Source organism: Cavia porcellus, unplaced genomic scaffold, assembly GCF_034190915.1.
Source record: "Cavia porcellus strain 051 isolate PalLab524CR breed Dunkin Hartley unplaced genomic scaffold, mCavPor4.1 scaffold_31, whole genome shotgun sequence".
Lineage (NCBI taxonomy): Eukaryota > Metazoa > Chordata > Mammalia > Rodentia > Caviidae > Cavia > Cavia porcellus.
In genome coordinates, this window is record NW_026947514.1 from 1,082,268 (window position 1) to 1,207,138 (window position 124,871).

Consider the following 124,871-nt stretch of genomic DNA (forward strand, 5'->3'; position numbering starts at 1 on the left):
TCTGGCCCCAGCCTGGGCTCTCACATATGCTGGGCGGCGGTGCCAGGCGAGCTGGCGCTGCTACCCTCCTGGCACAGCACACAACGCCCCCTCTGGCTCAGCACCCAACTTTGGCTTCTAGCTGATTGCTAAACACTCCATGTCCTACCTGGCCACAGACCCACAGAGGAGGGAACAACCCACGTGTGGGGCCTCCAGCCCAATGCTGCCCAGTGGGCACCGTCCCTTCCCCAGTACCACCCAGGGGACCCAGTTCTGCTCCCTCGCCAACAAGCCAACCATCCTCATTCTCTTAATTATTGGAGAACAGATTTTCCCCAAATAATTAGGCAATTTAAATCATACAATCTTTCCCTGAGAACTATATTTAACCCTGATTTGAATGTAATTTACACGTCTCGGCTCCCTGAAGCAGCTCTGGAAGCCAAAACACGGATCAAATATTTTTTAAATGTCAAATGCTGCTTAATTGTGGATGACGCAGAGTTTATTTGTATGGATAAGTGCTTGATTTTCTACTCTCTTCTCCCCCAAAGTAAGTTTTCCTAAATCCATTTGACACTTCAATTTCCCTAAAAACTGGAGGATTGAAATAACACGAGAGGCCCTTGAATTTGTAAAGCATTTTAAAAGATGCATGTTCAAGACTGAGGCAGAAACTAAGGCAGGAATGTGTTGACATAGACCCCTGTGGCCCCTTCCCCTGGGATCAGGTCTTCTCTGACGAGGAAGGGAGAGAGTGTGGGGGTCACGGGTGCTGCTGAAGTCTGTGCTGTGCACAGCACACCTGCCTCCCCCTCTCAGAGAAGGGAGGGACAACCTACCAGGGCCATGAGCACCCATGGCAACCCTGTCCCCAAGCCAAGACATACCTAGCTCGTCTGCGCCACATTCAGGGGCACCCACCTGCTTTCCCAGGATTTCTCCTGGAATCCTTGGCTTCCAGCATCCAAACTGAGGAAGTCAACCAGGGGTCGTGCTGCACACCATAACCCTGCCATTCTGGAGGCTGACGCAGGATGACTGCAGTTTTGAACTCAGGCTAGCCTATTTAGTGATTTAGCAAGACCCGCCTCAAAATAAAAAGGGCCGGGGATGTCATTCTGTGAGAAGGCCCCAGTTCAGTGCCCGTTACCAAGGGAAAAGACATCCTGGGCAAGTTTCAGACAGTGCCACAGAGTCACACACCTGGCCTACCCTTGGTAGCTCCTGTCCCCTGTCCCCCACTTCTGAGCACCACCACCCAGGAGCTTCGTCTCTGTTCACCCCTGCCTGGGCAGCGTCTGAAGTGGACACCAGGAAACACTGCTCCGGGGCACCAGCATCCCCACACCTGCCTGCCGAGCCCCCGCTGCCCCACGCTGCACGCGCCACACTCCGAGGGCCTGTCGGCTTCCATGCTCCCGGCACCCCTGGCCACTGCTCCACAGCTGTGCCCAGCACCGTTAGTTCCGGGTCTCCTGGGAACAGCAGTGCCCCAGCTCTTTCCCTACAAGGACTACAAAGATGCAGGAGTTTTCCAGTGATGACAAAAGTGGTGGCCACACTCTTCACCTGCTCTGGCCACCAGGTGGGGTCCAGGTTATTTCGCTGAATAAATGTTGCTCTTATTTATCTTTTATTAGTTAAGAGATAAGAAAAAGTTGCCTCTTCCTGGCTGTTTGCAAAGCAATTCACATCTTTCTGGCGGTACCTTATCTGCTGTTGCCAATGGCAACCAAAACTGCACCAGCCACATTTGGTTTCCAAACCTGTCTGCTTAAATCATGAGCCCCTCTGTTCTCTGACTTCCAACACATCGCAGGAGACGGTTTTGCCAAATGCTTCTCTGCACCTAAAAGCGCTGCTTCCGGTCTCGGGTCGTGCTTCCTGGCTTCCCCGACTTGGCCCAGCCAAGCCACAAGTCTAGGGTTGGGATTCAGATACACTGAGAGTGCAGGCGCCAGCTTCTCTGCTGACCGCCAGTGCTGGGCAGTGCTGGGTCCAGCCCCGGGGTCTGCCCCTCACCGTGACACAGTGACTCTCACCGAGAAACCGGGACCACACGCGGCTGCTTTAGACTGCAGCAATGAAACTGCAAGTCAGCGACAGAAGAGACAGGACTGGTGGTTATCTCCTGGTTGTCTGGAGAGCAAACAGGACACTTCTGAGCAGCACTGCTCCAAGGAGAAGGCTCAGAGGGACCATAAACGTATTTTGGACTAAATGAAAATGCGACTTGAGGGGAATCTGCAGCACAATGCATGTGTTAGATGTGGAGAAAGACCCCAAATATCTAAGGAGAATAGAAATAGAAAAGCGGTTTAAAACTATACCAAACAAGGAAAAAAGACGTGATTAAAAAAATTACTGAAGTCAGGGAAATTAAAGACCGGAAAGCAACCGAAAGAATGACAGAACCAAAAGATCTTTGGGATCAACAAAAGTGCCAAAATCCCTGCCGAGCTAAGACACCATCAGGAGCGAAGGAGGGCGTTTGGGCTGTCCCAGGCACGCTGAGGAGCTAAGGTGAGATTCAGGAAGCCCCGCAGCTACGTATACGTGCAACAGAGCGATTCCCTGTCAGGAGAGAGAGAGACAGTCACCAGCCGCCTTCAGAAAGGAGACCAGCAGGGCCACAGGGCGAATTTACAAGCACCCAAGGGCTAGTCACCCTCACACCGAACAAGCCAGGAGACTACACCTATCTCATCTCATAGACCACCTTCGCCCTGATACCAGAACCAGATAAGGGCATCACTAGAAAAATAACTCCTGAACATAGATGTGAAAAGCATCAGCGGAATATTATCACACCAAATCCCAATTACCCACCGTGCCCACGGGTGTTTATTCCAGGTGTAATTTTCCCTTTGAAAGCCAATCTGTGAGTGAATGAATGAATCCACCTCTAGAACAAACCAGCAAGTACCGTGAAGCTGCATAAGCGTCAAATGCTCTCTGATAGACCAGAAATGAACAATTGGGATTCGAGGTTTTAAAGCACGTTAGTTCAGGAGAACTCCAACAACTAATTACTGAGGTGCAGCTCTAACACGTGGGCGTGGGGCCTGCACACAGAGCACAGCGGAGCTCTGACGGCACAGTGCACGGCGCCCTGCCGGCCAGGGCTCCTCATGACGCGGGCCACACGGTCACCGCACTTCCGGGGACACCCCAGTGAACTCTTTTACAGACACCGACAAACTGACCCCGAGGCTTGTCCTGCAAATCAGGAGACCTGGACTGGCTTGAGAGTCGAAGAGCGAAGCTGGAGGACTTGGCCTTCTTGGCTCCTCTAGGTGAGAGGAGGGAGGAGCCCAGCACTGGCGGGGGTGAAGGGGCACCAGAGGCGAAGGCACAACACCGTGGAGAAAAATGGTCTTTTCAAGTAACGCATCGAAACAATTAGACATCTGGAGGCAAAAGAATAACCATCTAGACATATGGTTTGTGTCTGGATGTCCCCGCAAAGCCTCGCGGGGTCAGGGAGCTCGAGTGGGCCTTTGGAGGTGGCTCAGTCTAGAGTCTGTGACTGGTTCACAGTGCAGTGCTGGGACTGGCAGTGTGGGTGCTCCGCCCACCCTGGGCAGGCAGCCTGCACACAGTGCGCAGGAGCGAAAGACACTTGCTCCTCCTTGTCTTCCACCATGAATGTTGTCCCTCGGCCACACCACCCTGCCTTGGAGCCAGCTGATTGCAGACTGAAATCTCCACAAATTGTGAGCTACGTAAACCTTTCCTTCTTTCGTTTTGGGTGTTGGGTATTTTGTCTTAGCAATTAAACAAAAGTAACTAAAACATAAGGTAAGGATAATTTTGCAGAAATTATCTCAAAATGAATCATAGACTCAAAGGTAAATGTTAAAACTATAAAACATTTAGGAGAAAATACAGCCTTGGGGTTGATGATGAGATTTTGGTTATGTCAACTAAAGCACAATCTGGAAAAGAAAAAATTGCCAAGTTGGGTTTTGTGTGTGAGACTGGGGACCGAACCCAGAGGCTTTACACTGAGCTACACACACTGCCCTTTTCTTAAATTTTTATTTTTAGATGGGGTCTCACTAAATTGCTAAATTGCTCAGGTTGGTCTTGAATTTGCAGTCCTCCTGCCTCAGCCTCCCAGTTCTGGGATAACAGATATGCACCACCACACTGAGCTAAGTAGGGTCTTCCTAAATGAAAATCTGCCTGAAAAAACACATCCCTTAGAGAATGATCATACAAGCCACAGGCTTGGAGAAAAATCTTTGCAAAAGTCATACATACCAGGTAAAGAACTTATACCCTAAACAATACAAAGAAGTCTTAGAACTTCACAATCAGGAAACCACAAGGCAGTTTTCAAATGGGGAAGAGTTCTGAACATCCCACTCCAAGTAGCTAAGCACATGGCAAGCACACGTAGAAAATCTGCTCGGGATCGTTTTCCATTAAGGAATTGCAAATTAGAACAATGAGCCACCACTATGCATGTGCGTATGGGGGGCAGGGTTCCAAAACGTGACAATACCAATTGCCACTGACAGAGCGGAGCAACAGCAGCGTTCCTTCTTCAGGCCGCCACACTGGAAGGCAGCCTGGCGGTTTCTGACAATGCTAAACATAGTCTTACCATATGAGCGGCAGTTGAATTCCTAGGTGTTTACCCAACTGATTTCCAAACGTATGTCCACACAAAAGCCTGCGTGCAAATGTTTACGCAGCTTTGTTCCTAATTGCTAGAAACCGGAAGCAACCAAGATGGCTCTTGGGTGGGTGGATACCGGGTTCTGGTCTACCATCCAGACCTTGGAGCTGTCATCGCAGAAGAGAGGAATGGCAGGCGAGCCACGGGAGCACAGGGGATGCTCGAGCAAACGCCATGAGGAGAAGCCAGTCTGAAAGGCTCGTACCATGTGGTCTCAACTCCGAGACACCTTGGAAAGGCACAGCGATGGAGACGGGAGAGATACAGCTGCCAGACGTTTGGGTCAGAGAGGCTGCCTAGGTGGAGCCCAAGTTGGGGTACCGACATTCTGTAGGACCCTGAAGCAGTGACACTGCACGCTGGGTAGCTTTCCTGGCTCTGACAAATGCCTGGAACACCCCGCTTGCAGAGGGAGGAGGTTCCTTGGGCTCATGGTCCAGGCGTTTCAGGCCACAACCAATGGGCCTATGGTAGCCCAGACATCACAGCAGGAGTGGTGGGTGGAGCAGAACTCTCAGCTCACAGCCAGGAGGAAAGAGAAAGAGGACAGATGGCCTCACCACCCGCTCCATGCAGTGACCTGAGGACCTCCCACTAGGTCCTCTCTTACTGCTTCCACACCCTAATTGTGCCAAGCCAGGACCTGAACTGAGTGGAAGCAGGGTCCTCGGCCCTCAGCTTTCAGCCGGGAGCCATGGGGTCGGGCAGAGGTGGGCTGAGCTGGGGACATGGGCACCCATGTCCACTTAGCATCACAGACACAAGATGCCAGTGCCACAGGTCCACTTGACTGCCATGGGCTGCATCATTTTGGAGGTGTCTATGAGATATCTCTGAAGAGACTGGCCTCAGAACCAGATGGCCTCAGCAGTGCCGTTGGCCCTGCCCCTGACAGTGGTCAGCAGCTCTGCCTGCTGGGAACTGAGCAGAGCCAGAGGTGGTGATGCCTGCCCTGGTGCTCCTGTCTCCTCTCGTCTCCTCCACCCCCGGGGCTGGGGCTCCTAGCACTGCTAGATACCTGCTGACTCACACCACTGGCTTTCTGGGGTCCCCACTTTGCAGCCCTTGAACTGTGGGCTTCTGTGACAGCCTCCTGGTGTGCACTTGAGGGAGATCCTGCCACTGACGTTTTTCCTGGGAGCACTGCAAACATGGACAGATAGCCACTCAGAAACCCCGTGCGTGTGCACACATGTGTTCACAGTCAGCACACATATGCACACACACCCATCTTCCTGCTCCTCCTGCAGACAGCCAGGAATCAGCAGCCCTACAGCACCTGGCATCCAAGCTCAGAGTCACAGGGGAACCCAGGGACCTGGAGATGTGGCGCTGAGCTGGGGCAGGAAGTGCACACCACATCCTGGAGCCCCCGGAAGCCAGAAATGAGGCCACTAAGGGCCCCTGGGGTAGGGTGGTCAGGGAATGCAGGGGCCAGGGAGAGAAAGAGCTCGGCATGTCTCAGCTGGAGCCTGGGACAGCAGTTCCAAAAGCAGAATCGAAGTGCACCGTGCCGATGGAGATAAATCAATAAGCAAATGGAAGGGAACCCCAAGTCACCTACAAAGGAGCCCCCTCAGGAAGTGGGGCACTGGCAGTCTGCCACAGGGCAGTGCGGAAAGGGTCGAGGACCTCACAGTACAGTGTCCAACAGATGTCACTCAGCAGGGATCCAGGTCTACGTCCACAGGACCATGGAGGTCACAGCCCACACCTGGAAATGAAGGGTGAAACGTGCTCTGCCTCTGTGGCCCTCTCCACAGGGCCACCAGGAAACACCAGACACCTTCAGGGGAGAGCGTTCTACAAAAATCTGGACCAGTTCTCCCCAGAACTGTTCTGTCCATCAAAATAAGGAAAGTCAGAGACACTTGCAGCCCAGCAGAGCCTGGGACTGTGACAGCCAGAGGCAGCAGGGGGCCCGGCAGAGTCCTGGGACAGGAAAGGGGCACTGGGGAAATGGAGACTGCCCACCTCCGAGTCCACGCTGGCTCGCTGAGGACGGCACAGGTGCTGCAGGCATTCGAGGGTTGGCGGCTGGACCCGAGCTCGGGTCCCAAGAATTCTCTACACTGTCTGCCAACTTTTCTGTAAAGCTAAAGCCATGCCAAGAAGTGACGCTTACTTTGTAAAGGGCATGCATGCATCATGCATGTAAATCAATCCTCCATAGAGTTGGTTTTAAATGCTGAAGACCGTGGCATCCTGCCCTGGGAGTGTTATTGTCATGAGTGAGAAAAATAACAAAGAGAAAATACATATAGAATTACAAGCTTTGAATTTTATTCTGATTTAAACCAGGACTCTGAGGCAAGGGGAGATGGTGGCCAGACGGGCAGCGTCCCAGAGCCGGCCAGATCGGTGGCAGCAGTGCAGAGAGGTTTGTGTCATCGGAGAGCAATAGAAGGCCCAGTGTGGGGAGTGATCCTGCCCAGCACTGAGCTGCTCACAGCCTGGGCAAGGCCACTCCAGCCGGCCCCGGGAAATGGCCCATGCTGGGTGCCGCACACATGGCCCTCAGCTGGGCACCTCCTGCCTCCAAACCACACTCTTTGTTAAGTGTAATGGGTTTTAGGGAATTTATTTTGCCAATTTTAGAACCCACCATAAAGAAGAAATATGAGAGAATTTTATGAGGTGTAGTGTATATCTTTAATACTCATATTTTTTCTCGAAATGCTGAGAATATCAATTACGTTTATGGCTTGTGAGGAGGTGCTCCAACCTCATGGCTGGCAAAGCCAGGCCTAGCAGAAAATAAACAGCGGGGACATGGGGCCCAGGATCTGCAAGCTCCGGCCTCAGGACTTGGATGGTCTTTGAAGAGCAGACTGGCTTCAGATAGCCCAGTGCTGGCCACCTGGGGGTCTTCGTGTATGAGATTGGCATGTTTACACATGCACTGTGTGTGTATGTGTGTGTGCAATATGTGTGTGCACTGTGTAGATACACATACGTTCATGTGTGCCTGTGTGTGCACAAGTGTATGTATTTGCATGCATGTGTTGGTGTGTGACCTGTGTGTGTTCACATATGTGCTGTGTGTGCATGTGTGGTACATGCATATGTTGCATGTGTATATTATATGGTGTGCACAGAGGTGTGTTCGGTGTGCATGTGTAATAAGCATGTGCAGGTAAGCATGTGTGATATGTGTGTGCGCGTGTGCACAAGAATGGTCCTTTGAAAAGAAAGGAAGGGAGGGAGGGAGCAAAGAGAGAAAAGAAAGGAATGGAGAAAGGAGGGAGAGAAAGAGAGAGAAAGGGAATAAAAAGGGAGGAGGGGAGGAAGGAGGAAAGAAGGAAAGAGAAAAGATGGGAGGAAGAAGGCAGGACCTTGGAAACAGGAGCCACAGGCATCCCAGCCCAGGACTGAGTGGCTCCTCACAGGGAGCAGCGCCCCACCCTCACGCCTTGGCAGCAGCCTCCAGCCCAGCCCCTGCCCAGCGCATGCCCTTGGGCCTGCTCTAATCTAGAGGTTCCTCTGTGTTGGCCTGTCCAGACCTGGTCTGCCCCACTAGTCCTACAGAAGTCAGAAATCAGTGCCACACTGACCCTGGGTCTGCAGGTTCCCGGGCTCAGGGCTTGGGAGCTGAGTGGGCAAGCCCACCCCTCAGCAGGGGAGGCAGGGGTCCAGAAGCTGCAGATGGGCATCCGGGGCTCAGTTGCCCTCCCATGCAGTCCCAAGACCAGAAAGCAGCAGCACCCCTGCACTGGGCACCCGGATGGGCTGGGAAGCTTGCAGGCTCACACTACACTATGCTCACACACACACACACACACACGTGCTCTAACCCACATATGCACAAGCATGCGTGCACATGGGGCTTTGGGAGCCTCTGTCCCTAGCAGGAAATGGCCAAGGCTCACTGGGCCCTCTGTGGGGAGGCTGGAGCCCCTCCCAGCAGCCCCTCCCGGGCAGCATGTGCTCCAGGGTGACCTGCGCAGGGCTCCCCACTCGGGTGCTGCTTAGCTTTATTTCCTGCTCCGATGTGCACGTTTGTTTAAAACCTGCTGCAGAATTCATCCTCTCTGCCACTTACACAGCCATTATCGGCCATCGAAAAGTGCCGAAGAGAGAGTCATAAACGGCCGTGATTTACGAGGCAGGAAGAACACGGGCGAGCAGGAGAAAATTAAATCCTTTACCTGCGAGATTATTTACGAGCATGGCCAGCTCACATGGCCACACTGCTGAGCAGTGGCCTGGGGCGTGGTAGGTGTCTGTCCTGTGCTGGACCCGTGCCTGGTCCCCCAGGGCCAGCCCAACATCCCACTTTCCTGCCCACCCTCCAGCCCAGGACCCACGCAGAGCCACGCCCTGCCCAGTGCATCTCCAACTTGCTGTGTGACTTCATGAATGTCCGCCCCTCTCCGAGCCTCACTTTACCCTTCTGAGTCAAAGTGGGCTCTGGACTTGTGTGGTCACTTGGCAAATTAGTGCTCCCCCACCCCTGTCTGAGCCAGTGTCTTCAGGGCGACCACTGCAGGCCCCAGCCCAGCCCTGTCCTGTGCTGGTCCTAGCTCCTTGCTACTGCTGGGCTCAAGCCCCCACATCCTGGGACAGAGCAGAAAGCTGCAGCTGTCCGGCCCTACACAGGGTCCCTGCTTTGTGCCTGGGCTGCGTCCCTCAAGTGCAGCCACCTAAGTCAATGGCGGGATGGGGCCACTAGGGCTCATGGCCTGGGCTGGAGGCCTCGCCTATGTGGAGCCTTGGCACAGCGGCACAGCCGAGGAGTCCTGCTGTCCAGGACAGAGAAGACCGATTCCCTCAAGCAGCCATGAGACTGGAGCAGCCTCGGGCCTGAGCACACCCCAGCAGAGGGGAAGCAGGAGGCTCTGGCTCCTGAGGGCAGTGTGGGGCATGACAGGGACAGCCCTCATGTGACAGGAGTCACAGAGGTGCTCTGGGTGCTGGAGAGCACGAAAGGCCTCTTGAGGCTGCCCTGTACACCTAGTGGCCAGGTGTGGGGCTGGGGGCAGGAAAGACCTGAGCCAAAGCCACCACCTTCCTGCAGTCCCTGCGCCTGCCCACAGCCTCCCATCCAAGAAGGCTCGAGGTTCCCAAAGTCCCAGAAGGGCCACCTTCTCTTGGGGACAGCATGAGATTCCTGGTTAGAAAAGCCAGCGGAGGTGCTGGGGGGATTTTCCTTTTTGTCTGGTTTCTACTTGTTTTTAAGAAGAGCTCCAGAGATTGCCACTGTCATAAAGCCCTGTGTGGGCTTAGAAATGCACAGGACACTTTCTGAGAAAATAAGAGTTTGATTTTTCAATCAAAGACTGCTACACACCGAGCCTGAGCCTGAGGAGGCATTTCCTTCGCAAACAGCCCAACGTGCCAAGGCTGCAGGAGGAGGCCTTGGTCCAGGCCCAGCTGGCACCTCCTGCTCAGAGAAGCACCAAGGGTTGCACTGCCTGGACCAGCTTCCCCCAGCCTGAGTCCACTCACGCAAGAGCCTGGGGAGGCCTCAGCCCATGCACCCCAGCCACCCTGCCTTCAATCCAGATGCCAGTCTCCGTGCCCGGACGCCAAGGCCTCTGCCCACAGCCAGCTTCCCAGTCCCTGTAACTGGTTGCTCCTCAGGGGCTCCACTAACACCCCTCTTTGTGGTTCACGCCTGACCCTGACCTCCCTGTCGCCTGGCTGGCCTGACTTCAAGATACCGATGTTGGGCTGGCCAGACAGAACAGTGTCCTTGGAGGACCCAGGTCCGAGGACTGCGGCTATGGCTGGATCCAAATGGCAAGAGTGAGGATGGTGGTGTCACAGGAAGGACTGCAGGACCCTCTCAAAAGCATTGGGCTGGCCCTGGTCACAGACCTTGTCCGGAAGCCAGGCCTGCCCCGCCCTGGCCTCAATGTCCCCAGCGGAGTGAGGAGGGATATCTGAGGGGACAAGGACCTGCTCAAGGTCATGGGCCTGCAGGTGTCCTGCTGAGCCCTGGGGGTCCCTGAGGACCAGCTGGGATCGCCCACTGTAACCCGCAGACTGCTCTGCACAGCCATCCGAGAACGGGCGGCCCCTATTTATCGCAGGCTCGTTTTCTTTCAGCATAATTGAGAAATCAATATGCTGCAGAATTTTTGTGTAAGCCACAAACACAGTCGTCCCCGACACAGAAAGGAGGAGCCCAGCGCAGCAGCTGTGTCCCCAGAGGCCCCAGCCAGGCTCGCCCAGCTGGGAATGCTGACCCAGTGCTGCCCGTAGACACCAGCCCTGGCCGGCCTCGGGGTGCCCTCCCGCCCAGGCAAGGGGAACCCCAGATGTAATGGAGCCTTCCCCTCTGTGGCTTCCTGCCGTGCTGCGCCTGGCCTCATAAAGGACGGCACTTAATGAAGGGTGTGAGAAGTCTATTAACCACCAGCGTAGCTGCGCATGGCCACGCCACACCTGCCATCAGAGGAGTCCAAGCGGGAACTTATTACATTTTTATCAACTCAGCCTCCCAAGCCGCGGTGGGAGCTGGGCTTCTGCAATCAGAGTCATTAGGTTTTATGGGTTTGCTCGATTTTGCCCGAGGGACAGATGGCACAGTGCAAGGAGAGAGCCATCCCATCCCTTCACAAGGAGGCTGAACTGAGGCGAGGCCCAGGCCGGCTCGAGACTCTGCACACCTCGAACCCGGCCCCTGGGCCCCCAGGCCATGCTCACCCGTGTCACCAGGCTAGGCTCACTCCTCCACCCTGCCCGGTGCAGTGGAGCCCTCCCTGTGGGCAGCAGCACCCTGACTGCTGGCTGAGCTCCCTGCCCTGCAGCCCCAGATGAGGACCCAGGGGCTGAGCCCTGGCTCTGTACTGTCTGGCTCTCCCCACCCTGCCTGGTCCTGGGTCCCAGATCCCGACCTGCCTCAGAGGCGCTGGTGATAGGCATCGAGAAGCCAGGTGCTTGACACCCCCTCCCCGGGGCTCAGCCTCTCCTCCTTAGTGGCAGTCCCCAAGTGTGGCCCAGGAAAGCACAGCTCCAGGATCCTAGAATTGCAGGGAACCTCATCTGCCCCTCCTCAGCCAGCCCCGACCCCATCTCCCGTTCTGCTTGTCCACTGCTGCCGTATTTCCTTCCATCTGGGCACATCCCACCTTCCACAGGCGCCTCCCCATGTCCTCCCTGCCCACCAAGGGGATGCGGTGACACCAGCTCAACACTGTGAGCCTGACCCAAGCGAGTCCCTCGGCTGGGCACCCCAACTGGCACCCCACACCAGGTCCCTCGGCTGGGCACCAACCCCTCTGCCCACACCAGGCTACAGGGTGGCCTTTTCCTCATGAGGGTCCAGGCCTGGTTGGAGGCTGGCTGGTGCTCCAGGGTCTGCCCAGGCTCCCATCCTTTCCGGCCTCCCATCCTCTAGGTCCCCAGCCGTGGATCTGTTTTCTATTACCAGTTAGCTTGCATTTTCTAGAGTTCTATATACTTTTTTATATAATCACGAGTGATTTCACTTTGTGTGTAGCTTCTCTGAGTGGCTATCAGCCATTTGTCCCTGTCATGTGTGACCATCACCACGTGGGAGCCATGGAGAAGTTGACCATATTTTATGAACCCACGCACCTGCTGGTGCCACCCAGACTGTGATAGCTCAGCTGCCAAGGGCGCTCACACCTGTCTGCAGGGGACGCATTTCCAATCCCAGTCCTGAGAGACCAGGCCATTCAGCAGTGTGTGCTCAGTAAGGAAGGAGACCGCAGAATTTTCCCAGGGGCCGTTCAATGCGACACACTACCGGCCTCTGAAGTGAGCTCCCATCCTCCTCCTCCCCACCCCCCAGGTGCTCACGGGCTGTCCTTGCTGAGCTTAGCTGTCCTAGGAGGAAAGAGTCACTGTGCCGCGGTGGCTTCAGTGTCCATGCCCCAGTGTCAACCTCTGCTGAGCCACTGCTGTGTGCTTATCTGCAGGCGTGACTGGTCACGTGACATTTCCTCCTTACATGCAGCAGAATCCATCAGTAAAGCCGCATGGGCCTGGAGCCTTCTTTGTGGGAAAATTTTTAACTACAAATTCAATTTCCCTCAAGGCAGAAGTCTATTTGGCTATCTCACCCTGATCACGCCCTAGTAATTTTGAATGGCAAAGAATCTGGCCATTTTGCATAATTGAGTTCACTGGCACACAGTGCTTAGAATGCTGCCCACCGTCCTCAGCATCAGTCGCCAGCCTGACAGCACCTTCTCTGGGCCTGGCACAGCCACGCGTCTTGGCCTCCATGTCTCAGTTGTTCTGGTGAAGGCTTCGCCCACCTAACTTTCCAGCTCAGAGTTGGTCTCAGGTCCTCTGTCGAACTTCTGCTCACCATCGCTTTGACTTCTCTTTGATCATTACTCCTTTTCTTCTTACACTGCTTTAATTTTCTCTTCTTTTTCTAGTTTGTTGGGATACAAACTGAAGTCTTTGATTTGAGAGCATTTTCTCTAAGTGTTTAACACTAAATGGCACTTTAAATTCCATAAATTTTGATACCCTGTATTTCCATTTTGACTCAGTTCAAAATACTTCCTCGTTTTCTTTAGATTTCTTCTTGACCCATAGGTTATCAAGAAAACTGCTACTTAATTTCCAAGTTTAGGAAGGTTCTCCCGAAATGTCTCTAACTGAAGTCCATCGTGATCAGATACACTCTTCGTGACTTGGATCCTCTTATATTTAGGGGCTTACTCTGGGGTCCAGAACTCTGCGTGCCCCATGAAGTGACCCGGGTGCCTTCAGAACCCTGGGCGTTCTGCTGTTGGTTGAGTGTTTTGTGCACTTTATTTTCCCTCCGTTTCTTTTGGATAAAGTAAACATTCTTTCACAGTTCTGCCCTACCTTTGTAGTTGGTTTATTAGCTGTCACTGTTTCGTGAGCTTCCGGCTGCTGAGTGGCACGTGCCATAGATCTGCAGCTTGTTACAGTCCTCCATCGAGGGCCGCCACACAACTCATACCCTGAAGATGTGGTAACAGCCCAAGTCCACCTCTGCTCCTACACCAGTGCTTTGCAATGCATTCTTACAGGTGTCACAAACTCCCCTCTAAATTACCCTTGCTTAAATAGCCCCTTTTACTTTTAAAGGAAATTAAATAGTAAAAATAAGCCTTAAACACTTGCCCATTAAAGCACCAATCCTGCACGCTCCCTCCACATACATGCCCGCACTTCACCAGGCGCCGCCCTCTACTGTCTGGAGTGCTTCCTGTCACAACTCTTGCAGGGAGGGTAGGTCTTCTGGCCAGGAACTCAGCTTTTGTACATTTGCAGAAGTTTTATTTTGCCTTTGCTTTTGAGAAATATTGTGATAAGACATACAAGCCTAGGTTGATGGATTTTTTCATCAGCCCTTGAAAGATGCCCATCTTCCTCTCTCCGGCTGGCACTGCTCAAAGTGCCAACCTTGTTTTGCTTTCCAGCTGCCTCACAGGTCTGCCCCTAGTCACGGGTTTTGGACAATTTGATGATGGTGCCTGATGTCATGAGTTTTGTGTATCCTTGTGTTGGGCTTGGCTGGGCTTCTGAAGTCTGTGGATTTACCATTTTCATATATGGGAAAAATTTGGCCATTGTTTCTTCAAGCAACGTTTCATCTCCACATCTCTCTTCTTCTTGTACTTCAGTGACACACACTGGGCAGTTTCCTGAAGCTCACCGACACCCTCCTTATTTCTTAAATCAATATTCTTCTGCTGTTTCACTTGGGTCTTTTCACTGCCCATTTTCAGACACACTGGTAATTTCTTCTTCAATGCCTGGCCTGCTATGATCTTATCCAGTGTATTTTTCATCTCACACACTATACTTTTTATCTCTAGAGGTGGGATATGAGTCTTTTTTTCCTATTTCATGTCTATACTTAACTCTTTGAACATATGGAATGCAGTTATAATAACTGTCTTAATGCTCTTGTCTGCAGATTCTCACATCTGTGTCAGTCCTAGATTGGTTTAGTGATTTATCTCCTCATTACAAGTCGTATTTTCCTGCTCATTTGCATGCGTATTAACTCTTTATTGAATTCCAGGCATAGTAAATGTTATATTGCTGAATGTTGGATGCTTGTGCTTCTCTGGGTGAAGCTTGATCCTTTGAAGTTGCTCGGGTTGGAAAAATGTCCCCAGGGGCCCACATGCTGCAGGGAGGTGGGTAGACACTTAGAGAGGTGATGCCCATTGGGGGACCTGCGGTCACTGGGAATAGACCCCAGAAAGGAACCTGGAGTCCACTTTTTTCTCCCCAGGCCTTGCTTACGGCCACCACAAGGCAACTGCCTTCTTTACTGTGCACAGCCTGCCCCTCACCCCGGGCCTGAAGCAACACAGTCACCAGTCACGGCCTGAAACCCCAGGACTATGAGACAACGGGAGGCTTTTCTGTTTATAACCTGCCTGTTTGGGGATTTGTCACAATGGCTGAAAATGGGTTTACACAAGGGCCCTGTTTTAGGACAGTCACACCGAGCAGAGGGGTTCTCAGCCTCGAGGCAGCCACCCAACCCTGGCGCAGGTCCTCAGAGACGGGCCTGAACCTCAGAAACACCGGTTTCCTGCCTGCCTGCCGGAGCTGCACAGTCCCAGCCCCAGGGACCCCAGGCCTCTCACTTCCACATCTCTTGAAGGTTCTGCCCATACCCGGGCGGGTTCCACACACTCCAGGGATTCTTGGGGTTCAGCTGTGTCCTTGTGGGACCCTGTGGCTCTGTAGGTTCTGTGCCACCCCCTCTGCCCAGCACCCTGTGAATTCTCACCAGCTTGGTCTTCCCATCAGCTCCTGTCCACGGGGTGTCCAGGACTGTGTTCATCCCCCTTCCTGGGACCCGGCCAGGCCGCCCTCACCAGCAGGGGCGGGGAAGGTTTGCTGTACTGTTTCCAGACGCTCAGGTTTCTCCACCTGGTGCCCGTGCCGTGGAACAGATTTCTCACGCGTGTCTGTCCATCACTTGCTTATTTCGGGTAGGAGGACAACTCTGACTCCGTCTTGGCTGGAAGCAGCTCTCCCAACTTATCACCCAGCTTCAGTTTTATTTTAACAGCTCTGTGTGGCTGGTGTCTCCCCTGGGTGACACATCTGAAGGCCGCAGGGCCTGGCTGGCTGTGCCCTGGTGCTGGGCAGGTATGTAGCCAGGTGCTTCAGAGTGCTGAGTGTCCAGTTCATGGACAGGTGGATGAGCGCGAGCCCTGGGCTTTCAGGGACATCAGAGCAATCCTGGAACCTGTCCCCAGTGTCCTCCCCTCCTCAGCACTAAGCCAGGGTCTCCACTGCCTCACTCTTCCACTAAGGGAGCTCCCTGCGCTGGGCCTACTGCGCTCCTGGACACTGGGGAGGCTCTGCCAGCCCTCAGCCCCCAAGTCCCGCCTCTGTCCCTCCTGGGGAACCTCTCATGCCAGTACCCCAGTGTCACCAGAGAGCAAATCCCAGCCTGGCAGTGTCCCTCCCTTTAAGATTTAGGGACAGAACCACCGAAAGGCTGTTCTAGAAACTAGACAAGGGAGTCAAATGACTGAACACACACACAAAGGTCCACTAACACTCGAAGATTCTCATCAGGGACGCACGGGGCTACCTTGATTGGGGCCCTCAGACCTCAAGGATGGCCAGAGCTTAAAGAAATAGAAAACTGTAAATTCAAACAGGGATGTGATTTTCCTTCTGTGCATCTGAGACTTCCTTTACCCCTTGGGGTCCCCAGTTCCAATCCTCCAGGCCCCCTCAGCCACCCACAGCAGTGCAACACAGCATTCCGACCCTGAGTGAGCTGAGTGTGTCCAGACATGGGGCTGGTGGCAGGAGCCCTGCATGCTACCAACAGCTGGCTAAAGATACCAAGAAGCGTGCCTGCACACAAATGCTCACATGTGCACACACACACAGATGTATGCACAGAAAACAGGTACACACAGTGACTCACACACACACACACACACCACACAGATATGTACAAGGAAGCACACACACATGCACACACATACTTGTGCCAGCACACATACAGCAGCAAACCCAGCAAGCATCCCAGTGCTTCTTGCAACGAGAAACACCCCCATGTTTTTCTCCTCTGTCCAGGTTGCCTGGAACCCTCTTCTGGCTGTGTCTAGTTGTCTCCCCAAAGCCTCTTGAGGCCCTAGGTGGGAGTTTTCAGAGGTGGCTGGGCCTGGAGTGAGTGCTGCTAGCCTGACTCAGGCTGAGTGCTGGGCTCCTGGGCACCGGGATTAAGGGTGTGAGTGCTGCCAGCCCCGAGCAGCCTGGGCAGGACCGAGGGGTCGAGAGGGCTTGCGTGCTTTGCTGCCTTCTGCTCGCCTTGAACCGTGTGTCACTGCTCCTCTGCAGGGCCTGTCTGCACCCACCTGCCTTGGAGCCAGCCTTACGGGCTAAACCTCTACAAACTGTGAGCTAAATAAACCTTTTATCCTTTAACTGTGGGTGTTGGGTTTTTATCTCAGCAGCAAGAAAAGTAACTGAGATAGGCCCCCCATGCCAGCCCCATCAGCAGGGCCAGTGGGCAGGCAACCAGGGTACTCAACTGCCCACTGCCAAGAGCCGGCTTCTCTGTACCCCAGGGACTGTGGGATTCATTCTGAAGCTGCCTCCACCTAGGCCCAGTGGCCCCAGCCACAGAGGATCTCCCCCTCCTCAGAGCTCACTCCCTCCTGGGCCTGCCAGCCTGCCCACAGCGGCCCCACAGGAAGGCCACCTCCAGCTCCTTGGGGTCCCGGACTCCAGCTTGGTCAGGTCAGTGAGGTGGGCTTGGCCTTCATGGGACACTGCTGCCCTCCCCAGCTGCACCACTGTGACTCCGGTCCTGCCCAGTCCTCTGGGACTCTGCTGACCCCTACTGCAGGGACATCTGAGTGTGGCTAGAAGGGGCTGGGAGGGGAACAGCAGCTGCTACGGGGGCCTGGGAGAGCCCTGAGACCACACCAGTCCCAAAGCTGGGTCCCAAGGCCTCCAGAGGTGGCTTCCTTGCCACCCTCCACCCCCAGATAGAGACCAGGCATGGACTCCAGCAGAGCCACCCCCAACCCAGCTTCCCAGGCATTGACTCCATCTGGACACAGCATCTAAGGGTGGCCCAGATCAGACAGAAGAGAACAGCCTGCCACTGAGGGCAGCACTGGGGACTCCATAGTGGGACCCAGGTCTGCAGTGTCTCTGGGGGTGATAGATGCTAACCCGGGGAGGACAGAGAAGTCAAGTGCAGTGACCACACTGGCCACAGTGGCTGAGAATGTGGGGCACACAGGGCAGGGCTAGGGGCTGGCAGCTGCCGGGTCCTGCACAGAGAGAGACCTGGGGGAGCACTATAGACACTGGGCTCCTGCGGCCCTCCATCAGTGGTCAGGGGCTCCAGGCTACCCCCCACCATGTCCTGCATGCCCCATGCATGGAGACCAATTGCCCCCAGCAACCACCCATACAGGCCACTGGGGACCACACAGGACCTCCCCTCCCCTGCCACACCATCGCCTCTCTCACCTGTGCCTCCTCACCCAGGGCCCCGTGCTTACCAAAGCGCCCTGTCCAAGACCCTTAGGCCATGAGGCCCCAGCCTTGCCATGGGAGGACGCAGGGCCGGAGCAGGAGGGGGCAGGGGTTAGGATAGGCCACATACTGGTCCCGGCCCACCTCCGTCCTGCTGGTCACCAACTGTAGCATTCCCTTCCGGCCTCTGAGCCTCAAGTTCTCCTTGGAAACATGCCAGCAAAAGCTCCACCACTGAGGGATGGGGCCGCGGTCCCACAAAACAGTTGGTCACGTGGCCTGTGCGAGGCAGGTACAGCAGGGGACATGTCCCCCTTCCCCCTCCTCCATCACCCCCAAAACATGTTTTCCTGTCTACTTAATTTGCTGTTATAAATGCAGATCTTGGCTTTCCTGGGGGTGGCTGGTGCTGTGCGAAGGCTATTCATGCCCACAGGGGAGGGAGGGGTAGAGGATGAGACCCTCCTCCCAGAGGCCCCCCTGCCACAGGCCTACTGGCTCCAGCTGGGAGAGTCTCCCGAAGGACTCAGGAGGCAGCTTGGGGCTCTGGCACAGCGTGGCCAGGCCCCTGCCAACCTCAGTCTGGCTTGGCAGGACAGCACCTGCTTCCCAGGACTGAAGGATGATAAAGGACACACCTGAGACGCCAGCCTTTAGGGGCTCCGATAGCCCAGGTGACAATGACACCAGAATGACAGTGATGACCAGGCCACAATGACGTCCTTTGGAACCCTGGGACTGGAAATGGGAAGTACTTGTGGGGTCCACTCTGGGGCGAGGTGCTTGGGCCTGGAAGCAGATGCAAGATATGGAGGGGACCTGGGGGGTGTGGGGCCCACAGGTGCTTGGCGCCCCCAGCCTTGCCCATGCATGGGAGGCAGTTGGCTTCCTGCCTGCTCTCAGGAGTTGTGTATCCTAAATCCCTAGCTTCAGCCTCCTGGCCCCTCAAATGGCTGCACTTGGAGAGGGGCCTTGAAAGTGGGGCTTACAGCTTAAAGGTGTCCCAGAGGTCAGGGCTTGACCAGTCTAACCAGTGTCCTTGTGAGGCTGGATCAGGACCCAGAGTTCCAGTCTTGTGGCTCCTCCAGGTGCTGGCCCAACCTGAGGAGCAAAACAAGGCCATTTGGGCAACATCCCCCAGGGGTCCCAAGTCTGGGTGGCCACCAGGAAGCCACCTCCAGGAGCTTCTCTGCTGCCCACAGTCCTATTCATGTGGTAGGGTACTGCCCCCCGAGGATGCCAGGGCTGCTAGGGAGCAGGGGTGGGATCTCCAACCTGTCCAAGAAGGACCTGACTGGCCCCATGTGTCCCACTGCCCCATCCAACTCCACTGCCCCATCCAACCAGGATTCCACTTAGCAGGTGGCTCCGAAGGACCAGCCTCAGGCCCTCATGAAGCGCGTGTCCATCTGGTCAGCAGATTTCAGTGACATACAAAAGGCCCAGCCCACGGCAGAGGATCCCACAGTGAACCCAAGAGGAGAATCCATCATTAATTTTCCCAGTCCCATGCTGACCCCTCAAAGGCTCACCAGGGCTGTTAAGAGCCACTGAGCTTCCACAAAAGACCAGGTCACTGCAAACAAGGCACTGCAATTCCCCTCTCCGGCCACCCTAGGAGGGGCTGGGCTTGCACACCGCTGGACATGCCTGTGCTGCATCTGGGAGCCCAGGTTGCTCCTGTGCCCCACATAGCCTTCCTGCCGGCCCTGGCTTGTCAGCGGGCCAGTGCCTCCCCAAAAGCACCTGTCACCCAAGGCCACTGTGCCTTCCCAGCCTGACAATGCCTGGACACCACTGTCACCATGGTGTAGGGAGCCCTGCCTGCTGGTCAGCACCCTGAGGTCGGCTGGTCAGCTCTGTGGGGGTGACAGGGCAGGCCAGCGTGTCCCCCTCCTCCTGCAGCACACACGGTGCTTCCTCACCACTGTCCACAGCCTCATCCCTTCCAAGCTGTCTCTGCTCTGGGCCCAGACCCAGCCCGGCCCTTTGTGCTTCCAAGATGCAGTGCATCGGGGCTGCATGTGGCTGCACCCAGAACTCCACAGAGCCAGCACAGAGCTGGTGGGAATCCACTGGGACTGACCTGAGAGGTGCTCACATGCAGGAGTGGGCACTACCTACCCTGTACTTCGAGAGGATGCCTGCTGGGTCCAGGAGCCCACAGGGACCAGAGACCTGACTGGCTCTCCAGAGCCTCAGTTTCCCCTGTGGAATGGAATATTTGCCTTTTATCCAGTTGTTCTTTTAGCCCAGTGCCTCCCTGAACTGAACGGGGCTACCTAGGTCAGAGGAAAGGACTCTGGTTGGGGTCAAAGGTGCCAGGCCCCACCCCCCAACAGAAGGCAAGTGTCACCATCACCCAGCCCTTTCTCTACTCAAGGAAGCCTGCAGCAGGGGCAAGTCACGTCCATCTCACCTCCAGAGAGCAGGCCACGATGACAGCTGTCCATGGATCAGACAGGCATCCCCAGGATAGAGCTTGGCCGGCCTGGCCAGGGACACCTGTCCAAATCCCCAAGGGGCTCTGTGGCAATCCAGGCTGGTGGGCCCATCCACCCAAGGGATGAGGAGGCCAGAAAGCAGGACCCAAGGACAGTGTCTCCCCGCCCCCCCAAAGACAGCGGAGCTGCCCCAGTGTCCCTCACCCCAATCCCCCTCACCCCAGCCTATAGGGATCTCCTGTCCCTGTCCCCTGAGAAGCCCCCTCTGTGGCCCGGGCCACAAGCCTGAGCTGCCATCCCACACAGGAAGCGGAGGAGTGACCCCAGGTCCCCACCTGGCCATCTGCAGGCTTCACGCAGGGCAGGCGGCCGCTGCTTCTGCCCCTGGGGTGAGGAGCTTTCATCTCAGTACAGAGGACTGGGCTGGGCGCCCAGCAGCTCACACTGTCCTCCAGGCATGCAGCCTGCCCCATCCTTCCCAGGCTGCCCTCGGCCCTCCCACCTGCCGCAGGCCACAGAGGAGCCATGGTTCTGGGGCCGAGCAAGAATTCAGGGCAAGGGTAGGACTAATTACAGCAGGAGGGTAAGAAGCAGGCCGACAGCTGCTGCCACAGAGGAATGCCTTGCCCCCACCGCCTCCCCGCATACTTTCTGATTCCTGGGCTGCCGAGCGAGTGCATTCTTTGACATTTATGAGGCTCGGGCCCCCTATAAACCCAGATTCCAGGGAGGCCGACAGCTGGCTGGGTCCTTGGACTGGGCCGAAGAGGGGCATTTACGATGAGCACGTCCATCTGCGCAGTGGGGACAGCTGGCTGGGCCACAACCCTGAGTGCCAACGTCATGGCTCCGTTCACCTCTGCAGCCTGAAGGGCAAGGGATAGAGGTGGCAGCCGGGCCACAGCCCAGCCCAGCCCACAGCGTCGTGCTCTGCCCCAAATGAAGCTGCCTACAGGCTCCACTCTGCATCCAGTAATAATGCGATCAGAGACATCTCCCCAAAGCCTATACTGCACTGTCACAGAGCAGCTGCACCCCTGAAGGTCCTGCTTTTTCCTGTAATGACCGCTTTCCTCACAGCAGGAAGCGGGTCTGGCTGTGGGTGGGAGGTGTCACCGAGGCACCACACCAGCCCTTCCGCCAGGGTGGCAAGGGTAGAGGACAGACACCAAATTCAGATCCACTTTAAAGGACAAGATACACATCAGAGAGCAAAGAACTCATTGCCAACCCAGACTGTAGAGGGGGCCAAAGCTTAGACAGGAGAGCCCCGAGCCGGGTACCAGGAGGGACAGCCCTGAGCAGAGTCCTAGACAGGAGAGCCCCAAGCAGGGTCCCAGGCAGGAGAGCCCTGAACCAGGTACCAGGAGGGAAAGCCCCAAGCCGGAGCTGCTTGTGCCCCAGAGCCGCCTCACTGTCACTCCCGCCGTGGGCAGAGCCAGCTCCAGGGCCACAGCCCACAGCCTCAGGCCTCAGTGAGCTGGACACAGTCATCCTGCGAGCCATGATGGTGGTGACCCAGGAAACCTCCGCCCGACCTCTGCACACCCGGCTCCAGATGGCAGCACCTGGCGAGGGCAAAGCAACGTCATCCTGAAGGCAGATCCCGTTGTGCTTGGACTCAGCCTTCCCCACAAGCACCTCTCACACGTGGAGCTGAGCACACAATCAGGCACGGACCCCCTGAAAACTCCATGGTGGAGAGCCGGCAACAGGAAGACAGAAGAGGCCCAGGGACGTGGGGTTCAGGGGCCCCGAGCAAAACATATGAGGTGATAATGTTTGCTACATTTAAAGGACAAAAACTGAGAAACATCTAGAAGAGGCTGAGAACTATAAAATGTGCAGGCAAGATTTGCACGAGAACCAAGTGAAAATTCCTGTAACTGACAATTAAGCGCACATGCCTAACGGGCTGAAGGAAATGAGTCGCCCAGGGGGCCAACCTGGGGGCGAAGTGGGGTCCCCCAGACCAGGGAGCCCAGAGAGAAACAAGCGCAGACTCTGCATCAACACCCAAGCAGAGAACAATGCTCAGAAGCATCGAGGAGCAGTAGCTAGGGGTGGGTCTAACAGAGAGGTGTGACCTCAGCAAAAAGTTGGAAAATCACAGAGAGAGTTGACACCAAGTAACTATGGAGAGGCCTCCAGGGTGCTGGAGTCCACTCTGGGAAAAGCTTTGTGGGCCAGCAGCCCACAGGGCACAGGGTGCTGACAGCCGATCCAGCCAGGGACGAGGGATGTGCAGCTCGGCACAGAGAAGCCCAGACTCACTCAGACCACGAGGACCATGGGGTCGATGCTCGGCAGCAAGGGGACCCACAGAACCACACAGAGCCAGACTTGGACTCAGAAATCAGTCCCCCATGTTGGTGGCTGTGGCAGACTCTGGAGAAGAGATCGCCTTTCGGATACCCAGAACTACAGGTGACAGGCAAAGTGCACAGCCATCAAAGGGGAGGACGAGGTGACCCCGGGACAGAGAAAGACTCCACAGATAAGTCACCGAAAGCACACACGGCCTGGGGAGACAGTCACGGAATTCAGCCGCGTACAGATGCACCTGCACCAGCTCCCTGGTGAACGTGAGCATCGCGTTCTGCAAACGAGTGCTAATAAAATTAAAAATAACAATGAGTTACCAGCTGCACCGAGCTGGTTCTAGTGAACGGCTCTCCCTTCTGTAGCTCTTTCTCCCACCACACTGTGCTCTTCCTAATATAACACACAGTTCTGACTTACTTGTTGGTCATCTCTTACTAGGACTTAAGCTGTCAACACCAGAGTAGCTCAAGGACCACACAGAGTCGTTGACTAACAGAGAAAGGAGTAAGTGAGCTTAGTGACCCTAAAAACACAAATTTAAGAAATTCTGTGGCTGGAAATTCCTTAAAATGAGAGCAAAACCCAGACATCCTAAAAACAGCCACACACACCAAGCAAAGGTCCTGTTATCAAGAGAGCACGGAAAAACAATGACCAGCTTAGAAAAGAGAGACCACAAAAATGAGGTCCAAAGTCCCCTCCAGGCTGTGGTCAGAAGGAGAGCAACAAAGAGACAGAGGAGAGGCTGGGCTGCCCGAGTCCTAACTCCTGACAACACCCACCCGTCAGTGCTGGTGGCCACAGGGAGCAGAGCTGCTTCTCTGAAGAGCAGGCAAGGGGGCCCAGGGACACTTAGGGCAGGGAGACGCCCCAGTGCAGTGTCAGGGCAGCCCCCTCACAGACCCCTGGATGCCCACATTAGACTGAGGCACAGTTCCAGCCCCGGATCCAGGCCATGACAGTGCCTCAGTGCTGGTCCACTGCAATACAGCAGCACTGGTCACCCTGCCAACGTCTGGAAACAGCCCGAGTGTCCTTGGACAGCACAATGGGACACCATGGAGCCACAAAGGCCCGAGAACCCTAGCAAATATGTCAAAGAGCCAACCAAACCAGAGACGTCCTGGGCCTGCCATCAGGCTGGACACCAGGACAAGGGCCACAGGGGTAAACAAGACCCAAGAGCAGCAAAGGTAAAGTCTACTGCCCAGCACTCGCTGGGGGAGGCCACCTGAGCTCCGCAGTGCGTGGTTTGCACGGCAGCCGCGTAGCGTCGCTGGCTCCCCTGCACACACATGATCCACACACTTTGCCTCATGTGCCATATTATAAATAAGCGTTAAAACAAAGAGAACACAGGCAGCCCATTCATCCTGCTCGATTTGGGGCACAAATCATGGTCCTGGCTCAACCCTGGGCTACATCAGCTCTGAACCCCTCAGGATGTTTCTGGTCGCTAACCCCACGCTGCCCAGCGAGACCCCCACAAAATGTCACCAGGCCTGGGGGAGCTGGAGCTCTGCAGGACCCTGGGCATCCCAGGGCCATGAGATGCTCTCTGTACATCTCCTAGCCATCAGAGAGGCGCCTGGCGCCTGGATCTCCCTCCCAGCACAGGCAGAGAGAAGTGAGTAACGGGCTGTCACCACCGCCACGGGGGGCCTGCCACTCAGCAGCGCCCACAGCAGGAGCCCTCGCTGGCCTACAGAAGGCAGCAATCAAGCGCCTGCTATGCTGCCGATCAACAATTAATCCCAACGTCACCAAGCCTTTTCTTTGTCTGAGCAGCCACTGAACAGGAACCAGCCACCACTCCTAGCTCAAGAGGCTCCCGCTTTGGCCAGGTCGGCGGCTGGGCAGGTCCCTGCTGCCCCGCTGCAGTACCAGCAGACCTACACAGCCCAGGCCAGTGCTGCAGCCCCTGGAGATCAATCTCCTCAAGACAGCCTCCTGTGACCCACGCAGGGCCCACAAGCAACCTGGGCAAGGCCACTAGCTGTGGGGGTCAGGAGGCACCCTCTGCAGGCCCAGGCGGGCTGCACAAAGGCAGCATCAGGCAGGGTGGACTGGTGCTGTCTGCCTCCAGGCCAGAGCCCTCTCACCCACAGACCTCATTCCAGCTCCTTAACCCTGAGGTCTCCCTGCAGGCCACCTGTCTGGCCAGGGCCTTGGGCAGACAGCAGCCACAGTGGCCATGGCAGGGACACCCACGCTGCCCTGAAGCTGGCAGACAGCAAGTGGGCTGGAGTGCAGCCACCATGCCAGGACCTGGCTGAAGGTTTGCAGTCAGAGGAGAGGCTCGGCGTGGGCTGGATGTGGGCTCAAATGAAGGGGACAGGATGTGTGTGAGCAGATCTCAGGGAAGGAAGAAAACCAAGATGTCCTACCAAGATGATGACAACAGCGACAGTGTCAACAGGACAGTAATGATGGGAGAAACAGGGCTGAGGTGAGGGCAGGAGAGATGGAGGTGCTGGTATTAAGACTGAGGTGGGGATGGTGGTGAGGATGGGGGTGGGGACGGGGTGGGGATGGGGATGGAGGTGGGTGGGGGTGGGGATGGTGGCAGGGGATGGGGTGAGAATAGGGTGTGTGGAATGGGGATAACAGTGAGTGTGAAGTGATCTCAGTGGTGATCACCATGACAGTTATAACTGTCCTGCTGCTGCTGCTGCTGATGATGATGGAGATGGCAGAGATGACAATGATGGTAGCCGTGTTTTATTGGCCATCCACTGCATATCAGGCCAAGGGTTGCTCATACATTCACATGACCACTTAGCAAGGTGAATGCGTTCCTTTCTCTGGGGAGGGGTGGCTGGGGGCCCCTCGACACTCAGCATCACCACAGTGGGCACAGAGCATCGGCTGAGCGTGGAGCTCCACAGACCAGACAGCGAGCATGGCCCAGCTCTGCATGGATGGCGTTGTCAGCGCTCTCTCAGTCCCCTGCTGGTACACATGGATGGTGCTGTCCAGAAAAAGAGAGTGGGTCCCAGAGGTGCTCAGTGACCCTCAGAGGTCAGCACTCTGTCAGCACTCAACAGGTCCGGGGGACACATCATCTGCATGCAGAGAGGCCAGCGGGACCCAGCCCCCAACAGCTTTTGTCCATTGCTATAATCAGTGTCGTCCTGATCCACCTCGCCCATGTGTGGCGAGATGCTCCGGGAGTCTGACTCGCTGGTCGCAGCCCCAAGCCCCTGCCTAGCTCCTGACCTGGGCTGCCCCATCCCCTCCTGGCCCGGGCCCTAGGACCTCTAGGGACTCAGGCTCTGGCCTGGAAGCCGTGGGCCTGCGGAGGGAGCTGTTGAGGCTCCAGCAGGGTCTGCCTAGCCCCTGCCTGGAAGCCAGTGCAGGGAAGTGGTTAAGGCCTCTGGGCCCAACAGAATTGACTCATTATCATTTCTAATAGGATCGATTGATCCTCGCCAGCATCTGACAAAGCCAGTGGCTCTCAGCCCCCTGCCGGCTCCAGAACATGAAAGACAACCCCCCCCCCCAGCCATCACTGAGCCTGGGGCTCCAGCCCAGCCCCCTCCCCATACCTCATCTCCATACTGTTCTTAATGAAATCATAGGGAGAGATGCAAATCAATAGAGCCTCATTGATCATCTCTTCTTCCCACCATTCCTCTGACATGAGGTCTGCCCCTCCCCCACTCCAGCCAACTTGCTTATGGGGTCTTCCCTTCCCCTCTTAAGTGGGGGGCTCCTGAAAGGCCTACCATGGCAAGGGACAGCCACAGACACCCGCTGCCCACCAAGCTTGGTCTCCTATGACAAACGGGATTTCTCTCTCAGAGCTGCACTGGGTCTAATTCATCAGCCAGCATTGATGACCTGCTTCCTGGCAGCTGTTGACCTGGGGGATGAGTGGGGCAGGTGAAGGTGGGACCACAGCCACCAAATCGCCCTCGGCCAGAGCCCGGCCCGCTCCCCTCCTCCCAAGCGTCTCTGCACATAGCACACAAGCAGATCCCACACTCTGGTCCTTTACCGTCAGAACGGAGGAGGCTGCCAGCAGCGACCTGGCCCGAGGTCCCAGGCAGGTCACTTGCCACCAGATCTGTTCCCCACAGGGACCCCACCCTCACCCAGCTGCTGCAGGCACTCGGGAAGTGCGGGGCCTCGGCCTGCTGCGGAGCGGAGCGTACAGGCAGCGCTCGATAAACTGTGGCTGGGCCCCTCTCATGGTGCTCAGGCCACTTAAGGCAGCACACACATCACATGGCTCACACCCAGCACAGCACCAGGGGCAGGGCCGGGCTGGCAGGGCCACCTTGGGCCCCGTATGCAAGCAACACAAGCGTCCCTTCCTTCCAAGGGGGCTGAGCTTCCTCCGGGAGTCCCCCACGCTTCTGCATGAAGCTGCCAGTGCTCCAGGACAGGCTGCTGAGTGGGCCAAGCCAATCAACGCCATCAGCATCGTGTGCCCGCAGCTGCCACTACATTACCACAAGTAAGTGAATAACAGGCCAGACAGACTCTGGGGGACAGTCTCCTGCCACCACTGATGCCGACTGCCCCTGGGAGAATGGATCAGAGCCCAGCTAAGTGACCGTCTGGAACCAGCAGCCTGCGCACAGGAGTGGGCAGGCACCCAGGAGCCACTGCCTCCCTGGAGGGGACCCAGGTGGGGGGCCACTCAGGGAGGCCCTGGGAGGAGGAGCTAATCCCACATTAGCATGCAGAGGAGAGGCCCTGCAGTCTGCCCAGGCCCAGCTGAGAGCCCCCATTGTTCCCAGACAGGCCTTCGAATGACATTCACTGGAACCAGGGTATGTCCAGGGAGGCTCGTGACGGGCCACCATCCCGGTGACCACGGAGAATGGGTTTGCTGTAAGCAGCTGGGAGACACACAGCCATGGGACACAGGACAGGCATCCACCCAGTACTTGCATCTCTCAAGAGCCCTTGCCCACAGGCACTGCTGGGAAATTTCCCAGCGATGACCCCCGTGGATACTGCCCCACACACCTGTGGGGTCACATCCCCCTCCTCAGCGGCCACCCTGTCACTCTGTGTAGCCCCATCTTGGGCCCTCCTGCACAGGGCCCTTCTGACAGTGGCTGAGTCCGCTGATAAGTGTCAGGTCAGCTACCTCTCCCCATTCCTGCTAGCAGTCCCAAAGGGCTGGCAGTCACCTGGCCAAGCCCTCCATGTCCCCACTGCTTGGGACTAAAGTCCCAGGCCCGTTGGTCCATCAGAGCCTCTCTTCTCGCCCTGCCCACCCTTCTACCACTCCCAAGCAGAGCTCAGCCACACATTCCTCACAGCTCCAGAGCAGCCTTGGCCCATCCAGAACAGACCAGCACCACTGGTCATTCTGGAACTGCCCACCCACCCCTTTGCTGCTGGGCTGGGACAAGGTGGTCCCATCATGCTGGCCCAGTGAATGGCAGTGGTCACCTGTGTCATGCTGGGCTGATCAGAGCCCCTAGCCAGGGTTACCCGACATGGAATGGAGAAGAACCTGCCCCTCTGGCTGCCAGAGGCGCCCCAAGCTCACATGCACCGTGAGTGGGCAGAGGGCTGAGGGCTCCCAGAGGTGGCATCTGGCTCCTGGAGGGGCTCAGCCTGAGGCCTGGCTTCTCCTTCCCTTCCCACCCCGAGGGTCAAGGCTCCCTGGGGCTCATCCAGCAGGCCCCTGCCCTACTGCCCTCCAGTGTGTGGCACTGCCAACCAGAGAGGGCCCCTAGGATGGTGACATGTGCCCAGGCTGACAGCCCTGGGTGGGGACTGGCTCAGCTCCTGACCCCTCATAAAGATGTGGAACAATTTAGGGTCCTGCTAAAGAAGACCCCAAACTGTACAAGCTCCAGGCCCGAGCGGTGCTTCCTGGGGACCAACACACAGCGTAGGCCATGGGACAGACCCAAGACATCAAACACAGACAGCAGGAAGCACTCACAGACTCACAGTTGGTGGCACTGTGGTCACTGAGTCCTTCTCAAGGAGCCACCCTGCCAGGAAGCTGTCTCAGGACCACAGTCCCCAGCAGCCAGGGAGCCCCACCCCGGGCCCACAGAGCCTTGGACCCCACAAACGCCACCTCCCCCATTCAGCAGCCTCCTCTGTGAGAATCGGGCCCCCCCATTCAGGGACCTCGGGCTCACTGGGCTCTGCCACTAAATCAAACACTAATAAGCTGCCCCTAATTTCTCTAAGACAATATTAGCTGTACAAAATGACATGTAAATGTTAATAAGGCAGCAGCTGTCTGCAAACCACGGCCTGGGAAGTGATAATTTATTGTGTGTTTGCAGAGGCTGGCCCAGAGCACCGGCCGAAGCAGTCCCCAGCCTGCACGGGCATCTCTTTAAAGGCACAGTGCTCCACCCCTGTGGCCCTGTAAGTGTCAGCAGGCAGCAGAGGTCGTGGGGCACTCACACATCCGAGCTGGCCAGCGGGGCATCAGAAGTCTCGGGACGGTCACACGTTCCCTTTCTCACCATCTCGGCAAACATCACTGTGACCAGTGTCCAAGGCAGCCAATCCCACGCTGCCAAGACATGTGGTCACAACCTTGGTTACAAGGCTTCCCACACTGTGCTGGTCCCCGAGCCAGCATGCTTCCAGAGTGCAAGTCTCACTGGCGGAGGGGGAGGGTCGAACCTTCACCCTGTCCCCACCATAGGCTGATGTGCACCTGGAAGGACAGATGCCCCCCCCCAGCATCACCCCTCCCTCCTAGCCTGACCCCACCCTGCCCAGGGAGACTGGAAACCAGCAGCTCTGGGACCAGGACGGAGGAGCCCACCGCTCACAAGGCCTGGCATCTCTGCTGTCCTGGCTCTAGCCCATGGCCCACCCGCAGGCCTAGCTTCCAGAGCCCCACGGGGGAGCTGTGCCCAGGGCTGGCCGTGTCCCTGGACCCACTGGGAGATGATCAGGAACATTCACTCAGGCCTCTCTCGAGTCACCTCCAGGGTGTGTGGGCTGTCTCTGCCACAAGGCCATCTGCAATACATGCTCCCCCACTGGCCTGTCCACCAGCACCCTCACCCAGCGATGAGCCCCCAACCCAGGTTCATTTCCACTCCAGCCTCAGAGCAAATCAAATCTCGCTCCAAGCTTCCTGCTGAGGACACACTGGGCCCACAGGGCCCCCATAAATCTCCCGGAGATGCTTCCCAGATAGCAGACCCCAAATCTCATTAGCAGGCTAAACTCATGGGTGAGGAAATGGAAAGGGAAATGGAAACCCCGCAGAAGCCCAAACGGAGAATCTGTCAGGAGAGATAACACATACGCTGGTTGTTAGCCCGGCTTTCTGCACTTTGTCATGGTCAACCATAGACCCATCCTCGGAGTCCCGGCGAGGCAACCTCACCCCACGAGAGATGAGCAGGGTGGCACAGCCAGGGCAGCGGGGGCTGAAGCTGGGTCCTCCAGCAGGGCACCGGACTGCAGTGAAAAGCCCTTGGGAACATTCACCTGGATTCCCGGAGGCCAAGGAGCCCGAGGAGCCCAGGCCACAGCGCTCAGCTGCATGCCTGCCGGCCTTGGCGGCACTCGCCAGGGTACTGAGAGGCTTCTGAAGCCCAAGCAGCCCCACTGACCCTGCCCCACTCCAGGCTCATCACTGCTCACTGCCAGGGTCACAGCCACCACAGGCACAGGGGGGACCAAGACATTCGCTCTGAAGCCAGGAAACAGCAGGGACCTCAGGCAGGGATGACACTGACTGCTGTCCTCACTCTCTGGCTGCCACTGGGCAGGGGCAGGGCTGCTCCTTTCTGGAGGCTCACAGGAAGCCAACTGCTCCAAGTGGCCCCAGGTAACGCCCTGTGACCTCCACACCGTGTCCTCCTGCAGCACCATCTCAGAGCCAGGCTGGCCTGCACCAGATGTGGGAGGGCTGCACCCCAGGAATCAGCTCTCGAAGGCCTGGGGTGCAGGCCTGGACCCGAGCCCCATGCCCATCCTTGGAGGAATGGCCAGCCTGGATGGCACCACCTCTGGAGTCAGGTGGATGGGGATGGTGGCATCTTATCTGTGGACTCCAATTTTGTGCCTGTCATTCGATGCTGCCCTATGGCTACAGGACCCCCATGAGTGGAGGTTGAACAGCCACGCACATCCGCTGCTGACTCACCTGGCGGCGGGGGTGGGGTCACTACGGAGCTGCGATTAGGTGTGGGGGGCATCAACCTATGCCACCAAGTCACACACAGTCCCTCACGGGCCCTCACCTGTCTCCTGCTCAGTTCACATCACCCAGTGCTTCCTGAGCTTCCTGCCTGCCTGAACCAGGGCTACCGGGGAGCCCAGCTGTCGCTCTGCCCCTCTAGGCCCCAGGCAGCGCTGGGATGGAGGACGCCAGAGCCCAAACCTCACCAAGGGAGGCAGGAAGATCTTTTTCCAGTCACCCCAAACGTGGGAGCCTGGCTTTCCAAGTCGGAGAACCAGTGTCTCTTCGTCTTTATCTTTCCCATCGGGCCTGCAGAACTGCTGACCATAGCCTCGGAGGCCGCTCTAGGTAGAGCGCTGGGAGCAGCTCGCTGCCTCCCCCCGCAGCAAGAGGTGGGCAGCAGCTGTGAGGGTGGGGTGAAGCAGGGCCGGGGCGGGCACCTGCCCCACATTTCTGCCTCTCCTATTCCAGCCCCCTGAATGCCTCGCAAGGCCCACAGGGCCCTGGCCAGCTGTCCACCCCCCACTTTGTGCCCCTGCTTTTCCATCTCATCATCTGTGCCTGCTGCTGGGCCTCTGCTCCCTGACCTGGTCCCCACTTGCCAGGCCCCAAACTCTCACATCCCAGCCCCTGGGCCCAGCCGGCCAGGTACTGTGGCCCCAGGAAGGACCTGGCTCTTTCACACCTCCCACCTCTCCACAAGCACTCTATGCACAGCTGGGCACAGCAACCTGTGATGCCCCCTCACTATCCCCAGGAGGACGGGCGTGTGGAGCAGAGCTCAGGGACACTGGAGAGGGACATGGGGCAGGCCTGAAGGTACTCTGGGGAGTGCAGGAGCAGACCAAAGGGCCTCAGCTCCAGGCCCAGGGAGAAGCCTGGGCCACACCTGGGATACAGGCACCTAGGACCCCACACACCAAGGCCCAGGGCAGCTGGGGGACCGGTCATATCCAGCGACCAGTGGGACCCGGCTGTCTGCACTCAGATTCAAATCTGCTGCAAAGCACAACCAGTGTCCACCAACGCTTGTTCTCCTGCCCACTGACCTGGGCCCATGGGAAGGAGGGGCTCCAGGTGTCCCACCATGGCCCCGCAGCAGAGGCCCCCCCAGTCTGAGCCCTAAAGCCAAACAGCACCAGGGGCTGAGTCAACAGAACACTGCGCCCCTTCCTGAAGGGCAGTAAATCCTGGCCTGAATGAGCCTGGGCCGTAGATCAGAGTGCGCACTGTCAGCCTGCTGTGGCCCCCACTCGGGCTCTGTCGCTGCTCCCTCCCAGAGGCCCGAGTTATTTATGAATGCAGCATCCAAACCAGAGGAGCACGGTGGCTACAAATTGGCCCTCCTGCCTAGCGCCTTGTCACCGTCCTGTTCATCCTGGCCCCTGGAATCTGTCACGGCGCCACCTTATTTACTGACAGCCTCTGTCACCGGCAAGTGCAGCATCCTGGAGGGGGAGGCCATGCCCTGTGCCTCTGTGTCTGGGTTACCTGTGAAAGGACCCTCCCCAGCCCTGGCATGGTCGCGGCCCAAACACTGCTCCTGGGGTCTGGAGAGGCCCTGTGGTGCCAACTGCACAGAGGGCCTGTGCTGCTCCCCGGGCTCGATCCATCACCAGGCCCACCCCAGCCTCCTCAGTCTCAGCTGGAGTGACCTGTGACAGGGTCCCTGCCAAGGCCTCTGTCCTTGTCACACAAGAAGGTCCCAGGGGACTTGCCACCAAAGCATCCCGTAGCCTGTCATTAAATATTGATAAAAGGCAAGAGTGGGGAATGCTATGCAAATTATCTCCTGACAACCTGCAGCAAGGCTGAGATAACGAGAGGCCCAGGGCTTCCAGGACATGAGGGACACGGCCCGCCACCCACCCCCGAGCCCACTGTCTCGGCAGTGCAGGGGCAGGACCAGCCAGAGGCAAAGTCCCACTGGCTCCAAGAGGCTTTGCTGCTGCTGCGGCCTGGTCATTGATTTTACACAGCAGCACTTGGATTCCTCTCTTTACAATAGTTGGCACAGCATGTTTCAAAAATTAGCAGTGAGTGCATATTATTGGAAGTCCCCTCTGAAGGAACATCTCCCAAAGCTGAGTCTCATGTCCACTGCAAGGGCCAGCAATGCTTGAGGCTTGGCAGGGTGGGGAGGTGTCTCATTGGTGGAAAGGGAAGAGGCTGCTGCTTCTCCTGGACCCTCTCAAGTGGGCAGCAGAGTGGAGGAGGAAGCAGGGGCCAGGGCTGGAGGCAGTTGGAGCGTGGAAACTGAGGCCACAGGGGCACAGCAGGGACAGTACCAAGGATGTGACCTCTGAATGCCATCTCCACAGAATGGGCCCCTGATCGGCCTCCCTGGGGCTCGATCCACCCTCATCCTGGGGAGATGACTTGTTTACTAGTTGATCTGCCCATCACCAGACGTGGGTCTCAAGTGTCACCCCGACCCGACCCTCATAAGAAGGGAGCCCAGACAGAAACAAAGCAGTCCCTCATCCCTGAGAAGGCAGTGGGGACCCAGGGCTGGGAGCCAAGTCTGCTGGGGACCTTGCACGCTCTGCTCTGTGGGCATGGGGTCCCCACTGAGGACTGCTCTTCTCTGCAGGGGCACCTGCAACCCTGAAAAGTGCGGGGCTCCGGAGAGGACAACACTCCATCACCTGACCACTCCAAGGTGTGACTAGAGCCGGGGTCCATGGGCCTCAAAAGCTGTGACAATGCAGTCATGCAGGCAGGCGTCTCTCAGGCAGCTCACTTCATGCCAGAGGCCACCCTTGTCCAGCCCAAAGGACACCGAGGGTAGAAATGATTAAAGAAAACATGGCTGGCAGCAGCTGGGACTCTCCCAGGAAAGCCAGGACTGGAGAGCACCTGATCCTTGTGTTCTTACCAGCCCAGGGCATGAAGATTAGACCCCAGACAGGCGAGGACCAGACGGAGAGACCGTGGCCAGAGCATTCTCAGAGGCAGAGCTAGAAGTTGCTGCACTGCTGTGCACAGGAAGTCGCCTAAGGGACCTGATCCTCTTGGGTCAGAATGGGGTCCCTGGCTCTGGGGTGTCTGGCCTGGAACCTGGGGCTGTGACAACCCTTGAATATGCTTCCATAGGGCCCCAGGATCACCCTGGAGGTCCCAGCGACTCCACAGTACAGACGTCAGGTCCAAGGGCGGGGGAGGGTAGGAAGCACGCAGAAGAACAAGCTGTGGAGGGAGCAGAGCTCGGGGTACGGCACACTGGGGACCACGGCCAGGCCTTCAGAGGTCCCAGGACCCTGCAGGCACCTTGACCTTGACCCCAGGGACACAGACCTCACACCCCACTGCCTGGACCTCTAGCAGGGCATCCTGGTGCCCGGAGCCCCAAGTCTGTGGTGATCTTCTGTGGCCGCCACCAGACACTCACAGGCACCTTCTCCAGCCAAATGCCCAGTGGGGCAGTGGGCTGGCATTGTGACAAACTGCCAAAACCTAACACCCAAAGCTCACAGGGGGTGCATGTCCAAGGGTGGGATGTCTGCCAGCCCACGAGAAGGCCAGGCCAGTCCCCTCCAGGATGACAGCGGCACAGTCCCCAGCCAGACATGTGCAGGCCCACCCTATCCCCTGAGGCACCCTCAGGGTCCTTTGTGGGGTCATCAGTGGGGCTTGCTGAGACGTCTGCAGACCTCTCCAACTCAGGGGTCCCACCTCATGATGTCCAGTTTCATAATGGTAAAAATCACTTGAACATGAAATTTAGATCTTTCCCACGAGTGGGAAAGAACACACTACCTCAGGAGTAAGGGCCACATCTGCCAGCAGCCCTGCAGCCCAGAGCACACAACTGGGCCCCAGTCCCAGGCAGCATTTCAGTCCCCAGCTAGGACCCTCTCATCCTGGCCGAGGCCCATCACTGGGCCTGTGCTGATGGTCGGTCCCTACTGGCGCCGGAGGCTGAGACACATCTGAGCCCAGCATGCTGCCGCGGGGGCCCTGGCTGCCGGCTGGTACCCTGCTTCCCTGTGCGATGCTGCACTCCAGACAAGCTCAGCTGCCTCGGGCACACATAGGCCCCCAAGTGCCACACCTGGCACCTGGCTGCTCCCCCCAGGCCGATGCCCTCGGCCTCCCCGTTCCCTAGGTCCCTGGGATTCTGCCCCACGTACGCTTGGAGAGCCCCACCGGAGGAAGTGTTTGGACCTAGAGAAGAATGCTCCCCTCTCACAGACAGGGAAACTGAGGCAGAGAGAAACAAATTGAGCCTCCTAGGATCACAAAACTGCTAATTTTCAAGAGCAGGCCTACTCCAGGCCCAACTCCAAGGCCACCCTCTAACTAGCTGGGTTTTCCACAGCTGTTCAGCCAGCCTTTCCTCCTGGGCTCTGTGTCCCCTGGGTCAGAGATGAACCATGAATGTCCACTTTTGTAGAAGCAGCCAAAGACCTTGGACAGCTGGGCCTGCTGGGAACAGGCAGAGGAGCTCACTGACTCTACGGGCCAAAGCCCCCCGGTCTCACTCTGAGCCCCAGAGATGACTCCGACTCTGGCTTACCACCGTATGCTGCCCACTCTGTCCTGGTCCCCCCCAGGTCCAGGCAGGGTTGGTCTGCAAGGCTGGAGCTGTGGATTTATGTACTGCAAAGCCTGTTACTAAAACCTGCGGTTTCTCTACAATAAATTCTGCCTGGGCACCAGAGGCCCTTTCTGCTGATCTGCCACTCACCAAGCTGCCAGAATCCCGCCATGGGTGTGGGGGGCGTGGTGATGATCAACAGGCCATGTCCAGCAGGGACCTGGCCGGAGGACATGCTGGGGAGGGAGTAATGTCCCCACACCATGAGATGTCCTCTGTCCCCAGGGCTCCAGCAAGGGGCTCTGAATCTCCACTCCCCCTGCCAAGCCCAGCACTAACTGGGGCCGTAGACCTACTCTGGCTCCCCTGCTGTCTGGGCTCTGACCAGCCTGGCCTCTCCACTCAGGGCCACCCCTGCCCTGGCTGCTGACCTCTGGGCACACTCCAGCCCAGACTGAGGTCTTACCACCTGCAGACAGAGCCCTGACCCTCTGCTTTGTACAAATCCTGCTCCCAGAATTCTAGACTCTGCTTTACATGCTCCCTGATCTCCTGGGGATGGTATGAGGACTCCTAGGCTCTTCCATGGCTCATGCTCCATTAACCCAGCTCAGATGGTGGGCGCCCTGGCTGTTGCCAAGGGTAAGTCCCTTTTGGCCCTGGCACCAGCAATGGAATCCTTAGCTTGACGTTTATTCTGGCAGTGCTGTAATTAAAGTGCACTTGAGAAGCACTTACTTGTGTCTAATTAGACCTTGCTGGGTTTCTATGGAGATCCTTTCCATTGTAACAGGAACACCACCATCCGCCACAGTGGCCCAGGGACAGGATGGAGAGAGGACAGGGCCAGGCCATGACTGGTATCCTCTGGCAAACCCTGATGCCCTTCATGCCACCAGGAGTGAGGTGGGGCCAAGTCAGACAAGTGGTTGGCTTCCCAGGATGGAGTCTCAGCCTCTCTGCCCCTAGGGCCCCACTTAACCCTCTCCAGTGAGGGAGCACCCAGCAAGGTCCCGAAGCACCCCAGGCCAGGTGGGCCCTGCACAGAGATAGCAAGATGCCACAAGTCAGCCACCAGGACTCCTGGACAGAGGCTGATGGTCTCCCAGGCAGCAGATGGGCCTTTGAGGCAATGTCTCGTGCTGATTAAGACCCAGGTGCTTTCACAAGCAGCCCTGGGCTGTGGGGGAGGGGAGCGAGACTGAGCACAGAGAGGCCTGGTACCAAAGGCCTCCCTACTGTGTCAGTGGGGAAACTGAGGAAGAGCAGCTCAGCCCAGAAGAGGGAGGGCTTCTGAGTGTCATGGCCAGCAAGTGCCATGGCGGGCAGGCTCAGGAAGGGGCACAGGCATCAACCAGCGCAGGAGGAGCACGGTGGGGGAGGCTGGACATGCAGGGGGGGCCTGGCCTGGTCAGGCGGCAGCTAGAGAGAGGTAGGAGGTGTCCACCTAGACCCTTCCCTCAGGCCAGCAGGGCTCGGCACAGAGGGCTGCACTGTCCTGAGGACCATGAGGACACAGGGCCTGCAGTATCCCAAGGCCATGCCACCCAGGTGCCCATGCGGTCCCCCAGGCACGGGATAGCACAGGACATGCAGATGCCTGGGACCTGCCCAGGGTGCTGCCAAGGTGATAAAGCTCCAGGCACAACAGCCAGCACAGAAAGCCTATGGCTGGGAGAAGATGGGTGCAGGGCGGAAGGCCTGGGGGTCCAGGCCTGGCAGGAAGGGACAGGCGCAGGCTGGGAGCCAGAGGCACCTGAGGGAGGGCGCCCTGCTGGGCCCTGCAGCTACCCAAGCCCACCAGTGTTCAGCTAGTGCCTCTGCTCTGGGGTCACCCAGCAGCATAGACCAGCAGGCGGGGCCCCTCTGGGGCCCCAAGGAGACTCGGCTTTGCCAAGCAGCTGGGATGGCACAGTAGGGACAGTACGGCCTCCTCTGTGCACGTGGAGGCCCTGTGGTTACCATGTGCTTGTCGTGCTGTGAGAACTCGGTGCCCCTCACCACGCAGCACCACACACACAGGCACAGGCCCACAAGCCACACACACACACAAACACACACACACACACACACACACACACACACACACACAAACACACACACACACACACACACAAACACACACACACACACACACAAACACACACACACACACACACACACACACAAACACACACACACACAAACACACACACACACACAAACACACAAACACACACACACACACACAAACACACACACACACAAACACACACACACACACACACAAACACACAAACACACAAACACACACACACACACACAAACACACAAACACACACACACACACACACACGTCCACACTGCCTCACACGTGCACACACTGGGCGCTGATCCCCAAAGCTGCCAGAACCCCTCTAATTGCTGGATTTGCATGAGGCCACCCTGCCTCGTGAGACTCGTAATTAGACTTGGCACTGCCAGCGGCAGAGCCAGGGCCGGGCGTTTGATCCTTTGGCTGGGGCGGCTGGGCGCCTAGGGAGCTGTGAGCTGAGTAATTGGCGTCTCCTCCCTCGCGCTTGCTGCTGGGCTGGCTTTCATCTGGAGCACAGGCGGGGCTGCCCGTTCCTCCTCCTCCTCAGACTCCACCACTGTGGGCAGCAGCTCATCCCAGCCTGCGAGCTGCCCTTCTTCCTGTGGTGCCCTCCCCACTCCTCCAGTGTGTCCCGCGCAGCAGCAGAGCACTGGGTGCGGCTCCCCACCCCGCAGACTGGCTCCTGCGCAGGGCCAGGACAGGTCTGTCCCGCTCACCACCAGCACTCACAGCAAATGGTAGCCTTAGATAGATGGGGAGACCAAGACCCGAGAGAATATCAAAGCCCAGAAGCCGAGGCAAGGCTGGCTCAGCACCAACTTGGGATCTAAGCTTCCCCCGGGTAGTACCTGGTGCTCGAGCACAGGCCTGGCCCCGTGACCCCAGCCAGCCCTTTGTGGCCCTGAGACCACCCCAGCTCAGCAGGTCTTGTGCTCTGGTGCCCCAGACTGCACCCAGGAGACCCAGTCTCCAGGCTGCTTGGCTAGGCCCCTGTGGGTCACCTAGGGCCAGGACACGGGCCCTCGCATGGCCACCATCTGTGCCAGGCAGGGCCAGCTCCCCATCAGGACGGAGAAAGGAGGCCCCCCGCTCAGGGTCTCTCCTCTGCCTGCCCCACCTCCTCTGACTCCAGCTGTTACCCCAAGGGAGAAGATGAGGCTCTCAGGTGAAAGGGTCCACCCCACCCTGGCCTCATCCCTCTGCAGCTCTCCTGCACAGCAGTGAGGAGCCTGTCCCCTGCCCTGTACCCTGAGATGAATGTATGACAGAACAAGTGATCAAGAGAAGTGAAGAATCAGCAAGTGGGGAGGCTCTGGGAGCCAGAAGGAGGGCCCCTGCGACCTTGGGCAGGCACGCTGAGCCATGCCTCACTTTCCAGGGACACTAGAGCAGGACAGGAGACCACTGCCCAGCTGGGCTGCTTCAGACAGGAGCCACCCACCAAGACAGCTTCCCCACCCATGAGATGACGTGGCGATCTGACACTGGACACAGTGCCAGTGCCACAGTGAGTCTCAGAATTAGCCAGCTTAGACCAGAGGAGCAAAGAAGGGGTGGCCTTCCACTTATGAGGGTGTCCAGGTGTAGGGAAACCCCTGGTCCCCGGTGGCATGCCTCCTGGCCGTCCTATGCAGCCCTCCTGCAGGAGGTCCTGCCTCCACCCACTGCCCCAACCCCACACCCTGTCCAGGGAGATCTGGGCCCTGGGGTGCAATGGGGCCTCCTGGAGATTTCCTGGCCCTGACAGCCCCACCAGGGCCCACAGCACTCTGAACTATATTGGGTTGACTGTGGGACTCTGCAGGCTGGCACCAAAACAGGACAGAATTGTATTGGAGGTGATGGCTGGCACAAAGGAGGGAGGCAGAGAGGGGCAGGGGGAGAGACGCAGTCAGTCCCCATGTTCTGTTGCCAATAATAATGCCACAGCCTTGACACATTTTAATGAAAAGGGGTTGAGGGGCCACATCCACAGGTGGCCTTCTAGCTGGCTAAGCCCCAAGTGGCCAAAGCATCCCCTGGCCAGAGACAAGGGAGTACACAAGTGAGTGCCCGGCTTTCTCCCTCTCTTACAAAGCCACCAGGATTCAACCACTCGGGTGCAGGGGACCTCATCAGATCCCAATCACCTCCCAAAGTCCCTACCTTGGTCAGATTAACTTTGTGCTCTGTGAATACCACACATCTGGGGTTAGATTTCAATACATGATTCCTGGGGGCACACTCAGCCACATCCCACCCACAGCAGGATGGGAGGGTGTGTGCATGGATGGCTGGACGGATAGATGAGTGGGGTGGGTGGGTGGATGAGTGGGCGGGTGAGTGGGTGGGTGGATGGAGAAATGGACAGGTAGGTGGATGGATGGCTGAGTGAGTAGGTGGGTGAATGGGTGAGGAGATGGAGAAATGGACAGGTAAGTGGATGGATGGATGGGTGGGTGGGTGGGTGGATAGAGTGACGGATGTATTTGAGACTAAGTCAATGGATACACGAGTGTATGGATGAATGGATGAGTAGCAGGTGGATCAGTAGAACAAAAGCAACACAGGGAAAGAGTGTGGATATGGAGGAAGAAGTCAGAGAATGTCCTCCAGGAAAGACTTTTCTCACAGTGAGGTGGAGCCTTCGAGGGTCCCTGTGCGCTCCTGCTGCAACTGTCTTTAGACAACAGCTTCAACACCCCCAGGTCCACAGCCAGGGAGTTCTCTCTGCCTGCACACCCCCCCCCCCACTGCAAGCACAGCTGGGCCCTGGATAACTGCCTACCACTCAGCTCCAGGGAAGCTAGAGGACGCTCGTGTCACACACACACACACACACACCCCAAAGAGCTGTGTCTCCCGAGCCTCAGACTTTCTGATGGCTTTAGAACCAGCTGGAAAACCAGGACTGGGCAGGTAAGCGTGGCCCCAGGAGGTGGGAGCTGTGGAGGAACAAAGCCCAGAGAGCACTGGGACGCGGCCCTTGGAGGCCGGGGAGACTGGAGAGTGCGGCCCCCTCCTCCTCCAGCCTCTCCCAAAGATGACAATTACTCAGCTCCTGGGCACAGAGAGGCCAAGGATGGATCTGCAGGGCGAGCAGGGTCTCTGTCCCACCTCAGTGAACATGGCCTCTTCCTCCTCACCCTGGAACCAGTATCATCTGTGCTGCATCTTGTGCGCTGACTCCACCCCCACCCTCAGGGACCCCCGGAAGTCCCGGCCCATCCTGGCCCATCATGTATCCAGGTGCAAGCCCAAGGGCATCCTGTCCCAGGCTGGACAGCACCAGGGGACCCCAAACTGAGGGGTGACCCGCAGCACCATCTGATCACCACCATCCTTTCATCCAGTCCACACGCAGGGAGCCATGGAGAAAGCAGACCATTGGGCAAGGCCCCAGGGCGGCCATCAAGGAGGGCCAGGCCGAGAGCGCAGGGCAGCGGAAGGCAGGCACTGTGCATCTTGGCCAGCAGTCTCATGAGCAGCCCACAGCTGCTGCCCCACGGGCTGTAGAAGGGGGACACAGAAATACGCTCCTTAAACCCCAGCAGGAGGTGGGGTGCACCGCGATGTGCACACAGCTTGGCCTGGGGGACCCAGGAGGCCTCCACTCAGGAAGCCTACCAGGCATGGTCCCAGGCAGCCACATCCTGGTCCCACCTCCTCCCTGCCCTTCTGCCACAGCAGTGGCCCAGCTCCTGGAGAGGAGACCAGATACAAATGTAGCAGCCAGAGAGAGCTAGGAGGGGAGGAAGGGTGGCCCTGAATCCTGGTGCCTGGGAGCTGGGGACAGAGGCCACACACTCTCCAGGGGCCTCCTCTGTCACCTGCTAGGGGCTCACAGCAGGGCTCAGGACGCCCCACTTTGGAGGCCAGTGACAGCCCCTGCTGAGGAAGGCATGGGAAGGGGCTCCAAAGGCTTGCTTCCAGGGGCATTGCCAGGTAGACGGGGCAGCAGGGTCCAGGGCCCATGGCTTTCCACACGCAGTCCCGTGGGCACTCACCTTCGCCTGTTCCTGGGCCTGCAGGGAGGGCCCGGGCCAGGCACAGACAGCCCTCCCTGCCCTGTGCGCTGACAAACACCACTCAGCCACAGATGGTAGGTCGCACGCATCCCGAGACGCAGCCTGGGCAGGCACAGCCAGTGCGAGGTGACGGTCCCTGGAGGTCCAGGCAGTATCAGCCAGGGACGAGGCCTGTGACTGTCCCAGCAGCCTACAAGCCACAAGGCCAGATGCCTGGGGCCACCGTGCACCGTGCACGGGGCACCTTCCCCTCCCCATGGCTGTGCTGAGGCTGGCAGGGCTCAGATGCAGGCGGGGTGCAGCTGGAGCCCAGGGCTCCCCCATGCTCCAGCTGTAATTAGTAGTCTCAGGGACCAACAGAGACACAAAGTACCCACAACTGACCTCTCAACAAAGACAGGCTGGACAGAACCCTGTCTCTGGGGGGTACCCAGGTGCCTAGCTAGGCTGGGCTGCACTGGGAGGCTCTAATTGACAGGCCTGGACCAGGGCAAGTCCCAGGCTCTCACCGGGCACTGAGGCCCAAAGGGCACAAGGAGGGGAGCAAGAGCAGGTGGGCCCCAGCAGGCCACTCTGGAGCATGGAGTCTGGGCCTGGACCCTACACCTGCACCCCAGACCCTCCAGGCCCTGCCTGTGGTTCCCAATATAAGAGGGGTTGGAGCCCCCAAGGCGGCACCCCAGAGCTCCAGGGCTCAAGTTCTGCCCACCCTCCTAGGCTGCCACACGCCTGGCCCTGACACCTGCACATCACCAGCCAATACAGCACCAAAGCTCTTGTGTCCACCTCTGCTTCAGGGCAGCCAGTGGTAGACAGGCTGGGGACACCGAGAAAGAGGCCTGGTCTTGGCCCCACTACTCCACTCCAGCCCCCACAGGATACCCCAGCATCCACTTCCCAGCCCTCCCAAGGCAAGTGGCCTCTCTGGAAGCCTCTGTCCCCCTTCCTCCAATGCTCCCCACTGCTCTGCAGCCCCCTCCCCAGAGGCCACAGCCAACACTGGGCTGTGAATTCCCCCTGCACCCCTGAGCTCCCCCCTTTAGATCCACTGCCGGTCACTGTCCAGGTGGGGGTGGCCTGGGGAGCACAGTCCCCCATGCCCATTCCCAAAGGACAAACCCTGACCCAGCTCTACCCTCGGTGGCCACACTGGGGACCGTACAGCAAGGCTGAAGGAAGCCCCCATCTGAATCAGCCTGGAGTAGAGCTACCAGGTTAAGCACCACCCCCTACACCCACCCCCCCACACACCCCCACATACACACACACACACACACACACACGTCCACATGCACTTGCACACAGGCACACACGCCAACCTCTGGAGTCAGACACCCTGGTTGCCAGGACACAGGCCTCCACCCCACCTGGCCCTGGGGTACCCGGCACATCCCCTCTCCAGGGTCTCCACATGAGGTGATACCTGGACTCCCCGCATTCCCATGGCCTCTCCTGCTGTCCATGTCCCAAAGTATGCCCCAGAGGCCACTGATGGCCCCAGGCAGCCAGGAAGCTCTTAACTGGGCCACACCACACAGCAAGGCACAGGCGACATACCCTCCCCAGGCATGATTTATTCTCCATTGATGCTGTGACAACCTGCAAAATTAAATCGCTTTTAAATTTAATCTGTCTCTAATAGCAGGAGAAGGGGGAAAGCCCTGCACTGGCTTTGAATACTTAAACCTCCCATAAAATTTCAAGCTCCGGAGCGCGGGTGACTCCGCACTGGACAGTATCTGCAGGGGAGGAAGCTGCCCGGTGCCACGCCTTTCCCAACGTAGATGTCCTGTTTTTATCTGTGGCTCACAGGCGGTGCACAAATAGGATCGAGCAACCATTTCATGAAATGGAAACGAACAGGATTTAATGGAAAAACTGAAAGAGCGTCCAAAGCCCATTTTCCTTCCATGATGTTTCTGGCCAGACGCTCCTGAATCACCGCCCGGAGATGTCCCCTACCCCGGTCGGTCGCTATGACACAGGCCCAGGGGGACCCTGATAAGAGAGGAGGAGGAGAGGCCATTGATCCTCCCTAAAATTCACTTAACAGCTTCGCTGGGGGCACCCTTGCCAAGAGCAGCTTAATCCTACCCCGGGGCCTCGGGGCTGCCCTCCAGCCCTCACCAGGATCCCCCGGGCACCAGAGCCCCAGAGAAGATGTGGAGGCAGCCGAGTAGCCCAGGGACACTGAGGCTGCACTTTTCACTTGGACCCTGCCCTGATGTCTAGGAGCCCCAGGGTCTGTCACCACAGAGTCCCAGACCACCCCCAAGCCCAGGCCACGTCACTGAGCCCCAAAAGCCTCCTCCAATGGCCATTTCTGTCTTCAGGGGCCCCAGGTCCATGACAGGCTCAGCTGTGCCTCTGTCCACCTCGCACACATAACCAGGCCGCCTGCCCCACCTGGTCCTGTCCCTTTTCTGTCCAGGTGGCCTCTTTCCAGCCTGTGCCACTGCGTCATCCACAGCCCCCCACTCTGGGTTCGTCTGCTTCCTACTTCCCTGTCTGCAGGTGCCCCCCTCCCAGCACCTGTGCCACCTCCTCCAGGCAGCTTTCCACACATGACTTCCACTTGTCCCTCTAGGGTCATGGCACCTGTCACAACAGGGTCCCCCATGACTATAGACATCTGGATCTGGAATCCCTCAACCCCACGAAGATTGGCAATCTCAGTATAACACAGCTCACAGAATGGCAGGGACAGTGTCTGTTGCCCCCCACCTGTCCACCTCCCAGGAGGCTGGTACCCTAACTTTCCCCCAGGCCATAAGCTGTGCCCCTGAGGACTTGGTACTGATTGCAGGGAGGACAGAAGTATCCATGAGCTTGGAAAGTTCTCAATGACAGAGAAGGGACAGGGAGACTGTGGGAGCTCAGAGGAGGATTGGGGAGCCCTGGGCAGCCCTGTCACCAGGCAGCACGGAGAGCACAGTGGTCCCAGGAAAGCACCAAGACTGGCCCAGCACACACTGGCCCCACCCCAGCTGCCATCGGCAGAATGGCAGTGCTGAGGACCGGAGGGCAGTGCCTGGTGCATCTCTCCATCTAGGTGCCAGAGCTCAGCTTGGGGAGGCCTGAGCACTTTGGTTGGAAATACCAACTTTCTCTAACTGTGCCCCACTGCTGTGCTAAAACAGAGCAGCGGCCACCTCAGCAGTCAGCTTTCAGGGGCTGGGAGGGGACACAGGACACTCCAGGACCCATGTGCTGATCAAATGAGGCAGCCCAGGTGGAGATAGTGGGCTACCACTGCACCTGCCTGGCCTGGCCACGATTACTAGGGACACGAACACCCCAGCCACCAGTACGTCTTCCCATTTGCTCGCTGTGCTGGTGGCCAGTCAGGCAGGAGGACAAGAAACTAGCCTGCTCAGCTCCAGGTGCAGATGATGGAATCAGCCACAGTGACCTTGGCAGCAGGAAGCAACAGCTAGGACTTACCTCCCAGTCCCTCTGGGACTGCAGACAGGACATGGTCAGCGGGAGCCCCTGCACTCTCCCCAGGCCTGAGAGGGCACTGGCCTGGACAAGAGCCTTCCACCTGCCCACAGGCCACTGTCTGCAGCTGCTGCCCAGTTTTTGTGGAATCAGCCTTCTGCAAATGTTTCTCAGCAGGAGAGGCTTATGACATGAGAGGACTCAAGGCAGCCCCACCCAGCCACCTGAGCCCTGAGCCCCCGGAGGGACCCCAAGCTCTGCTCTGACACCTGCTCCTGCAGGAGAGGAAAGTGAGTTCCGGTCACTAGCCACCAGCTTCTTTTTGCCAGGCAGGGGCCCTGCACACTCAGCTCTGTGGGCCCAGGCCCCTGGTTCTGGTCCTGAACTCAAGGCGCTGGGTATCTGCAATTTTGGACGAGTCTTGGATAAAAAGGGGAGGCTGGAAAGAAGTTGCCCTCTGCCCATAACTCCCTGGGGTCCCCAAGGTTCAGCCAAATGGCAGCATCACACAACAGCTCAGCCCCTCACCCACAATGGTCTCCCAGGCCTGACCCACTCCCCAGTGTCACCTTCGCCCTAAGAGGCTGCAGGCCTGGCTGAGTTCTCAGCACAGACTCCAAGCTCCTGGATGCATCTGTATGAACCTGAGACCCCCACTGGCCATCTCTGGACCCCAGGAGCTCCGGCTACCACCCTGTGCCCCACAAGCTCACTGTGGACCTGCCACCTCCCACGCCTCTCAGGGCTCAGAGAGGAGGCCGGGACAGGGTCCCTGGAAGCGGGGCCCGCAGCCCCACCTGGCCCAGCTGCACTGGCCAAGACAACCTCATTACTGAAGCAACTGGGCTGACAGCTCAGGGCCAGAGTGCCCGGGCTCCAGGACCATTTAACCCTAATTACCCCCATCACAGCACTGGCATGGCCACCTGGCCACTTCGGGGACGCATCAGGCTGTGCTGTGCCCAAGTTGGCCCTGAAGTCTGGCCTCACAGTGCCTTTCCAGTGGGGGAGGGACCCTTGGGGACGGGGCCTCTCTCAGAGAAGCAGGGATGGCACCTCCCTGCGGCCCAGGCTGCCCCCAGCTCCTTTCAGCCTTCCTCCCAGAGGACTGCAGCCCCTCTACCACGTCACATGACCCCACAGCACACCCTGCATCACAGGGACCATTCCAGCTCCCCTGCACACGCACCCCACCCCCAAGAGGGACCCCACAGAGAAGTGGGGCTGCACCTGCTCCACCTGCCTTGTGCTGCCCCTTGGCTGCCAAGTTCCCAAGGGCCACACTGGGACCTGAAGCCCAGAAAGAGATGCATCAGGACCTCAGCCTCCTGGCCCACACAGAGGCTCAGACTTAGGGCCCCAGGCCAGGTTGGGGCAGCAGGAGTTGCAAGATGCTCGCCGCGTGGCCAGGTTTGGTTTCAACCCCAGCAAGGCTGGCTGGAGGGGAGATGGGATGGGGCGCCCGAAATGAGGTGCCCATGGGGGTCCAGCAAGTGACTGCCCCAGCCTGCAGGTAGCAGCAGACAGCAGGGGAGAATCCACAGGGACCACCCCGCAGGAAGCTGGCAGACTGCCCAACAGTCCTGCCACCGGGTTCCAGCTCCCCACTCTGCCAGCTTCCAAGGGCGTGGGGTGGGGAGCAGCAGGACCTGAGCCAAGTGGACACTTTCCACTGTCCCTGGGACGCAAGCAGCTGAGCAGGCTGAATCTGTAAGAGGCCGGTGGGACCGCTAGAGGCCAGGCAGACAGCCAAGCCAGCAGCTCAGGGCATCTCAGGTTCATGTTGGAGTCACAGCCCCAGACCTCAGGGAGTGACGTAGCCTTTAAAGAGGCAAAGTGAGGTAAGGAGAGTGGCACTAATCCAGCAGCACCATGCCCCAGAAGAGGAGAGCAGGACCTGGACACGCCCAGAGGAACGGCCAGGAGTCTCCATCTGCACCGAGAAGCCGCAGGGCAGTCGGCCCACAACTCTTTGATCTTGGGTTTCCAGCCTCCGGGACCGCAGACATAGATTCCCATTGTTCACGGCTTGTCTGGGGCGTTCTCACAGGGCAGCCGCAAGCAAGCTCAAGCCAAACTGGATGCCCAGAGTGGCAGCCAAGGCCGGCTGCCCAGCGTGGGGACAGGTAGGGTGGCAGCACTGACTTCCCACTCTCTGTCTGGGGACCCAGCCCCCGCCCTGGTCAGAGACCTCCTGGCCCTGGCTCCACTGCTGACGCACAGCCTCCATCCTCCCTGGCTCTCAGCATCCTCACTCTCACCCACAGCCCAGGAGGCCCTGCAAGTGGCACAGGCAAGGCTACTGCAGCCCTGCCCAGCCCCGGTCCTGTGGACCTAACCCCATGGGACGGAGGGACACCTGGGACAAGCCCTCCCCTTCTGCAGGCTTTTGCCAAACACAGTCAATAAATTATTCAGTTTGCAAAATGCCATTATGTGCAAGTTTACTTAATTGAATAGAATAATTTATGGTAAAACCTGGGGAAAGGAAGATCGATGAGGAGCAGCGCGGAGGAATGATTGAGTGTCAGGGAAGGCAATTTGATTTTTATCCCTCATTATAATAATGTTAAGGGGAAAACATCAACTTGGGGCAGAATCAATATTTGCAGAGTGGCTGGACCATGAATTTTAACTGGAGGTGGCGAGGAGTGGCCAGCACGTCAATAATTAATGCTGTGTCGCCGCCACAAATAACAGCTGGGTTCGGGTCCGTTTGCCCACTCCTCACAGGTTCGACGGTGATCGTAAAAGGTAATTTAGGGGTCAGTCTGCTGGCGATGCATGTGCAACACGCCCAGCATGGTTCAGGACACAGTTGCACATTGGCTTTGCCACAAATCATGGAAGCAGAAGGCGCGAGAGCCCGCTTCTTTGTTGTGGCCCCACCTGGCACTAACAGGGCCGGGCCACAGGCCAGCCAGGAGCCAGGAGCCAGGAGCCCTGATGCTGCAGTCTGGGGACCAGCCCCCAGGGCTCTCTGACACAGACTTCAGGACTCGAGGAAAATGCAGGTCTTGGCCCCAGGGTGGCAGAGACGCCAGTGCACATCCCACTCTGTGCAGACACCTGGCTCCCTGGTGGTCCCACGGTGGGGCCTCCAAGCCAGGCTTGTGGTGGGCAGGTGAGGCAGACATGCTGTTGCCCTGGGGACCTGGCAAAAAATCCAGGCCCTGGGACCAGGGTCCCTATCCCAGATGGAAAGTGGCAGCCAACTATTGGCCTTCCAGAGAGAGGCCTCTGGGTGTGGGCGCCCTTGGTGACAGTAGGCATGGCCCTCCCTCCTGCTATGACCTGGCCACGGGGCTCCTACTGGCTGCTGTGTCTCCAAGACCTGACCTGGGGCAGCGGAGAGGCACTCTGTGTGCCAGGACCCACATCCAGCTGACAGAGCCCTGCTCTCCTGAGCACCCAGGCACTGTTTCTGTGCCCCCAGCCCAGCCCTGAGTCCAGAATTAAGAAAGCTCAGTTGCCATGGAGGGCCAATGATGGACAGGTGTGTGGATGGATGAAGGAATGAAGAGGGGTGGATGATAGCAGGAGAGGTGGATGAGAGGTGTGATGGACGAGGGTGCAGAAACGAATGACTGAGAGCATGAGAGGAGGGAGAGGTGGCAGGAGAGGCTGGATGGACACACGGAGGGGTGGTGGGCCTCAGAAAGGCAGGGCTGCACCTGTGCAGACACCCAGTGCTCTTAGTGCTGGAGCACACCTCAGGGGCAAGCGCAGCTCTGCACCGGACAGGAAATGGGTATGAGTGGGGGACGTGCATGTAGGGAAAGGAACGGCCTCGCCCCTCGCATCACAGCGCCCAGCACCAACCAGACACATGGCCTGCCCTCCCTCAGCCTGCGTCTCAGCCACGCAACAAGCTCCAGCTTCGGGGGTTGGATGCAGGAACTCCAAGCCCCTCCACAGCTTTCCTCACAGGGCACATCCTCTCATGCCATGCTCAGTCACTGCCACCAATCACCACCAAAAGTGAAGGACGAAGACAGAGATGGCCCCAAGGGAGACTGGAGAAAGGGACTTCGGGAAACAGGCGGCATCGCCCCAGTACCCATCTTGGGCACCTGTCCTTGTTTGCCTGCACCCTAAATGTGCTCCCAGATTGTTCCTCATCCTCAGCAGCCCCCTCCTCTGCTCCCAGGAATTACTGCTGCAAAAGATGTGCCCACAGTTCACAAGAAGAAAATCACATCCAGTGCCCTTTGTTGCAAATTCCACCTGACCTGGACTCTACAGTGGGCGCTGGCCGTCCAGCAAATGGGAGTTCCTGCAACCAACATAGCCCCACAGCTGCCATTAACGCATTTGACTGGCAAAGCCACATCTTCCCTCCCAGTAAAGTCAGTCACCAAATGTGATGTGTGACCCTTCCACAAATTTAATGCATCAACCAGAAACTGCCAGCCCTACAGAACCAGTCTCACGGGCTCTGGTTAGCTCTCCTATGGTGAAAGATATCAGGATGTGATCTGAGTCTCTATAATTTAATGACAAATCTGTTTAGCAACTGGCTCCAAATGGCTTGGAAAACTCAACAGCTTCATCCTGCTAGGCAAGAGGAGCTACAGTCTATCCTCATCCCTGCTGGTCACAAGGGAGGGAGGGATGGGTGGATGGACAGATGAAGGGATGCATGGATGGATGGATGGGTGAATGAGGAGGTACATAGGTGGATGGATGAGTGGTAGGTGGAAGGATGGGGAGGTCAACAGGTAGATGAATGAGTGGATGAATGGGCATATGGACAGATGGATAGATGGATGGATGGATGGATGGATGGATGGATTGATGGATAGATGAATGGACAGATCCTTTTCAGACCAAAGCATCATTCCAGCTTCTCGGGGGACACTGCCAAACTGTCTAAAGCATCTCCAACTGAGCAGGCCCTGAAACAATACCAACTTTCTGCAGTCCTGGGCCTTGTGTCTAGCTGCTAACCAGAGCCACTACAGACCCCCAGGCTCTTTTTCCCCAATTCATACTGTATTTTGTATTTTTTTTTTTTTTTTTTTTTTTTTTTTTTTTTGTCTGTTTGAAACAAGGTCTTGCTATACAGTTCAGGCAGGCCTTGGGCTACTTTGTAGCCCAGGCTGGTCTCAAACTTGCAGCGATCCTCCTGCTTTGGCCTCCTGAGTGCTGGGATTACAGAAGTGTGCCACCATGCCTGGCTTCCTTTTTCTCAATTCATGACTGGCACTGTCCCTATCTGCCCCTTCCAAGGCTGCCTGGCCTGCAGGAGGCCACAGCTCTGGACAGTGGTTCCCCAGCACTGGCCTGACACCAGCACCTGGTTAGAGCTGAGGGCTGGGAGGGCCTGTCTCCGCCAAGGTGCCCACATGTCCACACTCCTGCATCCTCCAAGAAGCAAGGCTTTCTCTCCAGCCAGGACAGGGCCAAGGGCCAGGCCACTTCTCCGCTCAGAACCTGCAGGCACCCAGCCTGGGTGGCAGCAGATAGGCATCGGCTCGGGGGCATCGAAGCTTTTTCCCAGGCGCCGGGGTCCCTGGGATTGAAGCCACTTCTCCCATCTCCCCAGAGGCACTTCCTGTGGCTGGCCCTACCTGCCCCACACACTCACCCCTGCCGTGACAACACCCATGGCCCGCCAGAGGCTTCCCAGGGCAGAGCAGAGCCCTGTACCAGTGTCTGTTTCCTCAAAAGAATAGATCCTCCATGCACCCACAGGAGACACAGATGAGAGCGTACCCCACCCACCCGGGACCCCTGATCACCATCAGCAGCCCACACCAGCTGGCTTCTCAGGGAATGAAACCGAACTTAAGCAAAGGGGACCCTTTGGTCAGGGTCCACTGGGAGACACTTCCTGCCTCTCTGCTGGCACTAGGTCTTTCCTGGACTGCCCCAGAGAGCCCCAGGGTCCCAACTTCCCCAGGCAGTGAAGTCGGGCAGAGGGGGTCGGAGTGAACACCAGCTCACGCCAGGTTCCGGGAGGAGGAAGGAGCAGCCCTGGGCCGCAGAGTGGAGGGATTCGGGGTCTAGGCAACAAAAGGGCAGACCGTGGCGGGAGAGGTGTCTGGGGCCTGGGTGTCGGGTGCAGAGGGAAAGCTGCAGGGGTGGAGGAGGGAGGAGGGAGCAGGGACACCAAGGAAGCACCCAGAGGCTGGGGAGCAGCCCACAGGGGACAAGGAGAAGTGGGACCAGATGGTAAGAGTAAAGGGTGGCCCTGCAGGCCTTGGTGTCACAGAGGCGCCCTGGGTGACATCTACAAGGTCTCAGTGAGGCTCCTCCAGGCTCATTTGCAAGTCTGGCCGACCCCGAAGCTCTGGGTTCTTGCCCCATATATTGGCACAGCAGCAGCACTGCACCTGGGCTTCTCCCCCTACAGCAGAGGCCTGGCGTGGGCCAGGTGGTGTAGAGCCTGCCCTGGCCACATCCCATGGCCCCACTCCTGCTGGCCACCGTCCCAGGGCTCTGAGCTGCAGGCTTCGGGCTGGGCCTCTGGAGCCAGTGCAGAAGGACCGAGGGCCCTGGGACTCCTGCAGTGGCCACTGCCTCTATTTGTACCCTTAAGGCAGAGACTCAGCTGTCACCCACCTCTGGCCTTGTGTCACCCATGACCCCAGAGACCCCAGATTAGCTGGCAGAATCGGCAGACCTGACCACATGGCCACGTGGAGAGACTGGCTGGACTGTCCTCCCCTTCCCAAGAGGCCACACTGCTCCTCAGTGTCAGAGCGGAGGGCGGGAGGCAGCCACATGCCCAGCTCTGTGTGGGGCTGCGTGCCTCAGCCCCAGCCTCATCTCCTGGCCTGGACCCTTCCTCTACCGAAGGAAGAGCACAGCCTTGGCCAAGAAAGGGGAAGCCGAGCCAACATCCAGCTCCGGGGCTGGATGTGGGGTGACCAGGGGGTCAAGGGCGAGGGTCTGACGGGATTCCTGGCACAGGCAAGTGAGATTGGGCCCACTTGGCTGTCCTTGCAGGACCCACCAGCACTGCCCGACACACACAGGCTCCTCTGCCAGGCCTATGCCCCTGTCCACGCCGGACTCTCAGGGTCCCTCATCGCAGCCCTCGTCCAACCCAGGCCAGGAAGGAAGCGACAAGTCCCAAGGCCACCCTGGGGCGCCTGCTCCAGGCAGGGGAGAGGAAGCCCAGGTTAGGGCGGCAGAGCCACACTGGTGCTTGCCCACAGATTGCACGCGGACCTCTCAGAATCCTCCCCACTGCCTCCTCTGCCCACTTCACAGGTGGATACACCAAGGCCTGCAACATGAAGTCCCAGCCCCAGCAGGCTGTGGAGAAGCTGGACTGGAACTAGGAGTGGGTGCAGAGCTCACTAGGCTGACAGCAGGCTTCAGCCTCCCTGCCACAGTCTCCAGGCCAGCACCTGGTGTCACCTCTCTGCACGCCAGGAAGTCAGAGGTGCTGCAGGCAGGACCTGCACCCCTCAGCTCAGCCCAGCCCAGAGCCAGGCCCCCTGGGCAGCTTGTCCTGTGGAAATTCCTCCTTGCAAACCAAGGTCACGGTTCCTGGAGCAGCGGCACAGGACTGGTACCTCTGGGTCCTAGCCCAACCCAGGACACACAGGCAGAAGCCGAGGCAGCAGGAGGGCGCAGCCAGACCGTAGATCACGCCAGCTGCTCCCAGCCCAGGCTCCTCTGCTCGTAAAAATGCCAGGAGCCAGCCGCACTGCCAGGCCCACAAATCAGCACAAGCCTGGGATTTAGATCGTGCCCCCTGCCAGGCGGCTGGCTCCCCAGACTGGTCACTGAGGCTATGAGAAATATCGCAGTCATTACTGGTGCTGGAGGGAGGGTGATTTATTCCAGACCACAGCTGACACAGGCGCAGCCAGGCAGCTGTTCCTTCCGTAGGAAGGGAAATCGAGGCGCAGGTCAAGGAGGCTCAGCCAGGCAGTGGGCATCCCAAGCTTGACCCCTAACATCCCCTAGAATCCAGGGTCCTGCCGACCCAGTTTGCAGGGTCCCTGAGGTCTCTGTGGGCAGTGGGCTTTCTCCGGGGGGTTCCTGCTGTACGTTCTCTGCCAGCCCAGTCTGCAGCATACTCTGGGGGCAGCCAGTTGTTCAGATGGGCTGGCTGCTGGCCAGAGGCCTGGTACCCAGGACACATGTCCTGTCTGACCTCACCCTGCAAGGTGACCGTGACAGCTGCGTGAAGGTGGCTCTGGGGTGACCTCATGCGGTGCCACCCTCTGTGCTCAGGGGTGTCACTGCTCCTACCTCCAGCCCCAGGGCTGGGTGGGGATACAGCCACACCAGCAATTATTCTACCACTGCTCTGCCCGCGCCCCGGGCCACAGAGTTCACCAGCCTAGGCATCACCGCACCCACTGCCAGGAAGGGACCGGCCCAGCCTCCGGCAGCCCAGACCCATCTTTGCAGGAGGCCCTGCCAGGAGGCCCTGCACAGGGGACCTGGAGTCGGCCAGGGGGCTGTGGGACGTGGCCCCTGCTTCCTGGGCTCAGTGCCCAGTCCCAGGGAAGGAGCTCCCTCCCCTGTCCTGAAGCCCAGATGAGAGGGACAGAAGGTCTGTGCCCCCTGTTGGGAGACTTCAGGCCCCTGAGGTAACTCAGCCCTCAGGACCTTTAGGACTGTCCCCCCAGAGGGCTGGAGCCCCCAACAAGGATGGCCAGGCCTGAGGGCTCCAGGACTTCACCTGCTAAGGACCACATGGGGACAGACAGTGCTGCTCACCCTGCAACGCAAACAAACTTCTAGGTTACTAGGGTCCAGAAGGGGAGAACCTGCTATAAACCAGGTGGAGCTGGACAGAGCCCAGTACAATACCAACCTGCCTCCATCCATCTACTGGGGTGGGCACAGATTGAAGAAGTCAGCAAGAGGAGACAAACCTCCCCAGGAGAGGCCCTCCAAGCCTTGCTGGCCGATCCTCCCCCTCTGCACTGCTGGATGTGATCTGCTCCCTCTTCCTCCTGGGTGGGGTCCTGGGCCAAACAGATTGCAGGGGAAACTGAGGCTCCCCTTTCATTGTTCTGCTTTGGATTTGGTTTTGCAACCCAATGCCTCACACATGCTAGGCAACAGCTCACCATGCCACTCCCCTGTCGTAAAGTCCACTGTAAAAAGATGACTCTGAAATACACAGTGCAGCACGTGCCAAGGTGTGACACGGTGGGGGCACAGGGCCTTGGGGACCCTCTACACTAGCTTCCTGGCTACAGCCAGGCCTGGACAGGGGGCCCTTGGGAAGGGCTGTATAACACTGGGAAGGACCAGGGTCCCTGCCCTGCTCCTGCCACAAGCCACAGATCCCTAGCTCGCCCTGTGCCCAACCTCCCTGCGCTCCACAGAGACCCCAGGGCCTGTGCTCCTGAGGGAGACCTCTCAGTGTCCCTGACCAAGGTGGGGTTCTGAGTGGGTCTCTCCTGGCCCCCACTGCCTTCTTAGGCACCCCATGGCGGCCTTGCTCACAGGAAGCCCCTCCTCATTTACTGGGGACACCGGCCAGCCTCCCAGCCTCCTGGCTTCCTGTGTGGAAATGGCTGGATCCCGTGCGAGGTCAGGAGGGCGACCTCTCTCTCAAGCTTCCTGTTCACTGGAAGCGATCCAGCCTGGGTCACAGGAGAGGAGCAGCCGGTGGGGTCCATACCCCGCCTTGTACGCTGCAGGGAGGGAGGGAGGGTGACCTCCAGAGACACAGGCAGGAGTGTGAGGTGACTCCAGGAGTCCAGAGCTCTATGCACCCAAGGCAGCCAGGCTGAGGACAGAGAGGTGCCAGGGAGACAGCCCCAGCAGCCACACTGACACCACGACCCTGGCAGAGAGGACCTGAGACTCACACCCCCACCTCCAGCAAGGCATCAGGGCAGCGACCTTTGGCTCTTGGTGCCACGGGCAGAGAAGGTGCCAGAGAGGAAGGCAGGGAAGAGACTTGTCCTGGGAAAGCAGTACATTGCCACCAGCCCCAAGACTTCCAGTGCCACAAGGCCACCACGGCCACTATCACGGCCACCTCTAAGTTACCGCCTCCGCTGCAGCCGGGACCTTGAGTCCCAAGCACTTGCTCCTGGAGCACTGGCTGCTCCCCTGGCACCTGAAATCCCCACGGGCCCCCACAGGCTCTGGCTCCCTGCTTCGGAGGCTGGTCCTTGGCAAAGGAAGCCACGTGCCTCCCGGGATGGTGAGCTCAGGGCCAAATGCCCTTCCTCAGCCGGGGTGGTGGGCAGCACCTGCTACTCTGCAGCAGGCCACCAACCCCTACCTCGCCCACTCCCACTGGGCTCCAGGAGCCCCTGCTCCTTCTCCCTGCGAGGCCCCAAGGCCCAGGTACAGCGGGCAGGGCAGCAGAGCAGGCCTGGATGTGCTGACGTGGTAAGTCAGGCAGGCACCTCGCCCCAGGGGAGCAGATGGCCCAGTGCCAGGTGGCCTCCGAGACTGCCGACCGCCAGCCACTTGTGTCCCACAGCCTTCCCATCCTCCTCCTCTCAAGACCCTCACCCTACCCCAGGCCTGCCCAATTCTGCCATCCCCAGGAGCCCACCCACCCACCCACGGCCTCCACACCTCTGCTGAGCAGATAGGAATGGGGACTTGAGCACCCCTGCCCTGACTAGGCCTCAGTTTCCCCAAACATTTGGCATGCAGGTTGCACACAGACTCCTGAGGCTGCAGTACAGGGACTACCCAGGTTCTGGCTTCAGTCAGTGAGCTGGGTCCTGGGTGGCCCCAGCTTTCCCATCCATAAAATGGGCATTCTGGGGCTCACATTGTTTCCCAGGCTGTAATGACAGGGCTGAGGGCTTTGATGTCTGAGATGAAAGGCCACCCCAGGCTCCCAGGCCAGGCCTGGGACAGAGGATTCCTGGTCCACAAGAGCAGGCACCGCCCTTCTCAGGAAACCTAGGCTGTGGGAATCAGGATCCACCCAGCCAGACCCCATGGCTGAGCACCGCCAGCCTGGATGATGGCCCCACCAGGTTGGCACTGAGGTCAACAGCAGAGGGATGGTGGCCTGGGCAGGGGGAGGACCGAAGGGACATCCCCACACCACACAGGTGACACGGATGCAGGGCCAAGCCCACAGCAGGGGCTTGCTCAGTTCCTTCAACGCCCCACCTGGGCCAGCACTTCGGGTCCCAAGAGCAGCACCCCTGGCCAGCAAGGGTCTGCCCCATGCCATCTGCAAGACCCTCTTAGTCTCTGTCGGCCCTAAGGTCTGCCACCCCCTGCTACCCCCAGCAGAGCCCTCAGTCAGACAGCAGCCTGGGTGGCTCTTTGCTGGCTGAGAACAACCTCGCCCCTCTCAGAAGTCTGTGATCTCCTGGAGCAAAATCTCAGGAGACCCAGGGTGGGGGATTGGACCCCACAACCACAGCTGGACTGTGACACCACCCAAGGCTGGAGGCCAGGCCGATGGCCTGGGCATTCCTGTGTCCTGACCCACATCTGGGTCAGCAAGGACAGGTCCTAGAAGGAAATAGTCACCTCTCCATCCACATAGTCCCTGGGGGGCCACCAGGAGCCACTTGGGGTGTGACAATCGTGACTCAGAGCTACCCACCCCTGCACCCCTGCTAAGGCAGGGAGACAGAGCACACACAAGAGGTGTTGGAGGGGTCCACCGTATGCCTGCAGCCAGGGAAGAGCACCCAGCTGAGCTGGCCCGCAGGGTCCCGAGCACGGTGGCTGCTGACTCATCTCTCAGAGGGTGGGGTGCAGGGTCCCTGCACTGGGGCCAGCACAATGCTGCATTGTAGAGGCTGCCGGGGCCAGGGCCAGGGCAGGCTCCTGGAGGGGGGCCGGCTTAGTGAGACACACTGAGTACCTGAGATGGGTGAGGAGGGCAACATGGCAGGTCCCCCACAACACAGGGGCCTGGACAAGAAGCAAGGTCAAAAGAGGGTCCAGGCCGGGCCCCCAGAAGTGCCTGTCACTAGGCTCCAGCTAACTCTGAGGCCTGGGCCTTGCTGCACCCAGGGTGCAGTGCCTCTCAGCGAGGTGGGCAGGGAACAAAGGGAAGACCACAGCCCTCCTGAGGGTCACCGTCACCCACCTCCATCTCCCCAGATGTCACACTCTGCAGGAAGGCCCTAGTCTGGGGCCCCAAAATCCTAGCAGCACTCAGAAGAGAGGGCACAGGGCTGGGAGAGAAAACTAGGTTTGAACCCTGGCTGCCTCTTACACTCTGAGAGTGACCCCTACCCCACACAGTGGCTCCTGCAAGGCAGCGGCAGAGGCTGAGTCCCATACAACCCTCCCTCCACCTGTGTGTCCCTCAGATACAGCCCAGCCTGCTGTACCCCCACCCCTACCCCAAGACCCTTGGAGGGAGGGTGGGCACATCCTGAGCCCTGTGAGCCCGGGAGGCGTGAGAACAATCAACGCTTTTTTATTCACAAATAAAAACCGCAGTAAGATGTTATCTACACGTTTGTACAAAGGTCCAGACACCCTATAAAACGCGACAGTCAGAAAACGCAGGCCTGTGGCTCGGGGACATCACACAGGCCACAGGTCTCCTTGTCTGCATGTGGGGACACGCACTTCCCAAGGACACCCTCCCCGAGCAGGGAACCCTCAGGAAGAGCCCGGTACCGAACACCTCCGTAGAAAACCATAAAAACATAGATCATTTGTCTTCAAATTCCTGCTGCAAACTCCAGGTTCATAGGCAAAATGATACAAAAATAGGAACCTAACAGAACGTTTAGAAAACCCTAACCCCTGTCTCTGGCAGGGGAGGTTGGTTTCATGGTGGATTTTTTTGCTTGTGGTTTTGGTAAGAATTCCTGCCGTGGAAGAAGGCATCGTGTGTGCGTGGCCTGGCCCTCCCCCGAGGCCCTCGGCATCCTTGGAGCAGAGCAGGGTACTCAGAGAAGGACACTGTCCCACTCCCAGGACTCCGCCACTGCTCTACCAAGAGGAAGCCGCAGCAAAGCAACAGAAACCCAATCCTGACTCGGACCGCCCACTAGCAAGGCGAGATCAGGCACGGGCAGCCGGGCCCCAGCCCACGTCTGCTGGTGTCGAGAGTCCATAGCACCAAATGCAAAAGGAGAAGAGTCCAACTCAAGGTTAAAGGCACTTGCATGGCTATCTGCGTGGCAACCGCCCCACTCTCCCTGCCTCGCTCGCTCCCCGCTTGGCCACTGCTCCCACCCCCACTGCACCTCCTCGGAGACTCCTGGGCCTGCAGACCCCGCACCCCATCCTCGCCCCTTGACTCCTTGACCACATTCTCACTCCGTCTCACGTCCATCTCACGCGCCCTGTACATCCCTACCCCTCCCCTGCCCAGTGCCTGGCCTCAGACGTCCACCTCCTGGGGCCCTGGCACAGCGGCAGTGGTGCCGACACTGATGTCAAAGCAGGTCACCATCATGACGTGAGCCTTGCACAAGTTGACACACTGCTCCAGTGCGGCTGTGGCACGCTCCAGAGCTGCCAGGTATTCCGCTGACTCAGGCTCCAGCTCTGGGTCCACCTCAACTGGGGAGGGACAGGACTGGATCAGGACAGGGGCCAGGTGGCAACCAGGCTCCCCGAAGTCCCAGGAAAGCCAGCACCCCAGGGGACCTCCCTATCCACCACCTCTCAAAGGAGAGCAGCTGGAAGGTAGAGACAGGTGGCAGGGATGGGACATGGCAGATTAGGGAACCAGGGCAGGGAGCAAGTCCTCTGGGCTTGGTGACAGAGGGCCTGGGACACTCACATTGCTCCAGCCAGCGTCCGGGCTCCACCATCAGCCGGCCCTGGGTCTCGGCCAACTCCTCGCAGAGGTGGTCACGCTTGGCCTGGACCTCCTGCAGTCGCTGCTGCCTGCGCTCGGCCAGCCGAAGCTTGGAGCTGACGCACACAAGGCCCTGTGGCAGCAACAGGTGGGGCTCAGGTGTGAAGCCCGGGGCTCTCTCCTGGGAATATCCAGCACCCCAGGCCTGCCTCTCCCTCATGCCTGTGCTGGCCTCCAGTGTGGGCAGGCACAGACCTGGGGGACCCCCCCACCTCACGGGCAGCCTCTGGACCCCTCCTGCCACATTGCCCAAAGGGGACACTCCTTGCAGGCTCGGGGCTGGACTGGGCTGGTCCCTACCTTCTCCAGTTCCTGGGAAGGCTGTGGACAAGAGAAGGGTTGTGGTCAGGGGTGCCTGGCCAGGCCCCACGGGCCTACTCTGCCACCCTGGGCTCTCAGCCTCCAACCCCTGGCCTCAACCTGGGCTGGGTCCTCCCGAGGGGGCAGCCGGTGACGCTGCAGACGTGCCACGTCGTCAATCTCATACACCTTGATCTCGAAGGGCTCCTTCAGGGAACCAGCCAGAGGTGGAGGCAGGTCTACCCACTGCCCGGGCAGGGTGGGCTTGCGGCCCAGGGCAGTGGCATCAGGCAGTGGGGCTGGGATCAGCCGCCGGCGCTGCATCCCTGAAATTCGGGACCAGGTGTAGGTGAGCAGAGATCGGGTACTCTGGGTCCCAACTCCCAGACCTGGTCACCTGCATTTGGACGGCCACCCCCACTGCCCCTGCAGACAGCTCTGCAGCATTGATGGTCACACAGCTCATTCAGATCCTCCTGGCCACTACCACCCCGGGACAGGAAGAGGCCAGACTGCTGCCCCCACTCCCACCCCCACCCCCAGCAGTCCTGGCACAGACTTCCAGGCAGCTGGGACACTCAAGGAGCACCAGGGAGCAACGGGCTCCAAGCAAGGCAGCACTGGACTGAGGGAAAGCTGCCGAGGGCTCTGCCCGAGGAGCCCCCACCACCCACCTGTGGCCCTCTTCTTGGGGGACTTGAGGCTGCGGGAGCGGGCACCCAGGGAGGCGGCCCCACTCTCACTCGTGGAGTCGGGGGCCGAGGACGCACTGCCGGTGGCCTCGCTGTCCCGCATCATGCTCTCGTAGCCGCTGCTGCCGCCGCTGTGGTAGAAAAGCGCCGTGCGGCCCATGGCAGGCGGGAGTTCCCCACTCAGCACGCTGCTGTTGTCACTGCCGTGCCCGCTGCTGTACCGCTGGGGCCGCCGGGGCGCCGTCACCTTGCTGTAGGGGGACGGCAGGGCGGGGCCCACAGGTGGCCGCTCCTCTGCCACGTTCACGCCACTGTCATTGCCACTGTCCGAGTCCGCAGAGCCCCATGAGGGGCTGCCTCTGCCAGGGACCCCGCTGGCCGCCAGCTCTCGTACACGGCTATGTGTAGCCCGGAGCGCCTGTTTGGTTCCCATGATGGTGCCCCGGCCAGCCTTAGCCCCAAGGCCAGGGGCAGCCCTCGGGGCCACTCGGGGACCAGTTCCAGGGCCTCCAGGGGACCTGCCAGCCACCGGGGCCAGGGACTTCACGGACCCACCCAGAGCCCGAGAGCCACTGGCCACAGGACTGCGGCCCTTGGCTCCTCCAGTTGGGGGTTTGGGGGCTCCTGTGGCCTTAACAGGGCTGCCCCGGCAGGCAGGGGACAGCCCGGGTGTGGGACTGGCAGGTGGCACACCCAGCCTGGGTACAGACCGAGGCGGCCGTCCAGGGGCTTCCCGGACCTTGCTGCCATGTGCCAGGCCCTCATACCGTTCCAGGGACATGTGGCCGGCAGGACGATGGGCCACCTCCATCTTGCCTGCCCGAGCTTTGAGGCTGGATGTGGCCTTAGGAACGGCATGGTCAGCACGGCCATTGGGCCGGGCCTCCTCCTCCCTACGAAATGTTGAGGCAGCGCCTGCTCGAGTGGGGCCTACAGCCAGGACGGGGGCCTGGGCTGGGCTGCTTTGCTCTAGGCTGGACTTGCGCACAGGAGGGGTGGGGGGGGTCGCCCCACTAGGCCTCGGGAAGAAGCCCCCCTTGGATGCCAAGCTTTTCTTGCTGCCAGGGGAGCCCTTCAGGTTGGTGGAGCAGGGGGTCGCCTCGGCCACAGGGTCCCCACTAGACGTAGCCTGTGTGGTCACCCCCAGGGTGGTGGCACCGCGCCGCAGAGGTGGGATCCAAGCCACAGCCTCAGGCTTACGGCCCACCCTGCCCACCATCGCACAGCCATCCACTACCCTCTGGGCACAAGCTGGCCTTGTCTGGGCCTCAGAAAGCCGGGAGGGTCCTGGGGTAGGGCTAGGGGCAGCACAGTCATCTGTACGGAGCAGCCAAGGGTCCTCAAACAGGCTTCCGGGGCTGGGTGGGCTCCGGCCAGGACGCGCACAAGCCACACGGCTGGCCACAGAGGGGATTCTGGGCTTGCGGGGAAGGCTGGAGTGGAGGGTCTGGCCCACAGCAGTACCCTGTGACAACCCCGCCCAGGGCTCCTGGCCAGCTCGGGCTAGGCCTGCTGCTTCTCTAGCACGAGGACTCCGGACTGAGCAAGAGCCATCAGGCCCACCCTGTGCCACAGACCGGACACCACTGTCCAGGGGGTTACCCCAGACACAGGGCTCTGGAGGCCCAGTCCCCACTAGCACACTGGGGCTGAAGGGAGGCTGTGGTATGGGGCTGAGGCTGGTGGCCGTACAGACGCCAACCTCATTGAGCCAGGAGCCAACAGAGGAGGCAGGGCTGCCTCCTGGCCAAGGTGCCCCCTCCAGTGGTGCTCCAGGACCGTCAGAGGCCAGGGAGGTATAGGCATCAAACTCATCGTTAATGCTGCTGATGATACTGACTGGCCTCGAGCCTGAGGCCAGGGCCTGCAGGGAGCAGTTGCTGCCGAAGCTGGCCAGGCTGGAGGGCCGTGTGGCGCCCGCCAGACCCCCCAGGGGCAGCTCCTCCACCACTGTGAACACCAGCTCATCCTCACCATTCAGCTCCACCGGCTGCTGCAGGGTCACTGTGGTGGTCAGCAGGCCCCGCTCCAGGCGACAGCCTCGTGCAGACGGGCAGGGACAGACTGAGTCTGGAGCCAGCGGAAATTGCCCCTGCCCACTCGTGCCCACAGGAGGTGTCCGCACCACTGTATCAGTGCTCTCTCCCTCGAGTTCCACAGGGGCTCCCAGGGCTTCCAGCTCCCTGGGAGCCAGAGGGGTTGAGCTGGGCAGCAAATTCCGGGTTCTGACCCTCACAGCCTTGTCCAGGGCCAGTGGCTCACCCTGGTAGCTGTCATTCTCTTGCTGGTCACCCTGGGCACCAGCCCTGGAAGGCTCAGGGATGGGCTGGTGGGTGTCCGGGCCAGGGCTGCCTCGAGGGGTGCTGGTTGCCATTGGGGGGCCCATGGCCTTCCTGGGGGATGCAGCCTCAGGCAGCAAAAGCTTCCCACCTCCCCGGGCTGGGGTGGCCTGGGTTCTGTCGCTGCTGCCCAGGGACCTGGGGGGCTCCTCGCTGCCATCAATGCACTCCAGCCGCTCCTGCAGCTCTGCAAATGTGCTGCAGCGGAAGTGGTCAGCATCTCGGGGGCCCTCAGAGGGCCGCCGACGGCTCAGGGAGGGGATGATGGGCACAAAGTCTGGAGGGCCCTCGTTGTCAGTGAGTTCACGGTCTGACAGCGCCATCCCACCTGGCCCCACATAGATGACGGTATCACAGGACTGCTCGCTGCTGGATGAGTAGTCAGGGTCGCCAGGCAGTCTGGGTACTGGGCGGTCAGGGTCCAGGGCCACTGCACGTGAGTGGAAGGGCCGCAGGTGGGGGATGCGGCGGGCCCGGCCCTCCTCACAGGAGCTCTCCCCACCCGAGGAGCTGGACGTGTGCTGGGGAAGCAGCAGCATGGGACCTGTGAGCACCCCTGCCTCTAGCCAGCTCGGCCCGACTCCCACCTGCTCCCAGCAGCACATGCCAGGGTCCCTGCAGTGTCACCACGGCAGGGGCCACAGCACACCTGGGCCAGTACAGAGAACTGTACAGAGCCCTGCACTCGGCCCCTAGAGAAGACGGACAACTTGGACCTAAGGCGGTCTGGCCTGCAACTGCCCCTAAGTCCACCCTCAGGCCCTGTGAAATGTGCCTAGGAAGCCCCTTGCCAGGGTGGTGCCAATGTCCCACTGCTCCAGGGTCTGTGGGGGTCTAGGGACCCAAAAACCCCACATAGCATCTCCTACCATGCTGCGGATGACACAGCAGCCTGGGCAGGCAACATGGGCAGCAGCACAGGGCCCCACCTTAGCCTTCTTCCTCCGCAGGCGGTGGACGCGGGCAGCCAGCTGCACAGTGCTCAGCGTCTCGGCATGGTGGGCCGGCGCATCTGACACATGGGCAATCATAGTGGTACGACAGCTGGTGGTGGCTATGGACTCCCGCAGCAGCACAGTGAGCCTGTGATCCCTGGGACCAAGAAGGGGCACCATCAGAGAGGGAGACTGGACAACAGGGAGGCCAGCTGCACCCCGAGTCCTGGGTCTGTCCTGGTGCCACCTGCTCGGTGCCCACACTCACCTGTAGGGCACATGTTTGGCCCCATTGACCAGAGCCAGGATGACACTGCCCAGAGCCGACAGGGACAGATTCAGGGAGCCCCCAGCGACTTCCTCGGCCCGGCCAGGCACCATTTCACAGCTGCCCAGGTCGATGAGGTGCAGGCGGCTGCGGCCTCCAGACACTGGAAAGCAACGCAGTGGTGATGGTGTGGCCCTGGGAAGCGGCCCCCCAGGACCCCTAGGAGCAGCAGGCAAAACTCACTTCCCCCCTGGCCACACTTCTCCACTCGATACTGGTAGACATGCAGCGTGAAGAGCAGGTGGGAACCTTGGCCCCCATCCTCCCCACCAGCCTGGGAGCTTCGGGCGGCCAATGCTGCGTCCAGGTAGAAGGCCGCCTTCTCCGCTGTGGGTGCCCGCAGCTCACTTTGGTTCTGCAGCTGCAGGAGGCAGAGGAGACTGTGGCTTTGAGGGTTCAGGGCCAACATGACCCCCCACCCCCCACCCTTTGGAGCCAACAAGGACGGTGACCCTGGTGCACCTGTGTCCCACTCGCCGGGTCCTCTTGCAGGTACATGCCCGGAGACTGGGTGTCCTGGAGGCTGCTGGAGGCCACATCGGCCAGCAGGTCCCGCAAGCTCTGGTCTCGGCCACACACCTCCACAGCTGACACGCGGATGGAGAAGCGCGTGCCTGTCCTCTCCCTGCGCTCCTCCACCAGGCGGAAGAGCCAGGAGATGGCGCAGGGCACCACGCCCAGGCTCTGGGGAGAGCTGTCCTTCCCGATCATGGTATATGACTTGCCTGGGGGCCACACCACACATGAGGGGCCACTCTGGGGCCACGCAAGCCCTCAGAGCCCAGCCAGACCTGCGAGGGCCATGCCCAGCCCTGCCCAGGGCTCTTGTCCAGGCCTCTGCCTTCTCTACAGGCTTCACATCCCCTCCATGAAGCCCCTGCACCCACATGACAACCGTCCTCCTTCACCAACCAGCCCTAGGGCCCAGCGACTTCAGCAGTGAGGGTGGCAGTGGGGGTGTCAGGACGGGTGATGGGGTACTCACCAAGGCTCGTGTGGCCAAAGGAAAAAATGCAGCCATCGGCCCCGCCGACCACAGACTGGAGCACATCAGCCACAGTCCCCGAGCAGACCTCAGCCTGGGGGGAGCTGGCATTAGGCAGGCCAGGGTGGGGGGCTGCAGCTACCTCACCTTCCCCTCCTGTAAGCCCAGGCCTGTCTGTCCCCTCACCCAAAGCCCACCAGCCCCTGGGACAGGCACAGGAACACGTGCAGACACACGTGAAACACATGACACACACTGCTTGGTGGCAGAAAACATGGGCACACCCCCATAACACACAAGGACACACATCCTTAACGCCTGGGTGCACACCCCCTATAACACATGTGGGTACACACAGCCCACAGCAACCTGTGCACGCTCATGTACACCAAGCACACTTGTGCAAACACCACAAGGTAAGTGTGCAGACACACAACCATAATACACGTGTGCACACCCCACCACAGAGCTGCTGCTGCTGCTGCTGCCATGGACACACTAGCACACAGCACAGAGCACCCAGACTCGGTCATGCCATGTGCAGCATTTGAGGTCAGGAGCAGTAGCCCCAGTCCAGGATGGGAAAGTGCAGCTCAGAGGCTTCCCAGGGTGGGGCAGAGACCCCGGGGCCTCTCGGCAGGTGCCTGGCTGCCTCGGTCCTTCTCCCCCTCACGCCCAGACGCTGTCTGTTACCTGCTCCGAATCTGCGGGGAAGACAGCATCAAAGGCGAACATCCTGGGAACGGCTGTTGTGGCCGCACGTCGGAGGCCCACACCACTCGGGGGCCCAGCGACTGGATCGTAGAGGGTCACCTGCTTCTTCCGGGAATCCACCTTCAGGAAGGACGCAGACTCGGCTGAACGCTGGGCGCCCTGTGCTGGCCAGATGCGCAGCATGACTTTCACCTGGGGCGGGAGAGCGGGCTCTGAGCACCACGCCCGCCCAGCTGGCCACTAATTACAGGGCAGGAGGAGCAGCGCGAGTTGGGGCAGCGGAGCAGGCCTCGGCGTGGGCACCGACATGGCAGGAATGCGGCTGGAGCAGATCTCCATGAGGTCAGCGGGCAGAGAGAACACGAAGTCCCAGGTGGACAGACGGGACAGCAGGCTCCAGACACTCCTGGGAGCAGAGGAGTGCTGGGATCCATGAAGCAGGCTGAGAGGGGAGGGTCACCCCGGGCCTTCCTCTCCAGCAGTGCCAGCCCCTGGCCAAGGCCCATCAGGGCCCTCAGGGGCCAGGAGACCGCAGGCGCAGCTGCACATGGCAAGTGAAGAAGCCACACCGGGGGAGGAGTCTAAAGAGCTAGGGAGGTCCCAGAAGGGTGGGGGGGCCAGGGCAGGCAGGATGAAGGTGGGTCTGAGCCCTGCAGGTGGCAGGCAGTCAGCCGGGCTCACAGCAGGACCAAAGGTGCAGCCCCAAATGTGCTCTATGGAGGCACCACAGGGCTTGTGGGACCCAGGAGCCAGGCCAGGGCAGACACCCCAAGCCTGTGCTGAGAATGGGTCCACCTGGTGGGGGAACCTGGTGACCAGGTGCTACTCTCACAGCACCTCGAGTCAGGGCTCCTCCCAGCTGGGCACCAGCTCCACCTTCTGCTGGAGGACACTGCTGTCCACTCTCTGAGGACTTCTGATGTCCCCATGTCAGTGTAAATTATATTACCCAAGACTCATTTCAGAGCCAATATTTTTCACGCGTTTAATTGTAAGTGACAGATATGTAACGCTGGTGAAATTGGTTTACCAAGGTAGGGTGCACAAGTGCCACCCCCACCCCCAGGCGTGAGCGCCTAGACGCGCAGACCCCACCCCGCCCCCAACATCAGGGAGAGGGTGGAAGAGCTCCGCTATTGTGCTGTGGAGGACCTGAGCTCCGCCAGGCGAGAATCGATTCTTTTATTCCCCCGACGGCATGAACAAAACTATTCCATTCCAAACACCGCTGCAAAGCAGACTAAAATGTGCACTTCCAGGTAATTTCTAGCAATTTTTCTCCAGTGTGAACTCCCCACCACTTCAGGAGCCAAATGGTTCTGGAGATTTGAGAGAATTCCTGGCAGGGAGGAAAGACCACGAGAACCAGGACGCAGCTCGCAGGTCTGATGACCACCTCTAATCCCAGACTGACCCGCAGCCACATAGGGAGGGGACCTGGCCAGCAGTGGCCATCCAGGCCGCCCTCTGCCGCCCCCATCCCAGCACCGGGCCGCTGTCTGCTGCCACAGAACCTGTCATTACCATGGGAAATGACAGGGTCTTCACAGGAGACAAGCTCATTGAGTCCCCGCAAATGTGCAGATATCACAAAGCTGGAAAGGGAAAAACACATTTTGCATAGAAAAAAGGGCTTCCAGCTCCCCGAGGTGGCCAAGGGAGGTGTGAGGGAGGGTGCAGCTCAGCACCCTCCCTGCAAGGAACATCTTTCTTAATGCTGCACTATGATGAATTATCTTAAGTAGCACATTAATGTCAGAAATTGAGCGCAATCTAACTTCTTCCCTGTGACAATATTAAACGCCTTTCAAGAGGCATTTCTGACTATGGGACATTAGTGCTAATCACACTCTCAGCTGAGGAGGGGCTGCACCGGGAGGCGGAGACTGAGAGGCTGGAGGAAAGGGCCTTGTGCCTGGTGAAGCAGAGACTGACAGCCCTGTAGGAACACCTGGGTGGGCTTAGCCCCAGGCCCCTGTGACAGCGCAGCTGGACCTCGGTGGGGTCCCGCTGAGCACAGTGCTTCTGCCAACCAAAGGCAGCCCTGTCCTGCACCCATCATGCTCTAGTGGAAAAGCCTGGACACCAGCAGGTTAAGTATCCAGGCCAGCAGAGGCCAGAGCAGGATGCTAGTGCCAGGTCATGATGCCTGCTGTCCCTGGCCCCATCCTAGCCCCACGCCCCACAAAACCCTGGGCAGCAGCCATCTGGCCAGCTGATCTGTGTACCCTGCTCTGGGAGGCTGCCTCTATTTAAGGGTCAGACCTCGGCCCACCTCCCTCTTGCTCACAGCCCCCCCCCAAGGGGGGGATCCTGCAGGTACACAGCCCACACCCATGGTGGCAGGCAAGCACTTGGGGGCACAGCCCTCTCTCCCCCCTGTCCGCATTATGATGAATTATCTTAAGTGGCAGTAGCACAGAGCCACCTGCTACCCCAGCACCTTCCTAAGGCAGGCAGGAACCTCACCAGGGAGCAGGGCACCACCCTTGGCCCCAACCCCTAGGCTGAGCAGCCCAGGAAGGAGGCAGGGCTCCCAATGTCCATGTGAGGACCCAGAGACAGATGTGGTGACCTGGGCCTGAGGGGAAGATGACTGCAGATCTACGCAGCTGGAAGAGGCTCACTGGGCCAGCTCACTGGGCCAGCTCTATGCCCTGAATCTGGAAAGCTATGGGGTTTACTGCCAGCTGCCTGCACCCAGCCTGGCACAGCTGTGGTCCCCACCACCACCACCACAGGCCACTGCCAGCCCAGGCTCCCAAGAAAGCCACAGGGATGAGTGAGTTCCCCATGCAGAAAGGAGCCAGGTGAATCAGCCTCAACCCCCAGTCAATGTTCTGGGATGCAGGGGGGGACCCAGGCCTGAAGAGCTTTAAGGCCCTGCCTGGCCCATTTGGTCCTGCTCTGGACCCCAACACGATCCCCATAGCCTGGGCAGGAAGAGCAGCAATCCTGGCTCTATAAATGTCCAGAGATGACTGTGAGTCTGGTCCAGGGCCACAAGAGGTGATGGGGGAGGAGAGACTACCCAAGCCACAGCTGTGAAGCTCCGGTCAGGCGTGGGCTTCTCCCAGCATCCCAGCTTCCTCTCCAGCCCCAATCCTGGGTGCCACAGCCCCGGGGAGCTAGCCATGGCCCATGCTGACCATCTGTGCAGCTGGAAGCCCATAGGGCTAGTACTCCCTGCACAGCACTGGGCAGCAGAGAGCAGCCCAACCCTACGCCTCCCAGGGAAAGATTCAGGGCAAGCCCTGGCTGCCCACCCTCCCCGGGCACTAGAGCCCACCCCCTTGGGGCAATCCCATAATTCCCCCCTCTGCAGACCTCAGACTGGGTACAGGCACTTCCCAGGTCCCCAAGGTGCTCCGAGGACCTGTCTCCCTCAGCCCAGCCCCACACTGTACCCCAGGCTCCCCGTCCCTCCTTGGGCTTGGTTCCCTTTCTGTCCCTACTCCAACCAGCCTCGTCCGGCCTGGAGAATGAACCAGGCCCCTCTTCCTCCGCCACCTTCTCTGAGCCCTGGGTCCCCTCCCAGAGTCACCCAGTCTTGCACCAGCTCTACCTTTCCGAAGCTGCCTGGGTTGTCCTTGGCCTTGGAGGCGACCCTGAGCAGGCAGGGCGGCACCGGAGGCGGGCAGAGCTGGAGGATGCCGCTGAAGTCGGTGGGGAAGGCAGAGGCACTTCGGGGTGTGGGGGCGGGTGCCGGGTGGTGCTTCTTGCGCTTGGCCAGGCTGAGCTTCTGGGCAGCCCTGGGGTGGAGAGAGCAGCTCACTAGGCCCAGCACTGTCCAGGTCCTCCCACCCCAGGTCTGCTAGCCACACCACATAGCCAGAACTATGACTGCCCAGCCACGCATACTTCTCCAAGTGGGGTCCCTGGTCACCACCTCCCCCCTCCCAGCAGCCCTGCCTGGCACATGGGCAGGCAGGGCACAGAGAGGCCAGGCAGACAAAGCAAGTGCATAGGCTACAGCAGCCTCTTGCAGGCAGCAGAACCCAAGCATATTAATTTAGCCTCCCTGTGCCTCGGTTTCCCCATCTCTAACACAGGGGAGTGACTCCCAGGGGCCCTCATGAGTGAACACATTCAGAGGAGCTTAATTGATGCTACCATCACAATTACTGCTCTGCTTGAGGGAAGGGACGGCCTCATCCCAGCGCATGCGCACACACACGTGAGGCACATACACCTGCTTACCCGGGTAACACGCAGGCACACATGTGTACATACATCCAGGCTCACACACAATCTGGGCCCCAAGGCTGGGGCCCTCCTGTAAGCTGATGCTCTGCTGGCCCCAACCTTTCCCAAGGGTTCCCTCAAAATCTCCTTCCCACTGCAGGGAGCTGAGCTGGGCCACGCTCCAGAGCACTGCCTTCCGGAGCACACCTGTGGCCCTGCAGACCCTGCTCCTGGACAGCCTCCTCCTCCCCACAGAAAAGCCCGAAGCTGCCCCTCCAGCCAGTCTAAAGTGCCTGCCTCCACCCAGCCCCCAGGCCTCGTAAGAAGGACTGGGGGTACTTCTCGGCAGCCCTCCCCCTACCTCCCCACCACAGAGGCGAGGTCTACTGCACACTCTGCTAACTCCGCTCAACGTTAATAGGAGTTGTCCTTTAAGAGGCCCCTGGGATGGCTTCTTTCTCTCGAGGTGTCATCACAGAGAATAAAAGTAATCTACGACGTGTGGCAGAGCCCAGAACAGAGTCACAGCGGATGCCCCCTTCAGGGATGGGCCGGGTAGGGCTGAAGTCACAGGCCTGAAAGGTCTCTGGTGTCTGCACCCACAGACCCTTGGCCTTGGGCCTCAGACCTCACTGGGCATTGTGAGCCCATGACACTGCACCTCCCGCCGGAGCCAGGGGCTGGCACATCCCACACATGGCAAGGAAGCCACGGGCAGAAAGAGGCAGTGCTTCACCAACCGCAGCCTGAGAAGTCCAGAGGACATGGCCCCGGAAGTGGTAGGGACTCCAGGGAACAGGGAGGGGGAGGGGCTACAGGCCGGAGGCTCTCCCTGCCTATGCCCCACGGCCCGTGGCTTCCCACAGCCTAGCTAGAAAGAAGCTGCAGGCTGCCTCCGAGAACTGGAGGACAGACAAGTCAGGCCCACCGTGCCCATCTGGTACTGCCGAGTTCAGAACCCACAGAAGGTTTCATGAGGGGCAGGAGCCCTGCCCCACCCAGACCAACAAGGAGGCCCCTTACACAGGCTCGAGCTATAAATGGGGGCCACGCCTGACCCAGGTTTCAGGAAAGGGCACTCGCAGTACCTACTGGGCACTGGCCCTCAAAGGGGACCCTATGTCGTAGGGTCAGGGCTAGGCCTGCCATGGTGGCAGCACCCCTGCACCCACACACCACACCCCTAATGTGCAGGCACAGAGACTGGGAGGACTGTGAGTGGCCAAAGGCACAGCAGACGGTGCAAGGTCCAGAGCAAGGCCAGCTCTGCCCCTTTGTGCCCTCCAGGGCCAGGGGTCTGCAGCACAGACCTCAACCACACCAGGCCACCTGGGGACCCTGCAATGGCACCTCTGAGACCCTGCTGACAAGAAGCCCAAATGGCTGGTTATGCCAGGCATCTGCATACCAGTGTGAGCCGAGCACCTTCTCCCAGTCCACCAGCAGCCACTCTGCCCGCTTGATGGGCACCTGCTAGGCTCCTACTCCAGCCTCAGTGCCCACCTCACAACCACAGCACAGAGATGGACCCCTGTCAGAGCCCCACTGCCGTCAAAGCCCAGCTCACAGGAGCCGCTAGCAGTGCTCCCAAGGCAAGGGCCATCTGGGTCCTGGGGTGCAGGAGGAGGCGGACACAGAATACAGCCAGGCACAGGCACGTGTGCCGGGCCAGGGGCTGGCCCCACTGTCCCTCAGTGCTTCTAGACAGCCCACTGCCCCCTGACAGCCGGGTAGCTCCTAAGCCCCCCTCACATTCACCCCTGCTGGCTAAGGATCCCAGCCCAAGGCTCACTGGGGGCATGGTAGCCTGCCGGGACACCTACCCAACTGGGCCACACATGCCTCCCCTCCCCCAGCAGTGACTCAGGGTGCCCAGCTGGGTAACTGGGGCGGGGCAGTGAGGGGGCAGCCGGTGAAAACCTGCCTCACCGCCCAGCTCTTGTTTCTTCGTTTCTATGGCAACGTCCCAAGGTCAGAGGCATGGTACAGGCAGGAGCAGCACCAGCCTGGCTCAGACAAAAGGCAGCCGAGCCGCTAATGAGTCGGTGTATGGGGGGCCCTGCCAGCCAGCACTCCTCTCCCCTGCAACAAGAACCTCTCAGCCAGTGGGCCTCCGGCTCAACTGGCCCCCAAGATGCTCCTTCTCTCCAGAGGTCCCATTTCAAATCCTCCTGCCATGCTGGGCCTGGGAGTCCTGGGACAGTCACAGAAGTGGGGATTCAGGGTGTGGGGGTCACAGCCAGCAGCTTGGAGGTCTGCCTCTCCTGGCCCCCACCTAGGGACACACTGCTGACCTCCACTATCCCCTGGGCGCCAGCTGGCTCCTTGCTCCTAACTGGGGTGGCAGCGGGAGCCAGCCTGGTGGTGGGAAGCCCGTGCAGTATGGAGCTGTCCCTGAGCGGGGACAATGCCCTCATCACATGCCCAGTCTCTCCAGCAGCCCCCCGCAGCCCCCAGGCCTGCTGATAAGACACCCTCCTCCCACCTCGATGCCTGGTGATCCAGGGATGAGCTTATCAGCACCCACACTGGCTGCTAATGGGACAGTGACCCACAGCTGCTCACCATTACCACTCATTACAATGATTACATCCTGTAATCCACAGCCCCAGGCCCCCCTGGGGTGGGAGCAGGGGGCCGGGCTGGGGCCGTAGAGCCAAGGACTCTGTCTGCTGGGCTGCCTCCTTCGGTAAGGCAGGGGACAGCTCCCCTCCACGCATGACACCCAGGCCTCTGTGCATCCATGGGACCCTCACCCACACCAGCTGATACCAAGCATCAGGTGCTGGGAGCATGCCAGCCGTGCCCTGTCCTTCCCTAGCACCCTGAGCTCAGGCCTGGGACAGAGGTCCAAGGGACCAGACTTCCCTGAGTGGTGCCCAGGAGGCCAGTGGACTGGAGGTAGAGCCATATGGGGCAGCTGCATCCCTGCACTGCTCACCCACTCCACCAGGCAACAGGCAAAGTCACCATTCTGGCAAGCACGGCCTCAGGCCACCAGACGCCAGCCCATGGGCCCGGGGCACCCTGTCCCCTACACATGCTCCCCGCAGCCCTGAGACGTACCTTATGAAGAAGGAGGCTGCGGCAGAGGGACCTGTGGAGCCCCCTGCTGAGCTGCCAGGGGCTGGGGTGACCAGGGCCGATGTGCAGGCCCCTGCCCGGCCCCATGCCTTGGACACACCATCAGGGCCCACTGCAGAGGCGCTGTCTCGGACAGAGTCTGCCACTGCCACAGCTGCGACCGCCGCCTCAGCCTGGGAGGAAAGAGAAGCCACGTGAAGCACAGATGGCTGGGCAGAGGTGCCCGCTGCACTGGGCACGAGGAGCTCAGGAAACAAGCCGTGCACCCCAGAACTCACACACTCCTCAGCCCCGGGGATGCTGCAGGTACAACTGGGAAGGGCCCCTAATCAAGGCCAGGCGACGCCAGCAAGACACAAAGACCCAAGTCTCCAGCTTAGGGGAAGGGGGACATACACACACACACCAGGGCCTGAGCTCCTGGCCCTCTCACCAAGTGCTCAAGACACAGTGACTGCAGAGGTCCAATGCTCTATGCCCCGATGTCCCAGGCAGCCTGAGAGCCCCCAGAGTTGTCACTGGACAAGAAGCCACAGTAGATATCTGGTCCAGGTGCTAATTGCCCTGCCTTTGGTAGCGTAGGATGCTACTGAGTCTAAACTATGGGCACACTGCTACAGAAAAAGTCCCCGGGCCCCAGGGACCCTTCATCACCATCATCAGCAACTCCCCCACCACGGTATGTGTGACTTCCCCAGCCTGTGGCCAGCGCCAGAGTCCAAAGCCCTTTCAGGACAGTGAGCAGAAAGAAACCCACGGCCGGCCTCGAGCTCAGGCCTGTGGAAGGCCGGTGCTCCTAGCCCTGGGCTATGAGCACTAAGAGTTAGCTGCAGCAGAGGGTGGACCTACAGCCTTAGCAAAACCTGGCAGGGTACAGCACACCACGCCCACCCCCTGCCTATGGGGCAGGAACTCCTGTGCACCTCTCAGAACCCAGCCTGGCCTGCTCCACCTTGAACGAGAATTCCTCTCCTGTCAATGCATGTTCCTTGGGAAAGACCTAAACACCTGTGAGGGACAGAGCAGCCTGGGAAAGGACAGATCTGAAAGTCACAAGGTGGCCCATGCAGTCTGAGACGCAGAGTCAGGCCCAGCTGCTCTTAGAAAATAGGAGGTGCTTGGGCACAGCCAGGATGGCACCACTCAGGGCCAGCCAGCCCAACCCCGCTCCCTGCTACCTACAGGTATGAAATAAGGCCACTGGGGTCTTGGCAGGGCCAGAGCCGCCCCACGACCCCATCCACGCCCAAGGGCCCGACCACCCGCCATGGCCTCCTGCATCTCCACCTCCAGCCGCCGCATGGAGCCACCTGCGGCCGCTGGCCACTCGCACTGACCTGTCTCAGGAATCCCGCACCAGCCGCGTCCACCGTCCCACGGTTCGGACCACCGGGACGGCCACTGCCAATTCCTGCCAGAAGCAGAGCCCAAGCATGCCAAAAGAAGCCGTCCCAAGCGAGAGGTGGGGCGGGAGGGAGGGACCACACGTGGGATGGGGGCGGCCAACAGAAAGCGAGATGGAAGGCGCCACAGCAGCAACGAAAGGAAAACAGGAGAGAGGAGAGCGTGAGGCCGGTCATGGCTGGGCGCAGCCAGGAAAGCTCTCACTGCTTACTGCCCGCCAGTGCCACCGCCCTGCCTCAGGGGAGCCAACGTCGCTGGTACCACTGGCTCCCCGAAACACCAGGGCTCCAGGAACACTGTGTGGGAAACGGCACACTCGCCTTTCCTGGGAGCCCTCTAGGCTGACCCTCGCTCCAGGATTCGCCCAGGGAAGACGGCGTCCACCAGCCATGCCCACAAATGCCGCACAGCTCCTGAGGTGCTGAGGGGCGCAGAGCCAGGGCTTAAGGCAGAATCACCCACCCACGAAGGCCCAGGCTCCCTACCCAGAGGCCCCCAGAATGGGCAGTCCTACCCACCCCCACTCCACAGGCAGGGAAACTGAGGCTCGCACCAGGGGCCCAGCTAGGGTGAGGGAGCTGCATCTGAGAGCCAAGCCTGGGCACAGCGAAACCCCTGTCCCTGCCCCCCAACGAGTCCTGGACACCTGGCAGCCCTTCAGGAGCCCTGGGCCAGTGCCAGGGGAGAACCCTGTTCCTCAGACCTCACTGCCCTGGAAGTGTGCACAGTGCCCCTGCCCACCTGCTAGAGCTGACAGTGATGTGGCCGCCATGTTGCCTGCCCAGACATGCCAGCATGATGGCACTGGGAGACAGGATGTCCCAATGCCAGGGCACAGTCACAGCCCAGACCCACTGTGTGACACCAAGACCGTTTGGACACAATGGTGGCACAACCTAGAAGGCACCACGCTGTTTCCGCGTGCAGCTGCAGACTCAGGTTGGCATCGCCAAGGGCTGCTGCACCAGGCCTCGCAGGGCCACTCAGTAGGCTCCAGCCCGGGCTCCCCAGGCCATCGCCCTCTGCCCTTCAGGGGCAGCCTCCCAGCCAGATCCAGTCACTCAGCACCCCCCCCATCTCACGGAGAGGGAAACCCTGTGTCCCAGGACAGCAAGGGCTGAGCCACCACCCACCGAGGTCAGGGCCCACCAAGGATCAGTCCTGGTATTCCGAGTGCATGACTTGAGAAATGTTCATTCTAGAGCAGACAGGCAGTATTTTAACACTGCTACCACTAACAATTAATGTCCGGATCAGGGATATCACCTCATCTGAGTTCTGAAGTTCTATTTATGGTTCTAATAATCTCCCTATTGATTACTAGCCCATTCCCTAATTATAAATCCATTCCTGCCTACCCAGAACATAATCGATGCACACATAAAGTGGAGAGTAGGTGCCCTAACCACCCACATTTTATGGCATGCTGGCTGCTGGTGGGGACACCCTTCCCACTACCCCCAGGCCCCATCCCACATCAAGGTAAGACTGCCAACCTCAACCCTGGCATGGCTCCATGCTCAGCCATATCCATGGGCTACAACAAGCCTGGGAGACCAAAGGAAGGGACATTGGAGGTCTAGCTCAATGCCACCTCCTCTAGGAAGCCGCTGCCTGCTGCCCCAGCACACTCCCCCGGGGGACCAGCGTCAGGCCTCTCGGTGATGAACAGAGAGCTCTATTCACAGCCAGGACAGCAGTGAGGCCACTCCTGGGGTGAATGGGAGTCAGCTATGCCCAGGAGTTCCCCGAGTGCCTTACACCCATGGCCTGAGGACTGAGTAGCCTCAAAGTCAGCCCCAGCAGGCAATCTTGGCACAGTCCCAGCCTGCTGAGCACCACTGGCCCCCTTCCGCCAGCCCCTGAAATGCCACCAGCAGGGCAACTGAGGCCCAGGGTCCTGAGCTCATTTTAGAGCCCCTACAATTACAAGCTTTAGGTGCCTGGAACAGGCACAGCCCATGGCCACCCACAGGTCCTTGGCACCTGGGCCCTGCGATGCCACACAGGGGCTTCTCTGTGGCCGTGCACACTTCCTGTCATCTCCTGCACCCATGGGCCCAGCCCTCGGCATCTCACACCTCCTGGCTCTGCCCGAGGGTCTCCCATTCTGCCCTCTACTGACCCCAGACCCACAGCGCTAAGTACATGAGAGCCTGGCCGGGCACAATGGCTGGGCCTTGGTTCCCAGCAAACAGTCACAGGTTAGGGCACAGTGCCTCTTAGAGAAGCCATCTGTGCCAGGCAGGAGTGCACAGAGGGCTGGCTGGGCTTGGGGGAGGGTTGCTCATCACAGCCAAGCCTGCCACTCCCATACCCAAGCCAAACCCTCAGGGTCCCAGGAAGCCTTCTCAGGATGGAAAAGAGGAGGTTTGGAGGATGCTGGGGAGACCTCAGCTAGCCACTCGGGGCTACAGAAAAAGCAGCCATTTACCCAGACTCCTTTGTGAACACTGTGAGTCTCTGAGCCAGGCTGGCCGGAGCCAGCCAGGACAGCTGGGCCCTTCTGTGGGCTCCAAGAGTGCCCTGGGGAAGGACATTCTCCATGCACTGTCTCTCTTCCCTGCAGAGACCAGGACCAGCACTGGAGTGGGCTCAGCCTCACCCCATACCCCAATCTCTGCACCCAGCCACAGGAAAACCTGTGCCACTTACTAAGGGCAGCCTGGTATTGAGAGCTCATTGAGAGCTCTTTCCTCCTGCCAATACCTGCCCCTATACCCTCCCAAACTACATGTGGTCTCGGCAAGGGTGGCCCAAGCTGTCCCCAACAGGTTGCAGAAGGCTACCTTGGAGATCCAATGTGGGGCACCAGGAATGTCTGGGAACTCCCACCCAGAGGGCATCAGAAGTCCCAGCCTGGAAGAAGCCCAGCACCGACCTCAGCAGGCCCAGCACTCACCAGGCAGGTTGGCGGCAGGAAGGTGCTGGCCCTCGAGACGTTCCACATGCCCTCCAAGCATGGCTGCGCCTGGATGGTGACCGTGCTCAGCGCTCCGCCTAGGCCAGCAGGGGCGACTGACACCTGGACACTGGGCCCAGCCTGCCAGGCCAGCCCCTTCCTCCGGTCAGGAGGAGTCGGTGGCTGCCTCCCCGTGGGTGCCTCCCTGGGACTGGTCATGGCTCCAGGGCTAGGGGGTGGAAGGCCTCCTCGGGGGACGTCGGGGTCCTCATGGCTGGCAGGGGTCTGCAGCAGACTCAGCGCCTCCCGAGTGAGCTGGTGCAGGTGTGTGGTGCAGGCATCGCAGCTGCTTTCAGCCTCAGGACGGCATGCGGGCAAGACTCCGGGCACCGGGAGCTTATCCAGGAGCAGGGCGGAGAGACAGGAATCCTGAGGGCAGCAAGGGACAAAGCCACAGTCAGCGGCCAGGTGGGGCAGCATGTGGAGAGCTGGCCACCCGCACCTCACCCCCACCACACCATGCGGCCGCTCAGCACCATCCATACTGATTAATAAGCCCCACACGGCTTCATCCACACGAGCCCAGCAGGAAAATAATTATCAGAGCTTAATAGTGAGGTTCACAGTGCCCTTGATAACCGCCACCTCCCCCATCATTAACCGTGCAGCTAACAAGACGTGCAGGCCTCGGCTCCCGACACCGGCCCTTGGTGTGGGTACAGCCGCCAGGCCCCTCAGCCCCCTACTTGGCAGAGTAGGGGCTGGGGACCCTGGTCAGCCTCTCCCAGGTCTGCAGCCAGCCCTGGACGGCCAGCAGGAAAATGAAATTGGGGGCCACCGTGGAACACAGGAAGGGCTCCCTGAGGGGCAGCCTCTTTCCCAGAGGGCGACTCGCTCATGGAGGGGACACCAGGGACTGTGCCCCACCAGCCTTGCCCTGCTCTCCCAGGCCACAGGGTCCCGTGAGTGTCCTGAGACACGGTGGAGGAGATGCAGGCACGAGGGACACGAGCAGTCCCAATTCTGAAATCCTGTGGGCTCAGGACACAGAGCACCACACACCAAGGTCCCCATCAAGGCCCCCCAGGCTCACGGATACAGAGGCGGGGTTCAGAGGTGACAGGTGCAGTCAAGTGTCAGGTCCCCCACCAGAAACTTGCCCCAGAAAACACGCCTGGGCCATCGAGATGCACTGAGCCTGCACACGGCCACACTTGGCACCAGACTCAGGCACTTCCTGCCACCGACCTTGTCCTCAGGGAAGCAGCGTGCTCATGTGGACAGCAGCTCTCTGAACCTTACCACACACCAGCTGCTTGCAGTCCATCCAGCCCGCACAGAGGACGCACATGGCCTAGGCACCCAACTGGAGGACACCCCGAGGCTCCAGTGCACCCCCAAACGGGCCACACTGCTCCCCTTTACAGGGCCACGCTGGCCTCATGGCCTGCTTCCTGCCTGGGCCCCACCAACAGTCCACAGCTCTTTCCTATCACGAGAACCAGGGACGTTGTGACCCACCACAGGCTGGGCAGGCTGAGGTCCCTGCCTCCTCTCAGGTCTCCTGGGGTCTCCAGACTCTACCCCAGCCTGGGATTCCCTCCCAAGCTGGCTGGAGGGAGTCCCCTCTCCATGCTTGGTCACAAAAAGCTCACCATGTCCCCTAACATGCCCATTCTGAGCTGAAGGCAAGACACCGGGCCCTCGGCCTGCCCTGTGGCCCACACTTGTTCCCATGCTCAGGGGGGAGGCTCAGGGCAGTGAGTCCTGGTGGTGGCCATCATTGCAGGGAACCCCAAGGCAAGGCTCCCTCCTCCCCGCCTCCAGCATCAGCCATGGCCCCAGGGACAACAGACCACATGAAAGGGTGACCCAGCCGGCCACTGGGGGCCTTTGCGTGGTGCTTACCCAGAAGCCTGGACTCTTTCCAACTCTGCAGCACCTGGCAGGTCTGGTCCCAACCAGCATTTCCCGCCCCCACCTCCATGAAGGAATTCCTGGAGCTCAGATCCACAGAGGAGGGAGATTCCCCCACCCCAGCCACTAGAAACGGCCACTGCATCCCAGCACCAGGTCCACACTAGGCACCCACCCCCACTCCCTCCCAGACAGCCACCAGCAGGGCCCCAGCCCAAGGGCAGCCAGGCCGGCTTCCCCTTGCTCTGACTGTACTGCTTTTTCCACTCTGCAGGAGGCTGTGAAGGGAAGGAAGTGCCCGCTCCACTGCAGCCATTAGCCGGGCCCAACAGGCCCGGCAGGCCCAAGACAAGCCCCACCCGGCCAGCAGTCTTTGTTCTGCTGGACTGCCAGGGAACTCAACTGTCCTGGGGACCTGAGGCATGGAGAGCCCTCTCCACCCCTCCACAGCCCGCACAGCAGGAGCCAGCAAGGAAGTGGGCAGCAGGTGGGGCAGGGAACCCTGAGACACACAGCACCACCTTCCACCGGCCAGCCAGGGACATGTGAGGGAAGTGACCTGTCCCCAGCCAGGCCTGGCAGTGAGCCCCTCGGAAGAAGGGCCTTGCACAGGCCTCAGGCTATCACATGGGGCCCTGGGACAGGACAGGGCTGCCCAGTGAGCTCAGCCCCCGCTGCCCATCACTGCTCAGTGCTCACCGACATAGGCACCGTGGCCACTCCAGCAGCTGCCCGGCCTCCCAGGAGACTGGCCCACAACCAAAGCCCACTTCCTTTCTCTTTTGTCAGTACTGAACCCAGGTCGGCCCGTTTTACTTTTTATTCTGAGACACCTTCACTAAGGCATAAATTCCTCAGGCTGAGCTCACTGGCAATCCTGCCTCAGCCTCCCAGAGTGCTGAGATTATGACTCAAAACCCACCTTGGGGACTAGCATCTCTCCTGGGACAGGACCCAAGCCTACCCCACTCCCACAGGACACTGAGCCTGAGGCCAACCAGGCCACTTCCTCGACCCTGGTAACACACCAAGGTGGTGACCTTCCCAGTAAGGGATCCAGAGGGGAAAATCACTGAGCTGGGCTTGAGTCTCTGAGAACTGCACAGCCCACACCAGGGCAGCATCTCCAGGGCCAGGACAAGCAGAGCCCGGCACAGAGACTCCACATTTGGGATCCAGCTGGAGTCCCCACAGCACCCTGCTCTGCCAGCCTCCTGTACCTTCAGGGTTCAGCACACACCACCAGTCACTGCCCAATCGCTGGACTTTAACCCCGAAGCCCAGCACAGGCTGCTCCCCGCCCTCTGAAGTCAGTGCCTTGGAGAGATAGTAATTACTCCACTGCAAAATATGACTTTTAATTTCTCCTTTAGGGTCTAATTAAACAGATATTTTACTTGCATTTGGAAAAATGTTTTTCTTAATTTGATTCAATTTAGCACCCCACATGTCGAGGGTTTCCGGGAGCCTCCCCAACTTAGAAATGATGGTTTCTCATTTCTTATTTCCTTGCTGGGGTTTTCGAGCTGCAGTAAGTAATCCTTCTATTTTCTCCCAGCGGCAGAAGCAGGAGAGATGTCACATCAGACTCCAGCTGGCCCAGCCCTGCCCCGGGGCCGGAAGGGGTCCCATACCTACATCCCAGCCACTCCAGACCTGCTGCATGAGAGCCTCTCTGAGCCCCTCCCCCCAGGGTCCCCACAAAAGAGACCCCAGCACCCATGGGCAAGGCCACACAGGACCGAAGGTCCCCAAAGCCCCGGGTCCCTCCACCCAGTCCCCCAATCAGTGTGCACAAGGACCTGTGAACACCATCCCCTCCGCCTCATCCCTTCCCTTCCCAGACAAAGCACTGTGGGCCATAACCCTGCACCATGGCTTCCGGAGTTAACAACAGGTCCAGGAAGGGCCTGGCTGTCTACAGGCCCAGCAGCTGCACCCACAGGCCAGGCAGCCGAGAATGTTCCCGGGTCTCCTGCAGCCTGGCAGGGTGGGGGCACAGGCCAGGCCTGACTTTCCAGCCTGGAAACCGGCAGCCACGCCTCAGCTGCCCAGCACCCTCCCACTCTGCCAGGCGTTTCACTCCAGCCGGGGCCTCGGCCTCCAGACTGCAGCTCGAAGCTCCTGGCAGCACAGGCCTTCCCCATGCCCACCCAGCACCAACCGGAGTGCAGCCCAAGGCCTGTGCCAGGCACGGCCCAGCTGGACCCACAGGCACAGACTGGTCATTGAGACACTCCTCCCTCTCGGGTGTCTCTGTTCACCTGCTGCCCAGCATAGCACTGGACTCTCAGGGATAAGGACCTCAGCTGGAGGGTGGTGAGGCCCTCACTGCAAGGCACAGCCGCCCAACGCTGCCGCTGCTCAGGTCCAAGCAGGGCCCCTGGGCTGGTGCTGTGGACCCTGCTCTCATGCAGACCCTTGCCTTGGCTGCCCCTGCTCAAAGCACCCATCAGTGTGCAGACTCCCGAGGAGGAGTGGCTCCACTGGGGCACCGTGTGAGTCCCCCACATCAGCAACACACAGGTACCATGGCAGGATGTGCAGCCTTCACTGCTCCCCAGCTCTACCCCAGGCTCCTCCCCCTGCAGGCTCAAGAGCCGGGCCCCCCAAGGGGACAGCACCAAGCTGGCCCAGGCCTGACAGACCAGGCCAGTCTCCCACACTGCTTACCCCGTCACTGACAGGACGGGGAGCCACACAGCACCGCCAGGCACCCAGGCCTCTGCAGCACTGGGCCACTCCCTGCCTCCAGCATGGAGACAGCTCTGCCTTCCACTTCCACTGCGGGGTGAGGGTACAGGGGGCTGAGATGCCTTCTCCCCACAGAGCACACTCCCAGCCTCAACCTCTGCCACCAGCCAATGGCCCTTTGGAGGGTGTCCTTGCACCACAGAAGCAGAACCAGTGAGACAGCTGGGAGCCAGATCCCCAAATTTCAGAGCAGGTGTGGTACAGGATAGGGTCCATGCTGGGGCAGGAGGGCCTTGTAGCTGTACCGGGACAGCTGTCCAGCAGCTAGGGTTGGGAGGGCTGCGGGACAATCGTTCAGGCTACCCAGCCCCAGCTAGGGACTAGCAGAAGGGTTTAGGGTCCTGTCTGGGAGGCCTAGCTGGGCTGTGGCTACAGGCCAAGGCTGGGGGACAAGGCAGTGCCCAGCACACTCCACCCAGAAACACATAGCGGCTTGACCACCGCCGAGGCCAGCGGTCACAGCACTCAGGGGCAGGATATCCGTGTGAGGCCAGATCCCACCACACAGGACACAAAACCATCACCCCACCCAGCAGCAGCCAGGATGCCACAGGGGAAGTGGCCACAAGGCCAGGAACCCTCCCAGGGGACACGGGGCACCCCAGGCCCACCCTGCCCACAAGGGGCACCAGGGAAGGTGCCCTAGCTCAGGACAGGTGCAGGAGAGAAGGCCTCTGCCCTCTACCCCAGGGAAGGGGTGGGAGGCTAAGAGACAGCAGACACTGACACACTCCGGTCATCTCACTGTGTGTTCGATCATCGCTCATCGAGTACAAACACCAGCAGCCACACAATACAAATCAGAAACAAAACTGCACAACGGGAGACCGCCACAGAGAAAACACACAGGAAGGACCAGTTCCCTCCAGATGCGTGGGAAAGGCCCCCTTTCTTCCAGAGCTTCGCGGTTAGCTGTGGGCCTTGAGGCAGGAGGGGCAAAGGAGAAACTAACCTTTCCTGTACTTCGGACCCTCCCAGAACACTCCAAGGGAGTCCTGGCCTCGCTCGATCCAGACCGTACTGTGCCCTGAGCCGCCTTCCAGTCTTGAGCAGAGGGCAGCAAGGGCAGTGACCACACTCAGCCAGCTCCACCCAGAAGCCCACCTCAGGCAGGACCACATCCTGGGCTCCCTGGCCACATGCACCACGCCAGGTGCCCAGCCTGAGCATCAGAGGGGCACTGCCCATATTCCTGGGCTCCATCTCCCCAAACTCTGTATCTCCAGGCCAGCAGAGCAGGTAAGCCAGCCCAGGAGGGAAGGTTCTCACCTCACCCCACACCAAACCAGCCTACAGGGGAGCAGCCAACCCAGGCCTTCCCACCCCTACGAGGACCCCTGGAAGGCCTAGAGGCGCAAGCCCCACGAGTCCAGCCCCAGATGTCTTCCCAGCTGAGTCACTATCCCTGGCAGGAGCCCAGAGAGCCCCGGTCCCTCTCATACCTCCCCAGGTGTCACTGAATCCAGGTACCTGGGTGCAGCCAGGGAGCCAAGGCTCCACCCTGCAGCGCCCAAGGCAGGTACCAGGCCTGGCACGTCAAGGAGCTCAGGCCAGGCTCCAAACAGCGTGGGGGGGCGCAGCCGCAGCTGGGATTCTGATCTGGAGGCAAACATCCAAATCAGATACTGGGAGCTGCAGACCCAGGACTTCCCAGTGCCAGCACGGTCAGGGCAGGGGCACCAGGAAGTGATGGGGAATGGAGAGCTGCTGGGGCCCCCAGGCCTCACCCTGAGGCCAACAGCATGGGTGGTGATAGGCCAGGCACCACACACCAGGCCCAGGTCACAGAGACCAAGCGCTGATCCCATGCACAAGGGAAGCCTACAGAAACCCCAAGCTGCACCTGAGTGGCCATCTGAGCAACCATCTGGCACCATGATGGGCACCGGGGCCATCAGCAGCACCACAGAGCCCTCAGAGGCCAAGAGGATGAGACCACCTCAGCAAAGGCTAAAGGACAATTGATCACTTCCCCATCCGAGTGATAATCAATTCAGCACTGGTATTGACACCTCAAATGTCACCAGGCCTTGGGAAAAGTTGCCACACTGAATGACTGATGAGTTCAGGCAGCAGCTGGGAGGGCTCCCCATGCAGGCTCGTCACAGCAGGCAGTGACACTTGTGGACCACCTTGGGGACACAGAGCCAGAACCCAGCCCCAGCAGCATGGCCACTCATTCAACAAACATCTTCAGGTGACCCGGACCCCATGCCTTCCCTCACAGGAGCCTATTAGTCACACCCCAGACTGCAGTGGGGACAAGGTCTGCTAGAACTTGGTAGCCACTCACTGCAGCAGAGGTGGACACCAGCTGAAAGGCTTGAGGCTCAGGGACAGCAGAGCAGGAGGCTGGGCTCTAGGCATCTCAGAGCCAGGGCAGCTGGGAAGGGAGTGCAGGGGCCCAGAGCAGGGTGGCACCAGGAACACCCCCCCACCTAGGGATGCTAGGGATGTGGGAGGGCAACCTTGAGGGTAGTAGTGGCAGTGTCCTTGGATTGTACAGAGGAAGCACACAACAAGACAAGGTCTGAGGAGAAGGGGTGGCGGTACAGGGTGAGTTCCCAAGGGCTCCACCGGGGAGCTGAGTGAGCACAGCAGGAAAGGAAGGGGCCTCAGCTCAGCCATACCAACCCAAAGTCCCCAAGGTACAACCTGGGCCCACCCAACAGTGGCCCTGTGACAGGGAGCAGAGCCCTCATGGGGCTGCCAGGCCCGATAGAAGTGGCAAAGCATGGAAGATTGAGGGGACCCCTTGGGTCATGTAACCCCCAGACCTCTTATGCCACTGAGGGTCAGCAGTGACCTGGTAGGGCTCTAATGGCAGGGCCAGACCCCAGCCCAGCCCCAGGACACCCTGGGGAAACCTCAGTACTCCAGCTCTGGATGCCTGGGGTCAACATGGCCTTGGGGGGCAGGGGTGCACCCACAGGGTCCCAGCCAGTCAGTCACCATGATCCCACCCCAAGAGCACACAGCTCACCCTGGACACTGTCATGGCCCAGCCACATAGCTGACAGGGACATACCAGGGTCCCGGGGTTGCAGGATGGCCCTGAGCCCCTCCTCTGCTGCAGCACCTCACAGTTGGATGGTACTCACAGCACAGCCTCGGGGCCACCACACACAGAGGCACACACAGCAAGAAAAGGTCAGGACCACACACAGCCCTGGCCCAGGACCCAGGGCTGCTGGTGCCAAGGTCAGCCAGGGAGGCCTGAGCCCACCACCTCGGCCCTGAAGAGGAACAGAAGGAGTCAAAGCCGAACTCAAGGATGTGGCGACAAATGGGGGCCACGCTGCTGAGATCTCCAAGACACGCCAGGTAGGGGACCCTGCATCCACTGGAGCCTGGGTCACAGCTCCACCTGGAGCCCACACCTGGCACCCAGTGGAGCCACACAGGACCAGGACAGGCAAAGCAAGAGCAGCTGTCCGTCAAGCTCCTTCACTTCCCGGCCTCGGTTTCAGGATAGGCCCTCAGAAGCCTGTCATCAATGGCACTTAGGACAGGCCCCCAGTTCTCTCCCCTCTCTGGGGTCCCTGCAGAGAGCCCAGGATGGAAGGCAGGCTGGCACCCCACCCTGCTGGCCCAGGGAAGCTCAGGGTCTCCATCCCAGGCCCCACACTCTCCTGGAGAAATGTATGCAGGTTCCATGGGTACTCTGCAGACTTCCCGAGCTCTTCCAGTCAGACTACAGGCAGGCACAAGCTTCCTCTGGCGACCCTCACCTCCCCCTTGCCTGTGCAAACTTCCAGGGGCATTGTTCCCCGAACAATGGTGCCTGCTATCCAGCCGGACAAGCCCACTGGCCAAGCCCACTGGCCGGAAAGCCCAACAGAGCAACCCTCTCCCACCAGCACGCTGCTAGCAGGGCTATGCCTGGAAAACCCAGAGGTCCCAGAACCAGAAGGGACACCCCAGCTGCAACTGGGGGGCCAACTTCCCTCTGCATTGTCTGACGCAGGTGAGCCACTGTAGACACCTGGCCCAGACCCAGGGCCCCAAGGAGCCTCTGGCTGGTGCAGGAGCTACCCTGCTCTGGGCCGAAGCCTTGCAGGCGGGCTCCTCTCCCCCTCCTAGACACAGCGTGGCTCCAGCTGTGGGACATCTGTCAGAGAAACGCAGGCCCACACCCCTCCCACCTGCAGCTGAACCCCAAAACAAGCTGCTCCAACTCACACACACCGTGTTGGAGGGGAAACTGAGGCTCAGAGCCACAAGCAGCAACAGGACAGGCTAGAACCCAGCCTCCCTCCAAGTCCTAAGGTTTCTCAAATTCAGGGGCCTGGAGTGGGGTCACTTACCCGGAGGGGTGTCCCGGGCCCGCTGACTAGCTTCCACGCCTGTCGCTTGAGCTCCACCAGCTTTGTGTGGCAGTGGCGGCACCAGCCGCCCCCGCCAGCAGAATGCCCCTGCTCTGCTCCTGCCCCTGCTCCCTCGGGCGCAGGACGGCTGCCGCATGGGTTCGGCTCGGGCCCGCCAGGCCGCCTCTTGCGCGGGGACACCTCCAGCAGTGGCAGCTGCTCGCGGGTTGGGCCACCCTCAGCCACCTGCGGGACAGGAGCGCAAGAGGACAGTGAGCCCGGCCGCCAAGAGCCGCCACAGTAGGACCCAGTGAGCCGGGCCCCAGAGCGACGCTCTCACTAAAGTTAGAGCCCGGCGCGGATCTGGCGCCCCTTCCCCGTGCACCGCGGGCGGCCAGGGTGCAGAGGGAGCCGCGCACCCCGCAAGCATCATCAGCGCCCCGGGGACCGAAACAGACGCCCGCCGATCTCGCCGCCCTCCCGACCACGGTCCTAGTCCCGGCCCCGGGCCCGGCCCGGCCTCGCGTACCCCAGGAGGTGCCACACACTGCGGGGCGCCGCGGCCGCCCATGGCCGGGCCGCAGGAGGGGCCGGGCGGGCTCTGGGGTGCCGTGGCTACGTGATCTGGCCCCGAGAAGCCCCCATGGCCCGGCGCGCCGCTCGGAAGTTGGCGGCGCGAATGAGTGGCGGAGACCTCGCGGTGGCGGCGGCGGCGGCGGCTGGCGCGCTCCGGGGCGGGCCGGGGGCGGAGCGTGGGGCGGGGAGCTGGAGTGCGGCCCCCCCCACCCAGCCCCGCCGCGCGGGAATCCTGCCTTCCCGCGGGCCCCTCCCACTCCTAAGACCCGAACCCGTTAAGTGAGTGCCTGCTGGGGAAGGGGGACTGGGGGGCGCGCAGGCACAAGTTACAGGCGCGCATGCGCCTCTGTTCCTCTCCTGGGAGACGCCCACCCGCTCCTCACTGTGCGGGCGGGGAAACTGAGGCCGCTGTGAAAGGTTTGGCCCAAGATCACACAGCGAGGTAGAACGAACGAGGAAAAGGCTGGGCCTGGATTCCGACTCCAGGTCTCTTTCCCAGTACACCCATGCGTTCCACGTGTAATTGCCACTCCTTGAGTCTGTCTTGTGTGGTCGACTGTCGCGCGATCTGCGCTTCCGAAGTGCAGTGCCAGAGGTGGATCTGTGTCTCCGCGGGTCCGCGAGTGACACGTGTGCCTTTGCAGCCACGCATGTGCCCGAAAGTGTGTGAACACGACGTGCACTCAGGAAGCAGAGGCCCCGGAGGTGTGCGCGGGACCTGCTGTCAGCAGGCCTGGCAGATGGGAACTTAGCTCCGGAATTAATTGCCTGTTTGTCTCCGGTTGGGAGGTCGCCCCCTGCCCCAGCGACTAGTTTCTCCCGCCTCAGTAAGCTTGGCTTCCAGTGTCACCACCATCGGAGTTCGCTGGCGGCTTGGGGCCTGGGCTCGGCCGTGAAATCCCGGGCGGAGCAAATCCGGCCCAGCGACTCAGCTCCCGTGACGCAAGCGCCCCCTGCTGACTGCTGCGCCCACGGCTTCTAGCGCGGACGGCGCCACGCGTGCAAGGCTAGGAGAAACACGCCGGAAGTCCTGGGGCGCTGAGCCCCAGCGGACCGAGTGGAGACCCTGGCCCACAGCTCCCCGCACACGGGGAATACCTTTCCATGGACTCGAGCTCGTCAGAGCGACCCTTCCTTTCCGTGTCACACACCCCTTTAGTAGGACTACCTTCCACTCCACGCATCCCCACGAAAGTGGGTTGTATTCTCTTTTCCTGGCTTTCTAGGTAGTCTACGATCTCAGCAGTTCACACGCGCGACAGGAAATGACAAATAAGGTGGGCAGCGGCTCCCCACTCTTACACTGCACCCCCCAAAGCCTGGAGCAGCTTTCCACCCAGCAGGAAGCTGGGAACTCCTCCCCGAGCTCTTGCACCCTCGTAAAAGAGGGCGTCCGCCCACAGGAAGATTCGGCTCCCCACCCTCCAGACCTAGGAAGAGCCGCTCGCACATCCTCACACGCGCCCCTAGCCACACCTCCCAGGCCCCTATCCTGCGCCCATGCCAGCCACACCCGCAACTTCAGCTCCGCGCGCCGTGGCGCTTCGCAAAGCACGCACAGCCTCGATACACCCAGATTCCCCGAAGAGGCCAAAACACTACGGAAGCCAGGGGTGTACGCGAGAATCGCGTGGTCTAGGGGACTCAGGATCCTCTGCCTCGCTCACCCCAGCGCGCACTAGGTGAGCCCGGGTCCCCGCGCCGCGCTCTGCGCTACAGCAGCCTACCTCGCCTGGCTCCGGTCTGCGGGCTGCCCTCACGGGCCAGGGAAATGCGGGAAGCACCGACCTGGGAAAGTGCAGCCACGAGTCTCCGACAGAGCCGCGGGCTCGCTGCCTGCTCCGCGCTCCATAAAGTCGCGGGACAGCGCCGCCGCCGCTCACCTTGCCTCGCCGCCGCAGGAGGTGGCTGGTGAAGCCCAGGATGATCTCCGAGTCCAGGCACAGCGCCCCCATCTCCAGCAGGCTGGGCACCTTGCGAGGCGCGCCGCGGGGCGACTCGGGGGACCCGGGCAGCGCCATGAAGGAGCGGAGCGCGGCAGCGGGCCCGAACGCCTCCTCCCGCCGCCGCCGCCGGCCCGCCCCGCCTGCCCGCGCGCTCCCTGCCCGCGCGCCTGCCGCCGCAGGTCCTCCGCAGCCCGCGCCCCCGGGCTGCGCTCGCTGCACGCCGCGCGTCCCCGCGCTCCGGCCCCGCGCGCGCGTACCCACAGCGCCCCCTCCGCCCGGGCTGCGAGCGGGACACGCAGACGGGGGTGGGGGCGGCTCGCGGTGGCGCGGGGAGGAGGCGGGTCCGCGCCCGGCTGCTTCGCGCGTCCCCAGACGGCGGCGCCTTCGGTGGCGGGCTCTGACGCGGAGCAGGAAGGCGGGAGAGCAGCGCCGACAGGGGGCACCTGGCAGTTATGGGGCTGCGGCGCCTGCAGACGCGCGGGGGGCCGGTGACGCGCTTCCCGCCCGCACGAGCAGCGGCAGCCTGTCGGGCAGCCCGCAGGAGGCGCCGCCTCACCCTGGCCTGGGTCTTCGGACTTCAGAGCGCGGCCAGTCGGGCCCGCGGTCTCCTCGCCGCCACTCCGGGACCCTAATTCCGCGGTCCCAGCGGCCTCCTCCCGTCCCGACCTCGACTCCTCCCTCCGCCCCCCTCAAGCCAGGATGCACTCCCGTTGCAGTGCACGGCTCCCAGCCGGAACGCCCGGGCCAAGAGAGTTTGCCTAAGGAAGCGGGGCTCCCGCCGAAGGTCTTTGGGAGCTGGGGTGCCCCGGACAGGCCCAAGGAGAGGCGTCTCAGACAGGACGGATAAAGCAAGGAGCGCCTGTCCGAGGGGCCTGTGCGCGCGGGACGCCGAGCCGAGCTGCAGACACCGGCGCTCACACTGCCCTGCACCTCCATGCTCCCCGCGGCGAGACTTTGGAGCCCCTGCGGCTCATTCCACAGCGGGCCAGAGGTCCGCGCTCTCCGGCTCGCCCCTGGCTCCCCCCAGTGGCTACCGGAGAATGCTGTCTGCTCTCTCACTTGTCTCGCTACAGATGCGTAGTAAACACCTTAATTGCGGACCACGGACCCGCCTTACACCCGCCAGTCCCCTCACAGCTTCCGGTCAGGAGAGGGCCGGAGAGCTGCCCTCTGTTCTGGTCCACAGCACCCATGGCTTGGGACAAAGATCAGGGTAGGCCAGGACAACTGAGTCTCTCCCTAGGCCCCTGCGGTCAGCTCCAGTGGTCTGGATTTGGGGCCTCTCCCCCCACGTCAGAGCGCTGGGCAGAACCATCCTACTCACTTTTCCCACACTCTAAACCCGGGGAGGCGTCCTTGGTGCTTCTGGGAGGTGGCCACCCGCCACTGCTGTGGATTGATTAAAGTCATTTTGCAGATTTTTAACATTTAATTTACCAGGGCTGTGGCCGAGGTCAAAACCGTCCCTGGGGAAATCTAGGCCAAGGGGGCAAAACATAAAAAAAAAAACTCCCGCAAGTGAGCGGAGCTGCCTCAGGGTTAGTTGCCCAAGCTTGGCTTCCAATCAGACCCGCACAGCAATATTTCAGGGAGGCTGGAGTGGTCAGGTCCCTGCACTGGGCACAGCGTGAGGAGCCTGGGTGACAGGCAGGAGTGAGGAGGGCCCTAGGCACCTGGGCACACATGGACCAGTCCCCACTCCAGCCAGCCTAAGGAAGGGACACCGTCCTTGCAGCCAGCACTTGCCCAGTGGCAGGGGCAGCAGGCCTCACTTCCAGGGTGCACATGACTGCGTCTGTACTAGGAGAGCAGCCAGTCCTGGCCTTTCCTCCTCCGGGACAGGACAGACCACAGGTGGGATGGGACCCCTCAGGACAATGGCCTGGACAAGACTCAGGGACAGACGTGTGGCGTGCAGACAGCCTCACCTGTCCTGAGGCACATCGTGCCCCCGGCAGGGACAGGAGACATGGAACTGCTGCCTGCAGGCTGGGGCCGGAGAGCGTTTCCTGCCTCACTACACCCCTCCCTGCACTGGTTGTTCTAGCTGCTAGTTTTATCTCAACAGTAAGACCTGAGCCCTGCTCAGCATCAATGGACCCTCAGATCTTCAAAGCATGGGGCGGGGAGTCACTCTCCTTGCCTGGGAGGCCTTGGCTCACCACACTCCCTGCAGCCCGCCCCAGGAGCATGGAAGGCCCAGCTCTCGTTGTGGGGAGTGGTACCTCCAGGGGACAGCAGGGATCCCAGCAGCCCTGTGCCTTGGCTTGGGAGGTGGCTTGGCTCCTCGCAGACACAGGGAAGATCGATATTGTCCCCCAGGGTTTTACGGGGCATCTGCATGCCTGGAGAGGAGCCTGCCTGCTGCATGTAGCCAGAGCCCATGTTTACCGTAGCCGTCTCTGCTCAGGCCACGTGACAGTGTCTGCATGCTTAATCTGACCTCCATCCTAGGAGACCACTCACTGTGATCTCCAAGGCTGGGACTGCTGCCTCCACCCCTCGCCCAGCACTGGGCCCAAGACAGCAGCTGGGGCAGGGGTGGGACCCTGACTTGGGAGTGCCCAGCCTGGAGACAGCTGGACCCCAGAGAGGACACTAGGACACAAACGTTCTGTCAGGCAGAGTGACCAGCAGGGCCAGGCCACTGCCTGAGCACAAGGATGCTCACTGGTCAGCGGCCCAGCCCATCCTGCCCACTCCCATGCCCCAGTTCCCCAACCAGAGCTAGGCCCAGGGCACAGGCACTGCAGCCACACGCGGCTTCAGCACCTCGGCCAGCGCCTGCTGGGCTCCTGGTCAGGGAGGCTTCCCTGTATTCCCTGGGCTTGCTCATCAGTTCACCAGTTCAGTCACCCATTCTTGCCACTCCCACCCCCCGACATGCCATGCCTCAGGACCTCTATCCCCGCCGCTGCCAACAAACCATGGCCACAGAGCAGAGCCAGAGGCCTATTTTGCTCCCACTGTCGGGTTCCCAGCAGGACCCAGACCTATGGAGTCCCTAACTGAGTCCATGGTCACCCCCTTCCTCGGGTCCCAGCCAGCAGTCAGGGTCAGCTCCCCAACACCACCGCTTAAGGGTCAGGCTGCCTTAACCTCTGCTGTGTCACCAACACCCAGGCCCCTGCTGGAGTCTGCCTGGCTCAGCTGCCTCTGGAAGGAAGGTGCTGCATTGGACGCCAGCAGATGGCGCAATCAGCCATGGTCCCTGTGGCCAGAGGAAAGCAAAGTGATCCTTGGTCCCGTTTCCTGCCTATGACCATAGCAAAACTGAGGCCCTGTGGCCTGGGTCTAAGAGGCCTGCCAGTCCAGCTGCCTCCCTGCATTCCTCCACCCCATGGAACAGGCCCTGCTGACCCCTGCATCCCTTGCTCCTTTCCTCTTCCTCTTCCTGCTCAGTCTCCCTCTGCCCCTCCCAGAGTGGACACAGCCTCCACCTGAAGCAGGTAGTATCCAAGGGACAGGGACAGGACTCCTACTGAGCTCTAGGTGCTTCACCTGACAGCGCCATCCGGGAAACTTTGAGGACCCCCCTGGTCCCAGTGCACAATCTGGACAACACGAGCCAGGTGCCAGAAAAGGTCCTTCCTGGGGAGCCCTTCTGGGTGGCACTCACAGGTCCCCTCTGTCCCCCCAGGAGCTTCTCCAGGCAGAGAGCAGGGTGCAAAGGGGCCTTGTGCATACAGACCCTGCGCATCTGTGTGTGTTACGCCTGGGAAGAATGCCCACTTGTGACCTGCCACACGGAACAGTGATGCCAGGACTGACTTCTAGGGTGACCAAGATAGGGGTGCTTTGGGGTCCCAGGGCCACCCACCAAGAGCACAGCTCCCCACTTCAGGAGCACCATCCCCACGACATCCCTGTCATTATTCTAGGGTGAAGCTACAGGGTTTCCTCACAGAAAGAAGGTATTAGGCTCCATGAATTTAAGTCCAAAGGAAATTCAGGGAGCAGCAAAGAACCGCTTGGAAAAAATTGATAACAGAAATAAAATTCAAGAAAAGGACTGAAAGATAAAACCCAAGGAATCTACCAAAAAGCAAAAGAAATATAAAAGGTTTTAGAGGAAGAAGAAGGAGGGAAAAAATTATTAGACTGAAACAGAAGGTACAGTGTTAGATGCCTGTAATCCCAGCACTGCTTCTCTCTGGGCTTTAGTGAAATAAATAGTATTTGGGCTGGGGATTTAGCTCAGTGGTGTAAGTGCTGCCTGGCAAGCATGAGGTCATGAGTTCAATCCCTGGTACCAAAAAAAAAAAGCATTTGGGAAAAAACTTTAAATCATTTTACTATATGGTCACATATCCTATAATGACAGACCCGTCAGTGCCGTGTAGCATGCACTAATGTTATCCCATAACAGTCTTTGGCCGAGTGTCATCACAGCCATCTTAGTTTGGATAAGAACAATCTATGAGGTTTGCAGAATGACAAAATCACCTTGGAGATATTTCTCAGACTATGTCCCCATTGTTAAGTGACATATAACTATATCCAATGGGAAAATATATCAAAAAGTTACAACTAATCACACAGCAAATGAAAAAATGGAATTATAAAATATTCACTCAATCCAAAAAAGGCAGCAACCATAAAAGGAACTGAAGAACAAAGAACAGATAAAACAAAGAGTAAGATGATAGTCAAAACTCAAATGTATCAATAATCCCAATAAATGTAAATGGCCAAAGCATTCTAATTAAAAAGGGGAGACTAACTGAACAAGGGCAAGATCTTTAGCATGCGCTAAAGAACATGCATTTAATGCCTTGGTTAACACACTATAAAACTGGAAAACATAGGTTGAAGAGAAAAATCTGTTCAAAGAAAAAGAATATAAACAGACCCCCACAGACTAATTACAAGCAAATTGGAAAAAAGGAAATTTCAGAGTGAAGAATACAACCAAGATGAAAGGCTTATCCCAGAAGAGAACAAAGGACACAGTCGCTCTAGATGTCGGACTTCAACCAAGTTGGCCTGATCTACGTGGCGATGCCCCTTGACCTGTGTACCAGACAGGGCTCATTAGAGGAACAGATTTAATACAATACTAGACAGATAGATGGCCAGATAGACAGACAGACAGACACAGATACAGACATGATGTACAGGGAGCCTTTCAGGGGCCACCTACAGAGTCAGGAGTGGAGCCTGCAGGAGGGCTGCCTTGGTGATGCAGAGCCGAGGGGTACAGGCAGAGGCAGAGGACCTAGAGACCTGGAGTGGCCTGTGCTGGAAGCCTGGAGACCGCAGCCCAAGGAGACAGTGCACACTGGAGCTCCTCCAAAGAAACCAGAGTAAGACCACCTTGTCCTGTCCCCTTTTGTTCCACTCAGGCTGCAAGCTTGTCGGCTGGTGCCACTCAGACCCAGTCAGTACTCCCTCCTCAGCGGTCCTCTCCGCCACACAAGGCACACCGAAACCCAGCAGTTGACACAGCAGTTGGCTATCACAGTTGACACAGCAGTTGGCCTGTGACAGGTTCCCACCCTGCAAGCCCACAGGGGGAGTGTGAGACACATTGAATACCCAGATGAACCCCTCACAGAGCTGAGAAACCACACTTTGAACCATGCATCAGGTGGAACAGTCCCCCGGCAAAGGAACCACTGACATTCTGCCCCAGTACACAGAACACTCATCAAAGTAAAGCATGGAGTGGCCACGAGACAAACCCAATACACTCTTTTATTTGTAGTTCTGGGGACTGAACCCAAGGTCTTGCACTGAGTTAGATCTTCAGCCCTTTTTTCATTTTTATTTCAAGCAGGATCTTGCCAAGCCAGTGTCAGATTGGGCTAAAACCTGCAGTCCTCCTGCCTCGCCCTGCAGAGTGGCAGGATACAGGTGGGCATTCCCATGCCCAGCTGCCAACAAACTTTAATTACTCAAATAATGCATGATGTAGTCTCTAACCATAATAGAATTAAAAAATCCTGAATATCTGAAAGATGTTCCAAGGATTTTGAAACTACATGTACACTGCCAGATAATCCAACTGCCAAAGAAAAATTCAAAAGAGAAATCAGCAAGATGGATGGAATGAAAATGAAAGGAAAATATACCTAAAGTATTACTTGGGAGAAATTTATAGCACTAAAATGCCAATATTAAAAGTGGTCAGAGAGGGGGCTGGGGATTTAGCTCAGCGGCATAAGCGCCTGCCCTGCAAGCAGGCAGTCGTGAGTTCAATCCCCGGTACCGATAAAAAAGAAAAAGACAAAAAAAAAAGTGGTCGGATATAAATGAACTCACTGTCTACTTTAAGAAACTAGAAAAATAAGTTTGGAAGACGTTGACCGGAAATCACATTTCAGTTGGCAGGAGGAACAGGTCCAGGAGGTCCATTCTGCAGCACGGCGGTGTGGTTAATAACAAGGTGTCTGCCGAGTTACTGAGAGATGCTGAGCACAGGTTAAGGTTCCCGCCACAAAACACTGCAAGTGTGTGAAGTCATACTTATCCCGCTTACCTTGATTTAGCAACTCCATAATGTAGACTGATTTCAAAACAAGTTACACATGACAAATTTTTCAACTTTATTTGTCAAGCAAATTAATAAATGAAGGTTTTTTTTTTCCAGAAAGGACCCAGAAAAAGAACAGCAAATAAAACTGGGTATAGATGACAAAGAAGGAAATGCTAAGGCTGAGTGTGGAAATCAGTGACGAACTGGAAATCAGAGAACACGAAAATGATGGAGAAAAACAGTAAAATCCGAACCTATTTTTTAAAAAGAAAACCAATGAAAATGATAAAGCTCTAGCCAGACTGGTCCAGGAAAAAGGAAAGAAAACACAAAGTATCCACATTAAGAATGGGAGAAGGCCTTCACACACTCTAGGATATTAATACATAATAATGGACTATGACAAACAACTCTATACCAATAAATTTATTAGACAAATTAGACTGAGTGAGCAAAATTGTGAAAGCCACAATCCACTAAAACTCAAAAAGAAATAAACAACCTGAATAGTCCTGTATCTACCAAAGATACAGGAATTCTCAGGTAAAACTTTCCAACAAAGAGAACTCTGGAGCCAGGCACTGGGGAAGGCAGGCAGTTGCAGGGCAGATTCCGCCCTGCTGGGCGAGTGAGAGGTCCTGACCACTGCTCTGACTGTAGAGTGGTGGCTCGTGAGTGCACGTGTACGGACTCAATCCTTCAAGTGAAGCCTGTGCTTTACTGTGCAGCCATTAACTTCACACTGAAAGGCCCCGGGCCGGCTTATGGTCAGCCACTTCCCCCCCTCCTATCCCTGCCTGCAGCTTTCAGGACACAAAGCAGATGCATAGGCAGAGTCACGGGCCCAGAGCCCTCCCTGAGTCATGGAGGACACAGAGACGGTCTGGCACCATCTGCTGTCCTTCCGGTTCCCTCTGACCACCAGCCACTGCAAGACTGTAGTTAAGACACCCCAGGCCCTGCACAGCCCTCAGCCAGCCCAGGCCTGTGCAGGTCCTGCTTGCCATGGGAATGGACATGGATGTAGAAGGCCCTACTGTGCCCAGGACTCAGTTGGGGAGAGCCAGAGGGACTCCTGCCCCCCAGGGATAGGAGGCATGGGGCAATCTCCCAAAGCCCCAAATGCATGACTACCCTTCTTGCAAGCTGTCTCCCCTTGCCATAAGCTGCTGTGTAAGACGTGGCCCTCAGCAAACACAGACCCCAGCTCCTCCCAGCTCCTGGAGCCTGGGCCTCTGCGCTGATCTTAGCCTCCGGGTGAGTCACCAACTTAGCATACCGGCTGAGCAACTCTCACGGGAAAGACAAGCTGGTCAGTGTCTGAGCCACAAGGGTGGTGTCCACCATGTCCTTCTGGGCTGCCTAGTGCTGAGGGCCTCCCACAACATGGGACTTGCAACATTAAACCCAGAAATTCTCAGGGGACCTCAGCAGATAGCCAGTGGTCATCCAGAGACACTCAGTGGTGCTCCAGGGTACAGCCCTGTTGGCTGGGAGTCCTGGCCCTGCTTGAAGAGGCAGAGGAAGCAGAGTGTAGGACCTGGGAGCTGCCCCCAGTCACATGTCGGGGGAACTGAGTCACAGGGCACAGGGAAGCTGGGCCCTGGCCAGGAGTCCCTCTGCCCATAGGGAATGGATACCAGGCACCTTGGGTGTCTTCTGTCACTGGAGAGACAGGGAGACTGGGTATGCGGCAGCTGTGGTGCCAGAGAGCTCGGTCTGGTGACTGTTACAGAGGAGCCACCTGTCCCCAACAGCCCCAGGGAGCCCAAGGACCTCTAAGATGCACTATCTCTGCCCCAGACACCCTGTACAAGGAGCCCTACTTACAGGACATAGATCTTCTATGGGACTTGCCAGTGTCACCTGCTTGTAGGTGGCAGAGCTGGGGTTTGAACCCACCAGGGACTCTGACCCCCACGACTAGGGCAGGGGGGAGGGGGTCCGCTGCCTGTCTCCAGCCCCGCAGCTCTCTAACCTCTCCAGGGGCAGTTTGAGGTCTCTAACCTCTCCAGGGGCAGTTTGAGGTCTCCAGCTGGAGAGGGGTCAGGCAGGAAGCAGCCAGAGCCACTGCTGGGATAGGCACACCCCCAGCTGGTTCCTTCAAGTGTCTGGCCCAGTGGCCTACTGCTGCCTGCACCCTGGAGGGGTCCCTCTCTCTGGCAGTAAGAATGCTGGCAGCAGGAGCCAAGGGCCAGAGGCAGGGCTGGGACTGGGACACCCCCACACCTCTGCCTGTCAGGGAAGGAAAAGAGGTTAGCTCGGGAGGGCTAGGCCAGGGAGGTGAGCCCTGGAGGAAAAGCACGCCAGCCGCAGGGACAGCGGATGCTGTGGAATGTGTTTATTTTCATCAGCCTAGAACATACACGTCTACAGCACACGGGAATGGAAACACCTGTGCACCCACCCAGCCCCTCACTGCGCCACCGAACTACAAGGACAAAGCGGTGTAAAATAAAACCGCCACCATGCGGTGCCTGGCACGTGCTGTGCTGCCCATTGCCCTGAAAGGGTCACGGTGACATCTGCCAGGCAGTGAGGCACCTGGCCCTCCAGCTGGTGGACAGCAACCCTGCTCCGGGCCTTCCCCAGGTTCCAGAGCATTCTCACACGGGCACAGAGGAAGCAGGCAAGGAATGCCATAGCAGTCCCTGCTGTCCAGCATGGCCCCAAACGCCAGCCCATGCAGGCCAGGCCAAGCAGCTCCGTGCATCCCAGAGGGTGCAGCTGGACCAGCAGGCCCGGCAGGTTCCAGGCAGGTCAGCACCACACCCAGGTGGACAGGATCTGGCCTGTGGGCTGTGGGGACACAATGGTCCATTGCCGGGTGGCTCCCAGGCCCACACAGAACCATGCAGTGGTCAGCCCCAGACCTCTCCCAAGGGAGCTCTCCACCCACCAGGGCAGCCTTCCATCCCAAGGGACTCCAGCCATGTCAGGTGTGCAAGCCTGTCTCCACCGCATTCCCTTCCCAGCCGGCTTCTGGCCTGGTTCCTTCAGCAGCAGAGCACTGGACCCCTGCCTCTCTGGCCACACAGCGTTCCCAGGCCCTAGGTGACAGGAATTGCTCGGCAGGCAGATTCCCAGCCCTCTCCAGGGCAGGAGGGTGTGGCCGTCCTGACAATCAGGACGCCCAGGGCAAGGAGCGCTCTTTAACCTCGCTGGGAACCCGGCGGAGTTTCGACAGGGGTGCGGCCTATGGGTCAAAGGAGGATGATGAGGGCGTCTCCAAGCCGGCAACGCGCCAGTAACGTGGGCGATAAGGCGCTCCTACCTCAGCGGTTCCCACAGCTCGAGCAACCACGCCCGCCCACCTCTTGGCTGCGCCCGGCTCTCCGAGTGCGCACCTCCGTCCGGGTCATCCCTCCAGCCCGGGCCCGCGGAAGGCACACTGCGGCGGCCTGAGCCCGGGGTCTTGCAGGGCGAGCGCTTGGGGCTCCTCCGCTGAGGTCGCGACGCCGAGCCAGAAGCGCGCGGCCCTGGCTCTGACCTTGACCGCAGGCCGTGTGGAAGACGTCCGGTGGCCGGTGTCGCCCCCACCGTCGCCGAGCGCGCCGGGTCTAGTGGTCCTAAACATTTCACAATTGCCCTACAGAACTGTTGAACTGTTAAGAACCACTGGACCCGGCGGGCAAGTCTGCGGCACCTCAGCTCAGCGCGCTGTGGAGAGAGAAGGTCCCTGCCCTCGGGACCGCGTGCGTCGCCGGGGTCGCGAAGACCGGCCCGCGCCCTGAGTCCAGCCGGGCCGTGTGCCCCGCCGTCACGGGCGCCCAGGGCTCGGCCAAGCGCAGCACCCTCCGCCCAGAGCGGCGTCGCGGCCTCCGGCGGCCCTTCGCCCGCGTGGCCGGACGGCTGCGCTCCTGCGCCAGCGGCCTGCCGCCGCGTCTTTTATGCGGAGCGCCCGCCCTCCCCGGCGCCGGAATGCGCCTGCCGTGCTGGCCGGACCGGTTTTTCCAGGCGGGCGGCTCCTGGGCTGCGGGTCGCGCGGCGGGTCGTCCTCGGGCCGGCGACCTGCTCGACGCGCCCGCGCGGGGGTGGTCCTGACTCACCGGCTGCCCAGCCCCGCCCGGCGCCCCCGCCTCCAGCCCCGGGACTGGGTGCACCTGGCCTGGAGCAGGCCCCGGGGACGCCAGCTTCCTAGCCTGGACCGGTGGCGCGCGGGCTCCCCGCAGTCCGGGTCTCGGGCCAGGGCGCCGAGTAAGGTGATGGCCGGAGCAGGAGGGGCGGGCCGAGCAGACACGCCCTTCCCGTGTGCTCCCTTCAAAGGCGCTCCGTGGGAGGAGAGCAAAGAGAAAGTGAAACTGTAGAGGGGCGGGGAGAGGCCCGCGGGTTTCTGGTCCCCAGGCCTTTGTCTCTGTGGGGACGCGAGAAGGGGCAGCGCACGCGGGGCGCAGGCCAGCCTGTCCTGCCGCCTGGAGAGCCCTTCGCCCTGCAGGACCCGCCCCGCCCTGCTCCGCACAGAGCTGGCGCACAGAACTGTCGACTCTGCAGCCTGGGGGAGGGAGAGAGGGACCCCAAGTCCCTGCCCAAAACTTGAGCCTTGGTGGGTGGTTATGGGTGGCGTGCAGCCTGGACGCAGGTCACGAGGTGGCCACCACGTGGAGTGGGGTCGTTTCCGTGTGCTGGAGCAACCGCCCCATAAAGTGAATGGTGATGGGTTCGTTGGTTGCAGTCGGGGAAACCCAGTGTCTCAGAGGCAGTGACGTCCCAGGGATTAAACCGCACTTGGCTGTGGAAATGGGCTGCAGGCCCAAGCTCTGCGCAGCTGAGCATCCCCGGCAAGGGCGCTGGAAACACGGGGCCATGAGGGAGAGATGGTCCCGAGATAATGGGCCATGGGAGCGGAGGCTTCCCCAGCATGAAATTACCAGGTGAGAGCGCCGCGTCTGTGCGCCGCTCTGTTCCCGGCTCAGGCCGCCCACGCACATCCTTGTCTGTCGCGAGACCCCGGGGACCAATCACCAGCTCTTGCCGGTGTGGGTGTGGGAGTGGAACCCTGGACACAGAAGTGCACAGCTGTGCTTTGGTTTCCTGTCTACACAGTGGTGGGGACACAGGAGCCAACACAAGCAGAATGGGAGCGCTCCAAAGCCGCCTGGTGCCTGGCTCTCCATGTGTTTGAGGGGCTGCAGGCCCAGTGCTGAGCCCCCCACCCCTGCAGTTTCCCCGTGACTTGGGGTTGATGGCCCCCACTGGCCAGCCTGTCCCCAAGGACACCCAGGCCTCCAGCCCTGTACCCCAGCTGCCCTGGTGATGCTCTGGGTCTGGCAGCACAGCAGCCCCAGAGTGGGGCCTGTCCAGCTGCCGCAGCTCCCCCACCACCACGGGAGCATCTCTGCCGAGCCGGTCTGACCCACTTGGGGACAAGCCAGTGTGACAAGGGTACTCCCTAGATGGTGGCAGTGTGGGCGTTCCCCCCCCCAGCAGGGCGTGCATCCCAGGCCGGTGGGCGTCACCACACCAGCAGGTTGGCACACGCTTGGGAGGATCCTGCCATGTGGGTAACATGAACCACCTGCAACTTTCACAACCTCTGGCTCTGCAGGCTGTGACAAGTGCTGAGTGCAGCGTGGCCACGAGTGACAGCGCCACCCAGTCCCTCGGCCCCTCTGGGCAGAGTGGGCATTGCCTGAGAGCTGCTAAGTGCAGGCATCAGGGTGGGCCCAGCCCTGCCACCTCCTCCAGAGCTCCATCCAGGTGTGGGGCAAAGGCCTGGGACTGGCCATCCTCATGTGGCATCACTGGTTGTGCAAGGCCCGCACACCTGTCTGGGTGAGGTGCTGGGAGGCTGCCAGTTGCAGTACCTTCGGGGGAGTCTGCACCTCAGGGCTTAGCGGGGGCCTGGGAACCAGGCTGAGGAGCCCCAGCCTGGCCCACCTGGGTGCCAAGTGCTAGGTCTTGGGTAATGCATCTGCCCAAGCTCCAGAGGGCCATCCTCCCACACCCCAGCTCCAGGGGACTAACGCCAGTGGACAGAGGGGCACGATCCAGACCTGGCGTGGGGTACACAGGTGCCAAGGCCAGGGGTGGCAGCAGAGGCCAGGACTGTGCACAGCAGTGCCAGGTGTCTGGTGGCTCTGTCCTGGGGCAGTTACTGCCCCTGCTGGCACCTAAAGCTTGGACCAGGAGCTGACCTGGGCCCAAACTCCTGATTTTAGCCCCAACCAGGCTCTGATCAGGCAGGTGGCTGCCATGTCCATAGGCACACCTGTAGCAGTCCCTGGCCGGCACCCTGGGGCTGGTCACCTCTTTCCTGACCCCCAGCAGTGGTGCATGATAGGTGGGGACAGAGGCGCACCTGAGTGGGGCTAGAGTAACCACAGGCAGTGCTCCAGGTAGAGACAATGTCAAGTTTCCTACCATCCTCGGGCTGTCAGCCTTGTGCCCTGCCCGATGATGAGGACGGGGTACAGGGTGGTGGAGGGTGGCTGGTCCAGGCCTCCACCCTGTGCCACCTCACCCCGCCCAGAGGGATGACTGTCCCTCTGGTCCCCAGGGTGCCCTAGCGCCCGGCGCCCACATTTCCCACAGCCACGGCTGCAGCCCAACAGACCCAGCACACTAGACTCAGGGGGCCTGGGAGGTGGCCACTCTGTAGTTACTTTATTGCTGTTCTGCCAACAAAGACCTTTGCAGCTTGTCACTGAGCCAGCCTGGGGTATACTCTAAGTAGTGGGGTGCATCCTGCTGGGGGGTCGTGTGCTAGGGTCCCTCGAGTGGGTCAAAGCAGCAGATGGCGGAGTGGCTCACACCACAGCGGGATTGCTGGCGATCAGATGGCAGGCGGCACTTCCTGGGAATGGGTGGTCTCCTGAGAAACGTGCAGGCCCAGCGGGACCTGGAGGCAGGGCTCTGCCACAGCCCCTCCCTGGGCCTTGTGTTCCAGCCTAGCCAGCCCTGAGATTCTGACACAACTCACCGGGCCTACAAGTGCCAGGTTCCGCAGAAGGGCCAGCACCTCCTGGTTCCCGGCTGCTTCTGCCTGTGGGGGAGTATGGGGGGGCTGCTCAGGGACCATAAAGGCCCCCAGGACACCCTGCCCCTCTCCCACACCTCCAGCTCATGCACATGGGGCCCTATGTGCCCCACAGTTCCAGGCTTGGTCTGGGACAGGGAAGGGAGACAGCCCCAAGGGTTCCTTGCAGGGACAGGCATGGCAAGGGAGAGGGAGCTGGTGTATGGGTCAGGGTAGCCTTCCTGGAGGAGGCACAGGGGTACAGGGGGTGGCACACTCACGACACACAGAGCGCTGCGCCCATCATAGCCCGGCTGCTGCAGGTCGGCCCCAGCCTGCCCCCATGCCTGCAGGCCTTCCATGTCAGCCCTGGATGCCAGCCTGGGGGCAGGGAGCCGTCAGGGGCTAATGGGCACCTTCCCACCTGTGTGCCCTGCTGCCCGTTCCCATTCAAGGTTCCACACAGCTGGCCCCAAACAGCTGATCCAGCAGCGCCCCACCCTGGGCAGGAGCCTGGTTTCACCGGCGGGTGTGGCTGTGACTCAGGCGGAGGCACGCGCGTGTACATACACACATGAACACTCACGTGTACATACACACACTCACATGTGCTTGCACATATACACATCACCCTCCTCCCATCCCAGAGCCACTTCTCAAGGGCCTGGGTGAGAGGAAGGAGGTAGCAATGGCTCCGCAGCCTGAACAGGATCCTGGCTAGGAGTGCAGGGGGCCTGGCCTGGAGGGGAGGCCCCCACTCCACCCCCGGGACCTCAGCCTGGCTGGGCTGACGCTGGGCCCCCCAGGCCTGGTGACTCCCTCCTTATCAGGAGGTATCTGTGCAGCAACCCATACTGGTGCCCAGTAATTTCTGAGTGAATCACTGGTCCCTCCCAGACCCCCACCCACAACTCTCACACAGCGGCCCCCGACTGCACCCCTTGGCAGGCTGACCCACTCCAAAGCAGGGTTCCAGATGATGGTTGTAGTCCTGGCTCCCATGGAACTGGCTATGCCTCAGTTTATCCAGCTGTCAATGGAGTCATCAAGGCCTCCCTGGACTTCAGCACTGGACCAAGCCATCTCACAAATCCCCTCAAAAAGGGGTCCCATGCTCCTGGGACCCCTGCACTTCACCCCACCTCCCAGCCTGGGCCCCCATCACCAAGAAGCAGCCGTACCCTGGGGCACCAAAGACCAGTGCGGGGGAGCCAGTCTCCCCTGACCCCACATGCAGGACTGTGGGGTTTGGAGCCAGATGAGGAGAGGAGCTGGTGCCAAGGGATCAGGGTCCTCTCCTGAGGAGCAGGCGCCTCACTCCTCCCATCCGCCCTCCCCCTTCCCAGCCGGCCCAACTCCGTGGCCGCCCACTCTCTAGCCTGGGGCCCTGGCTACAGGAACAGTGACGGGCATGGGTCTCCAGCCTCTGCCCTACTTGACTCCCCCACTGCTTGAGTCCCCCGTGCAGTGTATGATTGCCACACCCACTGGACTGTCCTCTAAGCTAGGGGGCCCAGGATGTGGCAGGTAGATACTTCTGCCTGCCGCCAGGCTGGGACACAGATGGGACATGGCTATCCTGCTTGGCCCCCGTGCCCTGGCCAGCCAGTCACCTGCACCCTCACCTGCACAGCTCGGTCCCTGCATCCTTCAGGTCCTGGGGGGACAGGCAGGCCCCAGCCTTCCGCAGCAGCCTGATGCATTCCCGATGCCTGTGTGAGGAAGACTGTGCTGGGCAGCTCTGGCCGCAGATGCAGCTGCCACCTGGCCCTTTGCCCAGGCCCACACAACATATCCTTCTTAAAGTCCCACCACCTTTGTGCCCTCTGGGGCCTGTGCTGTCTGAGCAGCTCCTCCACTGCATGCCCCAGTGGTGCCCCTGGCCCATCCTGGGGACAGTGCCTGGCGGACAGTCTGCACTGGGTCTCTGCTGCACCCGACAACTGTCTTACACTCACCCTGGAGCCAGCTCTCAGCCAGGCCTGGGACCAGCTCTGGAAGCTGAGCTGTCTGCCCTGAGGGTCAGAGGGGTCAAGGCTACAGACAGAGGTCTACAGCAGTGGGCTGTCGGGACTCCAGGCCAGGGACCCAAGCAGTTTCCCAAGGTGACTCCCTGAGTTCACTTTCAGGGTGCAGTCTGCCCAGTGGGGATGGGGCACAATGGAGCTCCAGCAGGCCAAGGACAGGGTGCATCAGTGCAGTGGGGTGATCTGCTTCCAGAACCTCATACCAAGTGTAGATATACACTGTAGCTTACATGGCCACAGGGCAGCTGAGGGGGCCCTGTGCCCTCTGGCGTGGCTTGGCTTCTGGGCCACTCCAGCTCAGCAGGGCCAGGTGGGCGGCCGGGAGGAGACGGTGTACGCTCATCTCATCTCCTCCCACCCACCAGCCCCCAAGGGCACCAGACACAAATCCCTGCCCAGATCACGCTGGCCAGGCCCAGGGGTCACCCTGCAGCTCCCCCTGCTATCCTGGAAGCTTGGATCATTCCTCAAGGAACACTTAAGCCTTCCCACGACATGGCTCCCAGGGCCCTCAGCTTGAAACAGGGACCTGGGGTGCTGGGCTTGGATCCCTGGCCTCAGTGACTGGGTCTGGGGAACTTGGGTAGGGCTGGATGACCTGCTGTCAGACAGGCGTGACTGCAGTGTCACAAAGCCAAGACAGTTTCTGCATCCGAGCATATGGAGGCCACGGGGAACAGTACCAGCCCGCAGCACAGCCACATGCTCTCCCAAGGACTTGTGAGGATGCCCTCTGCACCTACTCCAGGCCTGGGGTCAGGGCCACTGCAGGGGCCTCCTGCCAAGGCCGAGGCACCACAGGAGAACCTCTGGTGGGGGGGAATCTCTTTCCCTGGCTCCTCCCCAGGGCCTGCAGGGCCTGTGGGTGAGCAGGGAGGGATGGGCAAGGCAGGGATTTGCCACACAGGGGCCTCACACCCTGCTACACTCCTCAGGCTCGGCATCCCGGGAGCCTGAGCCCAACAGCTGTACCCCTGCTGGCTCTGGCCTATCCTAGCGTACAGACACAGCGGTGGGCTCAGGAGCCCCAGGAGCCTCCTGCACTTTTCCAGTGGCTCCCCTTTTCTAAAACTACCCTGCCTGGATCAGCTTGGAGGTCACTTCCTCTACAGGGCCCTCCTGATCACCCCAGTCAGGCCACCTGGTCTGTTCACACAGAGCAGGTTCCCCTAACAACACATCCATCACAGTGCACAGCCCCAGGTACCTGCCCTGTACAGCCAACAGCAGTGGGCTGAGGCCGTCTCGGTCTCGGGCATTGACATCCATGCCTCTGTGCAGCAGCATGGTGACCACGCCATCACGCCCATTCCGAGCAGCCACATGCAACAGGGTTTGGCCATTAGAGTCCTTTAGGCGCAGGTCACTGCCCTGGGAGACACAAGGGCAGGCCACACTAAGAGAGGGTGGGGAGGGGGTCTGGGTGCATTGATGCTGGGCAGACACCATGCAGGGCTATCAAGGACAGAAAGGGCATCCACCCACGGTGGGTCAGCACCCCCAGCCCACGCTGGGGAGGGGCCGGTACTGCGGGGCTCACCAGCTCCATAAGTGCCTGCAGAGCCTCGAGTTCACCAGCATGGGCCAAGGCCAGGGCCAGGCTGGGCATCACGGCGTCCTGCACCGAATCTTCCTCCTGGGAGAATGACAGCACAGTCTGGGCCTGTGCCGTGCAATGGGGCCCTGGCACCCTGGGCCAAAGGCAGCAAAGTCCACCCCAAAGGGAAAATGCTGGGACCATACACCCCAGGCCCCACTACCCCACCCAAGATCTGTGTGAGCCGACACCCTGGAGCAAAGGTCCAGATGCAGGGCCACCACCTGGGTCTATCCCCAGTAGGAGTGACCCAGCCTGCCACCCCTTCTGAGTCCATTTCCTCTTCCAAATCCTTGCTCCAGTGAGTGAGTGGGAAGGGTGTGGATTAGCAAAAGAAAAGGGTGACGACCACCCAGGGGCACCTCAAGCCTCTTGAAGGTGGGTCTTTTCAAAGGCCCAGCAGCACCACCCCTCCAACCTTATGGCCCAGTCTGGTCACAAAGCTGCTGGCAGCTGGCTATTCCAAGGTCACACCCTGATGACAGGCCACACACTCCAGTTCCTCTGCTCTATTATAACACACTGGCCTGGCAGGAAGATCACAGAACTGCCCTGATAGCTCTGCCAGGGATGGAGCCCGGCAGGCCCCAGGCACAGTGCTGTGCCCCAGCTGGTCCGGGTCCGCACTTGCCCTCCTGCTCTGGACACCCAGGCGTGGGGAGGGATGCTCAGAAGAGGGTGCATCTACAAGGGGCGCTGCACAGTGGAGACCAGGGTCTCAGAGGCCAGAGGCCCCAGGCCCCAACCCTTCACACCCAAGTCCTGTGCAGAGGAACCTGCACCTTGGGCTCCCAGGGCCCCTGTGGGTCTCCCTCCTGGTGGACAGGGCTGAATGAAAGTGGCCATGGGCTGGCTCGTCCTGTAGGGCCCGTGGCCTGCCGCTCCAGAGGTGCTGCCACAGTCCATACCGCATACCTGGCAACCGAACAGACTAAAGAGCCGGGCGACACCTTGCCCCAGTGTGCTGCCCGGCGGAGAGGACTGGTGCAGGTCTGCCGTGGGCAGTGTCATTTCCCCGCGAAGATCCTTGGCCAGCAGCTGGAGGACACAGAGGACCCTGGGCTCAGCTGTGCAGCTCAGGACGCCACCCTTGGGGCGGCCTCTGAGACCCACACTCAGCCCTGCGAACTCAGCACCGACCAGCAGCCCAGGGATCTGAAGGGCGGGGCAGGAGAGAGCTCCAGGGAGGCTCTGGGCCTGTTTGTCTAGAACTTGAGGTTCCCCAGAGAAAAAGGGGGGTCCCCGAGCCAGGTTGGGCAAGGACAGGCATTGCTGGCTGACATGTGCGCATGCGCAAACCCCGGAGCCTGTGCGCACACAGCGGACTGCGCGTGTACCTCCTGCCTGCGCTCCAGGCTCAGCTCCGGCAGGCCCAACACGTAGGACAGCTTAGCCAGCGCGGCCTCTGAGGTCATGTCTAAGCCGGACACGATGTTGGCGCCCGCCTGCAGGGAGGGGAATGGGGTAGCTGTCACAGCCCAGGCCTGGCCTGCACCCTCCCACACCTCCCAGCCTCGGCTTCCAGCTCTCACCAAGCTCGTGGCATAGCCCGGGGTCACAGACCCCCGCAGGCACTGGCTGCAGTTGACCATGATGAGGCCGCGCTGGGCCGCGGCCCGCAACTCCTGCAGCAGGTCGGGCTTGCTCGGCCCGTTGCCAGAGCCGAAGGTCTCCAGGACCACGCCCTTGAGCGGGGGCTGCAGGAATGCCCGGACCTGTGGGACGCAAGCGCGTGGGGACGCTGCTGAGGGCCTTGCTTTCTTCTCCAGTCGCGGGGGAGCCAGGGCCTGTTCTGTGCCTGTTGTGTGGCTCTGAGATCAGCTGTGGGCAGCCCCAGGTCACACAGAGAATGGGTTCCCTATCTAGTGACCCCTCATCCCGTGAGGCAGGACCTTGTACCCTGGACATGTGCCAAGGGGTGGCAGACAAGGAGAGGGAGCCACAGGCTGGCCAGGGCGCTCTGTCTGCCCCAGTAGCAGGGGCGGGAGCGCTGGCACAGGGCTAGGAGGCTGTGCTGATGGGCATGCAGGATTCCTGACTCCTTATTGGCTGGGCACTGGCCTTGCCTGTGTCCCAGTGGGAGAACACAGGGCTTTGAGTCCCATCAGCAGCTTAGAAACCAGGGCCTGGCCTGAATCCTAAGGCCACTCCCGACACAGTTCCTAGGTCCCAGAGGAGGTGGGGGCTACGGCAAGGAGGGCACAGGGCAGTGCCCACTGCGGATGGGAAGGGCCCGGGGCAAAGGGAAGCCGAGACTTAGCAGGTGGGGCTTCCCTGTGGAGCCTAGATTCCAAGTGGGGGCTGAACTAGCTGGCCGGCTGGGGAGCGCGCGGGTGTGGGAGCATGCTGGCACCCTTGGGGTACAGAGCAGGGCAGGCCTACCAGGGAGGCCGGGATGCCAGGGTAGAGGCGCAGCAGTGCCACGTCGTGCTCCATGTTGCTGTGCACCACCAGCGGGTCCTTCCAGTTGACCTTGCGCACCAGGTCCCAGGCAACTGAGGACAGAGAGGGGCTGGGTATGAGATCCCCGTGCCCAGGGGCAGCCTCTTTCCCCAACTTCCTGCCAGGGCAGATCCTCCCAGCCCCACTCACCAGGCCAGTGCCAAGAGCCCAGGGGGCAGGGGTGCAATAGCATGCAGTGGTGACTTGGGCCCCCACCTCCTCTGGGACCCAGGGATGGTGTCAGGAGTGGCCTTTAGGATTCAGGCCAGGCCCTGGTTTCTGAGTTGCTGATGGGACCTGAAGCCCTGTGCTGTCCCACTGGGACACAGGCGAGGCCATCACCTGGCTGATAGGGCATCAGTAAGCCTGCGTGCTCATCAGCACAGGAGGAGTGTGAAGGGGACCCCCCCAACCAGGAGGCCTGGCTGTGCCTGGCAGGCCAAAGGGGAGGGCACAGCCATCCAGGCACATGCAACAGCAGCACAAAGGCTGCTGTGCCAGGTTCCAGTGCCCCCCTCGCTGGGCACCTACTGTGCCCACTGCCCACCAAGTGGATGCGTGAAGGAAGGCTGTCTCAGACCCTCTCACATTTAGGAAAGGAAGCCTCCAGTCAGGTGGCCCAGAAGTGCCAGAGGCCTTGTCCTTCCCCTGCCTGCCTGCACCCCAGACCATACACTCTGGGGCTCTGCAGCAAATGGCAAGGGGTCAGTGCCTCTTAGTTTTGGCCAAGCAAAGGACCTCGAGGCTGACACAGGAAGCCTGACCTGACCCTGGTGGTGCCCAGTGAGGTGGACGCTGGAGACTCCACCTGCACTAAATGGCCCCAAAGGGATCCTCAGGGCCAGGCCCACACAGGGAAACTGAGACCAGGCAGGAGCAAGGCAGTGTCAAAACCTGCTGGGCCGGCTGACATCAGTGCAGCAGGCGGGGCACAGGCTCCCACACACCTGCAGCGCACTGTGGGGGCAACCAGGCTAGGGCTCAGGGTGCCAGGGTCTGGGTCGGCCTCCAGGGGGCCAGGTAAGGGCCACCCTGTAACTGGCTGGGTGCTTCCTTCCCACAGGCATGTAAGTGCATCTGCCTCTGGCCCTTGTTCTAAGAGCCATTCCCATTTAATGGAGAGGAAGAGGCCATTTTGGATACGCCAGGCAGGGCCTCAGCATCTCGAAGCCCTCAGCATGCAGAGGGAGCTGGCATCAGTGTGGAGTGCTTGTGGGACTTATACCAGCAGATGAGGCTGGGGTGGGGTTACGGCTGCCGAGGGGGTGATGAGGAGACTGAAGCCCATCTGGTGGCCACCGCCTGGGAACAGATTCTATGAAATCCCCAGGTCTTGAGGCCAGGAATGGACACAGTGGGATAGAGGGCAGCTCTAACCAGGCCAGGCCCATGCAGCACAGTCCGTAAAGCCCCTGGCCTGTCTCTCTAAAGCAGGGAACGCTGCAGGAGCAGAACTCGTGGCCAATACAGCTCCAGCACATCTGGGAGGAGAGCGGCCTGCCCTGTACCAAGGAGGGCGCTGGGCTCAATGCATGGTCGACACAGCCCAAGGCCCCACCTGTGGCTACCAGCTGTGTCCCCTTCCCCCCTCCGCTACTCCAGGCCTCTCAGGCTGGGCAGACTTCAGGCAGAGGCAGGGCCTGGGGGTGAGGACGTGACTACCCTTCCATCCTGGTCACTGTCACCAGGCTCCCAGAACTATGCAGAGATGGCAGGGAGCTCCCGGGAGGTCACACCCGTGCTGTGTCTTGGGAGGGGGCCTGGTTTGCCGCCCCCCCAGCTTGCCCCCCTCAGAGGCCCCAGCTGCCACACCCTGGGCTGAGCCTGGAATTTCTCAAGGCAGTGTCAAAACCTGCTGGGCCGGCTGACATCAGTGCAGCAGGCGGGGCGCAGGCTCCCACACACCTGCAGCACACCGTGGGGACAACCAGGCTAGGGCTCAGGGTGCCAGGGTCCGGGTCGGCCCCCAGGTGGCCAGGTAAGGGCCAGCTGCCCTGTCGGGAGGGGTCAGAGGTGCTGGGCTCTGAGCATAGCGGAGGCCTGGGGTCCAGGCCATTGGCCTCTCGGCCCACCCAGGTGAGGTATGGCTCAGTGCCCATGGGGAGCTGACCTAGAGGGCAGCACTCATTCCCTGGGCAGCAGGACCAGCTCACATAGGTGCCCCCAGGAGGCCTTTGGCCCGCTGGGCACTGTTAGGCATACAGACACTCCTGGAAGGAGCTGGGAGGAACATGGGGAAGGGGGTGCAGGTGAGAGCCCCAGGACAGAAGTGGGGCTCAGGTCTGCCTGACAGCAGACAGGCTCTAAGGGCCTCCCCGCCCCAGGTTGCTGCCCAGCCACCTGGTCAACCGACCAGCCACTTGGGTTCAAGCAGCCCCCCAGCACCATGCCTGCAGAAACCCAGCTGGGGCAGGGAATCGAGGCTCCGGATGCCCTTGTGTGGTAGCCAGCACAGTGGGGGCTCTGAGGCCAGGCCCCAAGGGGGGGCCCTCGGACAGGAGGGCAGGACAAGCCCTGTGGTCAGAAAGCAGTGGGGCCCAGGCAGATCTGGGCTGCCCTCAGGACCAAGGCCCTTGCAGGATCTGCCTTGTGGGTGGATGGGAGAGCGGGGTGGGGTAAGAGGGCAGCTCTGCACCAGGGCAAGGAGGGCTGGCCAGGCTCCCTGCGGACAGGAAGCCTGACGAAACAGCCCCACGAGGACAAGAATAGCCAAGCACCCACGGGTCCAGAGCACAGAGAAGAGTGGACCACATAGCCACAGTGGTCACTGAGGATTACCTGGTGTGGGCCCACGTGATGGACAGGACATGCAAGAGGCAGAGCCCCAGATCTGCCCTCCAGGGCCCACCCTGAGGACACCCCTCTACCCACCCGCCACCCCCCCTCCGTGCCAGGAGTCCCCCAGGCCCCTGGCACCAGCTCCTCCCAGTTATCACCCACTCCCTGGCAGGCTTACTTGTGACATCCGCGCCCACAGTGGCTAGTGGGGACAGATTGGGGGAGCAGAAGGCCTCAAACTTCTGGGAGTCCACCTTGGTTACCCGGTTTCCCCGAAACAGCTGACTGTTCATAAACAGGCAGACCTAGGAGGTGAGGAGCAAGTCCACACGTCTGCGACTGGCATGCAAATGCCCAGGACACAGAGACACCAGGTTAACAGCAGTGCCTCTGGGCAGCGAGATGGTCCTTGGCTTGTCTGCTTTATCTCCTTCCCAAAGTTTCATTTTCATGTTTCTGAGGACCGAACCCTGGGCCCGCAACCCTCGCCGCTTTGTATTCTGGACAGTCTAGCTAAGTGGCTAAGTTGCCCAGGCTGGGCTTGAACTTGTGATCCTCTTGCCTCAGCCTCCCATAGTGCTGGGATTACCAGCCTGCACCACCTTGCCTGGCTCTCAGGTGTTTGCCAGTGGCCTTGTGTTAGTCATAAGGCAAACCAGAAACTTGACAGGACCCTTATCTGTGGTCCTGAGTGCCACACCCACAAATCCTCAGCTTGTGGGCTGTACACCCAGCCACAGCACCCGTTTCCCCCATTGATGTAAGCCATGCCCAGGAACTGGGTACCTCAGGGATGATGTATTGGCCGGCCACAAGCAACGCCCCCAGCAGGTTTTCCCGGGCGTCATTCCACAGCACACGGATTGGCACCTGGGGAGAGCCGGGGAGGTAGGCTGAGGCAGGGCAGCACAGGCAGGCTGGGAAAACTCCTCTCCAGAAAACGCCCCAGGGTAGAGGCAGCCAGGATCTCTGGAGAGGGGAGCTCCCACCTCCAAGGCTGCCAACAGTGGTCCCCACACCAAGTGCCACAACCCACGGGCCCTGCCCTGTGCAGGCCAAGCACCTGGCCCAGCTGCCCCACCACCTGATGGCCACCAGGACCATCTCTTGCCAAGCCCCACACAGGTCCCTCCAGCAGGCCCTCCAGCAGGTCCCTCTGGACCCTCTGCTGCATCAGGTCAGGGTGAGAGGAAGGGGCGTCATGTGCCAGGCACCCTGGGTGGCATCAGAGGATGTCCACACTCCCTGACTGGCAGCACACGGCAGGAGCTGCTCAGATGCAGGGCACAGCGGGAAGCCAGGCCCCAGCTCACCCCCGGGAAGCCACTTCCTGGTACCTGGGCGCCAGTGAGGATGACTGGTTTGTGCAGGTTTTCCAGCATGAAGGACAGCATGGAGGCCCCAAAGGCCATGGTGTCGGTGCCGTGGATAACCACAAAGCCTTGGTACTGCTCATAGTGCCTCTGCAGGAGAAGTGTGCTCAGGGCAACCCGCGGGCAGGGGCTTGGGCAGCCACTGAGCCCAGTGCAGATGAAGGGGCTAGGGCTCCCTGCCTGGAGCCCAGGGCCCTATGATTCCCGAATCCCTGCATCCCAGTGGCTGGCTTGGGGCCTGAGACTGTGGGGCCTGGGGAAGGGGGCTCCTAATGCTCCTGGAAGGTAGGAGCTGCCCCCAGACTGGCTGCCAGGACCTCCCAGGCAGGGGTGACCAGAAGGGGGCTCCCAAGACCCCTCCATCCACTGGAAAGACGGCATGGACACAGGTGACCAGCACAAGGCAGGTGGTCTGGGAGGCTGCGAAGAAGTGAACCCAGCCAGGGACTCTGGCCACTAAGCAGGCACAGATGGCCCTGCGGGATGCCCCTGGCTACCACCTCATAGCAGGCAGCTGGCATAGGCTGTGGCAGCCAGGGACACTGTTCTGAGATGACAGGGACCGCTCCTGGCCCACCAGTCTGGCAACCAATAGGGGACAGGAGCCACAGCAGGGCAGTGCGCCCTCTGGTGGCCATGAGAAGCCCCAGCTGCAGGCTGAGAAGGCCGGGGTGAGGCTACTCTGACCTCCAGGCAGGGACATAGGGCGCCTCCCAGGGCTCAGCAGGGCAGCCAGATCTGGGCCCACAGAGCTAGTCCTCCTGGACCAGCACAACCCACCTCCCTACAATACACTGCTGTGCTGCCTGAAGGCTGCCCCCTCCCCCGGCCTCAGGTGTCCTGGCCCCTCATTCCCAAAACGAAGACAGTCAGGGTCGCACTGTCCCAGGTGGACCTCAACTGGGGCTGGAGTTCGGGGTGTAACCAGGGACCCCATACCACTGGTCCGATCTTGAACTTGTGATCCTCCTGCCTTCTGAGTAGCTGGGATGACACCACACCCAGACAGCAAGGGAGTTTTCAGGGAGGCAGGTGGGAATGGGGCTGATGGATGGGAGGGTGGGCTTGTGCAAGAGCTGGGATTGGGGAGGCCGGAGGGCAGCTGGCCATGGCACACAGCACCACAGACTGCTACAACCTGAGTGGGTTCCCTGGTCTCCAGCCCACTAAGATGGCCACACAGCTGGGAGAGGGCCAGTCACACAGAGCCTATTGGTGCCCTGGCAGCTGTGCCCATCCTGTCCTGCATCAGCCAGGCCAAACCAAGCATAGGAACAGACCGGGCCAGCTGCCAGGCTGCTCCCTGACAGGAAAGCAAGTGGCTCAGCACCTGCCCTACCCCTGCTTGGGGTGAGCGCCTGGGTGTTGCCCTGCGGTGCCCAGGACTGGGCCTCTCAGCGGGGGGCCCACACCTCCCTCACCCTGCAGCCCTACCTCTATGATCTTGGCTATGCGAATCCAATCATCGATGGTCATGTCGCTGGAATCCAAGAGGGGCTGGCACTCCAGCACCGTGTAGAGGACCCTGGGGCCGTGGCTGGCAGGGCTGCAGGAGGCAGAACACAGGTTCCTGCTCTGGTCCCTCAGGATCCGGAATTCCCTGGGTGACTGCTAGGGGTCCACACATTGCAGGCCGCAGGGCCCTGACTACAGGACTCCCTTCCATTGGTACGGAGGGGTGACGGCGTGGGCTGGGACAGGCTATCCCCAAACAATGTCCCCTTCCACACCTGCAGGTAGGCGACAGGACCAGCCCAGGGGGAGGTCACTCGGGGAGAGCAGCTGGGGTGAGGACAACTCACAGCCCAGCCCCTGGTTGGCCCCAGACACAGGAGGGAAAGGCCCAGTGTAGCCGGGACTCTGGGTGGGCTCCAGCTCCAGACAGGGCTGTTCTCTCTGGGTGTGTGGATGGAAGCCATCACCCAGCCCTTGGGGGTGGAAGCTGTCACCTCCTACTGGTGCACTGGTGGAAGCTGTCGGAGGTCACATCCACCACCCTGAGAACCTCAGGACCAGCCCATCTTGCCCTCCAGACAACCTGCAGCCCGGGGAGCCCCCACTCACGGCAGCGCCAGAGCATGGTCAGGGAGGCCCTGGGCCTGGGCGAACTCCTTGTCATGGAACATGGGCAGGGTCCGCAGCAGAGTGACCAGGCCTGGGCCGGGGACGAGCACTGTGGGCAGCAGGGAGATGCAGTCATGGTGGGGTCAGAGGGGCTGCCACAGCTGGGGCTCCAGGCGGAGGCGATCCCCCAGAGATCAACTGCCATCCCGGCCCGGATGCCATGGCCTCCTCCCTTGGAGCTGATAGAGAATCTTCTGCAACCCAGATAGTTCCCCGAGCACCGCCACCACTCTGCCAGGTCCCACTTGGCCTGCTCCCCATCTCCAGTCATCCACACTTCTGACCAAGCGAGGTCCGCCAGTCTGTCTCACAGGCAGCCCCAGCACTCTACCCCACCTCCCCACACTGCGCTGCTGTGCTGCCCGAATGTGCTGCCCTCAGGCCTCACTAGCAGGAGCCTCAAGGCCCAGCTCCGGACACCACCTCCAGGAAGCCCTTCTCTGCTCCTCACAGCTGAACTCCAACCCGATTGAGACCTCCCAGCAGCCAAGGTCCTCAGACCTCGGTCCCTGAGCTCCGGCTGCCTCTGCCGTGCCAGGTTTGGCCAGGCGTTTGATCAGACAAGCCCCTAGTCTCTCTCTTCCTCTGTCGCCCTCTCTCTCTCCAGCCTGCTCCCTACATGCGTTTTCCTCTCCCCTGCAAAGTCAGAGACAGGCCCGTATGATTCTTGTGCTTTTCAGACTCCAGCACCAGTCTGGAAAAGCACCCCTGCGAAGGTGGCTTCCCTTTAGCCTCTGACCAGCTGCAAAGACGTGTGCCTTGCTCAGCAGCTTGCGTTTACAGCTTCGGGTCCTAACTGGAGATGTCCACCCTCCCGCACCTCTCCCTGCACCCCAGTGGGGGAACCGTGCACCTTGCATCCTGCCCCTGCCTCTTCGAGTCCCAGCCTCGCCACATCTCCAGACCTGAAGCCCAAGCTCTGGCCTCTTCCTGCGATACGGCGTGGCTAAGCTTCCTGCTAGACAATGGCTCTTGGTGGCCAGAGCACAATACTTCTGATTTTTCCATTTTACAAATAATTGACAGGAGATGGAATTCACTTTATTTCTTGACCGCCGAGTTATATTAGGTAACCCTAATTGTCATTCTTGCTTGCCACCACTCTTGTCTTTTGTAAATCGCTTTAGGATATTGCTCTAAAAGGATGTTTTACTCTCGGGGACAAAGTCCTGCATTTGTGTTTCATGCGTGTCACAGGTGGTCTCTCTGAGCCTGTCTTGACTCCTGACTGCTGAGGTTTTAAATCTTAGACTGTGCTAAGGAGAACTTGTGTTAGAGCACCATCTAGTGGACTTTGATAAAATTCTGTAAAATGGGTCTTATGAAATCTCGGGCTTTTATTCGTCCCCTATAGAAATACTACAGCCAAATAGTGGTTACTCTGCCAGCCAGTAATCACCTGTAGGGAAGATGCCACCCTCAAGGCAGAGGACAGGGTTCTCCAGTACCCCTGGGAAATTCCCACTGATACCAGTGCGCAGTAGAATGCTGACCAAACAGAAAACCGAACTCCTTTCTGGAGACAGAGCTCTGATGACGCAGAACTGGTGCAGACCAAAAGGACAGCTGAGGGCATAGCTGGGCAGCTCTCCAGCAGAGACTAAAGTCCCTTGGCGGAAACCAGCTCTGCACAGCGTGGAAGGATCACTAGCAGACAGTCTCCACTTATCTGCCTGTCTGCCTGCACCACCAAGGAGGGCAAAAGGCAACTCTCGGGGACCATCGGGCACCTGTGCCTCAGAGCAGCCCACAGTAGTGCAGTCGGAGCCCTTTCCCAGGCCTCCTTCAAGGCTCGAGCTACAGGTCTGGACTCCTCTGTACTAGGGAGCTAGAGGGCCTAATTCTTCTCCTCCTTTCCATGCCGTACGCACCCCCTTCGCTCCCCTGCCATGCCAGTTCCCCTCAACACCCCTCACTCCACACCCTCCTGCTACCACGAATCACCTGGAGACACAGGAGCTGCCACAGAGATCGAGACACTTAGTGCCTGGTGCTCATACACACAGCAGAACCACAGTGCCCATGTGTCCCCAGCCCACAGCCCACACTTGGCCCTGCATGCAGCTCGGGGGAAAAAATCTCCAGCCTGCAGGGCAGACCCCGTCACCCCACCCCGTGCCACAGGCCCCCCGGCCACACCTGTCAAAGTGTGCGTGTGCATGCACACAGACACACGCACACGCACACTGACTGTACTGCATCACCACCCTGCTCCCTGCTGCTGCCGTCTGTGGCCGTCTGCCTCCATGAGTGAACTGATCCACACCCAGCCGGAGCCCAACCCGGCCCCCGCCTGCCAAAGGCCACTGCTGCCCCCATAACCTTTGTTCACGCACTTGCCCAACTCCCACTCGCCACTCTGCCACACGCCCAGTCTGGCTGCTGCTCGATGGTCTTCCTGCTCCTCTGCCCAACCTCTCCCAGATCAGCCGCTATCTGAGCTCTTTCTCTTCAGACTCTTCAAATCCTGTTTCTCCTATACCCCGAAAGTTAACTTAAAACCCCTTGATTAAAAATACCCTTCCCTCAAAGAGGTTTGGTTATAAAGCTCACCGTGATTTGCCTTTAACAAGAAATGACAGCTATTAAAAAACAAATTACATTGTGTTTTACATCTGCTAACTAAGATCGGGAGAATTAATCTTCTCTGCTGAGTATGCACCAGCTGAAGTTTAGAGACCAGGACTAGGAGACAACTGGGCTGAGAGGATGGCCAGCACTCTGGCCCTGGCCCTCCGAGGTCAGCAGAGCCCCAGATATGAGAGAACTTTCCAACAGGACCCTGCAAGTCTGGCTCGTTACCCATCTCCAGAGCAGGGAGACTGATGGCCAGGAGGCAGACCTGCAAGATGTGACTGTGCCCAAGGAGGGTCGCCAGCAGAAAGGTCTGTCTGTGACCCGTCTTGGCAGTTGATAGCTACAGGAGTGGAGGGTTCTGTTCACGGTTCCAGGAGTGAAGCTTCAAGAGGTTTTCTGACCTTGACAGATAGCAAAAGGTCAAGATAATGAACACATCGGGCCTTAAACATCTGGCAGAAAAGTACAATAAAAAAGATAAACTTTTGCCATCTGTCTATATGTCCTCCAAAATAAGTTATATACTGTAAGACACTTTGGTCTCTCTCTCTCTCCTAAGTGTGTGTATGTGTGTATATATATACAAATATATTCCTCCAAAATCAGATGACAGCAGACATTCTAACAACAGTATTCTCATCTTACTATGAAAGATGAATGTGTATACATTCCTGATCCTTCTAATATCTCTGTGGCTATTCAGATATTAGATGACAGATCAGGGCCATATTAGATTCTAAAGTTCCCTGGACCTTCTCCTCACCTCCTTATGGAAGCTTACTGCTGAGTCTTCCTAGTAAAACACTGTTTATTATATCCGTAACAGTCTCGTTGATTTCATTGTTCGGCTCACACTTATTTAACTGGTCTTTGGCCTTATCTATACTACAACTGCGTAAGAGCCAGACCTCAAGATAAGCAACCAAAACCGAACCCATGTGCTCCCAAGAGACGAAATAAAGAAGAACCCTGGCCTGGTAAAGTCTAGTCGACATGGGTCACCTCGGGAGACAGCCACGGCCCAGGTCATCACCGTGCTTGCACGCCCGCCCACCCACCACTCGCTTCCTCTTAGATCAGTATTATTCAGTCAGCTCACAGGACCCCTCTGTCAGTTGAGCATTTCTCTTCTTCTTCTTCTCTGGCCTCACCCAAAGCCCCGCTGCCTCCCCAGAGTTGGACCTTAGGGTCTGGGATACGTCCTCGCCTTCCTCCCTGGTTCTCAACCAGACACCTCTTGCCATCCCAGTGAAGCCAGGCAGCCGCATGGCTCCCAGCGCCAACACCCAGCTCCCATCGGCTCTGAAGGAACTGAAACCAGTTACCTCTCGCCTGCTCCGACACCCCAGTTCCCAGCACCCCGCCCTCCTATCTTCTATCTCCCCATTACCGAGTCCTAGATTTCAAAGACGCCTTCTTTACTCTTCCCGCGCACCCCGCCCCTCTTCACCTCTACTTCAGTCAGACCCGCTCTCTCCTTTCCTGCAGCCCGTCTCATGGACCTTCCGCAGGGGTCTCAGGGCTCCTCCCCGCAGCAGGCTGCTGCCTGCACCACCCTCCTTCTCTCATTCAGGCCCTGTCTTTTTGGACCCTGTCGCAGTTCTTACAAGACCACATCCAAACAGTCACTAATGGGCAGTAGTGGCTCTTCTCCTCCCCAAGGGCTGCTTCCTGCTAGGGTGCCCACTCTGCACACGGGACACGTAGGCAGCGGGCATAAGAAACAGTGTCCATCTCCCTTCTTTTTCCTTTCTGTTTGTCACAGTAAAAAGACAGGATGTAAGGTGTGATTCAGATGTGACTCTCTGGGTACCCAAGCTGCCTGCCAGCAGAGGCACTGTTCCCAGCTCAGCACTGGTGCCTGTGGCCAATAGAAGACGTGATAAAGAGGTAAGATGCAGCAGGCTGCATCCCACGGCCCAACATTCACGCCACCGGACACTTCAGGACCTCACCCGCTGAGGCACGGGACACCCAGAGAGCTTTGCCCACTGACGTTTACTGAGATCTTCCTGCCCGTGCCCTTGCCTTCTTACTAACCCTAGAAGGAGCCCACTTGGCTTTAGTCCCTGCCGACAGCCGTCCACCCTCTGTCTGCCTGCGCCCAGGTACAGTGAGCACCACGCCACGCTGCCCCCACACGGCCTGGTGGTCTGGGGCAGCCTCTGCCTCCCACCGCTCCTCACAGTGACTGATCAGCAAGGCAGAAGCTCGAGCTGGTTCTGAGGAGCCTGGCCAGGCCCAGAGTGGAAGATGGGACAGAATTAAGCCCAGGCTCATCTTCCAGGAGGAGGGCACACCAGGGGAAGGTGTCATTCTCCAGCTGCGGTGTGCACGTGTGGCTGGCAGGGGCCTAGATGTCCAGCGCAGGGCTGGTGGCAGAGGGCAGCTGGGGCTGTAGGGCAGATAGAGGTGGGCAGGGCAGCGGAGGTGCCAGCTGAAGGGCGGCCCACCCACAGAGGCAAGCTGGCGGGCCCAGAGGGCGCAGGGCAGCAGGGCAGAGCCGACCTTGGGCTCAGGGACTCCCCGGCTCCAGCACCTGTGGGATTCGCAAGGCCGCTAGGGGGCGAAGCTCCTCCGACTCACCCCCGCCCTTGCTCTGCATGCCCAAAGTGCCGCCAGTGTAGATGAGCAGCAGGTGCCTCTCGGAGCCTGATGCGCGCGCCATGCCTGCGGCTAAGCCACTGAGAGGACCTGGACTGGCGACTTTGTAGCCTACGGAGAGGGCCGGGCCCAGAAGCAGCGGGGCGGAGCCTGCCCGGCAGGCGACTGGGGCAGGAGGAGGGATCAGGACCCAGCGGGGGCGGGGTGGGGCACGCCTGGTGACTCAGGCTTCCCCTTTCAAAGGTCCAGGTCCCTACACTTCACCTCCTTACTTGGGGCCTGTGTCAGGTGGATCGTGGCTGGTGCACCTGGCCAAGCAACGCTACACACCCCGTGGAGGGAGAGGGCCGGGACCCAGGGTACCCTCCAAGGAGGGCACACCCGGACACCCGGACCGACTTCCTCCACTGCCCGACTCCGCCAGCAGAGCCTGCGCCAGAACCCCAGGTCTGCTCCTCAGCGTGGCCAGAGACGGGGGAGGGGGGGGGCTTCCCGGAATGAGGAAACCGTGGGTTCTGTTGGACCCGCAACCCCACCCGCCTAGCCCACTCATTCTGAAAGTGCAACCCCAGGCCCTACCCCAGACCTGCTGACTCAGGACACCCCAGGGGCACAGACTTGGGTGCCTTGCAGCCTCCTAACTTGAAAGCCCAAGTTCAAGAACCACTGGTCTAACCCAAGGCCAGCAAATTAAGGCTCCAGGAGGGAACCTGGCCCTCTTCCATTGTGAGTGGAGCTGTATCCTACAGTATCCTGGGTGGTGGGGCTTTAGCTCAGCGGTACAAGCACCTGCCTTACAAGCGCGAAGTCCTGAGTTCAATCCCCAGCATTGCTGCCCCCCAGCCAAAAAAAAGCACAGCATCCCTGCTCCTTCCCGTGCTGTGTGACAGGCACAGGAGTTCTCGGAAAGGAGCCCAGAAGGGCTGGAGAGCAGCCCACCCTGCCCACGTCCTCCTGCATGACCTCCACCTTGAGGATTCCATTCTCATGGGTCATGAGCAGCAGAGAGCCCAGCTGCTTCACGCCTCAAAGGGAGGGTCCTGAGGTGCAGTGCTGCCTGGCTCTGTCCATGTGCACCCTGTACCCCTGCCCACAGTGGTCAGTGCACCTCGCAGACAGGGCAGCTGACAGCCCTGTTGCCAGTGGGCACGAGGTGATCACCAGCCGAGGGCCTTGCTGCCAGGGCTTCCTCTCCCCGACCAGCTGCCGCTCTCGCCTCTACTCTCCTGCCTCCTACGCCTGCCTGGGCAGCGCACTCAAACCTCACTGTGCATGTGGATTCTGCTGATGTTCGAGGTCCCTTCGCACAGAAAGAACTGAGACACAGAGCCCCCGGCAGCGACAGCTGTTCCTGAATCTGCCAACAGCTGGAAGGAAAAGTGAGGAAGGTGGGCAGCGGTGGGTGGGGACGTGGGCGAGGGGTCTCAGGCCCGCTGGGCAGCGGTACATGGGAAAGTGGCACAGAAGCCGCAGTCCTCGGGAGGCAGGCAGTGGGCGCCCTGCCGAGAAGCGACTGGGGAGCAGCTTTTCAGACCTGGACTCGCTGCCCATCGGGAAGAGGCCACCTGGCCCACCACTGCCCATGACCACAGGATGTGCCTCTGGGGTGGGATGGGACATGAAATGCAGAAAGGAGACCAGGAAATGGGACAGCCAGGACCCAGGGGAGTTCCCCAGGCCATCTGCACCAGCGTCCCGTGGTTACATCTGGGCCCCAGATTCCTGGGGTGGGCCTCACGGATTCAGGATGCTCCTGAGACGGCAGGTTGGGCGATGCAGAGAATGCTTGAGCCACCTGTGCCCCAAAAAGCCACCCACACCCGGAGCCTGGGCCGGCACCCTCAGGGCTGGCGCCTGCTCCTGGGCCTCCTACCCCTTCCACAGAAGCCTAGAACCCCCGACCCAACTTTCCAGGGTCCCATTTATCTGCAAGTGGAAAATCTCTGACTGATAAAATCTTCCTGCACATCTTACTGATGTCTGAAGGCTCTTTTTCCTCAGTAGGAATCAGGTGCCAAGTCCAGTGCAGCCCTCAAAGTTCCCGGGGGAAGGACATCGAGAGCAAGGAGAAATAAAGACAAAAGGGCGTACACAGAAAGCTGAGGGCAGGTGAGTCCTGTCTCCAGCTGAGAGGAAAGGAACCACTCAACACTGCAGCCAGTTTATTTATACATTTTGCAAATTGGTGTCAACCTTGGACTGGAGCAGCTGGTTTACAAGGCCCACCACAAGCTCTCTTTGTTTTTGAACTGGTATTGCCCCCCCTCCATGTGTGATCAATTTCCAGCTTTAGCCACTCTCAAGTCAGTGAACTTGCAAACTTCTACAGAAGGGTAGGCTGGGTTCCAGCCTCAGGGACATCCTTGGACCCAACCCAGTGACACCACAACACAGCAACAGTGTGGCAACTGATCCAGATGGGTCGGTCAGCGGACAAGCTTCCTCAGAAGCACAGGGTGGTCTCAGGTGAGGCACTGTCTTTGCAGCTAGAAAAGCTCACAGACAGCACCGTGGCAGCAAGGGGACACCCGTCACTGCTGAGGGGAACCAAAGAACACCATAGTATCCACCACACCATCAGCAGGGACAGGAAATCTTCCAGTAAATGGTGCGAGAACAGCAAGATGTTCACACAGGGAAAAATAAACTCTGACCCTCCCCTCGCCAATCACAGATGTGAACTTGGGGTGGGTCACAAGCCCATATGGATAATCCTAAGGCTATCGGGGTTCCAAAAGAAGACAGAGAAGAGTCTCTTTGTGTCCTGAGTGGACAAAGGTTGATTAGGTAAGAAACGCCAGGAACTAGCCCTAAAACAAAACATATCATTAAACCCCTAAATTTCTGTTCACCATTAAAAAATGAATGAATCATATACAAAAACTGACTCAAAATGGATCAAAAACACTGAGCACTGTGTCGCACGCCTGGAATGCCAGCACTCGGGAGGCAGAAGCCAGAGGGTTGGGAGTTACAGCCAGTCTGGGCCCTGTTGCAACAACAACAGCATCAGAAAAGCGTTAAAGACTTAACATGAGTCCTAAATACATGATTAAATGGGACTTTGTAGTTATTTCTAGATATGACCTCAAAAACCACAGGCAACAAAGCAGAAGTACACAAAACCTAACCTGTATGTGCATCTGAAGGCACAATTCACAGAGGGAAATGGCAAACCGCAGATGGGAGGATATATTCGCAAATCCTTTTTTTTTTTTAAGTACCGGGTATCGAACTCACGACCTTACACTTGCCAGGCAGGTACTTAACGTCGCTGAACTAAATCCCCAGCCCCTTGCAAATCATTTATTATTTGATAAGTAGTAAATATCTAGAATACAGGAGAGGAGATCTGTAACTCAACACAGAATCAACTGAATTAAAAAACAGGCAAAGATGGGGGCTGGGGATTTAGCTCAGCGGCATAAGTGCCTGCCTTGCAAATGGATGGTTGTGACTTTGATCCCTGATACTGATAAAAATAAAAAAAGAAAAAAAACAGGCAAAGAACTGGAGTAACATGTCTCCAAAGATGATATGCAAATGGCTAAGGAGCTCATGAAAAAATGTACATCACTAATCATCATGGAATTGCAAATCAAAACCACAATAAAATGCCATATCACACTTTAAAAAGCAGGGAAGTGTTTGCAAGGATACAGAGAAACTGGAATCCTTGTGCATTCCTTGGTGGAACTGTGAAGCTGTTCACTCACTATGGGAAAGTTTGGAGGTTCTTCAAAAAAATTAAGGTTGGGGAGTCCAGAAGAACATGGCAGATAGATAGCAGCAGCCTCGGAGGCTCTCTGAAAAACTGCACTTGAAATCTAGGAATGGGGCCGGGCAGGAAGTCCTAGGCAAGGGGGGATATTCTTTGCTGACCCAGGAACAAACTAAATTAAGAGAACCTGGAAACACAATTCTGGTGATACAGCAAGAACAGATAAGGTCTTAGAATGGAAGCCGGACCCACGCTATTGGAAACTGCGATTTTAATCACCTGCAGCCGCTGTTGCATCCCAGTCGGCACAGCGGGGAGAGAGGCACAAAGGCTCGGAGAGTGGGAAGCATTGGAAGGAGTTGGGAGCAGGACTGGCTGGGTGCCCTGCATCAACCTTCGGTGAGTGAGCGAATTGGGACCCTTCCATAGAGAAGGAGGCTTCAGTGGAGGACATACTCGGACCGGGCAGACTTCCCGGAACGAGATGCTGCAGTGACTTCAGTCACATATCCCCCTCTCAAGCGGGATTAGTAGGGAGTGCCTGGCCTACGAGACGCCGCTAGCTGAGACCCAATAGGCTAGCCCAACTAGGTCCCAGCACCTGGAGGTGCACCCTAGCAGTGAAGCCTTCAGTAGGTTGACCTGCAGGGGCGGCCCGGCATAGACTGCCCAGCTCTGTGTCTCCCTGGTGCATTGCGGTGGGCGGGAACACCTGGCCGGCGCAATTCAAACAGACTGGCTGACAGGGAAGGAAGCTGGGCCTCCTATAAATGCTTAAATATAAGGAACAAAGAATATAGGAAGAGGGAGCAACAAGAAAGGGTCCTTGGCCCCCAATCCTGAGAAACATGCAACATCAGACACGGCACCAATAGACATAAAGCGATATCTCCAGAGCCTCATAGACGAGTTCAGGAATGAAGTTATTAATGACCTGAAACAAGACATAAGCAGAATAGTTAGAGAAATGCTAAGCATTGCCCAAGAAAAAATAGATGGTGGAATGGAAGAACAGAAAAAAAGGGGAGAATTACTTGATAGAGAAGATAGAGAAAACATAGAATATGTAAAACAGGTTCAAAGAGATTACCAGGAAACTAAAAACTCTATCGAAAACTGGCATAACAGCTTGAAAGAAACTAAGGACAGATTATCTGAACTGGAGGGCAGATTTGTAATATGGGAGCATGAAATGAAAAAATTCTTAAAAATAACAAAAAAACAAACAGCAACAATACAAAAACTAGAAGATGGTAAGAGGATCTATAACTTAAGAATTAAGAACATAAGAGAAGAAGTGGGGACACAAACAAATGGACTACAAAAGCTATTCACAGAAATAATCCAAGAGAATTTCCCTAATTTAGCAAATGGTAAAGATACTCAGATATATGAGGCATACAGGACTCCAGCCACCTACAACCCAAACAGAGCTACACCCAGGCATATAATAATCAAAATTCCAGAAATCCAATATAAGACAGAATATTAAAAGTCATCAGAGACAAGAAACAGATCACTTACAAGGGAACAGCCATCAGAATTACAGCAGACTTCTCGGCACAAACCATCAAATCACAAAGAGCATGGGGGGAAATAATTCAAGCTTTGAAAGATAATAACCTCCAGCCAAGATTGATATATCCTGCACAGAAATTGATGGAAAAACAAGGTGCTTCCAGGATAAAGAGGAAGTAGGGGAATTTGCAACCACCAACTCAACTCTATAGAGAATACTGCAGGATAGTTTAAAAAAGGAAAATACCAAGATTCCACAAATAGTGGCAGAGAGGCCACAATGAATGGAGCAGAAAGCAAAATGAAGAAGACAAACTTACAACAAACGACAGAAAAAGAGCTCAACAGAAATGAGGCAGAGAAGATTGGATGGTAGGAACAGCTATTTTGGAGAAAACAAGACATCATAATAGCTAGTGCTGATTTAGTATTATCTTGTTTTGAAGTCCCATCAAACTTGTATTCTTCTGTCTCCATTGGTCTTAAAA

At 59.3% G+C, this 124,871-nt stretch overlaps 2 protein-coding genes and 1 long non-coding RNA gene across 5 annotated transcripts; all 3 read right to left on the reverse strand.

Moving 5' to 3' along the window:
• Positions 1 to 57,404: 57,404 nt before the first annotated feature.
• Positions 57,405 to 88,334, reverse strand: Kif26a (kinesin family member 26A). 3 transcript variants are annotated; one of them, XM_063241404.1, is made up of 16 exons: positions 88,127 to 88,334; positions 85,668 to 85,913; positions 76,690 to 77,118; positions 72,366 to 72,556; positions 68,680 to 68,866; positions 65,094 to 65,306; positions 64,401 to 64,494; positions 63,878 to 64,140; positions 63,599 to 63,776; positions 63,356 to 63,518; positions 63,082 to 63,244; positions 59,796 to 62,673; positions 59,242 to 59,447; positions 59,122 to 59,142; positions 58,744 to 58,894; positions 57,405 to 58,520 (listed from the first exon to the last, which is right to left on the reverse strand). In XM_063241404.1, exons 1-16 carry the CDS (start codon positions 88,262 to 88,264, stop codon positions 58,339 to 58,341), a joined length of 5,703 nt encoding a protein of 1,900 aa, XP_063097474.1. In that variant the 5' UTR covers positions 88,265 to 88,334; the 3' UTR covers positions 57,405 to 58,338. The 3 variants fall into 3 exon arrangements, with proteins under 3 accessions (XP_063097474.1, XP_003463187.3, XP_063097475.1); XM_003463139.5 differs by lacking the exon at positions 88,127 to 88,334 and adding an exon at positions 86,197 to 86,381; XM_063241405.1 differs by lacking the exons at positions 85,668 to 85,913; positions 88,127 to 88,334 and adding an exon at positions 73,721 to 73,794 and having other exon boundaries at positions 76,690 to 76,932.
• A 6,744-nt stretch (positions 88,335 to 95,078) lies between these two features.
• LOC134474247 (uncharacterized) lies at positions 95,079 to 98,916 on the reverse strand. Its single transcript, XR_010044972.1, has 2 exons — positions 98,771 to 98,916; positions 95,079 to 97,717 (listed from the first exon to the last, which is right to left on the reverse strand). It is a non-coding gene; the product is annotated as an uncharacterized LOC134474247 (long non-coding RNA).
• Positions 98,917 to 101,234: 2,318 nt separating this feature from the next.
• Aspg (asparaginase) lies at positions 101,235 to 119,285 on the reverse strand. The gene is made up of 16 exons (XM_003463138.5): positions 119,127 to 119,285; positions 113,904 to 114,012; positions 113,274 to 113,385; positions 111,804 to 111,929; positions 111,253 to 111,336; positions 110,645 to 110,771; positions 107,629 to 107,741; positions 106,779 to 106,961; positions 106,584 to 106,691; positions 106,162 to 106,284; positions 105,190 to 105,285; positions 104,857 to 105,020; positions 103,248 to 103,334; positions 101,904 to 102,003; positions 101,587 to 101,649; positions 101,235 to 101,460 (listed from the first exon to the last, which is right to left on the reverse strand). The coding sequence occupies exons 1-16, from the start codon at positions 119,206 to 119,208 to the stop codon at positions 101,440 to 101,442; spliced, it is 1,698 nt and encodes a 565-aa protein (XP_003463186.3). The 5' UTR covers positions 119,209 to 119,285; the 3' UTR covers positions 101,235 to 101,439.
• Positions 119,286 to 124,871: the final 5,586 nt, after the last annotated feature.

Excerpts from the sequence above, each read along its gene's own strand:
- Kif26a (XM_063241404.1), bottom strand. The coding sequence starts at position 88,264 with ATGGCGCTGCCCGGGTCCCCCGAGTCGCCCCGCGGCGCGCCTCGCAAG. Across the intron at positions 77,119-85,667 it reads GGCCCGGGACACCCCTCCGG|GATTCCTGTCTCTCCGCCCT; the intron begins GTAAGTGACCCC and ends TGCTGCCCTCAG. Across the intron at positions 63,777-63,877 it reads ACCCGGCGAGTGGGACACAG|CTGCAGAACCAAAGTGAGCT; the intron begins GTGCACCAGGGT and ends TGCCTCCTGCAG.
- Aspg (XM_003463138.5), bottom strand. The coding sequence starts at position 119,208 with ATGGCGCGCGCATCAGGCTCCGAGAGGCACCTGCTGCTCATCTACACT. Across the intron at positions 114,013-119,126 it reads CATGCAGAGCAAGGGCGGGG|TGCTCGTCCCCGGCCCAGGC; the intron begins GTGAGTCGGAGG and ends TGCTGCCCACAG. Across the intron at positions 101,650-101,903 it reads GGCGCAGCGCTCTGTGTGTC|GCAGAAGCAGCCGGGAACCA; the intron begins GTGAGTGTGCCA and ends ACTCCCCCACAG.